General features: G+C 39.5%; 7 protein-coding genes across 8 annotated transcripts; 4 read left to right on the forward strand and 3 right to left on the reverse strand.

Moving 5' to 3' along the window:
* The first annotated feature begins 1367 nt into the window (after positions 1–1367).
* JOSD1 (Josephin domain containing 1) lies at positions 1368–10990 on the forward strand. Its single transcript, XM_070946758.1, has 6 exons — positions 1368–1406; positions 2077–2504; positions 2659–2895; positions 7253–7381; positions 7477–7671; positions 8879–10990. The coding sequence occupies exons 3-6, from the start codon at positions 2711–2713 to the stop codon at positions 8976–8978; spliced, it is 609 nt and encodes a 202-aa protein (XP_070802859.1). The 5' UTR covers positions 1368–1406; positions 2077–2504; positions 2659–2710; the 3' UTR covers positions 8979–10990.
* A 429-nt stretch (positions 10991–11419) lies between these two features.
* TOMM22 (translocase of outer mitochondrial membrane 22) lies at positions 11420–17067 on the reverse strand. Its single transcript, XM_070947005.1, has 4 exons — positions 16954–17067; positions 16564–16682; positions 13586–13703; positions 11420–12047 (listed from the first exon to the last, which is right to left on the reverse strand). Exons 1-4 carry the CDS (start codon positions 17056–17058, stop codon positions 11973–11975), a joined length of 417 nt encoding a protein of 138 aa, XP_070803106.1. The 5' UTR covers positions 17059–17067; the 3' UTR covers positions 11420–11972.
* An 11952-nt stretch (positions 17068–29019) lies between these two features.
* Positions 29020–33703, reverse strand: CBY1 (chibby 1, beta catenin antagonist). Its single transcript, XM_070947609.1, has 5 exons — positions 33628–33703; positions 33034–33130; positions 31995–32100; positions 30268–30383; positions 29020–29137 (listed from the first exon to the last, which is right to left on the reverse strand). The coding sequence occupies exons 2-5, from the start codon at positions 33109–33111 to the stop codon at positions 29057–29059; spliced, it is 381 nt and encodes a 126-aa protein (XP_070803710.1). The 5' UTR covers positions 33112–33130; positions 33628–33703; the 3' UTR covers positions 29020–29056.
* Positions 33704–35404: 1701 nt separating this feature from the next.
* FAM227A (family with sequence similarity 227 member A) lies at positions 35405–65598 on the forward strand. Its single transcript, XM_070947737.1, has 15 exons — positions 35405–35526; positions 35950–36035; positions 36706–36784; positions 49221–49309; positions 51720–51866; positions 52995–53096; positions 54492–54596; positions 56557–56680; positions 57189–57296; positions 58178–58242; positions 60521–60632; positions 62013–62131; positions 63296–63453; positions 64284–64433; positions 65439–65598. The coding sequence occupies exons 1-15, from the start codon at positions 35406–35408 to the stop codon at positions 65596–65598; spliced, it is 1725 nt and encodes a 574-aa protein (XP_070803838.1). The 5' UTR covers position 35405.
* A 2899-nt stretch (positions 65599–68497) lies between these two features.
* DMC1 (DNA meiotic recombinase 1) lies at positions 68498–100705 on the forward strand. 2 transcript variants are annotated; one of them, XM_070947465.1, is made up of 13 exons: positions 68498–68554; positions 76145–76189; positions 76891–77037; positions 79546–79628; positions 81770–81822; positions 82788–82829; positions 83887–83959; positions 85303–85394; positions 92441–92514; positions 92625–92739; positions 93247–93307; positions 96657–96773; positions 100636–100705. In XM_070947465.1, the coding sequence occupies exons 1-13, from the start codon at positions 68498–68500 to the stop codon at positions 100703–100705; spliced, it is 1029 nt and encodes a 342-aa protein (XP_070803566.1). The 2 variants fall into 2 exon arrangements, with proteins under 2 accessions (XP_070803566.1, XP_070803567.1); XM_070947466.1 differs by lacking the exons at positions 83887–83959; positions 85303–85394.
* Positions 100706–102994: 2289 nt separating this feature from the next.
* DDX17 (DEAD-box helicase 17) lies at positions 102995–123489 on the forward strand. The gene is made up of 13 exons (XM_070947766.1): positions 102995–103274; positions 106541–106679; positions 108025–108124; positions 108372–108505; positions 110869–110934; positions 111171–111312; positions 111780–111940; positions 112025–112197; positions 113195–113305; positions 115006–115067; positions 115238–115297; positions 119076–119312; positions 120693–123489. The coding sequence occupies exons 1-13, from the start codon at positions 103231–103233 to the stop codon at positions 121205–121207; spliced, it is 1944 nt and encodes a 647-aa protein (XP_070803867.1). The 5' UTR covers positions 102995–103230; the 3' UTR covers positions 121208–123489.
* Positions 123490–123722: 233 nt separating this feature from the next.
* On the reverse strand, positions 123723–131896 carry KDELR3 (KDEL endoplasmic reticulum protein retention receptor 3). Its single transcript, XM_070947221.1, has 5 exons — positions 131806–131896; positions 126903–127003; positions 125070–125228; positions 124667–124919; positions 123723–123970 (listed from the first exon to the last, which is right to left on the reverse strand). The coding sequence occupies exons 1-5, from the start codon at positions 131894–131896 to the stop codon at positions 123930–123932; spliced, it is 645 nt and encodes a 214-aa protein (XP_070803322.1). The 3' UTR covers positions 123723–123929.
* Between the last annotated feature and the right edge of the window lie 12283 nt (positions 131897–144179).

Here is a 144179-nt window from a genome sequence, read left to right on the forward strand (position 1 = left end):
TGGCTATTTGTAATTATGTGTATAAGAGCCTTGGTGGCATAGCAGACTAAAGCACTGTTAAGTAACACCAGCTGCCTGCAATTACTGCAAGTTCAAATCTCACCAGGCCTTCTATCCTTTCGAGGTAGGTAAAATGAGAACCCGGTTTGTGGGGGCAATAAGCTGACTTTGTATAAAAAAAGAACACTGCTTGGGGGGGGCGAAAACCCTACTAAGCAGGTATATACAAAAGTATGAAGGCTATTGCTTAACGCCACCCTGAGTGTCCAGAAAAGGGCAGCATATAAATTGAACCAATAAATAAATAAATAAATATTTGTCAGTTTCAGCCAGTCCCTTACCTACTCACTCAATTACTAAGAGTCAAAGGGCTTTCTGGCTATTTGTTTCAGTCATCCAGATCTATAGATGTGTCCTTGCAGTTATCTAATTATGTCTGTTCAAATATGAATCTGGCACCATCCCGTTAATTAAAATAGAGATACATACACTTTTAGAATTTGGAGTCACTTTCCCATTGTGCTTACTGTCAAGTTATTTTTATGTTGTAAGAATTTCACATGGTGCAAGGGATGGGCAAGCAAACTGGTCTAGAGGCCAGATGCTGCAGAACTGTGCAGTTAGCACACCCAACACTTTCCCAGTGCAGTTCTCCCATTGTAGATGACTGATGATGCTTTGAAGGAAAAAGACACAAATCCAGAGAAAACCTCTATAACGAGACACTCACAAATCTGGACAATATGGTTGGGCAGGGAATTGCAAAAGGCAATAAAGAGATTGACAATGTAGAAGCTGTAGTAGCCACACATTCTTATAATGGTAATATTTTATGGTGACAAGAGGAAGGTGGATGATGCTTTAACTGAATAGCTGCACACATGAGGATGTGGTTCAATAAATAGAATAGAATAGAATAGAATAGAATAGAATAGAATAGAATAGAATAGAATAGAATAGAATAGAATTCTTTATTGACCAAGTGTGATTGGACACACAAGGAATTTGTCTTGGTGCATAGGCTCTCAGTATACATAAAAGATACATTCGTCAAGAATCGTAAGATACAACATTTAATGATAGTCACATAGGGATAGATAGATAATGGAACATGTAATGTAGATTGGTGGCCTGAGTCCTCCCCACCCCCACCTCAGTAGCCTGCGATAGGCAGAATTCAATTTTCAGAGACCCCCGGCTAGAGACAAACAGCGGACCCGCTCCAGCAGGCGGAGGTTTGAAAGGCGGACGGTGTCTGACATCAGGAGCGCTTACGCTCGCGACGTCAGGCTGCGGTGGGGCCGAGCGAGCGTTGGCGCGACGGGCCAGGACTCCGTGCAGGGCTGCGCATGCGCCGCCGGGGTAGGTGGCTGTTGGTCCAAGAAGGCTGGGGCTGCTGCTGGAAGGTGAGTAGAGCCTCGGGACTTCTAAGAGAGGCGTTGTGGTTTCCCCTTCCCCACTGGCGGGGAGCCTGGTTCTTGGGTTTGGGAGCTCTCTGGGGCCGTTTGGGTAGGGGAGTCCTCTCCCCAGCGTCCCCCTGGCCGGTCGCCGTCCTCGCGGGTAGTGGGGGTGGGGGTGGGGGGGTGGTCTCGACCTGGTCCGAGGGTGCAGGAGGTATCCTAGCCCCGCCGCCGCCCTCCTTATCTTCCTCTCTCGAAGGAGGGACTTTGGTTTGCCCACCTCGAGAAAGTGAGGGGCGCTTTGAAGGGGCCTGCTGGCTGTACCGCTGCGGTTTGGAGAGGACAAGCCAGAACGGCTGAGATTGTAAACACCGAGTCCCCTTCCGCGGCCACGCACCCTTTGATCCACACCTCGGCTCTGGAGGCTTTTTCCTCTGATGGCGCGTGACAGCTTGTCGTGGTAAAGGATCCAAAAACGGTTGGAGGATTGAGAGCTTTCCCCGAGGGTGGATCTTGGCTAGAAAAGCGCAGGCCTTGAATCTTTGTTGGGTTAGTTGGGGAGTATTTCTGGCTTGAGAAGCCTATTGGGAGCTGTTTTAAAATTGATGGTCCTCCTTGCCCTCTACAGTAATGAGCAAAATGCTATGCTTAATTGAATGTTTTCTTTCTCCATCAGGAATAGGCGGACGGCCAAGGAATCTTTGCTTATCGAAGGTGGAGCGGTTGCTTTTTATTTTCCTGCTATCTTGGGAGAAGTAGCTTCCTGTCTTTTGATTTCTGCGTTTTGGAGGCCTTTTAACTCTTTCCAGAATGCAAAGATGCACTTGATACTTTCCTTGGGGGGCTGGGGTTGTTTATGAACAGTAATAAAAGCCCGGGCTTGCTTAATTTTGGACTGTCTTTTCCTATCTTGGGGAGAGAGGTGGGCCGTGGATCTTGGCTTTACAGTCATCAGTGACCAAAAGAAATGGAGGAGAAGGAGCGATGTGATCAATTCAGTCTGACACTCCTATGCTAAATTCTCTCAAAACAATTTTTCAAGGGAAAAATCGGAAGAGAAGAGAACAATATACTAAAAGCAATTTCTGCAAAATAAGGAAGCAGGTAAGAGAATGGAAGAAGAATGGTTCAAATTTTGAAGTTGCTTTTGCAGCTATCAAATAAAGACAACAATTGAAATCCAACTGCAGGTCTACTATTTGTGGTGAAGTTGTCTATAAAGAAAAAGGCAATTCGCTTTTTGTTTCTTTTGAAAAAGAACCCTCAGAAACATTATCTCCAATCTTCACTTCAACACCACTTTTAAAAAAATGAGTTGCGTGCCATGGAAAGGTGACAAAACAAAATCGGAATCGCCAGAATCGCCACAGGTGATGCCAGTGCACATTTATCATGAAAAACAACGCAGAGAGTTATGTGCCCTCCATGCTCTCAATAACGTCTTCCAGGACAGCAATGCCTTTACACGAGACACATTACAGGACATTTTCCAGAGGTAGGAAAAATGGTTTTATCATATTATTGTGGAGGGTTTGCTTACATTTCTTTGGTTGACTAGACTAGATCTTACAGTGATTTTAGAATAGAATAGAATTTTTTTTTATTGGGCAAGTGTGATTGGACACACAAGGAATTTGTCTTGGTGCATATGCTCTCAGTGTACATAAAAGAAAAGATACGTTTTCTGATGCTTTATTAAGCTCTTCTATCATTCAGTTCATTTTCATCTTCATAAATTAGTCTACCTGCCTGTCTTAACTTCAGGGAAAGAAGTAAAAGTCACTTAGAATTATATTACACATTTTTAATGTAAAGAATGTAATGAATGAATCAGTAGTTAGATACAATTTTCTGTTAAGGGGAACTGATACCAGTTCCTGATATAAAATTCAACTCTAGTTATTGAGCATTTGGTGGCCCATAATCCATTAAGCTTCTGCTGGAAACTTAATCAGCAGGTCTGCGAGTGTTCCTGTCCTTTCCTGTCCCCTTTTGACTGCAAGGGTTCCTGTCAAGTGCCTAAGACATCTGTCTATCTGATTTACAAATGAATAAAAGCTATGAAAAAAGGAAACTTTCAGTTTAATATCTATATGCTATTAAACTCTATTTATGACCTTTAACTGGGTGAAATAGTGCATCATAGAGCAATAGTTTTTAAACCAAGATACCTCAAATGGGCTAATTTATAGAATATGTCCAGAATCCATGACCCATGACTCCCAAGGAATGAAATTTGGGGAAGTTGTAGTTGCTTCAGTGCTGCCGCTGCACTGCTGAGCTACTACTACAGTCACATGATCTTCATTTTCAATGTTCTGTGACATTTTTCCAGCCAGTCTCACAATCCCCTGCTCCCTCCCCCACCCAGCAGCAGCCATGTATCTACCTACTGAAAAGGGAAGGGAAAAGAAGAGTGAAAGAAAGATCTCTGATGCTCCCTGCCAGATTCCCACAAGAAAAGTTAATGGGGAAGCCATCAGGAAGTGAGAAGTCAATCCTGCTTCCACTGCTTTTTTGCCCACCTTTGTTCATCCTGTTCTCTGTTTAGATAAGAAAATATCTCTGAAATAATGACCCAGTGGGACACAAATTGTCTAGTTTCATTCATTCTCAGTTATATATTTATGAGGTTGGCTTTAACTGCTAGCGTTTTTCTACACAGTAGCTATGATACTGCCACAATTCATCTGATATGGCTATTTTTATATAAGTAACCTAGAAATCATCTTGATGCATGTTAAAATATAGTACCATTGAAGTCTTTTTTTGAATAGAGAAGTCTTTGAGATACTAGTCCAATCCCTTACCTTCCTTAAAGAATTGGAAAGATACAGGGACCATCTGCCCAAGTGCTATTCCTGCCTCTAGGATAAATTGGCACTTCCTATAGGACCCACTGAAATTCTTATCTGTTAAAGCATCTGATTTGCATGCAGAACAGTCCAGGTTCTTGCAATTACTAGGTAATGCTGAGAAGAATATCTGATATCCACCTGAGTTTCTGCCAGTCAATACTGAACTAGATGGAACATTGGTTGGATAAGGCTACTCTCCATATGTTTTACATTCAATATCAAACTCTAAAACAATAATGGATGATTTCTGTTGAAAATTGTAATTGCATTTTGCCTTGAGTTGAAAAGCTGTGCCCCCAGCTATTTACAAACTTCATTTTTCAAATACTGTTTTATGGTTAGATTTCTTTATATGTTTATGAGAAGTAATGTAAATGCATAAAATCATGCTTTATATTTTGAAATATGGTAATTTCTAATAGTTTTTAAAATGAAAACTATAATGCAATTGATTCAATAACTCCTTGCAGTGTTTATACAATAAGAATTTTACCTTATCTGGGCTTTTCAAGATGCATTAAGAAGCAATGCATTAAAAGTTAATTCTTGTGACTTAGTGAATTTTGAATGATAAACTTTGTGAAGTTTATCACACAGGTGAGTAGGATGGGCTTGTCCCATCAGGGAGAGACAGCTCCTCAGATACCCTAGACTCATGCCCTGTAGGGCTTTAAAAATAACAACCAACTTATTGAATTGCATCCGGAAGCAATCTGGTTATAATGCAATTCACACAATAAAAGTGTTACATGTGCAGGCCTAGGAGTTCCCAGGATTGTGCACACCACTGCATTCTGCATCAACTGCAGCCTTCAAATATTCTTCAGGGGTAACCCCATGTAGAGGGTGTTGCAGTTATCCAACTGAGATATAGGCATGTGATCATGTGCAGAACTTTACAATCCAGATAAGTGCACAACTGATGCACAATATGAAGTTGAGCAAAGGGCATCCTAGCCACGACTGCCATCTACTCTTTAAGCAAGAGTTGTGAGTCTAGGTTACCCAAGATGCACAACAGATCTGTCTGGGGAGTACCACCCCTCCAGGGTTAATGATGATAAACAATTTTATGATCTTTCTTGCCACAGTTGTTAAATGAATCACTGCAGTTGTTAACACAGTAGTAACACAGCTGTTAAGTGAATCTGGCTTCCTCATTGACTTTTATATCATGTCTTCAAAACTTAGGGATTTTTTCCTAAAATGTTTTTAAAAGTGTTGTATGTTAAAGTCTTTGTTATAATCATATTTATTTAAAATTAAGTTTATATTTTTGTTTTAAGTTTGTTTTGCAAACTTGTGTTGCAGGTTCTGTAATGTTTTCTGTGTGTTAGCAGTATTTTTTTCAATAAATGCTTGAAAATAGGAAAATTACAGACTTATTAATTCATATGTGGCAAGAATTTGGAGAGAATAATGCAGAGTTTTGGGCTGCAAGCGCATACATTAAAGTGTACTGGCGATTTTTAATAGGAATCTTTATTCAACCTAGCTACCTAAGTACTGTATTTTCCAGCGTATAAGACGACTGGGCGTATAAGACGACCCTCGACTTTTCCTGTTAAAATATAGGGTTTGGGCTATACTCGCCATATAAAACTACCCCTCTTCCAACGCACACCAAATATCAACTGGCTCACCCACAATGTAAAAGCAGCTGTGCTAGACCCAAAATGGCCCCTGCAACAAGCAGGAACCTCACACAGCCACAAAAAGCCCAAAAACCCAACTTTCACACTTTACACACACAAAATTCCACATACAGCTTTGTGAGATTTTGTGTGTTTGTGTAGTTAGAGTGAAACACTACAGAAACACACTAAATCTCAAAAAGCTGCACAAATATTATTTTATTTTATTTTTATTTTTATATGAAAGCTAAATTTAAAACTTCCTAAACTTTAAATGGCTAGGTCTAAAAAAGAACAACTTAACAAAAAACCCAATTAACTATTTTTTTAAAGCTCCCAAAGGAGAAAAAAATTTACCCAATAGAGCAGGGGTCTCCAACCTTGGCAACTTTAAGACTTGTAGACTTCAACTCCCAGAATTCCTCAGCCAGCTTTGCTTTGCTGGCTGAGGAATTCTGGGAGTTGAAGTCTACAACTCCCTGCCTGCTTGATTGCAGGCAGGGAATTGCTTGCTGATGGAATGGATTCAGGCAAGCGAAGCAAGGCAAGCTTTGCGACTAGCAGCTAAGGTAAGCAAGCTGGAGGGGGAAAACTTTTTTCCTTTTACATGGCTCTGGCGATCCAAGCTGAGTTGCCTGATTAGCAGGCAACTCAGCTGGGATCATCAGAGCTTGGATCGCCAGAGCCATTTAAGACTCGTCGGAGCCTTTCGGGCTGGTCTGCCTGGTTACAGCAGAACAACACCCGGCGTATAAGACGACTCCCGACTTTTGAGAAGATTTTAATGTGTTAAAAAGTCGTCTTATATGCCGGAAAATACGGTACCTCTTTCATGATTTGGAATAGCAAACTCTTTGTTTCAAGCACTGATACTCTGCAAGGTGATGTCTAGAAGGGTTTTTCCTAATGCTATTTTTACAGGAAATACTTTGCGTAACTTGTTCTCTATGTGTGTAACTGGTTTAAAGTAATATAGTGAATTCCGTGGTCAAATGGGAACTTGAACTGAGTCTCCATGTAATAGCATGTTGAGAACTGGAGAGAGATCTACTTTCTAACAAGCTAGTCATTCCTTCATTATCAGCTAAGAAAACTGTTCTTAGTTGAAAGTATGAGTCATTAGGATATGGAGAAAGTCTCTGCCTTAGGAAATAAATTCTAAAGGAGGAAAGCAAACCAGTTGTTGAAATTTTTGTAACCTTATTCTGCCTTCTTTCAATGAATCTTTGTAAAGATTTTTATTGGCGGAATCATGCTTTCTGTGAGATGAGGCAGCCAAGAATCTGACAAGTCAACACCTTAATTATTATAGTACATTGTCTCATTGTTTATTTATTTGTATTATTTGTTTGATGACTAGGCTATCTCCCAATACGATGGTGACACCACACAAGAAAAGTATGCTGGGGAATGGGAACTATGATGTGAATGTCATCATGGCAGCTCTTCAGACCAAAGGTTATGAAGCAGTTTGGTGGGATAAGCGCAGGTAGAGTAATCCAGAATATAAATTTATTGCCATTAGGGATGGCTGATTTGAAAGGATGTAAGAATTTACTTTTTCCTTCCTCTTTCTTTGTTCAGGGATGTTAACGTAATTGTCCTTTCCAATGTCATGGGTTTCATAATGAATCTGCCCTCAAGCCTCTGCTGGGGTCCACTGAAACTCCCTCTTAAACGGCAACATTGGATCTGTGTCCGGGAAGTGGGAGGAACCTACTATAACCTTGACTCCAAACTAAAGGTTCCTGAATGGATTGGTGGTGAAAGTGAGCTCAGGTAGGTTGTCTTTGTTAATCTGAGACCTGAGTGCTCTCATCTGCACACACTGTGAATTTATCTGTGAATAACATTGTTTGGCTTTAGGCAATGAAATCTTCCTTCCCTCTCTCCACTAACACCTTCAAATTAATCAAATGTTCCAACAAAGATAATTGAAATTGTCTCACTTTGGATTCTGTTCATGTACCTCACATGTCAAGATAATAAAATAGTTACATTTTTATATAACTATTTCACTACTTATGGCAGATAAGTTTTGAACTGAGATACTCAGTATTTGGAAATAGCATCAGTTGCCGAATTCAGTGGATTACATTTGAATTAAACAAAATTTGTACAATGCACTAAATTATCTAATGCCAAGATCAAGCCACTAGCAGCAGTTAGATTTTAGCCAAGATAGCACAACAGAGAGGTTCTAGTTGCTTTGGGCTTCAGCAAATCCAAACCACAGGTTTGCTATTTTTCATGTGTTTAAATTAGTTTGTTCTCAGGAATATGGAAGGAAACAGCCCATCTGAAGACATTTCTTTCAAGTAGAGTCTGCTGAATCCAATAAAGATTCAACCTCGGTACATGAAGAGCATGCACTGTTCTTCATGCATTAATTAGACTTCTCTGATTATTAGAAATCAACAAAGAAATAGACTTTTTTGATTATTAGTTTGTGGCTTCTTCCAATAGCATATGCAAAGTGTATTTTTACAGTGACATTTTATAAAGCTAAACAGAGCAACATAGCTTTATGCTTGGTTAGTCATAGACTCAACAATATAAGCAAGCTATTTTTGAGGTAAAATGCACTGCTGTATTTGATAATCTGCCTAAAAAAACCACAGTACCATATATCATATTCCAACTCTTGAATTTAGCACTAACTTAGCCATTGGCAGCAGTCCTATTCTTATATTTAAAATGGTTCTCAATCTCTGAATATATAATTTAGTGATCTCTTCCATTACCACTTTATTCCATTAACTAGCTCCAGTAAATCCAGCAGAGATGCTATCTATGCCTCATTTCATTGATTACTACACTTTCTCCAAGTCTCTATAGCTGGAGAGCATAATAAAAGAACAACAGGTAGGAGAGTGGAATTTATCAGAATAGTTTGCATATTCCTAACACTCCGCTGTTTACAAAAATTCCAAAATATACTCAAACTTTATTTGTGCCTTTTTGTGCTTTCTTTTTATTTCCACAGGAAGTTTTTAAGAAACCAGCTGCAAGGAAAGAACTGTGAACTTCTGCTGGTAGTACCTGAGGAGGTAGAAGTACATCAAAGTTGGAGAGTTGATGCATGACCTGCAAAATATCTTATCTTTGCACTACAGTACTGGTCCTTCTCCCTTCCAACTTCTAATGTCCTGTGATGTGGATAATGAGCACTATACTCTCCCCAGGAACTTTCCATTATGAAGGTGCAATAAGGCAGTCACAAGGTACTGTCAGGGCCAAACCAGATTATTGAAGCCGGACATAGGGGAAGAGGTAGAAGCCAGTTTTGCATTCTTTCATTATAATGCATAATGAATTAGAAATGGAATCCTCTCCATTAAATTCTGATTCACTTTCTTACCCACCATCCTAAAATACTTTATATTGAATTGTACACTACTGTCTCTAGGAGTCTCTATAGTTGGATGGTTTGTCTCTCCTTCAGGAGAGGTTTGAGGCCAGGCATGTTCCCTTCATATCTATGATTCCCTTCTCTACCAAACTTAAGTTGAAGAAACTTGCAAACGGTATGGGTCTCTCAGGAAATTTTAGATACTCTTAGCAATGGTATGGTGCTTGTGGATTCCCCATTTAAATAGCAATTGTGCCAACAGTTAGGGGACATATTGACAAAACGGGACCATAATTCTGGAACTCCTATCGGAGTTTGGGGCTTTTCTTTTGTCATACTTGACATTTTTTGATTTGAGAATGAAAGAGTGAATAATTTGGGGAGATAATCGATGCTTATTTTTCAAAAACCTCAACTATTTTTGGTTAGGTGGGTCAGATATAGCCTCTTTTTATTTATCTTGTTTGTCCTGTGATTCAGGGAAATAATTCACTGAGCAGGGAATATATCAACAAACTTCTTAAGGATGAAATCATGACAAAAAAGGAAATTATAGCCAAGTTTTTGTAAGGTAGAACATTGTTGAAAGGGCAAATATTAATTTTGCAACCTATTGTGGGGAACAAATTCAATGATTAATTTTGTTCCTATTTCAGCTGATAATAGCTGAGGTTAAAAAGTTTCTAGGGAAGTTTGATGCGGGTAGATGAAGACTATTTAAAGCAGGTAAACTGAGTTACATTCTTCCATTCCATCTGGCAGGAAATCATAATCTCTCTCTTTCCCACTAAATTAATAAAAGCTAAAGACTGGCAGGAACCTTATTAGTTTTCCCTTTCACTTCATCTAAGTGTGCCTCATTTATTCTTGTCATGGTTTACCCTGTTGCATTTTTCATTAAGTGTCATTTCCATTAGTCCCGATATATCAGGAATAGGACCTATGTTTCCAGCATCATCCTGGTAAAGGAAGGGCAAAAGTAACTCTTGTAACTGTAAAGGGTGCCTTTTGCTTTCTATTTTGAGTAAAAGCAAGATAGACACCTTTCAATTTTGTACTTGAACTCTCCTTTCAATCAAATACTTGGAGGATGACAATGAGATCAAGACGAATCTTGTTTATTGATGCCTAGATAATTTGCAGCCATATACTGGGGAAACTGAATTGACTTCTCTGCATGTACTACAGTCCAAACAGAATACTTCTAGTTTAATAGAAGTTCTCTTTTCTTCTGGACTATACATTCCAGTGGTAAAACCAGCTGACATTTTTACACATGCATTTTTCATAAGCAGAACATTAGGCCTGAAGTTCTGCTTCTGACTTGAAGCCATTTTTTTCATGAATTTTAAAAATATCAGCAGTAAAGACACTATTCTTTATGCTGACTAAAACAGCACTTTGGAGAGACCCTGTTTGCATGGAAGCCAATGGACCAGTGCGTAATATACAAGTATCTTTTTAAAAGTAAAGTTATTCCTTTCCTTTCGGTATATTGATGTCATTGTTCTGGCCATAGGGAAAGTGGTGTGATTCAGCAGCTCAGGAAAAGGGAACATATAATCATACACACTTCAGAACCAGAATTATGGCACGGGAGGAGAATAATCAGCCCAGTCCAGTTGCTTGGGAATAGAAAAGCCCATGATTGTTTTCTTGCTTGTTTGGTTTTGTTATAGCTTTGTCTTGGGTTTGTTTACAGAGATGTATTTTGTTTAACCAAATATTAAAAATGAGAAAACCTTTCCCAATGTTCTCCTGATACTTGTGTGGAAATTTAGCTGCTCTGTTTGTAAAAGTGGAAAAAGTGTGCATCTCATAAATCAACTATAACTTTCCTCATTGGTTTTTAAGATATTCTAGCCAAAGAAAAGTTCAGAAGCATAGATTATTTTATAACTCTGAAATTGGTCTAATAAAGTTATTGCCTTATTAAGGATTGAAGATTTTTATCTCCCTCCCCCCCATGGCCAGTTCAACTATCTTAATTTTTTTTTTTAAGGTACTGATTTAGAGTTGAAGACTTAAAACTCTACTAGAAGCCTTTTAATACCCAGTTTGAAAATGTGGCTCAACAGAGAAAACAATTGTCCATGTGGTCAACTTTTTATCGTAACATGCAATTAAGCAGAAACTGTATAGCCAGTAAGCTGAAACAATAAAGAAAACATTCCATGATTGCACTCAAACTATTTAATACAAAAGGGCTGTAGCGGACTTCAGTATCAATAGAGATGCAGCAAAATTGGTGAAAATGACTTATCTAAGGTTCCCTCAGCATTGAAACAACATCTAACTCAAATAGAAGCTCACTCAGTGAAATTTAGTATGCAAAAGACTGTTCCATTGTACTTGTAGCATGTATGCTTGTTTTTGCTGTTTCTACTCTAAAATCCATCTTCAGTATATCAGGAGAGAAACACAGGACTTAAATAGACAACATTGCTAACTAAATTTGGCCAGAATCTGGCATGTCCTGAGGTGGTTTCCTGGAAATAAGGATACCAAAATAAAAGCTTCAAAAGTCCTTGTTAATTGCTTTGATTATCAACTGAGGGAAGGAATAAAAAAAATCATGATTGCCTAAGGATTAAAGAAGAGGTCAGTGTCATAAAATACATATTGGGGTATGCCTCCATCATGAACAGATGTCCAAGAAAAGAAAAAAAACTGCCTAATAAACAATTTCAGTATTTCCTTCCATAATAATATGGCTCCAGTGATTTGATTAAATCTTGCCAGGAAGAGAAGGCAGAGCACTTGACATTCCTCCAGAAAGCCCTGTATTTGGTCCTAATAAGATCTGTAAGAAATGAAAACATGTCAAAATGATTGAAATGCCAAATTAACATTCAAATTTCTGTAACTTATTTGAGAAGAATTTCCATTTCAAATGTCATAAATCCAACAATTATCTTACATCACCATAAAGAATACAAATGTAGCATTTCTTGTTTGTAGTCTATCATTAACAAAAATATATTTCTTAGTTCATATGATTATCAGATTTACTGTATATGAAGCAACATTTGTAAATTCACTCATGTTTTTGATCTTGCATTGTGCAAATGCTTTACTATGCCAAATCTTAATATTCTGGTTAGGTATGAGACCTGGAAAGTTTTGTTCTGAGAAAAATTCATTTAAATATTTGGTTTTCTCAGAAAGTAGCCGCTATTGTTCCATTTCCTATTTTATCAGATTGGCTTTATTTTTGTATTTTAAATATGTAAATAATTCTGTTCATATTTTCAAGGTAATTATAATACTCCAGCAAGAGAGGGAAATTAACAATCAGAAATAAGTTTACTCATCTCTGTAAGAAAGCAATGTGTTTACAAAAATGACATGATGAAGTAACATTTTTACTATGTAAGAAAGCATTGTCAGAGGAGTTTTTCTGAAAGCACTTGAAATGAAATATTACAGCAGTCATACCAATCACTATAAAATGTGCTCCTTTCAGATGAGAATTATGGTCACCAGTATAAAGGCTAAAATACCTATCACATCCAGTAATAACTGGAACAATAAACAGGCATCACTTTGATAAAAGTGTGAATGTGCACATTTATTAATGTGAATTACTACATAGACTAATGAGACTACATTGTTGATATTACTATTGTGGATGAATATTTTAAAGGGATGCTGAATATATACATATATGCATACAGTGTATATATGTATTTTCTTTTAGTCAGTTTTGACTTCTTATCAACTACATGGACAAGACCATTCCATTTTCTTGGCAATTGTTTCAAAAATGGTAATGAGCTAACAGGCTGCAATCTAATTTTTTTGGTATCCTAGCACTACCAGCAGCTGTTAGGACTCTAGAACACTAGACTTCAGCCATTAAGTCTGGAAGCTCATCATCACTTGATTGATGCCAGCCATGAAAGTCTGTAGCAACATATTTTTAGCAATAGTTTGCCACTTCCTTTTTCTTATGGCCGAGAGATCAATTGATCCAAGGTCACCTAGCTGCATTCCGCATCAAAGGTAGGATTAGTTTCCTGGCTTCTGGTCCAATGCATTTATTTAACTATTACACTAAAACTAACTCTTGTGGTAAACAGATAGATATACAAAACTTTCACCAATCTTATGCTTTCCAAATGCGTTGGTCCATACTTCCAAGACAGTACTGTACATTGAATGAAAAACTAGAGAAGATTAGTATAGAAGCTGAATTACAGATGAAAAATTACATTAAATAAAACTTAGCTCTCCAATGAGTTTATTTATAAATTCTTAATAGATTGGAGTATGAAAGATACATGACATTCACAGACAAAAGGAAGGTTAGGTTCATTAGTTACAGAAGACAGTATTTACCTGTCGTTGTTGCAGCTGCTGCTGCTGCTCCATTTGCAGTTTCTCAGTTTCAAAAACAACAGGAAGAACTAGGATCATGAAAGAAGTGGTCCCAATCCATAAAGCTGCCCTTGAGAATCTTTGGGAAAATGGGAGAAAACAGAAGCATAGTCTGACTTTTGCTGAGATGGAAAGCAGCTACTCTATAGACCTCAATTGTAGTATGAAAGTGACCCATTGCACATAGAAAAATTCATATACAAACTACATATTCATAACAATCTTTAAAACCATCTTTTAAAATTACCAATATACCATTCAGACCTATCATAAAGCATAAAGAAATATATATTAATTTCACTCAATCTTTGAACTTATATGTAATTAAAACTAATGTTTTCATACTGTAAAGGGTTTAAAAAATTAAATTCTTACTGTTTGTGGAACAAGTTGTGACCCTAAGATTGGTACTCTTTAACAGGAATGAACAGCACTTAGGGTTTGATTTCCAAAAGGTACTTCAAATGCACAGCAGCATGTACATAAAACATGTCTGCAATGTTTTAAAACAGCTATATCTTTTTTGTTTATGGGATTGCACAACTGTCCTCCATAGTTGTTCCATGATCACAGAAAGGGAGCAACTACTTTAAGGCACTGTAAACATGCTACATTTATGCTTTGACACACTTTTTGAAGATTGAACGCAAAGTGTTGTACACTCCTGCTTTTCAAACAGAATATACAGCATTTTTATTTTAATCTGCAATCTAGCCACCAAAGGTTATAGGATACCTTTCCTAAAAAGAACCAGGGGATAAAATCCAAGTTTGGTTGAATAAAAAAGGTGTTATGATATAGACTTGTCTAAGACAGAGAGAGATATACAGGAAATAGATGTGGTTTAATAGATGTATCTTGCAGAAATGTGAATCATAGATTTAAATTCTGCCTTTTCTTTAAGACTTCAAGGTTCTATATGTAGAACCCATTCCTCCATTCCCCCCACCCCCAGCCCGACAAACATCATCCCATGAATTATCCTGGGCTCCTTTAGTCATCCTGCTGAATTTCAGCAAGATCAGAAAGGCTGTAATATATAGTTGCTTTACTACCCAAAAATATTTGAATAGTGTTATTTCATTACATGCAGGTAAAAAAAGCATTCTCAAACAAAATTTTGTGGAGGAATATCTAGAAATTGTAACTATAATTTATGATAGTTCTATTTGGCTTCTGTTTATTTTTAATTATATAGCTTTATATAAAATACATGAATATTTGTGTTTAATTTTAATTATGTGTTAAAAACAAAGACTTCAATATATTTAATAATGAACTTTTATTGACTAGAATATTAATAAATATGCCTATGCTGCAGATAATCACATAATTTACAATTTATGCTATTCTAAGTCCATCCCTCAACCACAACTTCAGTGACACTAACATCTCAATCATAATTAACAATGAAGGCTCTCTGGGATCTCGTCAGCTTTTGATATCATCAACAATGTATCTTTATGCATCAGCTTCCAAGAGACTCCTTAAGCAGACTCAATACTTATTTGGTTTGCATTTTAATTGTTACTTTATTTATTTGTATCCTGGGTTTATTTATTTTTTTTTACGAATAACTCAAGGTAATGAACATATCCAACACACCTTCCATTTCCTATTTACTCCACAATAACAATCCTATGAGCTGGGCTGGGTTGAAAAAGAGTGACTGGCCCAAAGTCACTCAGTTGACTTTCATGAACTTATGGTCTGCTGCTTTCTAGCCAGGTATTTTAACCAATAGACCAACTGTGATTACAAGGAATGATCTGCTATGTTACATGCTGCAAGTTGAAGTTTTATTCTTAGCTTCATCTGAACTGTTTAAATGGAACCGATTCCAGCCACATAAATGAAGAAATGTCTCCAGCCAACTGTGATAGAGTCCTCAATTTACAACCACAATTGAGCCCAAAATTTATGTTGCCAAGTGAGAAATTTGTTAAGTGAGTTTTGCCCTATTTTATGACTTTTCTTGCCACATTTGTTAAACGAATCACTACAGTTGTTAGATTAGTAACACCGTTATTAAATGAATCTGATTTTCCTATTGATTTTGCCTGTCAGAAGATTGCAAAAGGTGATTACATGACCCAAGACTGCAACCTTCAGAAATATGAGTCGTTAAGCATCCGAATGTAAATCAATATGACCATGAAGATGCTGCAATGGTCATAAGTGTGAATAATGGTCATGTCACTTTTTTCAGTGCCGTTGTAACTTCAAACCATCATTAAGCGAGCTGTTGTAAGTCGAGGAGTACCTCCTGTATATGAAACAGGTTCTGTGCCCCTTTTGCAATAACGACATACAACAGTGAAATAGCAGTAGGTTATTAAACCTTTGAATCAGGGTTCTACTTACCTTTACTACTGGTACGCAGTGGGAGCATGCATGCGTGCTTGCTTTGCTCGCGCGCTTTTGCGCATATGACCCATGATGATGTCGTGGCAGGTGGGTGGAGCCTGCTTTTACTACCGGTTCTATAGAACTGAACAGAACCGGGAGCAACCCACCACTACTTTGAACTATGGTGCTGGAGAAGACTCCTGTGAGTCCCTTGGACTGCAAGGCGATCAAACCAGTCAGTCCTAGAGGAGATCAACCCTGACTGCTCTTTAGAAAGCCAGATCCTGAAGATGAAACTGAAATACTTTGGCCACCTAATGAGAAGGAAGGACTCACTGGAGGAGACCCTAATGCTGGGAAAGATTGAGGGCAAAAGAAGCAGTGGATGACAGCGAACGAGGTGGCTGGATGGAGTCATTGAAGCAGTTGGCGTGAGCTTAAATGGACTCCAGAGGATGCTAGAGGTCAGGAAAGCCTGGAGGAACGTTGTCTATGGGGGTCGCAATGGGTCGGACACAACAAATTAAACCCCTCAGAAAATCATCTCAGCATCTTTGGGCCGTCCAGTTTTTTTCATTTCCTTATCTCACCTGTACATTTTCTGAGCTACGGAAAGGGATACGTCGAAGGTAGCTCCAGCTGCCGATCGAAGGCTGTCTGGAAACATCTCTGTGAGACCCCAAAGTCTCTCTGCCAGGGTCTCATCCAGCTGCAACAAGGAGAGAAAAACGTTAAGTAGGAGCCTGCCTGACCTTCCAGCCTACTCTCCCCCACCCCCCCAAACCTGGAGTTGAAGACCTGTGTGAACGACTATTCACGCATCCCTCCCAAGGAGAGCCTCTCCCAACGCGCCCTCACAAACACGCTCCAACTGACCTCGTGGGGGCCCGGCCGTCTCGGCACGCCTCCAAGAGAGGTCAAGTCTCGCACGGCTTACGCCAAGGCGCCGTACGGAGCTCCGCGTCAACGACCCCGCTTACCTCATCTTCGTCCTCCTCTGTATCCTCTTCCAGCTCCTCCGTTTTGCCGGCGCTTCCCTTGGACGGCAGCACGTCTTCGGGAGACAGCGGCGTCAAGGCGGCCATGACTGCAACTGAGAGGATGACGAACGAGGAGGATTCCCGCAGCGGCTAGACCGTGCCCGGAAGTCAAGATCTGGAGGCTGATAGTCCCGCGGCCCTTCCGCAATTTGCACAGCGACGCATAGCGCACGGGAAGAACAAGCGAAGGTAGCGCAAAGGCTTAGCCCAGCGTTTCTCAAGCTGGGAAATTTTAAGAGGCGTGGTGGACTCTTCTTCAAAGTTAACTGAGGTTAAAAAATAGTGGCCTAGAGTAAAAATGGATGCATGCGTCCCAAGGAAGATGTGAGGAAGTGCATATATTGATTTATAAGCAGGAACTGCAATATTAATGCCTCTCCCTTTCCTCAGTGTTACTTTATGCCGTCATTTTTATTTCCAAGGTAAAGATAGGAATTCAGGGTGTTTCTTTAAATCCAAGTTTTGTGCTTTGGGACTGAAATTCAACTTATTTTTTTTTTCTTCCTGGGACATGAGGACAGAAGAAAGGGTTACCTATCTGGCTAAAGTCTGACTTTAGCCGTGACTATACCAGAACATTCAATGGGTTGCAGATATTTATTACGAAAAAAACCAAATCCTAAAACACTGCAACTTTACAAAAAGAAATATTCTAAAAATAAGAAAAAAAGTTAACGGTTGAGTTCATATATGGTAAATCATAAGTGATTTTGGTTCGCTGTATTGTATGAATCCACCTTTTAAATAATGATTTATGACCATGTTGCACAAAGCCAGCTAATCATAAATTATTCAGTAAATCATGGTTATTTAAATCATAGCTTAGTTTCATCCCTCCCTCCCTCCCAGGTAATATAGCAATGCTACTGTGTAGATTCCTGTAATATTTGCTGTTGAATTTGACTTGAAAATGGCCATTTTTCCTGTATTTTATCTGTGTCAAGAATTATAATTAATATATAAAATTAAAATCAATTAATAAAATTAATTTTATTTTAAAATATGAAAGTAGATTTAAAGAGCAATGTTTTTCTTTAAAATGGTCTGATTAGATCTGCAAATTGCATAAAATATCTTAAAAGGGAAAAATATGCCTTGTCCCCCCTCATAACTAAACGTGCAATGCATAGAATTCCATTAAAAATATTATTTCAGATTAATTTATATCCTGAGAAGAATTCCAGTTTATCTATCTGGAAAATACTTTCAGAAAATAAATTTTCTTTAGAAAATTTGTATAAGGTTCTTCAATTCTGAGAATATCTTTATAAAAATGCAATTACCAATTAATAAGGATTCAATTTTCCAAATCTGGAGCTATATCATGTTTACCTACTGTTGTTGTGGAATGGAAGGACTAAAAAACATTCCCAGGCCAGTCAGAGACAGTTTATTGCGCAAGGTTCAGAGCCAGATTTGTACCTGAAGCTTTGAACAAAGAAAGAACTCTGATACAATGGTTTTTATACATTTCTAAGACAAAGGATTCAGTGAGATCATACATTTTCCATATATGGTTAATCATGAGATCATACATCCGATTTTCCTTCTATGGTTACATTTACTTTTAATAAGCTCATCTAATTACTTAAAGCATTAATCTTAGTTTATAAAATTATCTTAGCCACACAACTTTTCTTAAGTGCTCAGAGTCGCTAATGGGAGAGTTACTACTATCCTTGGGTAAATTCATTGGATTAAGTAACTCTTTGTAACATATAGGTCTTTGTGTCATTCACAGTCAGGTCACTCAGATGTTTTTCCATATAGCAGTCCTTTCCTTGACATCTAGGTATCAGAAGATATATTACCACTTAAAAGGGTTTAACTGTTTGTTAATGTAATTTCCAACAAGCACTTTCCTCTCTTATAATAATGTTAGATAGAGTCTCTCAGAGTTCATGTATCCAAGCACGTCTTCCCCTTATAATAATATGAATAGAGAGGGTCCCCCAGAGCCCATATATCTGACTCTGTATGATTCCTATTTTATTCACATTATTTCTTTTATCTACATTATTCTTTATTTGCTCTTTACTTCATTCCCCCCTGTGGAAGTTTTTCCATGCATAAACTTCCATTACTTCTTACACAACACTCTATGTCCCTTAATACACAAAGCCAACATATAATATCCCACAACATATGACTAATCTAGGCAAGAGATAGGTATTTCTTGATCTTCACCCTATTAATCCTTGGAGGTACTCCCTCCATTCTTTTCCCAGACCCTATTTCGACATATGTGTCTGTTTCAGAAACTTTTTTTCTTCAAGAAAGCGCTCTGTCAAAACTAATTCCTTCGCAGTCTGTATCTCTTTCACTGCTCTGATAGATAGCTGTTTCAGCACAGGGATTGCACAAGGAATAAAAGCTAGGCCTGCACAAGGAATAAAAGCTAGGCCTGCCACAGCCATATCAACAAGAATAACATTTGTTTAATCCAGCTGGATCCAGGCAACCAAGAAAACCACCTGTCAGTTGTTTGTAACCTCTGACTTATCTTGGATGCCCTATCCTGCAAATCCTTGGCAACTTCTCTGACCACACCTGATTTATTCACATAGAAACAACAATCTTCTCATACCTCCTCTCTCTGTGGCCACAAGGTCTAAGGCACGTCGATTTTGTAGGACCACTGCCGCCAATGACTCTATCTGGTCTTGGATTTTCACCAGGGTTCCAGCAATTTGGTTCAGGCTTTCTTCTGATAATTGCTGAAACTGTATTACTGAGTGTGTTAAACCACCTACCCCTGTACCCACTGCAGTTCCTATTCCCATGACTACTAATAGTGGGATTAGGATGGGTACCCGTTTCTGAACATGCCCCATGAGAGGAACAGGGATGGTATGTTCTCCACTGACAACATCTATTTCAGGAAAAAGGAGTACTAGTGTGCATGTTCTAGTCCAATTTGTTGGCAAACATAAATACGCATCCCTTTCACATAAGAAGATTTACGGAAAAGGCATGTGCTCGGTTATTCCTTGCATTAATCCAGACCCCCAAAAGCCCCCACCACAAACATTCCCGTCAGCGGCTGTAATGGGACTTTTAGTGAAGGGTCCTTTTGCTTATCTCCGAGGATTGGACCTTCAAAAAGATACCGGGAGGTAGTATCCCAGCAGGAAAGAAGACACATAAACCTGTGTTGGACCTAATGGAGAACCAGATAGTGAAGCGAGGGGCTGGAACAGACTAGTGCACCTTTCCTTGGATACCTTCCAGGACCTCTTCCATTCTCCCCATTTTGTGATGATGGCAGCTGGTGGTGATGAGAAAGTGAGTGGTGTGCAGAAGGAAAAAAGATCTTTGGTTAGTTTTACATCCCTAAGGTTCATTCTAGGACCAAGGTACACTTCTGATGGACATTGTTCTTTTGTCAGGGATCCTATAGGCCTACCAGGTTTCTGATGTCTCTACACACACAGGGAAGGTGACCCTATGATTTAACAAGGTTTCGACCCAATTCCAGTATCCCTGATATGCAATCTCCTCTTTTCAATTATTGTGGGGGCCCTTCTATTCCCCCCTGTACCGGGATTGTTAAACTCTTAACCTTAGGTCTAGGAGTTGGTTTAGGAATAAGGTACCCACTCCACCTTCTGATGCCACGTTGTTGGCGGGAGTGGACTTGACCCAAAGTGTCCCCATTCAGTGTCTTGATGCTGCTAGGTCCCCTGGGATTCTTGACATCTTCAAATCCTTCCGCAGAGACAAGGGGAATTTCTTGAACAACCACACAACCTGGGGAACTACTGTTCAAGCTAGCATCACTCACTAGACCCTTGGCTAATAGTACCCACAACCCCAAATAAATCATAGTGACTTTATTCCCACACCCACAAGGCCTTAAGAGCGCAAGACCCGAAGTTTACAAGTTCACCATGTTAGGAAGAGGGTTAGGGATATGTGTAACTTGGGGTAGGGCAATATCAATCGTATTAAACAATACCAACAGAAGGGCTAAAGTAGCTGTTGCCCAGAGTCCCCACACCCCAATTTTCCTCAACCATGAGTGTTTTTAATAAGTGCTTACTGGATACTATCACTGTTAATGGGTTTTACATTACAAACTACAGCAATGGAATGTTGTCTTCCTCCGTTCCAAGCTTCGGCTGTGCGTAGAGAACCAGCTTCCGGGGTGGTTCAGCAAAGCTTGACGATCACCACCGCGCGTTGAGTGCCCGTTACCGGTAGGGCTCAGCAGGATGTCTTCTTCTTGAACCTCAACACCAACGGCCGGTCAGTTGATGTCACCTGGTATGTGACTGGATCACTTTGGTCTGCGGGCTTCAGTCTCATCCAGTGAATCCCGGACCGTCCTCCTAAGATCTTAAAAGCACAATTACAAAACTAATACATCTGGGAGAGAGCGCAAAGGGATCTGAGCAGTTGTAGTCCTCTTCAGTTGGGAAACAGCATAGGCAACCACTCAATCCTTCCACTCCTTTGGGGCTGGCATGGGCCCTTTCACTTCCTTCCAGGAACATCCAATCATCATGGTGGAATTTATGGACTGGAAACTTCAAAGGTGGTGTTTGGGCTAATAGTCCTTGTTTCCTAAAAACTTTAAAATATCTGGACAGTTTATACACATATTGTTTCAATACTTTGTCTCTGGTTTCCAGAAAATTAATGCATATGCTTCCTGTAGTGAAAACTACTCCAAACAACAGTTCATATGATGATAATCTTTCTAGGTTGGGTATAATAAAACTCTTGACACCACTGTTGCTGTAGCATTACTGCAGAGAAAAGTTTCAACCCACCCTGTGAGGTGGTCCACTATGACCAATAAATATTTTACTTTCCCCACTTTTGGCAATTCTGTAAAATCCACATGAATACATTGAAATGGTCTTAAAGCTGGTGGTCTCCCACCCATCTGTTGTTTCCTGACAGCTTCAAACATTTGTTTATAATTGATGTTACTAAAGGATATATCCCAATACAACCATAGCTTTTTAAAAGTTCATCTGCATAGCTTGAATTCCCCAATGACTCCACCCATATTTTGCCAAATGAATGCACTATCCCAAATGCATACAGTATCCAGCATACAGCATCCCCATACAGTCTCCAGCATCCCCCCTCCCTTTTTTTTTTTTTTTAATGTGCCGCCCTTCTCCGGGAGACTCAGGATTATAATGCGTTAAGCAATAGCCTTCATAAAGTAAGCTTATTGCCCCCACAAACTGGGTCCTCAATTCACCTACCTTAGAAAGGATGGAAGGCTGAGTCAACCTGGAGCCTGGTGAGATTTGAATTGACAGTAAGTGCAGACAGCTGGTGTTAAATTACAATGCATTTGTCTATTGAGCTATCCAGGCTCCCTGTCCATAGAGCTTAATTTAATGAATACCATTCAAAGGTTTGAGCAGACCAATTTCGAGGCAAACCCCTTGTTTCCAGGATTTTTCCGTACTCCCCCTTCCACCTTAGAGGAACCATTTATACAAATTGCTTCTCCTTTCTCCAGGGGGTGTTTCTCCAAATCAGGTCTTATTTTTGTTTGTAAATCAATCACTTCAACACCATAATGTTCTAATCCAAACTGATCCATTGATCTGGTGTTGGTTAAGAACTGTGCTTGATTCAAATTGTGATTTGTAGTTACAATCAAGTCTGTCTGCTGCATTAAAATTGTTTCATTTGTGTGTGTGTGTGTGTGTTTTCGAAGAGATTGAATGGCTTTTCCAAGTTTGGTAAACTTAATACAGGAGCCTTGGTAAAAGCTTGTTTCAAATTTTCAAGGCTCCCTCTTTCATGTCCCTCCCATTTCAAACTCCAAGGTCCAGATACAATTAATTTTGCATAGAACTATCTTAATTTTTGCTTGTTTATAGATAGAGGCTGAGACGCTACTCCTGTCGGAAGGAAAAAGGAGCCTTTCCCTTTAAGAATTGTTGAAAGGCAGAGCTTTCCCTTCCTGAATTCAAAACTCCCGGCTGGGAGATTACTTCGAAATGATTGGAGGTCAGCTGCTTGAGAGTAGAATCAGTTTATTGTTTCTGGGGAGGCAGGCAAGAAACAAACACAAGCACAGCGTTCGGAGGCTAGCCTGTCGTAACTGTAAGAGTAACCATTTTTCCCTTTTCTCCCAAAGAAAAACATCTTTTGATTTGGTGTGTGAATTCTTTATTTTGTGTGTGTGATGGTTTTATGGTGGTTAAATCCTGTCTTTGTGATCAGGTTCTTCTGTCCTGGATCTGGCAAATAAGTAATAGTTTTATAGTTCACTCTCTGTTTTTCCTAACCCTTTGTAGTTGTTTGTTCCCTATAATTATTCAGCTTGCCATCTCTGTGTTTTAGTGAATATCTCTCTTTTATAAACAAATTAGCTCCTTCTTCGAAAGGAACAACAATCAAACAAACAAACCTGAAATATATCAAACTTTAGTTTCAATTCTCTGCCTTTAGTAAAATGCAAGTCAGATTAAAAAATCTTTCAAAATCATTTCTTTTATATAGGTTTAATTAAGCGTTTTAAACCTCAAAAATTTCCAGAAAAAAAATAAAATCAAAATTGTATTCAGAGCAGAAAAGCTTTCGTATGCAAATTAAAGAGATCAGCAGCAAAAACCACATTAGCCGATCTTTCCCCCTCCTTTCTCTGCTCTTTCAGCAGAGAGAGAGATGTCCGCTGGAAAAAAAAAAAATCCAACAGCCCACCCTTTTCCTGCTTCTCACTTCCAAAGGAGAAGAGGGGGGAGAGGAAAAAAAAAGAGTTTTACAGCAGGCAACCAAGCAGGCAACCTGCTTCATTCAGCATTCTTCCAACAAAGCAACACATTCTGCATTTCTCTCTAACCTCCACAATTCACAGACATTTCCCACAAATTATATGAAGGGGAATTAAAGTGCATTTTCACCAACTTTTACCCTCAACACACTTCACATTCACACTGCAATCAAACTGCGTACACCAATCTCACATGCAAAAAACTCACTTCATGCAAACCAATCATTACAATTATTCAAACACAAGTTTACTTAATTTGCTGGCCAGCCAAAAATATCACAATCAATTCCATTCAAATTTACACACTATCATATATATATATTTTTAACAGAAATCACACCAAATTGATCAAGTCTTCCCATTTAGACAGGCTTTCCTCTTTACGGCCTGCTAAACCCCAGGTGGGAAGAACAGTAAACAAAGTCTTCTTTATTCTTAGTTAAGAATGGCAATTTATCAGAAACTTTATAACACTGCAATTAGTTCTTTTCTCTTACCACACATAAAATCACACATTTTTTAAAAAAAAACTTTTATTGCATAAGGTTTTATTTTCTCCCCTTTCTTTAGTTTTCATCAAACAGACCCTAGCAAACTCTGCCTGATACTTGAGTAATTAAGGGGGGGGGTTTCTTTTTGTCTTCCACTGATCAATATTATTACCACCCTTCTAACAACACTACCCCTGGCTCACGACGCTGGACGTTCCGACAGTCGTCTATGAGAACCGCAGAGGTTTAACCACCCGCACAATCCCACACAATACTTAATTAAATACTTTAAATACTTAATTCCAGAGACTTCAGAATGCCATCTGGTCTCCCAGGAGAGTGATCAGGTCCCCTCTGCCACCCCTTTAACGGGTGGGTACTCTAAACAGAGAGACTTTAACTCTCTGATTTATACTTACCTGTTTTCTTTTTCCTTTTTTTTTTCTTTCTTTCTTTCTTTTCTTTAAGGTCTCTGTGTCTGGCTAGCCTTTAAAGATCCTTGACTAGCCTGTTTCGCCAGCAGGTTACGGCACCTCCTCACCGAAAAGTTCCGTGGACTTCAAAGGAGTCCTAATGGCCGGCCAGTGGATTTTCCTTGGGGAGGCGTCGGTTCCGCTGGGGCAGGCTGTCTGGCAGAACAAAAGTTCTTTGTCCTCTAGTCCCATCTGCCAGGGTGCCATAAATGTTGTGGAATGGAAGGACTAAAAAACATTCCCAGGCCAGTCAGAGACAGTTTATTGCGCAAGGTTCAGAGCCAGATTTGTACCTGAAGCTTTGAACAAAGAAAGAACTCTGATACAATGGTTTTTATACATTTCTAAGACAAAGGATTCAGTGAGATCATACATTTTCCATATATGGTTAATCATGAGATCATACATCCGATTTTCCTTCTATGGTTACATTTACTTTTAATAAGCTCATCTAATTACTTAAAGCATTAATCTTAGTTTATAAAATTATCTTAGCCACACAACTTTTCTTAAGTGCTCAGAGTCGCTAATGGGAGAGTTACTACTATCCTTGGGTAAATTCATTGGATTAAGTAACTCTTTGTAACATATAGGTCTTTGTGTCATTCACAGTCAGGTCACTCAGATGTTTTTCCATATAGCAGTCCTTTCCTTGACATCTAGGTATCAGAAGATATATTACCACTTAAAAGGGTTTAACTGTTTGTTAATGTAATTTCCAACAAGCACTTTCCTCTCTTATAATAATGTTAGATAGAGTCTCTCAGAGTTCATGTATCCAAGCACGTCTTCCCCTTATAATAATATGAATAGAGAGGGTCCCCCAGAGCCCATATATCTGACTCTGTATGATTCCTATTTTATTCACATTATTTCTTTTATCTACATTATTCTTTATTTGCTCTTTACTTCACTGTCAACCATTAGATACTGGAAGTCAACAATTAATGTTAATTTTCCAATTTGGACCAATTTTGGAATATATTGGTTGGATGGACAGTATTAGCATCTACTCTTACTATACTAGTACTCTAATATCTCTGGAAACAATGATGTGAATTAGAAAGTTATGGAATATAATATCTAATAAAAAAAGATTTGATGCTTTTTCCCATTCCAAATTGACTTTATTAATCCCAATTTTGAAAATTGGGAAACGGTGATATAGAAATGGAGATACTGACGTTGGACCACCAGATGATTATGAATTCTCAGCATTCTATTACAGGTAATTCTGTAAAAGCTGTTTGAAGTTACAACAGCCATGGAACAGGTGCTTTATGGCCTGTAAAATACCCCTGGTGATTATAAATGGGTGCGGCATCTGTGGTCATGTGACTACATTGGGCAGGTCAGTTTTAAATTGGTTATGGTTTTCCATGGTTATATTAATGTAGGTAATGCGGGTCCAGCTGGATGATCACTGAAGGGCCCTCTTTATTCATAGTATTGTGGGAAAGAAAATGTGCTTGTTTGAGAGAAGCAACTATATCCAGTACAAAGGCAGAACAAATTCCTTTGAAGTAGAAACATTCCATAAGAGGGGCCCCTCAGTTGTCAGAGATAGATATTTGGTGATATACAGTTTGAAGGTTAAAGAGACCAAGGATGACCACATGAAATATCAACAAGAGATAATTTGAATCTATGCTTCAGTGATTTACAAGAAGAATTATGACTGTTTAGCAAAGATAATGTAACAAACTTTGTAATTAGAAAAATGTCATTTGATGTAACGAATGTCTGCAATGATAAAACTGCTGAGTTAACAGAATCCTTTGTTTGAAACTGTATAAAACTAGGGTCTCAGGATCATAAGGTTGTTCAGATCTTGAGGTATCAATACCTATCTGATCCTTATTGCAATAATAAATTGACTCTGTCTGCCCCAAGGGATGTCTCTTAATTCCTTCATTCCATAACAATATGACTGTGATTTAAGATATTTTGTGCTGGTTTCTGGCAAAAAATGCCCAAATTTATGGGTTCGCCTCATGATGGAGGTATTTGCTTAACGACCGCAGCACTCCCTTAAGGACAGCAGTAACTACTGTGGAAAAAGCTAGAAAAATTACTTCTGGTTACATGAGTGCCTCAATTTACAATCGCAATGATTTACAACCGTAATTCTAGGCTCAATTACAGTCATAAATCAAGGACTCTCAGTAAAAGATAAATATCATTTATCTGATATAACCCAATGGAAATATTTACAATTCTGTTTGTAAACAACATTGTTTGGACCAGCAGCATTCTCAGTTTCTGAAATACCTGAGATAATAGAACAACTTGTTCAATCCTTTAAAATTAAAAACCCTACTATTAATTTTTATAGATGTTATCAATAAATCAATCTGATATGCAGATGTTAAGAAATGGAATAAAAAATAAGAGATTCCTAAACTGTCTCTATAATGAGAGTGTGTCTTAACCTCTATATAGTAAGAATGTCAATAGACCCCAATTTATGACTTTTACAACAAAAATATTTAGAATTCATTGGACTCTGTTATGTTTGTATAGAAAAGAACTTTCAAAAACAGCATTTTGTTACAGATGTATTAAGAATAATGCTTCTTTTAAAACACATGATTTTACAATGTCCTATACTTAGCAAGTCTGGGCAGAAAGTAGTGGATTACATAAATAGGATTGTATGACAAAAGCTAAAATTCTCAGGATAATATTCTATTGATTTACACATTTAGTACATAGAATTTGACAACTGGATATGCCCATATTATGGCCAAAAGATTGATATTGCATCATTAGAAAGATTAACTCATGGCTCCTTTCACTCAGTGGATCGAAGACCTGATTGCATTGGCCGCTTATGAGCAGATTGCCTATAGATGTAGCCTTTATATACATTATGGACAAAGATAATGAAATATGGGACTCATTTATACAGAATACAGGTGGTTAAAAAGTCATAAATATTACCAGAAATGCAATATACATCTTAAATAATATTTGTATTAGACAAGTATATCATTGTTTGACATATTTTTTTATTATAGCATTTTTGTGATTTTTTTTCTTTTTGAAAAGAAATCACTTTGTTTTTTGTTCTTTTTGTTATTAATTAAAAAAATAATTTTAAAAAAGTAGTGCTTTATTATGAATTAAGGAGCAGAAATAATAAGAACTGACTATTCAGTGTGAAGTTCAAAGAAATAAGATATATAAAAAAGTTGTTCTTGTACTTTACAGGTAAATTATTGTAGTTATAAGGCAACCCTAATTTTTTCGAACTGTAGAATAGGCCATTTTTGAGATGAATGTGTTATGTCATCTAAGTATCTGTGAGCAAGTGACTATTAAGCAGATGCCCCAGCAATTTTGTTAGCTTTTAAGGTCCCTCAAGATGTGTCTTTTTTCTGATGTCATAATTTAAACGTTATCTCACCGATGGCTTTCTATATACTTTCAGGGAAAGTGCAGGAGCATTTGTGATATCTCCTATAACAGAAACTAATGAAAAGATATGGTGTGCTACCTATTTTGTCTGCCATATACCAAGTCATTGTCAGAAACTACAATTCAGAGATATTTTGCACTCCAGATGCCAAGGAATGTATGGATAGTGAACCTAAAGTAGATTCAAGAAAGATAATGGCTTATTTTAGACACAATGTGAGTCCTGGCATGACAAGCCAAAATGTGCACAAGCAGCATGTACTGATGTACATTCCATTTGCAGGCAACCTGTTCCTCTATATAAAGCAAAACCAGGCTACATTGCTAGCTCATGCTTAACCCGTTAAGTGTGAACTTTCAATTAAGACAGGATTTATAACCCAAAGCTGACTTTCAGTCCTGCCTTGTTTAGAAACAATTTACCATGTTTTCAGTCTTATGAATTATGAGTAAATTCAGCTTTCTAGCTTGCTTTACAATTCACATAAGCTGACAAAAGTGAGTGCATGCTGCATGCATATATTCTAGCTTAATAAACTGACATTTCATTATCAGTAAGTATCCTGAAATGTATTGCAAGGAATGTTCATATCTTCTCATCTGATCTTTCAGAATGGTTGCTATCTTCTTGGGAAGATGACATAAATGTTGTCTATACTTAGTCATCTCTTAGTAATATAATGAATGTATGTTAAGAGCACTTGAAAAGAAGTTTCACAAAGAGAAAAAAGAAGATACTAGCTTCCTTACAGCGCTGGAACTAACTATTTCTTAGTTGGGGCTATAAAGAGTCGAAGGCAGCAAAGTCTCCCAAGGCAGATGTGACTTCAGAAGTGATGAATCTGATCACTCTAAATCATATTTGCCTGTTATTTCTTCCCTTTATCTCCTAGTGATTGCCAATTTATAATTCACTTCCTCCTTCGGCTGTAATTTTTCAGTTCTTCCAATTCCTTCTCCATGAGATGGGATTCAGCCGTTGTCTCAGAGAGCTGAAAGTGCAAGGCATAAATGGTAATAAAAATATATAGGTACATACTAATGCTGCAGCAGTAAGTATTTTTCTTTTGGTTTTATTCCAAAGCAAAATTATTCCAAAGGTTTAATTAAATGGGCTGAATTTCAATTGTGTGTTCGGGCTAAAATTCATTGACTTAAAATAAGTCATCAGCTGCTGATAATGCATAACATATATGGTATTCTGTTCTATGTTCTTAAAACACATTTTCAGACATTGAATAAAAGATCTGAATACTGATGCAGCTGCTTCCAGTAAGAACTGTTGTTTTCAAGTCCCATCTGCAAACCAGTGTCATCTTGTGGGACCTAGAACACAGGTGATTTCTGTAGCTATGCTTGCCCTGTGAAACAGCATTCCCTGGAAATCCATATGATCCTGACTCTGCTGTACTTTCACCAATTCTTAAGGCTGGGTTTTTCAATAAGCTTTGGGGCAATTTGGATCATGATCTGTTCTCTGTTTATTTTTCTTTAAATTGTTATTAGGTCCTGTTTTGTTCTTGGCATGTAGTTGTATATTATTTTTTTTTATTTTTTTTAACTCTTTAACAACTCTTTAAGCTATCTAGAGTTGTTTTGTGATTGAGATGGCATACATACTGAACAAAACAAGTAACCTATTTGAAATTTATATGGGAAAAATTCATTTCTCCCGCAGAAAAAGCCTGTTATCTGTAGTAGAAGTTTTAATTTTCTAAATTACAGTATCTTGGATCAATGACTGTCAGGTTTTGTTCATTGGGAAATTCTCCTTATGGGTTGTCCTGTGTTGTGACCAAAAGCTGGCTCACCTAAAGCAATCAATTCACTTTGAACATGCAACATAAAAAAATTAAGCATGCAAAGAACAGTATACACTAGGCTCCCAACAAAGCATTCACGGATTGCTGAAAGCCTTGTGCTAAAGCAGAATCACAGCTCATATACCTTTGGCCACCATACCTGGAATTGGCATAGAAGCTATTCAGAAGGTGTGGAATGCAATAACACCACACATCTTCAAATCATGCTAATTTGAATTTGCAAATTGTGCTAAGGAATCATTAAGAAACTAAATAACTCCTGAAATGTGCTAAAAAGAGAGATGACACATTGACCTCACCATATCCAACAAAAGATCCACTTTCAGACGAAGAAGATTGTTCTCTTCTTCCAGTTGCTGATTCCGTTTGCGAAGACGCTGTGTCTCCCTGCGGTCCCCATTGCTTCCAAATGATTCTGGAATTACATATCCCAAGATTATCTAATTTGTCTTGCTCTAGGTATTTCGTGAAAAAAGAGCCAGAACCCCAGCAAAAACCAGTCACATTAGCTTTACTAAAATAGTCAAAATAACAAGTCAGAAAAACAACAGAAATCTGATAGAAAATAACATTTTATATAGAATCGTTAAAGCATAATAAATAAAGATATTGCAAACAATATATTATAGCACATGACTTAGGTCTGGCCTAGTATAAAACCAAGGCCAGAAAAGGTATCTTATTTTACTTGCAGCTAAAAATTCTACAATGACAGTCATGTCAACCAAACATTTTAATTATGGTTGTAAAAATAAGGTCTTTTTTTGTAAATTCGAGTTTGAATCCTTTCTGCATTTCAGTCTGCAAGATAGTTTTACCTTTCATTTACCAGTTGGACAGATAGAAGCCTATCATAGTTTTCACAATAAGGGCTCCGTTTCATTCAGGCCCAAAGCCCCTGTTGTTTCCTCCTTGTTTACAGCATCCCAGAACTCAGAATATGTATTTTAAAGTTTCCAAATACTACTCATATTTGGATACTACTCATATTTGGATCAATTTATGACCACATTTGGAACCCAAACTTTGGCTGCTAAGCAATGGGATTGTTAAGAGACTCGCATCCAATTTTACAATATTTTTTGCCATGGTTGTTAAGTAGATAACACAGTCATTAAACAAATTTGGCTTCCTCTATTGACTTGCTTTTGGGAAGCTGGCAGGGAAGGTCACAAAACATGTGAAACCAAGATGCTACAATCCCTGTAAATACATGCTGGTTGTCAAGTGCCCAAATTTTAATCACATAACCGCAAAGACACTGTGATGGCCATAAGTGTGAGGATAGTTGTAAGCCACTTTTTTCAGCAACATTGTAACTTTGAATGGTCATAAGTCAAGGACTATCTGTGTATGGCCATCCCTATGACAATGTAATGAAAACCAGTATGTCTTGTACTTCTTATTTGCAATTCATGATTATTTTAGATTTCTCGGAACTTCTCTGGGCATTACAATACTATTTGAAATAATAAGTATTTCTGGATTTTTTAAAAAAACTGAAGCAATAAAATACAAACATAAAATTACATAGTAAATATAAAATCTATCACATCAGATTACAGGTAGTCTTCATTACAACCATTTGAGACTGTTGTAAAGCAGGTCATTATGTGACCAGATCCAATTGTATGACCATTTTTGCAGCAGTTAAGTGAATGCTGCAGTCATAAAGCAAACACTTAAATAAGCAGTTAAATAAGCCATTTTTTGCTATGGGAGCTTTTCTGCCCGAAACCAGAAGTAAACACCAATTTTCTACAAAAACATTATAAATTATGATCCTGTGACCACAAGGTGCTGCAAATGGCTGTCAATGCAGGCTGATTACTGAGTTTCCAAAATGAGGTCATGTGGCCACAGAGGCGCAATTGCTGGAACTTCAAAATGGGCTGTAAGTACTTTTTCGGGACGTGTTATAACTTTGAATGGTTGCTAAGCAACCAGTGGTAAGTCAAGGACTATCTGTAGAGCTATATCTCTGCAAAATACTGCAGTCGCTAAGATAATTCTCTTTCTCTCTTACCAGGTATCCATTGGCCATTCTCAAACCTCAGACTCTGTCCTGTAAGTGTCATAACAGGGGTTCCATATTCTAAGCCCAGCTCAATTTCACGGGTAGATCTGTCCAGCTGTAAAACAGAGAAATCACTTCAGTATTTTCCCAATATTTTACTTTCCTTAATTTCTATTTATTTTCTTAGCATTAGGCAAACCTGTACAAAATATGCCAAATCCATTTATTCTAGGGCATAAAAAGGATATATCTTATTCAAATATTCATGTGAAGTTGCTTAGCATCCTCACGCTGATGCTCCCATGTTGCATCATTTTAGGGAAATATGGATGCAATTCTATAGCTTTACTGTCCAGTCACTGCAGAATATGTTGGATTTCCACCATCAAGATCAGGAAACCTCCAAAATTTCTTTTGGAGATTCTTATCAAATTTCTTTTCCAACCAGCTCCTCTCCCAAGACTGGGAAATGTAAACCAGATTTCAATTCCCAGAGACTGGGAATTGAAACCAGTTATTTCAAAACAAAACAACAGTGAGAGGTGAACTAGGCTAAAATGTAAAGCCCACTCTTTTCTCTACTATGTTACAAAACAGAATAAAGATTTCATAGAGCTTAAGAGCTGCTCTAAATCTCTTCTTTTGCACACAATGCAAGGAAAACTTTTTATTATTTTTATTTATACAATTCTTTCCTCAAAGGGAGATAGATGACCAAATACATTTTGCTTTCAAAATACAAATATTATGTGGTTTACTGGTGTAGCCAACAATTTTGTGTTTTTATAATCATACAGTTTACGCTTGGTTATTTATTGTTAAAAGAATATTATTTAAATAAAAATGGGTAAAGGTGTGTAACATCACAAGAAGGATTCAACAGGTAACAAACTGCTTTTCTGAATATTTTGTATGCGAAAGTAGCTTAAAGAGTCAACAGGTAACAAACTGCTTTTCTGAATATTTTGTATGCGAAAGTAGCTTAAAGAGTCTCCTATTCTGATAAAAAAAAATAGCATAAGGATCTTCTGTTTCTTCTAGAACTTACCAAATGGAGATTGGAAAGTGAAGCTGATTTTCTGGGTGGAGTTTTCTTTGGACTGAATGTGTTTCCAAAAAGTGGCATCTTTCTAAATTCTTCTTATCTTTGGAGGGGGAAAAAATCCCACAAAGATTATTCTTTCATTGAAAAATGCATAGATCAATCACTGCCCACAAGAGTTGGAGACAGAAAACTTTTTGACCTCAACCAGACTATAAAATTCCCAGCTACCATTGCCTATATAGTAGCCTACATCTCCAGAAGGTACCAGGTTCGCCCAAAAAGCAACCATAAACACTGCTTTTAATCACATGCAACACGTGAGAGTAGATATGCAATAGGGGCAGCTCGGCTGAATTTCATCTGATGCTGAGTACCGACCGTCTCCTCAAGGTAGCGGGTGGCAATTTTAATGCATCTCAAGCGACCCAGCCCTATTACCGTCTCTGCTCCAAGCAATACCCCACTGGAGGATTTTTGGAAAATCCGCTATTCCAGATCTCCTGTGCTTAGAAATGCAGAATCCAAGTTAACGCCACATTTAAAAGAGCCCCATGACAAAGGAGCGGTATTTTCTTGAAGCCGCCCCGCATCTCATACCTAGCACTTCAGACCAAATTTAGGGAACTTTCACACCACGACCACAACGCAGACAACAGTCCCAACCTTCGAAACCAATCTGCGCAGGCGTAGCCTTAACCGATGTTTGAAGCGTTGCAACCCGCGGTAGCCCTGGGACGACCGCGCAGGATAGCTGGAGCAGCAGGCAGTACCACACCAGGGGAAGGGAGAGATTATTTTTAATTTCACAATTGCGAAAGTAAGATTTGGCATGCACTCATACAAACGGAATATATATATAAAAACTAAGAACGCGCAACAGAATCTCTTCACAGGAGAAGGAGGGGCGTATGAGTAGAGAGCTTGCGAATTTATAACCCGTATCAGAAGATACAGCCCCCCTCTCGTGTGATGGTAGCGACCCAAGCTACTGTGAAAGGAGGCGTCAACAGCGGCTGCGGCGGCGGCGATAGGGTTTTACCATCGTTGTAATCTGGGGGAGGAGGAAGAAATAAAAAAAATAACGATTTTGATAAGAGATATTTTTAATGCTGTCATTCGGAAGATGTGTTCTCAAATAAATTATTCCCAGTTTATTACATTTTTCATAGCGAAGAAGTGCTAGGCTCTCCTTTAGTCTGGTATAAAGGTAGATTAAGGGAATAGTTTCTTCCGACAGTTGCTGTGGCAACAGAAGGACGCCAAGCGAAGGAGCGAAGCTAGACTCTTCCGGGAGAGGGCGGTCCGTGGCCTGATTCGAGCCTCGGTTGGTGTCGGCAAAGTGAGCGTTTTTTTCCCATAATAATAGCCGTCGTCCCCAAACTGAACAATGGCTGGGAGTTCTGAATGTGGTCTGCGGTTCCTGGGCGGACAATGCTCAACAAGTTGTAGTTCCCATGTACCAAAATAGAGTCTCAGCCCGTCCAGTTTGCTCTTGGACAGAACTAGGCAGGGAAAGAAGCGCGATACTTTGTTCCACTGTAGAATTTCTGGTATTGTTAGGACGCTGGGTTTTTTTAAAAAATAATCAGTCGGAATCTACGTTCCAGTAACTCAAATCCATTATTGTGGATCCTACAGTTCCGAACAGTACAGAATAGTTCTTCATTATCTTCTATGTGACCTCTTCTTTATTTAGCATGGCCAGGTGTAAGGCAGTTGACTTCATTGCCGCTGTGATTTATATCATCATGTAAAAAAATACATATATTTTCCCCACAGTGCCCTATTTTCCTATATAAATGTTCTAAATAAATAAACTCAGCTTGGAAACTGAGCAGCAGCTATCCAATATAGCTAAATCCAAATTCACTTTCTTGGAAGAGGATTGTATTGGAGCCCACTTCAAAGTCCCCAGTCTCTCGCCCCCCTTGCCCTGCCTTCCCCACTGCATTCATGATAGCCCCAATTCAATCTTTGCTTCCCTCCCTGATGCTAATGCAACTGCTTGTTACTCTGGCCACTTCCCCAACTTCTGCAAGACTCTCCCCAGATGATATCACAAGGTGTCACCATGGTCTTATTCTTAGACTCTGTCCAGCCAGCTTCTAACTCCTATGAAAAATAAATAATTCCATCTGCAAAATACTTCATTAATACATCTCAGCAGCCCATCTTCTTTAATAGGGCCCAAGCTATTGTAAAAAGGACTTTCAACAAGTTTTCAATACAGTTTCCTATGTAAGTGACTCCTTTTCACATTCCAAACACTTAATTTGTTAACTTCAAGGATGATTGTGAATAAAATGTCTGAATAAAAGTGTCTTTCAAATGAAACTATGCTTTCCTTCCCTTTTTTTAATGTTGTTTTCTGCAGGATGGATTTAATACATACTAAAGCATTTTTAAGCCCACGAAATGGGTTCTTGATTTTGCCATCCCCGACCCAAGAAGAGAGAAGCAAAACCTTGAGTTGCGATTTAGATGACCTTCCACGCTGTATCCTTTTTTTCATTAATTACAAACAACATGAAGTTTGCATGAAAACATTTCTCTATATACACATATATATTTCCATTTAGCAGAAAGATGCTTTTGTGATACAAATTGTTATTGGACCAAGTCCACACTCAATTTATTTTAAAAGAGACTTGAATTGGATCTCTGAATTAAGTGTTTGTTATGAAAAATACAAATAATTGCAACCAAACGAACTAGATTCTGTATTAATTGTGATAAAATATTGATGTCTAGCCTGGTGCCTTAACCACTACACCAACCTGGCTCCCCAAATAAAACAATGCATATCATATTTTAAAAGCAATATTAAACTAAAGGAAAAGGAGACAAAAGAAATAACAGCAACATTTGTATACTGTCTCTCTTTATAGATTTTTGAAAAAACCTTAACAAAATTATTAGTGTATGTCATTGGCAATATACAAAATGTGAATAAAAAAATATCTCAGTTAGAATTGGGACTGAGAAGATATGACAGTAGTGATGTGGTAAGTAAAGCTATATTGCAGCATTTTTAACATGCAGATTCCAGAATGCATTTCTGATCTAATTTTAAGCAATTTAGGAATTGTCAAATACCTTGCTTATCCTTTCTGATGACAAGCTGAAAATCAATGCAGTTTTCTTTTCCTTTCTAAATATAAATACACTTATATAGCTGAGTAGGTGCAGAAAATAAAAACCACATACAAAGCTGATGCAGCTACATGAACAGTTTAAGTAATGAAAGCTTTTCAGCTTGAAATTACTTATGCACAAATGTATAAAACACAAAAATAGTTATCAGTCTTTGGGGAAGAGTATTGATGATTATTAGTTGTATTGCTATTCTTTACACCATAGTTAAATCATTCTTGTTTCACATGAATGAATTATTTATCAGGTTGAACATTGTTAGCAATATAGATATTTGGATTTCTTTCAGTAAATGAAAATTTATAGAGCAACTGAAAATGAAGAACATGATTCTAGGAAAGGCAAGCACTTTAAAATGCCATTATTTTTGATGGAGGAGATGTAGTATTTTAACTATTCAGATAAATAGGAATTACAGAATAGAGAATATTTTCTTTTACAGTTCTCCAGAAATAAGATACATTTCAGACTTTTAAAGAAAATTGTGTCAATTTATCTTTTTCTTCATTGTTATCACTGAAGGTGATTGAGGATATGATGCACAGGAAATATGCAGGGTTGAAGGGTCCTAGAAAAGGAAAACGTATAAGCAAGGCGAAAGGTAAGCATAATGACAATATTAAATCAGTGGTCTAATTGCTTCAAACATAAGGTTTCATTACATCATATTTTAAAATGTCAGGTATAAATGCCTTGCCTCTGATTCAGGGCTAGAGGCAGAGGGGCTGGACAAGCCAGCCCCCAAGGTCCACCCTAACCCAATAACCCCTCCTTACCTTAGCCACGCCCAGGGGGTACTTAAGGGTCAGCCATGCGGTCCTGCTTCAGTTCCAGACTTGTACCTGTAATGATAAGATGCTTAATTAATAAACAATATCTGATTTAAAGAATACCTGCTTATGGAGTTATTGGGCACGATCCTTGAACACATTTAACAATATGGTAGCAGAGGATGGTTTGACAGCCCAATCCTAATACTCCACAATATGCAAAGGACCACGACAGACAGGGTGAATACCAGGGCATTCACCAAGAAGATGGCAGAACGGCCTGCCCAACCTGAAACCATGCAAGGAGAGGCACCCAAGACGAGCGGCCTACTCCACCCCCCATGCACCCCGGTCAGAAGCGACGAGGGGCTCTTCCGGTTTCTCTGCCTCGGCGACGGCGGTGCCTTTCGGAGCTCCGCCAGCCCCGCCGCCCGTAGAGCCGCTTCGCTACTTAGAAGCGGCTTGAAAGCTTCAAAATCCTAAGGATTGAAGAAGTAGAGATCGCAGGGCACAGGTAGAGCCCCCGTTGTCCCCCAGGAATTGTTTCTGGGGCGAGAACGGGCGAGGCTCCCTCCCAACCTGCGGAAACTCCGGGCGACGTGGGACGACTTTGCTCTCGCAAAACAAGCCGGCTGCAGGAAACGTAATCTGAAAAGAATAAGTTTTAATAAATAGTGAACCTATCGGAACCCTCAAATTTGGAGACGCAAGTATTAGCGCTTTGTTGATTTTCAAACTGAGACATTTGAGTGAGTGAAAGTGCTTTGGAAAAAAACATGGCGCTTAGCCTTAAAGTTAACGAGCCAATGAGTGTGGATTGGTGAAGTTATTTTGTGTTACAAGTTTTCAAGTTGTTGCAAAGTTGCCTTGTTTGTTAGAGAAGCAAGTGAAAAATTTCTCCCTTTCTAATATTGGACTTTGCTCTACCTTAGCTTTTAATTGAACAAATCTGGGGGATTTTTTTAGAAGTCTTTGTGCTGGAGGGAAAGGAAAAGGAACTTCCCTTTTTAGAAAATCCAGACTACGTAGCAGGATGGCTTCAAAGAAGCAGGAAGGGAAGCCAGCAGGGGGGGGATCCCCCACACACAAACAAGAAACGCAACTTCCCTCTGCACAGCAGTTACAGACCCAGAAAAAAAAAGAATTTGATGTGGGAGATTTAAAAGAATTTATTTCTAAAACTTTGGATGATAAATTTCTAAAATCTCAACAGGAGATAGATGATAAACTTCAAAAATCACATCAGGAATTTATGCAGGAAATTAATGAAGTTAAAGATATGGTGAAACAGAATCAAAATAAGGTGACCAAAAAAATATCAGAAGTGGCGTCTGGCCTGGCAGAATTTATTGGGAAAGTTGATTTTAAAGTTGAAGAATTTAAATCAGAAGTTAATGTTAAAATGAAAGACAATGATTATAAAATTGATGAAGTTGACAATAAAATGCAGAGAATTGAAGATGAGATTGTTATGATACAATTCCGGGCGATGGAATTCGCCATACGGCTTCGGGGAATTCGAGAGGAGGAGAGACAGGATTTGAGACAAGTTTGCTCTGAAGCCTTGGCCAAGATTTTACAAGTTAATCATGATCTGGTATTTCACAAAATAGATAAAATTTACAGAGTGAACTCTTGGGTGGCCAGACAAAGACAACTGCCCAGAGATGTGGTCATATATTTTACAGATAGAGAAATTAGAAATGATATCCTGCAAAAATCTTTTCATACTTCTGTACAAGTGGGGGGTTCACGACTTGAAATTTTTAAAGAATTACCTCCTAAAATGCTGAAAGCTAGAAAAGAATTTGGTTTTCTTGTTAAGGAATTGAAAAATTTACAGATACCCTTCCGGTGGGATGCACCAGCTGGGATAATTTTTAGGTATAAGGGAGAAGGATATCGGTTGAATACCGTGGAGAAGGCACAACACTTTTACACTACTATTCTTAAGGAAAGAACACCATCTCCACGCACATCCACAGTTTTGGAGATTAAAGAGAGTGAAGAGAGGCAATTGAAAGAACAGTCTAAGCAGGAATTAGAAGTAGTGCAAGGTGCAGAAGGAGGTTTTCTGAGTGAGCCCTTGTTTGATTCTTCTCCAATTCTGGATTTGATTCAGTTGACTGAAGTTAAAGATCAACGTATAACTAGAGCTCAATCTAAGCTACTTAAACAAAAGCAACAACAACAACAGGAAAGACAAGACAAGAAGGCAGTTAAGAGTACCGTACAAGAGAGTGGAGCTATGGGAGGAGTGAAATCGAAGCTCTCGGATGAACTTCAAATATTTTGCTCTGTGCTCCAGAAAGAGGCTGATGACCTTTAAGTGTTTATCTTGGAATGTCAATGGGTTGAATTCAGCACAGAAAAGGAAGAAATTATTTACATATTTGAAACAATTTAATAATGATATAATATGTTTACAAGAAACGCATATCACAACTCAAGATCAAAAATATTTGATAAATTCAAAACTAGGAGCACATTTTATATCTTCAACTTCGCAGAAAAAGAATGGTGTGGTTATTTATGTAAATAAAAAGTTAACAGCGAAAGTTATAGAAGCAGATCAAGATGGTAGGTTTGTAGCAATTGAATTGTCCACAGCAAATGGTCAAATCCTTTTGATTGGAATTTATGCTCCCAATCAACAACAGGACTATTTTTATAAGATGTTACATACTAAAATATTGCAATGGGACTATAGATCTATTTTAATTATGGGAGACTGGAATGGAGTAATTGATTCTAAACTAGATAAAAAGAGTTTGGCAAAGTCTAGAATTAGACTACCACAGACTTTTTTTGATATGAAAGAAGATATGGAACTAAAAGATGTTTGGAGAATACATAACCCAAATGAATTGGACTACACTTTCTTTTCTGATAGACATAGATCCTTTTCTAGGATTGATTTTATTCTGTTGTCAAATGATCTACTTGTTAAGACAAAAAGAACAAAGATTTTTCCAAGAACTTTGACTGACCATAGCCCTGTATGGATAGAAATTGAGATGGATAAGGTTGAGAGACGTTCTTGGAGATTAAATGAGAACTTGTTTAGATATGAAAAAAATACAACAGAACTTAAAAAGCATTTGAAAGAATTTTTTGAAATAAATCTGAATAAAGGTACCCCAATTGAAATTGTTTGGGATGCAAGTAAAGCTTATATGAGAGGGGTACTTATCTATATGAACTCTAAACATAGATTGTCCCGACAAAAGAAAAGATCTGAGTTGGAAATGGAAATAAAGAATAAAGAACAGTTACTTATTAAAAATCCAACAGACGAAAGAATACGAAGTGTTATAAAACTTTTGAAAGACCAATTTCAAATGCTTATGGCGGAACAAGTTGCAACAAACCTACAATATGCGAAGCATAATACATTTTGCAACGCTAACAAACCGGGCAGATGGTTGGCTTACACATTGAGGAAAAAACAAAGTATACGGACTATTGATAGTATTGATATTGGAGGGAAAGAAATTTTTCAACAAAAATTAATTAAAGAAGCTTTTGTGGACTATTATACTAAACTTTATGCCAAAGAGGAGGTGCAGAATGGACTTATAGAAAAATATTTAAATGATAAGAGAGTTACAAAAATTACTGACCAACAAAAGGAAAGAATGAATTATCCTATAACAGAGGAGGAGATAACAGCAGCAATTAAACAGTTAAAAACAGCCAAAGCTCCTGGCACGGATGGTTTGACCGCAGTGTATTACAAAACTTTACAAGCCGAAATGGTGGGACAACTTAGAGATTTATTCTGCAATATTCAACAAGGGGGTAAAATACCCCCATCATGGACAACTGCTTATATATCTTTGATACCAAAAGAACAAGCTGGTCCTAAAAAACCAGAGAATTATAGACCAATATCTCTTTTGAATACAGACTATAAAATTTATGTGAAGGTATTAGCCAACAGGTTGATGCCAGTAATCCAAAAGGTGATTCATGAGGATCAAGCGGGATTTATTGAGGGCAGATATATGAAGGACAATGTAAGGCAAGTAATAGATTTATTGGAATATCTTGATAAGAATAAACAGATTCCTGCAGTGCTGGTTTTTTTGGATGCAGAGAAGGCCTTTGATAGAGTGGATTGGAATTTTCTACTAAAGACTTTAAAAAAGATGGACTTTGGGGACCAATTTATACAGGCGATCTCAGCAATTTATCAAGAGCAAAAAGCACAGGTTATTATTAATGGAAGTTTGACGACAGAGTTTAAAATTGAAAAAGGAACAAGACAGGGATGTCCGTTGTCCCCACTTTTATTCATTTTAACATTGGAAGTCTTGCTAAATACAATACGGGACTCTAAAATTTTGAAAGGCATAATGATAAGGCAAGAGGATTATAGAATAAAGGCATTCGCAGATGATCTGGTTGTTACCCTATTACAACCAACGGAATCAATAATCCTGATGAAGGACATTATACAAGACTATGGTAGAGTTTCAGGTTTTAGATTGAATTCAAAAAAGACTAAAATGATAGTTAAAAATATGACACAAGATCGTAAACATGAGCTTGAAAGGAAGGCAGGTTTTGAAATTGTACCTAAGGTAAAATATCTTGGAGTTCAGGTTGCAGAATCAAACATGAAATTGTTTCAAAATAATTATGAGGTGTTGTGGCGAGAGGTCCAGAAAGACATGGAGACTTGGAAAAAGCTGCAACTGTCTTTACTTGGAAGAATAGCAGCAGTTAAGATGAACATTTTGCCAAGATTTCTGTTTTTGTTTCAAATGATTCCGGTGCTTAAAAGTGATAAACAACTGAAAGTTTGGCAGTCTGGTGTGAATAAGTTTGTCTGGAACGAGAAGAAGCCGAGAGTGAAATTGAAAATTATGCAAGATGTTCCAGAAAGAGGAGGCCTTAAACTCCCAAACCTACAGTTATATTATGATGCAGCAGCTTTAACTTTAACAAGTGATTGGTTTGGAAGTAAAAAGACTGGAATACTGAATGTAGAAAGTTTTGATCTTGAATTTGGATGGCATGCTTATTTATTTTATGATGACAAAGTAGATAAAGTATTTAAAAGTCATATACTTAGAGACTCTTTGATGAGAGTTTGGAAGAAGCACCGACTCAAATGGGATTATAAAATACCGCTATGGCTGGATCTTGGTCATACTTTGTGGAATACAAATATAATGTCACTCGGGGGGTTTTTATATAAAGAGGTTCTTTTCACAGATGCGGGCAGATGGCAGCTGAAGACATTACAGACACTGTTGGATGAAGGAATTAACTTAACTTGGTTACAATATAATCAACTACAATTGAGATGGAAAGAGGACCAAAAAACTGGTATTATGTTGCATGAGGAAGAATTGGTTAGACATATAAGAGAGAAAGGTCCAATGCATATTAAAAGGCTTTATAATGTTTTGTTAGAAAGAGATTCAGAAACGGAATTAGTTAAAGATTGTATGATTAAGTGGGCACAGAATTTTGAAGAACCAGTGATGCTGGAAACTTGGGAAAAAATCTGGGTTCAGAATGTTAAATTTACACAGTCGCAAAACCTGAGAGAAAATTTTTATAAAATGTTTTATAGATGGCATTTAGATCCTAAAAAGTTGTCATGTATGTACCCTAATGTTCAGCCAAAATGCTGGAGATGTGAATGTCTAGATGCTACGTATTATCATGTTTGGTGGACTTGTAGGAAAGTTAAGGCTTTTTGGATAAAAATTTGGTGGGTTATGCAGAATGTTTTGAGGAAAAAAATTCAATTTTCTCCACAGTTGTTTTTATTGGGCATAGTTAAGGGTTTTACACGGGGTGAAATAAAACTGATATTGTATATGATAACAGCAGCAAGATTGTTGATAGGTAAATACTGGAAGAATGAAGCTTTGCCTACTATCGAGGAATGGACTTTGAAGATGGCTAGTTTTGCAGAGATGGCGAAGATTTCAGCATATTTAAAAGATTGTTCACAAGAGACTTATGAATGGGAATGGAAAAGGTGGATAGAATATGTTCAGAACAAATACCAAACTAGAAAGTATCAAATAGCTTTTATTTGAAAATAATGTATTAGAAATATCTTAATGTAAAGAGACAAAGAGGAAAAATTATATAGGGGGAGGGATGGGTTCAAGCTTATATATCAGTGTTATTAGTTATGAGTACATAATAGGGAAGTCTGGTGGGGGGAGGGTTAGGGAGGGTTAGGGAGGATGGGAAGTTTGGGGAGGGAGGTGGGGGGGTGAAAAAAGGGGTGAAAATGTAATTGTAAAACTTTTGCAATAAAAAAAAAAAAAAAAAAGAAGCGACGAGGGGTGGAAGAAACACGAGACCTCAAAAGGAGAAAAACACGACCTAAAGATAAAACTCCTGGAGCTGATAGATTCGTCACAAAGCAACACCGACCTCATCGCAGAACTCCGAAGCCTGGTCAAAGACTGCGAAGCAGCGAGTGAGGAAGATGAAGACGAATCCGACTACAGCGACGAAGATGCGGTAAGGGAGGAATTCCCCCACCAGAAACCCACCGAAAAGGCCGAAGGAGACGTCGCGCCCTTTTCACGGCGGCCATCTTGGGAGGTGGCGTCATCAAAAATGGCCGACCACCCACCAATAGATTCCTGAGATTTAAATCTCATGGCGGGAATCGGGGCCTACCCAAAAGTAGCCGACCAAAACCACTACAAAAAATACAAAAAACAAGAAAGCCCAAGGCCAAAACCTACAGGCTCGCCTACCGAGCCTGAAGTCAACCAAGCCATCGAACTAATCACCGCGGCCCTGGGGGATAAAATGAAACTGCCGAACACACACCCCGGTGCTAGGCCCAAACGCAAAGGGGACCCTAGCGCGAAGAGGGCTGACACCGGCACCCACCCTGGGGAACTGACCGCTTCCGCATGGACCCAGGGCCACCCAGAGCTCCCAAGGAGCCTCCCCTTAAAAACGGGACACCGAAGACGATGGGACTACTCACCGGACCGACGACCGGGACTAGATCCATGGCCCACGGGGCCATCCGCAGGCAGGGGACATCCATCGGCGGGCAGGGGACTCGGCCCGACACCCGGAGGCGACACCCACACAAGGCCGGGCCATCCGGGACCATTCGCGGCCCCAACGAGACTTCCGACATCCACCAATGATCCTCACCGCTTCCCGAGGCTCCAGACGACGATCTGCGACGATCCCGAGCAAGTGAGGCCGACCAAGAAGGAGCCGGAGGCCCATCCGGAAGGTTGGGGCCTCCACCCGGGAGCTGCAGAGACGAGCTCCTCACTCCACGGCGGCTGGGCAGAAATGAACCTCACGCATGCGCAACGCATCCCTGTAAGAGAAACGGAACAAGACATAGAGCTACACCGACGCAAGCACATAGAGACAAGTCAGTTCAGACTTGCCACAGTCGTTCCTCTGCCTTATTGTGAGTACCCTTATGTGAGGAACCATGGACAGCGACATAATGTAAGTAATTTAACTTACAATTCAGGGACTTTGCCAAGTGACTTTCCCAAACTAAGACTAGATGGGGAGAATTTTCTGGACTGGAACCAGCAACTCCAGGTCACCCTGCTAAAGGAAGATCTATTATCCCTAGTCATAGACCCCCCAGAAAAACCCTGGACTTTTGAATTAGATTGCATCCACCATAAAGCATACTGCATTGTCATTGCCAGCATTACCCCCAGTATTTACCCCAGCATTAACCACCACTTGACTGCCCTGGAGGTGATACAGAGGATGAACAAACTATTTTACTGCCAAAGCGTAGCAAGCACCACCAGGTTATCCAGGGAATTCTACGCCACCAAACTTAAGGCAGGGACCCCAATGAGCGAGCATTTATTGTCTCTAAATACGACCAGAGCTCAGCTGACACAAAGGGGGGAGGTCATAAGTGAGAGGACCATGATAAGCATCATTGTAAATTCCTTAGACCCCAGTTGGGACACATTTATCACGCAGATAGACAACCTAGGGTCAGGGAAACTCTCACTGGAATTACTAACGAGTAAACTAATAGCTGAAGACAGCATTAGGAAAGACCGCTCACTAAGCCGCAGGGAGCAAAGACCCAGCAGAAAGGCTGAGCCACAGGGTAGGAACAACAGTAACTCAGAGTGTTACATATGCGGGTCAAAAAACCATTATAAAAGGGACTGCCCTAGAAACACAGGGGACAGGGACAGGTCACATAGAAGGGACAGACCAGAACAAAGGACAAGGCACGCTAGCAGACGCTCACCAGAGGACAGACACAGGCGTAGGGATTCCCCTAGCCCCAGGGACAGGAGAAACCACAGGGACAGCTCCAGGGAGAGCCAGACTGGATCTCTATATGGCATAGGAGATCAAGAGCGACACATAGGCCAGGACAGGGAGGAAGACACATGGCTGCTGGACTCAGGGGCCACAAACCATACCACTTATGACTGTAACTTGCTAACCTCATTTACAGAAGAGAGTTTTATAATAAAAGTGGCCAATCAGAACAATGTGCAAGTAACAGGCAAAGGTAACGCACACGTGCCAGGGGTAGGAGTAGTACAAGGAGTGCTATTAGTGCCAAATATACCCTATAACATCCTTGCCACTCTAAAACTAAGCAAGGACAACAATGTCGAGGTGACATTCAAGGAAGGAAAGGCGCAGGTCACTAGAGGAGGCAAAAGAATAGGGAAAGTAGTAATCAGTGGGGAACTGCCATTCTTCCAACCAGTCAGGGACAAGCAGCCAGAGGTAAACAATCACCAGAAGGTCAAACCCGACAACCCAGACTACACAAGTGGGGAAGTAGAGGGGGTTAGTCACGCACACACCACTGATGATACAAGTGAGCAGGGGACTCCCAGGGGAGGAAAGCCAGCAATAGGTAAGCCAATGCATGACAACTGTGCTCACCTGTTACACAGAAGACTAGGACACATTAGTTTCCCTGTGGTGCAGAAAATGATGGAATGCTCTGAAGGTGTAAAAATAAAGGATTGTGAGAACTATCTCGAGTGTTCTATTTGTAAGAGCTCTAAATTAAAAACCAAACCAAGGCCCAAAAAGTCAGTAAGCACAAGTAATTCTATCTTCCAACTCATACATATGGACCTAGTGGGACCACTAAGGCCCTCCATCAAATATAGGAAGAGGTACTTCCTGACCATAGTGGATGATTTCAGCCGCTATGGCTTCGTATACACACTAAAACACAAGAGCGAAGTATTCCAAAAATTTAAGGAATTCTACGCAAGGGTGGAGACACAACATGACACCAAGATCAGGCAAATAATGACAGACCGGGGGTCTGAATTTTTATCAAGTGACTTCTCGCAATGGCTAAAGACACGCGGGATAGTCCACTACACGACTTCTCCATTTTCCGCCTTTCGAAATGGCGTGGTAGAACGAAAAAATGGAACACTGCAGACCATGATGAAGTGCGCACTAGAGGATGCCGGCCTAGGGCAGCATTTCTGGTCAGAAGCACTCATTTATTCGAACTACACTTTGAACAGGTTATGGACCAGCGTACTAAACAAAACTCCATACGAGTTAATGTACCAAAGGAAACCACAGGTGTCACACTTACACATATTCGGGGTCACAGCAGATGTGCACATCCCCAAACAATTGAGACATAAGGGAGACAGGGTATCCAGAAGACTGAGGTTCATGGGGTATGAACCAGGAACGAAGGGATATAGATTCATAGACAGCAATAACAATTTTGTGATATCAAGAACAGCTGTCTTTCACGAAAACGCCAACTGGTCCAAGATACACCTCAACGAGGTGTCCCTTAGTAAGGACGGACCAGGGGATGACCAAAGGGGGAAAAAGCACCAAACAGAAAAGGGTACAGAGCAGGGAAAGAGCAAACCCAAGAGACAGGAAATACCTATGAAGGGGTGGAAAGAAAACCACCCACACATCAAAGTGGACTCACTCACCGAGAAAGAAGCTAGGTACATGCATGACACAGAGACACCCCCAGACAGGCCAATCAGGGCAAACAGGGGCAAAAAACCAGAAAGATTAGGGGACTACGTGTTGTCCCTCCATACTAACCAACTAACCCCCAACACATATGAGGACGTATTGAAATTACCAGATGAGGAAAGAGAAAAATGGGAACAAGCCATGGAGAGGGAAATGGACAGCCTGAGGGAACTAAACGTATATACTCCCTCTAAAGTCCCAATAGGAAAGACGACCATAGGCACCAGGTGGGTCTACAAAATTAAAACACTAGAGGGAAACAAAGCACTCTACAAGGCTAGGCTGGTGGCACAGGGGTTCGCCCAAAAATACCCTGATGATTACACGGAAACGTATTCCCCCACAGTCAGGGCTGAAAGCGTAAAATGTGCATTGGTTATTGCATCACTACTTGGGTTAGAAGTACATCAATTCGACATGCAAACCGCTTATCTGCACGCCGAGCTCGATAAGGAGATATACGTGAGAGCGCCACCTAGCCAAAACACCAGGAAGGGAGAAACCGGGATCCTAAACCGGAGCTTGTATGGACTCAAACAGTCAGGGAAACGTTGGTACGAGTGCCTATCCAAGACATTGAAGTCCATGGGATTCTCAGCCACCTCGGCCGACAACTGCTTCTTCACCAAGAAGTCAGACAGTTCCCTCGAGTACGTTTTGATATATGTGGACGATATATTGTATATCGGTGGCCAGTCTGGCAAATGTAATGACTTTGCCAGTGAACTAGGAAAACATTTTACACTGAAAATATTGGGTAAGGTAGATAAATACTTGGGAGTGCAAATCACAAAAACCGACAGAGGTTTCCAACTGTCACAGAAGGACAAGATTTTAGAACTAATACATAAGTGCAACATGACAAACGCCAAGGGGTGTGAAACACCAATGCAACCAGACTTCTTGAAGGACATGTATAATGAAGCTGAGGAGTTCAAGGACAACACATTATACAGATCCACCATAGGCTCCCTATTATACATTGCAAACTGGACTAGGCCAGACATCGCCCTGCCAGTTAACTTGCTATCACGACATGTAGGTAAACCCACTGTGTACCACTGGGAAGCCATCAAGAGGGTACTGAGGTACCTAAAGCAGAGCTCCGATGCTTGCCTATCATTAGAACCCGAGAACAACACAACACCCACACTCAAGTGCTATGCAGACGCTGACTGGGCTGGGGATGTGAAATGCAGAAAGAGTACTTCAGGTTACGTATTCTTTCTAAACAACAGCCCAGTACATTGGTACACAGGCAAACAGGATCTAGTGGCCACATCCACAACAGAGGCCGAATATATTTGTTTGTCCAAGGCCGCCAACAACCTGGTCTGGTTTGATGACCTGCTCGCAGACATATGGGCCGAACCGAACTATCCCATCATCATGCACGAGGACAATAAAGCCGCTATGGAAATATCTAAGGCTGAAGCAGTGGGTCAAAGGTCGAGGCATATCGACATAAAATACAAACACGTTAGACAGTTCGCAAGCATAGGATTCATAAGAGTTATACATTGTGACACAGAAGAACAAACAGCGGACATTCTAACCAAACCATTGCAAAATAAACAGCACACGTATTTAACATCAAAATTAGGTGTCATCTTGAAAAGGGCACCTCAGGTATGCACCACACAAGAACACCTCGGCCAGGCATTTAGAGGGGGTTTTGTCAGGTATAAATGCCTTGCCTCTGATTCAGGGCTAGAGGCAGAGGGGCTGGACAAGCCAGCCCCCAAGGTCCATCCTAACCCAATAACCCCTCCTTACCTTAGCCACGCCCAGGGGGTACTTAAGGGTCAGCCATGCGGTCCTGCTTCAGTTCCAGACTTGTACCTGTAATGATAAGATGCTTAATTAATAAACAATATCTGATTTAAAGAATACCTGCTTATGGAGTTATTGGGCACGATCCTTGAACACATTTAACAAAAAATAGTCCTTTTAGTCATTGTTGGTTAAATCACATGTCTTACCAAACTGCTCTTCTAGTAACCATAGTTAAGAATCCAGAATATTTGAGGAAACTGTTGTTAGATGTGTATTTTTGCCAGAGGATTATGAATCAGGGCTAATACCAAATTACAATAACTGTATTTTGTGTATAAATAAACTCCTTTTAGCTTTAAACGCATGACAAAACAAAAACGATTGTCATGGAACAAGTCTACATTTCTGTGCCTGCATAATTACATGCAATTACATTTGCATATTAAGTGAGCTTCTACTCAGGTGCTCAATAGGAGTGTTCTTTTTCTTACATTGCAGAGAAGGATCAGGCCATGACACAGAAGTATGGAAGGCTTAGTTCGGATGCAGGTACTTTAAGAAATCAGAAAAAAATAGCTCAGAAAAAGGTATGATACTGAATGACAAATAAAAAGCCACTCTTTCCTATAAGTATATAGTATTTAGAAGCTATATTATTCTTAATGGTTAGGAAATGCAAATTTTACTGTGAGATATATGCTATGAAGAAATCATGCAGGATAGGGATCTTTATATTTAGTGACCATTAAACTACAATTTGTAACATATTGCATCAATTATGCTGATATTGCAAAATATTTTATTATGTTTACTTGGAATTCTGGGAGCTTCTGTACAAAATATCTATAATGTGCATGTCTCAAAAATATTATAAATGTGTCCTAATAGTGTTTAGCATTTAGTAGAGTGAGCAATCTATGGCCCAACATTTTTTCTGCTTACTGCAACTCTACAGTATAATTCCCCACCATATTTAAGCAAAATACCTTCATAAGCATAGTGGGATTCCTCTAAAATAAAATTAAAGTAGTTATAAAAAACAAGAAACTCTGAAAGTAAAAAAAAATAAAAGCTTTCTCCATATATATGCAACATTAAATAACCAATGAATCCTTGGATCATCATTTCAGAGATATTTCCTTACCAGATTCCTCAAACCTTTAGCACTGAGTTTTTCAGCAGAGCTTCTAATGCACTTGAAAAGTGCTTAAAATTCAGGGAGATACCCAGAGATGCATTGGCCTTGAAAGTAGGTCATACTGAATTGTTTAATATAATCAAATATCAGGAACTGACCCTAAGAAATGTTTATAATGTTTTGTATTATGTAATAAAACATTTTATGATAATTTTATAAGATCCGCCAAATTTCAGTTCTATGGGAGTCATGGGTCCCAGATTTTGGAGGGATTTTATAAGTTAGCCCATATGAGGTACCTTGTTTGAAAAGATTTTGTTCTATGTTACACTGTTTCAACATAGTTAAAAGTTACAGACAAGAGAGTTTTAGTAGTATACAGACATATTTATATTCATTTTATATTATTTCCACACCTACTGAAGATTTGGCCTCACCTCTAGATGTTAAATCATTCCCTACTCTTGATTTAGACAATAGTTTTTCACATTTGAAAATATTTTTTTAAAATTATTGTTAAAATGTTGAAATATAAAAGGAGGAAAAGAAATGAGACAGAACAAAGGAAACACTATATATAGATTTCAAAAAAGAAAAGGGCATAGTTAATAAATGCTCCTCTTCCTTTCCATTTGTTTCCTCAACCCCAATGTATAAATATTTATTCATTATATAGAACATTAGCGGTTGTTAATGATTTCTAATTAAATCAAAACACTGTTCCATATTACATTCAAAAAGTTTCTACATTCAGTATCTTAATGTAGTCTATAAAACCAACCAGTATCTATATCAACCCCATACTGTAAATAAGAGTTGTGGTTGAAGACCAAACCAGGCATGAAATGAAACACCTGGTAGATACGGTAATTATTAGACCATGTGGGTATGAATTCTGTTAGAATCACTGTGTTTGGAAGATAATCCTTACCTCCCCTGAGAAAATCTTTCTCCTAGTTGCACTTGCTGCTAAACCCAGAAAAGTAAGCCCTGGTTGGTATAAATGACAGCTTACTTTATCTACCAGGATCCAACCTTTGTTTCAATTTCACCATAGCGGGACCTGGAATGACTTTATACAGCTTTGTTTGGTACACTAATGCTGGTCTTTCCTGCTAAAGGAAGATCTAGCCTTACTTATGTATCTCATGGTTTGAGGTTGGACTATAATATAGTCTGTACAAAAATAAAATACTATTTTCCTAATAATTATAATTCAATAATAATTCAATAAAATACAGTATTCATAATTATAATAGTAATAATTGTTATGGAAATAATGTAGAATTTTTGAGGAAAAAAATTAAATACTACCCCTTTAATAGTCATATGCGTTGTCCATCCTGTATCAAATTCAAATCTCCTAATAGTGCTTTTTTAGGAAAAGAAATGCTTAAAAGAGCCAATAAATAATGTAGTTTGACCCACAGTCACACTCTGTGCAAGCATATTTAATCTATAAATTCTATAAAGATCAGGAAGCATGAAGTAATATGTTCTGGCTTATTGCTCTATATGGTAACTGTCATATTATTTAGTCTCTTACAATAGTCTCTTTAATCAGATCTGAGACCAGAATCCTGTTTAATAAACCTTAGGGCATCACTACAAGAATAACTGGGGCTTAATTTGCTTGATGTAGTGAGTCCCTAGTCTGACTTATTTACTAACACATTACATTGAACTTAATATACTGTATTCTGAGCAACATTGCAACTTGATTGAAAAGTAGCCAACCACACCCATTTTATTAGGCAGGAGCACATTCATTTTTTTCCTGAACAGATTGCTTGAGTAGAATGTATTAAATTGTGGGCCTCCTATGTTTCTCGTATATTATTTCTTCCTTTTATCCTTAGATGATCACAGAAAAGAATAAACTTGTAGAGTTGTATCATTACCCAGGATATCATGAAGACGAACTCACACCACTGCCCAATGGAATAGAGCTGAATGAAATTTTGGAGAAAGTGATTCGTGCTCAGAGTAAAACTGTAGTTGGGAAGGTAGTTCAGACCTTCAGGTTTATATGGCAATACTTATCTTCTGGGTAAAAATAGTAGGGATAGATTAATCATATATTTACTTGTTTTAATGTCTATTAGCACCTGATATTTATAAGTACCCATAATGCCCAATGGTGGTGATTGCACACGGTTTTTGTTTTTTTCCTTGCTCAGCTTCAAGTGAATACAGTAGATCTAGTTACTTTTCTAATTAAACAGAGTATCTAGACATAGCCACTTGATATAAACAAAAGACTTGTCATCGCTCAGTTACACAGGATAAAGGTTGTCTGTGCTTCTCCAGATTTCATCTTCCCTTATGTCTTATCATGATTAAAAATGTTCTTAGTGAAATGTTTGTCATTAATCCAGAACTGCAAATTTCAGGTCAATCAGTAAATCTTTTGTGATTTACAGATTGAGATGAAACCAATTTTATAGTTTGAATGGATTAGTTGAGAGCATAATCTTAATTATTCTTTTCAGGTTTTAACTATGCTTGCTTATTTAGATTAGCTCACAATTTGGAGAACTGAGATTCAAGATAACTTATACCCATTGCTATGACTGCTTAATATAGTTCTGATAAGGCCCCCAAGGCAGGGGTGAAATCTACTTACCTTCCCTACCGGTTCGGAAGTGCGCACACCATTGTTATGTCCAATTTTTGACCCTCTGCGCATGCGCAAAGCCTTCTGCACATGCGCAGAGGGTCAAAAATGGGTTACTTCCTGGTTAAAACCAGGAAGTAACGACATCTGGGCAGGTGGGTGGAGCCTTGCGCTGCCACCGCTACCTGTTCGCCAAACCCCGCGCCACCACCACTACCGGTTTGTGTGAGTCGTACAGACCCGGCAGGATTTCACCACTACCCCAAGGTCTAAGGTAAAACACAATAATGGAGTAAATATACTGTAAAATATTCTTTCCAGTTAGTTCTGAGAATATTTTGACTAGTAGTTCCAAGCTTACCTCCTCCAGAGGTACAAGATAGCCAGTCCCATTATTGCCAGACTTTGTCCATCCATAGAGGAAAGTCGGGGAATTGAAGTTCCACATTTGTGGAGGGATCATGACATGAGAGAAGACAGATCTAGACTATGCTGTTACTCTTTTGTTTCTTTACAGACGAAGTGGGCTGTGAAAATGCTGCATAAGTTTTTTGATGCTCCATGCTCCCGAGCTGTTTTGCTGGATAGTTTCTGGTGGCAATTCCTGCACTTGTATCATGTAAGGATAAGGGGTGGTGATTGATTAGATTGTTAAATTCCATTTCTCCAGTTTTTCATTTTTGGTTCACCATTTTTATATTGTTTCACTTGTTTTAAAATAATAATATTCCAAATTTAGCACCATCTATATCTCTAATATGTTCTATATAATTATAAAATTATAATAATCTGTTCATTTTGAAATATTGGCAAAGAAAAGCTATGACAGTTTTTAAAAAGTCTTATAACTATTGCTTTAATTTGGATTTTTGCATTAATAGCAGCACAGGTAGTCCTTGACTTACAACCATTCGTTTAAGGATGTTCAAGGTTACAATAGCACTGAAAAAGTGACCTGTGACCATTTTTCAGACTTTTGACTGTTGCAGCATCCCCATGGTCATATGATCAAAATTCAGATACTTGGCAATTGGCAGTAGAGTGTCCTAAGGTCATGTGATCACCTTTTGCAACCTCCTGACAAGCAAAGTCAATGGGAAAGCCATATTCAATTAAAAATCATGTTACTAACTTAACAACTGTGGCAAGAAAGATCATAAAATGGAACATAACTTACTTAACTATATTGCTTAGCAATGAGAATTTTGGGCTCAATTGCGATTGTAAATCGAGGATTACCTGTAGCTTACTGACCTAAGTGTCCTTTCCAACTCTGTGATTCTGTAACATATAATGTTAATTAATATTAACAATGATGTTGTTAAAGCCAGTGAAGTACATATTTATTATATTCACTAATGCATTATGTTAACAATTTTGTAGAGGGGAGAGAAAAAGTCATGTCTGTTTATATATCTCAAAAATATTGAATATTGCAATTCAAGGGCATCAAATTTACAAGATTACTACCAGGATAACGCAAGAGGAGAGAATCAGATAATGTCTGTCTGTCTATCACATTTCTGGAAAATCAATACAGTATATGATCCTTCCCCCCTTCCTTCCTTCCTTCCTTCCTTCCTTCCTTCCTTCCTTCCTTCCTTCCTTCCTCCCTCCCTCCCTCCCTCCCTCCCTCCCTTCCTTCCGGCTTCCCCAGTGACTTTGTCAGAAAGTTGCAAAAGTGATCATATGACCATAGGGCACTGCAAACATCATAAATATGAGTCAGTTACCAAGAGTCTCAATTTTCATCACATGGTCATGGGGATGCTGCAATGTTCATAAGTGTGAAAAATGGTCATAAGTCATTTTTTTCAGTGCTATTATAACTTTGAATTGTTGTAAATCAAGGACTATCTCTACTTCTCAGAGGCAGTCCCATTTCATCTAATGGCAGTACCCTTTTACCTTAAGCATCTTTAACTAGTTTTCCTTCCTAATATTCCATTGCTATGATACTGTGGTTAAAAAAATATGCCTTCAATAACCCTGCAATTTATAATTATCCCACTAGCCAAATCGAGAAATTCAGGGGCACTTGTTTGAACGCATTGCAGGAAATTATGCCCTCATTCTGTTAGGCAACCACAGGACTTCCAACCAGGAATGCATCCTCAAGGTGAGTCAAGATTTTAAGAAATATGGGACTATAAGCAATATTAGTGTTTTTTTTAAAAAAATAAAATCTTAAGAGTGATATGATGTAAGTTTTAGAAATGCAGGAAGAAGTTTTAAATGTACGGGTTAAAACTGAGACATTACTGAATATTAAACTGTGGTTTCTTTTTCAATTATCAAGTTATGGCTTCTTATTGTGTAAAATGTGTGCCATCTCTTCTTGATTTCCAGTTAATATTAATGCTTCCTCCTCCTAGGAAAATTAGATAAAAATAAAGATGAATTTAATCTATGGATTCTTTTTTCATAAGTGGTCAGTATTTCTGCCAACAATTTTCCTCTGTTATGGTAATGATTTCTAATTTCCGTTTTCAAGGAATATGGAACTTCACCTGAATATGAAAGTTCTCTCTAGTTTTCATTAATACCAACTCAATATCTATGTAGTTATGTACATTTTTTTACTGTCATTTAATCATCCAACAGTATATACAGACATTTTCTATCTTTACCCTTGTGACAAGCTATGGTTTTGAGAACTAAACTAGATGCAACATCTGAATTTGAATAATTATGCAGGGATTTCTACTGAAAGAAATCATTGCTCAAGCATATGCACAGAAATCATCTTAGTTTGTACCTGAGCGAAACTAGATAAGATTCAACAGTATTTAAGGGGATGGGGGTGGGACCTCACCCTAGTGCCCACATAGGGATTCTAGACCAGCGGTTCTCAACCTGAGGATGAAGGGTAATATTGGTTTTTTTAAAAAATAGATGAGGAATAAATATGGCAAAAAGAAAATATAGAAATTGTAAATTTAATTGAAATGACTAAACACTGGTCAAATTTGTGAACCGGCCAAATACTCTGTTCAAAGAAAATACATTGTATGTTTGTATGTGTGTTTCTAATTATTGTTATTTATTCATATTTGTTCTCTTTTATTCTTTAAAGTTTAACAATTTGTTCTTTATCTTAATATCTTTATATTTGTTTGGGGTTGGTTTTCTTCCCTTTCATCTTTTTTATTGTACAGCAATCTTTCTCCTCAAACCTACCACCTTTCTCTTTTCTTTCCTTCTTACTTTCTCTTCCTCCCCCTCTTCTTCTCCTCCCTACTTCCTCTTCCTTTCTCCTTCTCCTCCTCTCTTCCTCCCTCTCTTACCCTCACTCCTACTCTAATTTCCCTTCCCTTCCTTCATCCCTTTCTATTGCTGTATCCTTTTATGGATATGGACTACTTAGAGGGCTGAAAAAGTTATTTTTGACTGGTCTTCGCACTTTTGACCAGTCCTCGAATTTATGACTGTCCTCACATTTTACATTTTTTGCCCTATCTTATTACAATGGTGAAGGGAAGCAGTTGTGAAATGAGTGACATGGTTGTTAAGAATGCTGCATGAGCAGAAATGTGAGGATGGTCATAACTGTGAGGACCAGTCAAAAGTGCGAGGACCTGTCAGAAATGACTTTTTTCAGCCCTCTGAGTAGTCCCTATACACATAGCCATGGCCACCTGGTCACATGACCAGCTAGCCACACCCACCCAGTCACATGACTTCCAAGCCATGCCCAAAAAATAAACCACGCCCACAGAACCGGTAGTAAAAAAAATTAGAACCCACCCCTGGTTGGGGGTCACCACAACATGAGGAACTGTATTAAAGGGTCGCGGTATTAGGAAGGTTGAGAACCACTGTTCTAGACTAAGTCCACATTTGTCTCTTCCCCCAGGCTCTACCAGTTTCTCTCTTACAGAAGGTTAGGAGAGAAGATGACAATTTTCTGCCAATCATTAAACTTCTAATTGAGGGACTTTTGAAAAGGTTTTAAGGAGGTTTGATATTCTTATAACACAGGTTGAGAATTAATTGGCTGAGAAAATTAAATTCTCAAATACAATTGCCATAAATTTATTTGAGATTTTCTCCAACTCCTGCTTTGTTTGAGTTTTTAGTTTTTTCCATCATTACTGAGTCAAGCTGTGTACATCTGCTTCTGCTCCTGTTTCCCGAGGTCCTGGTTTAATACCTCTGAATTCAAGGCCCAGCTCTGTGATGTATTCTTCGAATGGCTGGGAGGTGAGATGCCATCATATCCTTACTCAAGGAATGGATCATATAGGTTTTGACCAAGAATTCATATTTTTTTTAAATCATGTGGTATTTCAAAACATGAAGTATCACTGCCCTTCAGTTTACTTTACTCATCCTAGATAGGTAGGAACCAAAGGATGAATTTACTACTTGCACCTTCCAAAAATAGTTTGCAACAAAAAACAAAAATGCAACAATCTGAAAAAAAAAATGTAGTGCTGAAACTTTCCCTCTTGGCTGCCTAAATAGAGACTGTTTGGGAACAATAAATATAAATCTCTTTAGATGATCTTTAATAATCAGATACAACATGCTATTTTAAAACACATTATATTGTATTCATTTGTATTCATTTGGTTCTTTAAAGTTTAATTGTGGTCTTCCATCAATTTCTTCCTCTTACTCCTTTTGTTTCAGCATAAAATCTAAGTTATACCAACATCCACTAGATTATGATTTTCACTATGAATCCTTTTTGGCACAACCTTGTTAGGTACACTGCATGAACCAAGAAGTTTCTATAAATGGGATTACTCCCAACTGGAACCAGAACGATCAAGGAGAGAAGATCTGATGTCAAGAAAGAAAAAAATAGGGACTGGTAAAATCCTGATAACATTTATGTTTTCTTCCTTGTGTAAAGGAAAATGGTCATTGATTTAAATGAAGTAGTTTCTCATTACGAACTATTATAAAGTGTTACATAACATCAATAAAATTTAAACAATATGCCAGTTCCCCCTGCTATTATAGTTCAACCATGTTAAGGAGTCAAAATGAAATCAAGGTTTGTATAGTTGTCATTGATTAGTGTTAAATATATGATTTGCATGCAGAAGTCCACAATTTTGGATATTCCAATTAATAGTATTTCAATAGAGAACATGAGAAATATTGACTCTTCTTGCCAGATTATAATGCAAAGTTGGCTAGATCAACCGTCTAAAGCAGTACAAATTAGACTTACCATATTTTCTTTTGCATTTTCAAAATTAAAGTTTTAGGAAAAACATTAATAGTACATACATCTTAAAGCAAAGTCAACGATAGTAAATAGATCAATCAGAAAATGATACACAATCTCTTTGATATTTTGTAGAAGGTGAGCATCTGGATGCAAATAGCTATTGCAAATCCTCTTACTACATTTTAACCCTCTTATCATATTAACTGTAATATAAGCCTAGACATTTGATTTAATTTTTTCATGATTATATACCTGCATAATACCTAAATTTTCCACATGTGGATAAATTACAAGTTAAAGCAATCCTGATCATAATACGCCTTAGAGATGAAGAGCAGCCTATAGGTTATATGTATATGTGTATATATATGTATATGTTGTGTGTGTGTGTGTGAGACTGCCTCTCTTGAAAATAGGTTGCAACACAATGTTGTAGAGAGCAGGCACTGGATTCAGGGCAGGGAAAATGTACCAGCCTTTATTGATTAAATTTCATATTTCATTCATTTCTATAGTCACTGGTATATCGTTTGAGAGTTACAAGCAATACAGTTCTACAGGAAAGACTCATTTGCAGAAGGTAAAATATGAATTGGAGTTGGAGATAAAGCCATTTTTATTTCATTTGGGATGTAAAGAAGAAAAGAATTTATCAGATGTAAAAGCTGAATTTAATGCCTATTAGCCTATTAAGCAGTGTTGGAATTCAGCCGGTTTGCACCGGTTAGGGAGAACCATTTGTTAACTCTTTGTGGAGTTTTGTGAACCGGCTGAATAGTCAAGCCTGCCTGCCAACGATTCCAGTAGCTCACACCCACCTCAGATCTTCCTGCTCATTTGTAATTAACCAAAGGAAGGGAGAAGAAAAAGAAGAAATAACCACATAGCCATTTCTTCAGCAGAAAAATTCTAGCCCCTTTAAAACTCAGGCTTAAAGTGCAAGAGAGGTTTTTTTCCCCTTCTCTCTCCTTTCAGTTAATAGCTCCAGGCAGACAGCCAAGAACCATTTAACAGGCTATTTAGTTGCGATAATAAAACTGCAGGAATGCAGCCAGCACAGCCTTGAATAAACAATAGAAAATTGACAGGATTAGGACAGGGAAGGAGCTTTAAAAATGTTAATACAGAGCAGGAGTTTCTTGTCAGAGTTCTTACATCTTTTGAAATACATGTTCCAATTAGCAGAATTGATTTTATTAATTTGGAATAGTGTTGCAATGTTGTTTCTATGTTTTATGTATTTTGATACTACATTTTCAGCATTTAAGAGTTAGTTTACAGTATTAGACTGTAAAGATTTCAATTTATCTTGTAACACTGTTGCTTGTGTGTGATGGAGCATTCCCAGCTTCTGAAAGTAAGGTATTCCATTGGTTGATTGGTCTCACCCTTAGGAAATTTCTTCTTAGTCCTAGGTTGCTTCTCTGTTTGGGTAGTTGCCATCCACTGTTTCTTGTCGTGCCTTTTGGTGCTTTGGAAAATAGATTGACCCCCTTATTTTTGTAGGAGCCCCTCCTGACAGTTAGAACAATTAATTAGTGGAATAACTTGCCTCCAGAAGTTGTAAATGCTCCAACACTGAACATTTTAAAGAAGAGATTGGATAACCATCAATAGTGGGTTCCACTTGCCTTTGCTACCAGTTCGGAATCGGGAGTGCGTGCACGCTTGCTTCACTCGCGCGCGGCCCTTCTGCACATGCGCAACACCTTCTGTGCATGTACAGAGCATCTGTGATGACATCTGGGTGGGTAGGCGGAGCCTCCCACCGCCACTACCGGTTTGCCCGAACTGGGGCGAACCGGTAGAAACCCACCACTGATAACCATTTATCTGAAGTAGTGTAGGGTTTCCTGCCTAAGCAGGGGGTTGGACTAGAAGACCTCCAAGGTCCCTTCCAACACTGCTATTCTATTCTATTCTATTCTATTCTATTCTATTCTATTCTATTCTATTCCATTCCATTCCACTCCACTCCACTCCACTCCACTCCACTCCACTCCACTCCACTCCACTCCACTCCACTCCACTCCACCCCAAATATTGGAACAGTGCTATTTTATTGTGCTATTCATTGTGAGTTGAACTAAGGAGAAATTGCTAAGGGTGAGACCAATCAAGTTGGCCATGTCCAGCCAGTCACATGACCCCCCAGCAATGGTGAAATCTTCTACGGATCACCATCAGTTCGCTGCCCGCACATGCCGCTGTGCACCAAGCGCACATGTTGCATGCACGCATGTGCAGCACACGCCAAAAGCACACTGTGCATGCCTGTGCGCTGCACGCCAAATGAGTGCTTCGTGTGGAAAAAGAAGACTTCACTAGGTAAGTAGAATAGCGAGGGAGGGAACAGCTGTGCTATGCGATTTAGCTTCGCTAGAAAGCAGCATTTCCTGCTTTCTAGTGAATATAAACCACATGGCACAGCTGATCATCAGAAATACTGGTTCAACCGAACCAGTAGCTTTTATCACTACTGGTTAGCCCGAACCGAAGCGAACCGGTAGCATTTCATCCCTGCCACCTAGCCACACCTACCCTGCTGATCATTAGGGCAGAGACCAGTTGTTAAATTATTTGAATCCCACCACTGCCATTAAGAATATATTTTTACAAAAAAAATCAATCAAAACAATGTTTGTGGCAAGCAATCATGCACAGTTATTTTGCTTCTTTTCAAAGAGCAGAGGATCTTAGATTGCCAAATATATTTAAACTCTATTTTTCTTTGAAAATTGTGCCAACCCATAAATCAGATTGTAATTCCCTTTACAGTTCTCTTTCCTAAAGTCTGATATTCTAATATGAACTGATATTTATGTTTTTTTCATCTTTCTTTTCTGATATTGAAATAGATTCCATCAAAGAAAACATTTAAGATACCTATTAAAAAAGGCAAAAAAACTGTATCTGGGAAAAAAGATCAAAAGCAACTTTCCAAAAAAGTTACCACATTGGAAAGTGAAGGTAACATCTACAGAATTTTCTATAATACCAGCTTTAATTATGTATGTGTGATTTTGTTTTCAGACTAAGTAAGCAACAATAACGTAGAATGCTCTCTCCAATTGAATAGATATAATCGTCATAATCTCTCCAATTATAAAAAGGTCCCTTGTTTTCATATATCATGCAACCATATTCCTATGACATAAAGATACAAATATGCTTTATTTAGTTGGTTTACAGAGCATTCACAAGAGAATAATCTTGTATTGCTGATACTTATCACAAAGCTTGTCTAGCACATGTCTAGATCATAAAGTACTGCATTTTCCCCTAAGGATTGAATGGAAACACAGAAGGTCTTCACTGGTTTACTTCTGTACCATAGATGAATTGATTTACAGATGAACACTCTGTGAAGCTACAATTGTTTTACAATTGTTTTAAAGTTTCCCCATTGATTACAATCATTTTTGTTTCTTCTCTCTTCCTAGCTCTGGAACTTCAGCTAGCTTGATAGTTTTGTAACTTCACCTTAGTAGCCAGTTTCCCAAAGCTCTTGTCTTGTCTTGTTTTCCCTTTCCCCTTGGTAGGGAGTGATGGTAAGGAGATTTGTGTTGTTGTACACCACAATAAGTATGTTTGTTTTCAGCATTTCGGTAGAACAATCACAGATCACCTTTAAACTATTTCTGATAATTTTGAGAGTGAAAATAATAGCTGGACGTGTTCTATAAGACTAAATGCTATTGCTATAAGATTTTGAACATTAGCAGAAAGATTCTGTATATTACTATATAAGATATGAATGCAGTTAATTGCATGTTTTTCTATGGATTTTTTTTTAAAAAGCAAAACTATAAAATCCTTGCTAAACCTTAATAAAACAGATAGAAAATTGAATTCATTTTTTACTGATCTGCACATCTAAAATGCATCTAATTTATGCTGCCTAGATTTGATGAGATGAGCAGCCATATAAATCTAATACAGGTATTCCTAGGCATACAACTGTTCATCTACATAAATAAATGATGACCCCTACACAAATCAGCATCCGTTGTTCTGGAAGAGTTTTCTAATTATAGGCCAGTCTCAAATATTCAATTTTCAAATAAAGTGATTGAGAAAACAATAATTCTACAACTCCAACTATATCTGAATGAAATTTATTTTGGGGGCCTGTTGGTTCACTAATAAATGTAGTGAAAAACTCTGATTGTGGTCTGCTAATAAAATATGTATTTGTTCATCCATGAGGTCACCTTTCTTTGATACTTGAATATGAGTAATAACTTCTTTGGAAAGTAAACTGTATATGTTATTTATTTATTGATTGATGGTTATTTGAATATATAATTCCTAATAAATAAATGATCAATCAAATGTGTGTCTTTTTAGAAATAAAGCCTATTACATCCAAAAGTGATCAGCTTAAAGAGGATAATGAGAAAACTGCATGGAGTAGCCAACAGAACTTACCCAAAAGGAAATTAAAAATAGCTATACTTCCTCGAGAGGTAACATTATTTATGGATAATATAAATGTTAAAATTAAGTAATTATGGTAGATCTGAATAAAATAAGAATGTATTACTTACTCTTGTCCAAATTAGCCTTTGACTTCATAACTTAATTCTTTTCAATTATTGCAACATATTTTTGCTTGATTTATTTTGTAGCAAAATAAATCAGCTCTCCCCCAGGCAATTAAAATAATTTGTGTAAAATGAACTAATGATCCAGAAACGTTTTACAAATCTGAGAGTTGTTCAACATTATGTTTGGGTTGGTTCCAGAGGTGGGCTGCTGCCGGTTCGGACCGGTTTGGGTGAAACCAGAGTTGCGACCACCCGCCCCGGTGCTATCCCATCCAATATCACCATGTTTTTGAAGTTGCGCGCATCTGCGGAAGGCCGCAGACATGCACAGAAGGGCATATTTTTAGTGCTGGGCGAACTGGTTGTTATAACTGGCAGCAGCCCACCACTGGTTGGTTCATAAGAGCCAAGGTGGCGCAGTGGTTAGAGTGCAGCACTGCAGGCTACTTCAGCTGACTGCTAGCTGCAGTTCGGCAGTTCAAATCTCACTGGCTCAAGGTTGACTCAGCCTTCCATCCTTCCGAGGTCAGTAAAATGAATACCCAGATTGTTGGGGGCAATATGCTGACTCTATAAACTGCTTAGAGAAGGCTGTAAAAGCACTATGAAGCAGTATATAAGTCTAAGTGCTATTGCTATTGCTATATCAGCCTCCTTGAGATTGTGATGAGTTCAGAGTCAAACTGACAATAAGCATCACTCATGTAGAAAGACTGGCTACATTTAGATGAATTATGTAATAGTTAATTAGGGTATGATGGATATTGAATATCAGAAAATTCATATATGTAGAGAAAATTTATCAAAATTCACAGGAGAATTTCAGAAGAAAATTATTTAAATTACAGATATTCTGCATATAATTTTTTTTCTTCTGTTCAATCATGTCAAATTCTTGGAGACTAACTGGAAATGTCCTGGCAGTTTTCTTGACAACTATACAGAAACAAGATCTAAAGGGGATTGTGAACAGTTTTAAATATCTTGCCAAAGTTGTGGCATAATCATTCACCTGATAAAAATTATTCATTCTGAATATTGCTTTAATAATAGATCTAATAGTTCTGTTTATTTACTTTCTAGTCACACCCAGCTTGCCATGGTCCTGACTTTATATGGCATCGCTTCAATATTAGTGGTCATAGTCCACTAATTCAACATTACTTCCAGAAACATGGTACTGAATCAAAATCAGGATGTGACATCTTTGTTTCTAGGAGGGAGATATACAAACCAATGCCATATCCTTATGATGTTCAGAAGGGAAGTATTGATGGAAAATTCTTAAGATTGAGCTTCTTGGCTCGCTATTATAACTTTTTTCCAGTATAATATTTAAGAAATGCATTGTTAAATTTACTTATAAATGTCTAGGTCATTTGGGGAACCCATTATTGTACTTTTTGGAGTATAAGACACACTTTTACATACACCCCAAAAGTGGCTGAAAATTGCAGTGCATCTTACACACCAAATGTTGCCAAAGCCCCGCCAACCCGCCGGCCCCCACCCTTCGGCTCCAGGCAGCAGGGATCGGCGGTGGTGGAACCTGACAAAAATGTGACACACAGAGGCCAAAAATGGGGTGTGCAGAGGCCGAAAACGCGATGCGAAGAGGTGGCGATCAGTGGAGATGTGCTGTGGTGATCCTGGCAACCTGGAACAGGTCTAAAATGAAGTGTGTGGAGGCTGAAAACGCAACGCACGGAGGCCAAAAGTGTGACACACGGAGGTGGCGATGGGCTGTGGCGATCCCCGCAGCCTGGAACAGCTGATTGGCAGTATTTTGGGAGGCTGATCCAACCACCAGTCAGCTGCTCATGCTGAATTAGGCTGCGATAATGTGCTGAAGCTGACCAGGCTGTTTGTTGTTTGTTGCAAGGACGCTAGCCTGATGAGTACTAATGGATGCTGGTAGGCAGAGGCAGATTTTTTTTTTTTCCTTCCCAAAAACTAATGTGCATCTTATATTCTGGAGTGTCTTATACTCTGAAAAATACAGTACTTTTTTTTTTATAGTTTGCTTAAGAAAAAAATTCTAAGTAGAAATTTCCTTTACATTTAAATTCACTGATTCTGTCAAAACATATGCAGAAGTGATCAAGGAAGGTTTTCATATCCTCCATCAGAAGCACAAAGCCTTCAGAAAATGTTATTGGCAACAATACAGAGAAATGATAAAATTTGATGAACAAAACAAATGTAATCAGGAACTTTACAGGTACCCAAAAGTGTATATTGAAACTGTTTGATTTTATGCATCTAATGCCCACATTTTAAAACTGTTTCTGGATGTAGATATGGCTTATATAACAGCCACATTATTTTCTTCCTCTATACTTTCAATTTTTGTTTCATACCATCTTGTGATGATCTAGCCTATTCTTTTGAATTGGCCAATATTGCTTTAATAAAGAATTGAAATGAATTCTAGCATCACGATATCAACATGAGGAAAACAGGGCTCCCTCTAGGAATTTTCTGTTTCTTACACAATGCATTTATTGTTAATTCTTATTTCTTCATGAATTATTCATGAATTCATGAACTATGAATTATTAATTACACTAACCAATACATTGCTTTAAGGATTTTTGTATTTGTTGCTCCCATATTTACATAGTTGATTTGCCCTGAGCTTAACTGTTCAACAAAATTCAAGCTTTTACTTTGTAACATCCCTGTGTACTCTGTAAGAATTGCATTTCTGTTGTGTGGATGTTATACTCTTCCAGAAATTAATGTGATTTTCTTTGGAAAAAAATCCCAGTAACTTAAATATATTACTGTACTTTTCCTATACTGGAGAAGTCAACTGCTTAAACACTTTTAATAAAATGACAGGAACAAGTTCTTATACTACCCTAACTCCTGCAGGCTAGTTTCCTCCACATCGTCACCACTCAGCCATTATATTTGAAAGAAATATGTTATTCTATGAAAAAAAATTCAATATCTCATAAAAATTCAATATCTCATAAGTAGATGGATTGTAAGTAAGTAACTTGGACTCATTGTGGAAGGCTTTATGAATGTACATATGTGTACATATATTTCAAGCTTTTACGAGTTGCCTGCTTGAGAGCTTTATTAGAAAATATGGCTTCAATCTTTAGCTGTAATCATAACCTAGGTTTCTTCTCAGCTTTAAAATTCAAATAATTTATCTTCTGCTCCTTTATGCTCAAGTTAATTTCAATTTTTCTCTTATCATCTTGTTCTGCAGAGAAGCTATAAAAGAAGAGATGAAAAAGAGAAAGGCACAAAAACAAAAAGAATTGCTTTCTTTGAGAGATCGGCAGAATAGCTCAGAACCTTCATCCCTGTTTTCAAAAGATTCATCCGGGAAACACCGTAGTTATCCTAGATCTCTCCTTTTGAACTGACATTGATTGAGTTCAGTTGGAAGCATGTTACAGAATGACAATTTAAATAAAATTAAAGAACCTAGGCTTGGTACTACATGTAAATGTATTGCTAATTAGAAATAAATGAGTGCTACTATATTAAGGGGGAAGAATATGATTATGTTTTGGGAATGTTACTGGATATAATTTCTTTTATTACTTTTGAATATATGTATAATTCTTTCCCATTACATTTGATTTTATTGTTGTATCTGTTCATTCTTTGTCCAGTTTAAGAATATACTGACTCTAAATTGGATTATTTGCAGCTTTTCTAACACCAATTTCATAATAGGTATACATAACGGCAATACTTCTTTTCTTTAGAATTATCATTGGGGGGGTTACTTGGAACTCTGACAATATCTAAGTTTGGAGTGTTTAATTTGTTTACTGAACTCTACATTTTAGCTCCTAGTGAAACTAATTTGCAAGGTGTTATTTTTCTTTGTTCTTCCATATTAGCCCCAGTAAATGAAGTTTAAAAGAGCATCTCTTTTTAAAGAAGAGCATTTCCAAATATTAAAAATTGTATCATACTAGTATGTCTATAATAAGTTGTAATTATGTTGTAATTTAATTATGTTGTAACTAAATCATGACAACAATAGATATGGTTTGTAAATATATATAATTAAGAGAAATTATTTCTATTCTATTTGTCAGAATATAATATTTTATTAGGGTCTGAGCCCTACCTTTCAAAGAGGATATTCCTAAACTGGAGCATATACAGAGGAGAGCAACCAAGATAATTAGTGGCCTAGAAGTTTACATTTGTGAGGGGAAACTGGGAAGACATGATAGGTCTCCTCAAGTGTCTGAAGGGCTGCAATTCTGTCCAGGAGCATTTATCAAGTTGTTCCTGAAGATATACCAAGAAAAATTGAGCTTAAAGAAGGTAGATTTTAGTTGATCACAAGAAAAAAAAAATCCTAATAGTAAAAGCTGTTCTGTTCTGCTCTTAATTTTTAGGAAGCTTTTTCTTAAATCCATTATTCTGTGTCCTTTGGAATGGTATGCCAGTGTTTCCCAGTCTTGGCAATTTACTGTGGAATTCTGGGAGTTGAAGTCCACATATAGCAAAGTGACCAAATTCGAAAAACACTGTCTGAGAAGCTATTTTCTTTTTTCCCGCCAATTTGGGAGCTCAGTTCCCAGCAGCTGTAAACTGTGCCTCCAAAGTCGATGTCTGAGCTGCAGGCCAGTCTGTTTCAATTTGGTTAAACTCAGCTGCATATAAAGCAAGGTCTGAGCAGCATTTTGAATGAAGAGAAATCAGCATCTCTGTCCCTAAGGCTACAGATTATTTCCCCCCAGGCTCTCCCAGCCCAATTTACTTCCAAAATTACTAAAATGTTACTAACAAATTGGCATGAAGGTGACATGAGGAGAGAGCTGAGAGGAAATAAACTTCATGTACCTAATTTTACCTCAGAGCCTAACTTTACCCATCTAATTTGCCTCATAGCAGAATGTCTGGTGAGGAAGCAATAGAGGTGTGAGTAGGGGAAATCTGACATGCTATTCTGAGCTCCTTTGTGATAAAAAAAACCCGTAACTTTTAAATGGGAGATAAAGGAAGGCGGCCTTTGTGAACTTTACGCTTCCAGCTTTCATTCTGAGGCAAGACCCCAGAATAAGAGTTGGCCTCCATAGAGAAAATCTGTATTAAAATGTGTTCTAGAAGGATGGGGATCACATGTAACTTGTATACCATACATCAGTTTTTTTCAAACTTGCACTTTAAACAATATTATTTGATTTATATGACGCCCTTCTCCGGAGACTCAGGGCGGCTTACAATGCGCTAAGCAATAGCCTTCATTCTTTTGTATATTTATACAAAGTCTTTTGTATATTTATACAAAGTCAGCTTATTGCCCCCACAACTGGGTCCTCAATTTACCTACCTTAGAAAGGATGGAAGGTTGAGTCAACCTTGAGCCTTGGTGAGATTCGAACCTGCAGTAATTGCAGGTAGCTGGTCTTAATAACCAGCTTAATAACAGGGTGCCTTAGACCACTGTACTACCAAGGCTCTATGTATATTATTTCTTATTTATTAGGGTTTATTTATTTATTGCAGATTTAGACAGGTAAATGTGGCCTATGATGGAAGTGAACAACGTTTTTATGTATATATGATATACAATTATGTAATAGATATATTGCATAATTATTTATTTTCTATCTACACACATACACATTTATCATCTATGTACATACACACAATTATAATACAGGAATGTAATTTTAAGATGATTAGATAAGTTATACAACACACCATAATAAAATTCACTGTGAACATATTAGTTTATTGTTACCATAGTTTTACTACCACATTGGTATATCCTGCATTTATTGGGATTTTATCTTGAAAACAGCACACTGACTCATGGGTTTTAGTCTTTAATTGGCCAGACTATGTTCCCTTGCCTTCCAGCTAAGTCAGATTGCCTCCTGTGAATATTAAAGTTAAAACATATACTAAATATATAGTGTGATGACTGCCTTCATGTATTATAGACATTCATAATTACAGTGAACTGGATGTGAAAGAAGTTTTTTTTTAATTTCTCAAATTATGCTGCAAAAATTTTGGTAATCTTTTTCTCCGTTTGAATCTTTCTACTTGGAAAAGATTTAAATCAGTGCTGATTCAAAGATCAGATCACTGTAGTGGTGTGTGATATATTTATTTTTGAATGAAATTCATCTTAGTTAATGTATTTCGGCAATCTGCTTAGCCCCTTCTAGGCTAGCATAATATGGTAAACATCAAAAACTTATAAAATAATTAGCATATTTATGTTTTTTAGCAGTATTGAATTGATTTCTGCAGCACTGACTGAATTCTATTAGTTCTATTTTCACAATGAAATCTGTAGAAGACCAAGTTGTACAAGAAGAACTAGGATACCAAGATGAAGAGGTATGGAAGTATATTTGGTTCAGTAATAATTTTCAATGTAAAGTCTCTTGAGAAAATCCCATACAAGAAATGTAATAAAATGGATAGTTCATCTACAAATAATAAATTAAACATATATCTATGTTTATAGTGTCATTACTTATCAGCATCAAAAGAATAAGAGTTAATTGGCAACAGGCAGGTGACCTCAGCTGAGAACAAAAAGGTAAACAGGATTGGACTTGGTGCCTGAGGAGGTATCAGGACTAAAGACTAATTAAAAACTTGAGACTTGGATGGGAAGAAACAGGCTGAACCTAAAGTCAAATAAGATGGTGATCGAGAAAGTGGTGGCATTGCAACTGTGGAGGATCCTGGAGGAAACAGATTATTTGGATCCTTTACAGTCATGTTTCAGGCCCAGAAATGGGACTGAAACTGCATTGGTCACACTCATAGATGATGTCTGATGGGAGCAAGACGGTGGCAGTGCTTCTATCCTTGCTCTCCTTGACCTTTCAGCAGTTTTCAATACCATCAACCATGGTATCCTTTTGGGCCAACTTGAGGAGTTGGGTTGGGCAGCACAGTTTTGTGCTGTTTCTGTTAGATCGGCGCAGGAATGGAAGACGCGACCAGCTCGTTACATTTGTAGCTTTATTTAGAACAAGAAACAGTAGCAAGACTGGCCGGGCGCTGCCGGAGCTCTCCTTATATTCACTCCGGCAGTCGCACCGCCCCGACAGTGATTCAAAATTTCCCGCCCGATGGCTGGCAGCCAATCCGGGCGGATGTCCTTATAAGGACATAACACTCCTCCTCCCCTTAGTCCGAAAAAAATTCAACGTTCATTTATGAATGTTACGTAGTCCCGCAGGTACGTAGGACGCCTCGGCACCCTAGTTGACCTGTGCAGTCTCACTTCTTCCTCGTCCCCGACCTGGACGGACGGGGCTCCTGTGTCTCCTGGTTCCCTCCCCGGAACCGGGCTCGGTTCGGCTGGCGAGTGTGCGGGGTCACCCTCAGCGCCTCCGGCCGGACCGCAGACCTTGGATTGCTGGTTCTGGTGGTCTTCCTCTTGGCCTGGGGATCTCTCGCCTCGTCGGTGCTGCTCGGTTCTGACCCGGGAAGAGCATCTGAGTCTTGGTAAGTCACCGGCTGTCACTTGCTCTTCCCCGGTCTCCTGGGCGCTGTGATTCGGCTTCGGTTCGGCTCGTTGTTGTCTGGTGGGTGGTTCGGATCAGTGCCCTCAGGTCTGGTCTGCCAGCTGTGGATGGTGTTGGCTCGGGTCGTGGTGTCCGACCTCGCAGGGGTGGCGCAGGTCTCCTTGGCCGGGCTGGTGTTGGCCTCCCCTGTCGGGTCAGTGGTGGTCGACCTGGTCGGGATGTCGTTGCGGGGCTACCTCCCCAGGTTGGTGGAGGTCTCCCCTGCCGGGGTGGCGCAGGCCTCCCTGGCCGGGTTGTTGTCGGCTTTCCCTTCGCCCTAATCCCTGGTCTACCGCAGTTTGGTGGCTGGGGTCATCTGGGCTGGGTTGTTGTTGCCGGGTTGTTTTTCGTGCTGGGCAGGGGTCCCTCTCACCGGGGAGTCGTGTACCACCCTTGCCCCTGGGCTGCGGTGTGCCCATCTCTGATGGTCCCCGGTCTACTCGCCTGGAGTGGAGGTCTCCCTGGCAGGGCTGACGTGGGTTGCCTTCGTTGGCGGGGTGTGGTGCTTCCCCTCTGGGCAGGTCCCGGTCTACTCGTGTGCCGTGTTGGTGGTCTCTCGCCCTGTCGAGCCGGGTGCCCACCTCGCTGGGTTGGTGTTGCCATCCCCCAGTCGGCTGGCCCCGGTCTACCGCTCTGGACTGTCGATGTGTCAGCGCCTGTAGTGTGCTTGTCCGGCCTCGTCGGGGTGGCGGTGGTCTGCCTCGCAGGGGTGTTGTAGGCCTACCTCATCAGGGTGTTGCAGGCCTACCTCGTCGGGGTGTTGCAGGCCTACCTCGTCGGGGTGTTGCAGGCCTACCTCGTCGGGGTGTTGTAGGCCTCCCTCGTCAGGCTGGTTTTCTTGCGCTCCCCCCACCTTTTCCGGAGCTGGTCGATGTGACGTCTACAGACCTGTCCATCTTCCAGCTCCAGGGTGTAGGATCTCGGGCCGGTTGTGCTGTCTATTTTTCCCTTCAGCCACTTAGGAGAGCCGTGGAAATTCAGCGCGAAAATCGAATCTCCTTTGCTGAAGGCGCGAAGCGGGCAGCTGGCCATTGCGGTCACTTCTGGGCTGTATTGTGGGTGCAGCCGGTCCAATGGTGACCTCAACCTTCTGCCCATCAACAGTTCGGCCGGGGTCTTGTGGGTGGTGGCATGCGGCGTGATGTGCTGGGTGAGGAGGAAGTTGTCTATTCTTTCCTGCCAGTCGCCCGTGCCCATCTTGGTGAGTGCCTCCTTGGTGAGCATCACCATCCGTTCCGCTTGTCCGTTCCCAGCCGGCCTGTATGGGGCAGACAGGGCATGGCGGATGCCCAGTCCTGCCAGGAACGCCTCCATTGCCAGGGATGTGAGTTGGGGGCCGTTGTCGGAGACCAGCACATCCGGTAGTCCGTGGGTGGCGAAAAGGTGGCGCAGGGCCCGGATCGTCGCTTCCGTTGTGGTAGATGCCATGGGTACCACCTCGAGCCACTTGGAGAAGGCATCTACCACGATGAGGAGGTGGCGCCCTTGCATCGGACCCGCGAAGTCGATATGTATCCTCGACCAGGGGTTGCTGGGGGTCTCCCACTTCGCTGTTTCGGCTTGTGGCGGCGCTGGGCAAACTTCTTGGCACGGGTCACATCTGGAGGCCCATTTTTCAATGTCTCTGTCCAGTGAGGGCCACCAGACGTAACTCCATGCCAGGGCCTTCATGCGGACGATGCCTGGGTGCCCTTTATGTAAGGTCTCTAGAGTCCGCCGTTGCAGAGTGCTTGGGATCAGCACCCTGTCTCCCCATAGTAAACAGCCCTTCATGGTGGACAGCTCCTTCTGCTTTCTGGCGAACGGGCTGAACTTCTCCTCCGTCTTCTGCGCTGGCCACCCCCTGAGGATCCAGGACTTCACTTGGCGGAGTGTGGGGTCCTTCTGGGTGTGGACGGCCACATCTGCAGACGATACTGGACAGCTGGCATCGTCATCTATGTGGAAGAGGTGGAGCGTGGGAGCTGGGTCTTCTACTGGATCCTTCAATGGGCATCTGCTCAGCGCGTCGGCGTTTCCTATGGCTGTGCCTGGCTGGTGCACGAGCCTGTAGGAGTAGCCGGCTAAGAAGATGGCCCATCTCATCATCCGCGGGGACATGAAGGTCGGGGTGGGTTGGTCGCCTGTGAGGAGCCCCAGGAGTGGCTTGTGGTCGGTTACTATGGTGAAACATCTCCCATAGAGGTATTCGTGGAAGCGTTACACTCCTGCCACAATGGCCAGTGCTTCTTTGTCCAGCTGGCTGTAGTTGCGTTCTGCGCTGGACATGGTCTTCGAGAAGTATGCTATGGGGGCTTCTGAGCCGTTGGGCAGTTCGTGGCTGAGGACTGCCCCCACCCCGTAGGGCAACGCATCGCAGGTTAGCTTGATGGGGAGCGTCTCATTGTACTGGATGGGGACGCTTTTTGAAGTTAAAAGTCCTTTTACGGCTCGGAATGCTGCTTCCTCTTCTTGGCCCCACTTCCAGGAAGCCGCTTTCCCCAGCAGGCGGTGGAGTGGCTCAGCAACTGTGGCTTTCTGTTTAAGAAACATTGCATAGAAGTTGAGCAACCCAAGGAATGCCTGAAGTTCCGTTTTGTTTTTGGGGCTCGGAGCTTCATGGATTGCCTTCACTTTAGATTTGGTGGGGTGGATGCCAGTGCTATCAATGAGGTAGCCCAGGAACTCGACTTCCTGTACTCCTAGGATGCACTTATCTCTCCTGACTCTCAAGCCCTTGGCCTTGAAGTGCTGCAGGACAAGCCTAAGCCTATCAAGGAGTTGTGCCTGTGAATCTCCGGAGATCAGCACATCATCAAAGTATGGCACCACCCCTGGAACGCCTTGGAGAAGGTGTTCCATCATCGATTGGAAGATGCCGGGGGCAGCACTGACTCCAAACTGGAGATGGTTGCATTTGAATGCCCCCCTGTGTGTGACTATAGTTTGGGCCTCCGCCGTTTTTTCGTCCACTGGCAGTTGCTGGTAAGCCTGGGCCAGGTCCAGTTTTGCAAAAATTGTGCCAGTTCCCAGGGAATGCAACAGGTGCTGCACTACTGGGACTGGGTATGCGCTCTGTGCCAACGCCTTGTTGATGGTACAACGATAGTCGGCGCAGATGCGCACAGACCCATCATGCTTCAGTGGGGTCACAATGGGGGTCTCCCATGAGGCATGATCGATCGGTTCCAGGATGCCCTGGGCGATCAGCTTATCCAGCTGCTCGTCTACTTTAGGCCGCAGGGCAAATGGAACCCGGCGGGGCTTCAGCCTAATTGGGGTGATTCCCTTGTCCAGATTAAAGAGATTGGCCTCCCCACAAATTTCCCCAGCTTACCATCGAAGACTTCCTTGAACTCTTCGATGAGGTTGTCGAGTTCGTCCCTGCGAAGTTGGTTGATGCCTTCGATTGAAAGCCCCAGCGGCTTAAACCACTCCACTCCTAGCAGGTTCGGCTGGCTGTCCTTCACGATGGTGATGGGAAGCTTGCCTTTGAACTCGTTGTAGGCGACTCGGATGTTGGCTCTTCCTAACACTCCGATGGGGTTTCCCCCGAAGTCGACGAGCTTGGAGTGTAATGGCTTCAGGTCTCGCTTAGTGATGCTGGGTTGTAGGCGCTTCAATTGTTGCCAGTCCATGATGGAGTAGACCGAGCCCGAGTCTACCTCCATTTCGCAGGGTGCTCCCTCCACGTGGATGGTCACGTGGAACTTGGTGGCATTGTCTGAGTTCGTGTGTGCGATGGTCGTCTGGTGGACTGCTCCGCTCCGGGGAAAATCATCGTCTCTGGGTCTGGATGGGCCAGAGGACCGTTTGGATGATCTCTGGTAATCCTTCCGATTCTCGCGGGGACGGTGGCTGGAAGGCTCTGGGGCTGGCTCCTCGGCTCTGCAAGCTTCGGCGATGTGACCCCTTCTGTTGCAGCGTCTGCAGTCGCATCTCTCCACTTGCAGGTTGCCCTGGCATGGTCCCCTCTGCAGCTGGCACAGCGCTCCCCCTTGTAGCTTCTTTGTGCGGTTTCCCGCCTTGGGGGTCTGGATACTTTGTGGACGGTGGACTCCTCCTCCGACTCTGATCCAGCTGTGGAGTCCTCGGTTGATGATTGCGCCATTGAGCGAATCTTGTGGATTCCCTTCGCTCTGCTTACTGCTGCAGCTGCTTTCTCCGAGATTTCGGATGCGGTGGCTTCCTCCACCACATCCTTGAGCACGAGTTTCTTCCTGCTCAGGAATTTCTTTTGCAGGCCTCTGTCTCTCATGCCAAAAACCACGCGGTCAGCGATGGCGTTGTCCACGTGGTCGAACTCACAGCTGGCTGCGATCTGGCGCAGGGCGGCCACGAATTCTTTGATGGTCTCACCTTCCTTTTGATCCCTCTGATGGAAGGTGAAACGGTTCGCCACTGGTGTTCCAGTTGGGGCATAGTGGTCTTCCAGGATTTGCAGCAGATCTGCCCATGGCACTTCTTCGATGTCTCGTGGTGCTACGAGATCGATTGCCATATCAAGGACTTCGGAGCCGCAGTTGGCCAAGAAGATGCCCTTTTTTCGGTCATCATCGGCATCCCTGATGTTGTTGCCTCTCAGGTATTGCCGAAATTTGACCACGTAGGATTTCCACTTGTCCTTCCCTGGGCGGAATGGAGCAAGGGCTGGCAAAGTGACTTCAGCGGATGCCATGCCTTCGGAAATGCCTACTGTGGTTCCAGGTGCCGGAGTCTTGGTCTTGTTGGCTTGGCGCCACGAGGTTCGTCTCTTTCTCTAGTCCTTTGTCGCCAGTGTTAGATCGGCGCAGGAATGGAAGACGCGACCAGCTCGTTACATTTGTAGCTTTATTTAGAACAAGAAACAGTAGCAAGACTGGCCGGGCGCTGCCGGAGCTCTCCTTATATTCGCTCCGGCAGTCGCACCGCCCCTGACAGTGATTCAAACTTTCCTGCCCGATGGCTGGCAGCCAATCCGGGCGGATGTCCTTATAAGGACATAACAGTTTCCCCTTCCTCCAAGGCCAGTCCCAACTGGTGTTGATAGGAAATGAAAAGTCCAGCTCATGGCCCCTTTGTGGGGTGCTACAGGGCTTGGTGCTCCTTTTCAACATCTACATGAGATCACTGGGTGAGATCATCCGTCTCCATGAAATGAGGTATCACTAATATGTTGACGATACCAATTATATATCTCCATTCCTGATGAAATGAGTTCTGCAGTGGATGTCCTTTCACAATGCCTGGATGCTGTGGAGGTCTAACTGGGTAACAACAGACTTTAACTGAACCCAGTAAAAGAGTGGATGGTCTTTTCTGTTCCTGGGAGTTTATCATCCCTGGTCTTGGATGGAGTTGCACTGCCCCAGTCAGACCTGGTGCATAACTTGGGGGTCTCCTTGGACTCATGACTCCTGCTCAAAAGCAGGTGGCAGCCATGGCCAGGAGGTCCTTTGCGCAACTCCATATTGTGCACCAATTAAGCCCTTTCCTGGACATGGAAGCTCTATGTTCAGTCACTCATGCCCTGGTCATCTCCTGATTGGACTGTTGCAATATGCTCTATATTGGGCTATCCCTGAAAAGTATTTGGAAGTTTCACTGGTGCAGAGTATGGCCATATGGTTCTACTTACCTTTACTACCAGTTTGCAACAGGAGTGTGCATGTGCAGATTGTCAATTATGACATCCGTGTGGGTGGGTGGAACCTCCCGCCGCTTTTACTACCGGTTCTAAAGAACCAGACAGAACTGGGAGCAACCCACCACTGGGCCATATTGGGTGCCCAAAGAAGGACACATACGATATAACACCCTTGCTCCATGAACTGCATTGGATACCAGTTTTCTTCTGGGTCCAATTCAGGTGTCGGTCATCACTTACAAAGTTCTACATGGCATAGGATCAAATTACTTACAGAACTGGATTCACCCCATCTCATCAGCCTGTCTCACTCAATCAGGAAGAGAAGATACACTTCAGGCCCTGTCGGTTAAAGAATTTTGGTGGGGTCTAGGAAGAGAGCCTTCTTGGCCACTGCCCCCACTTTATAGAACGTCCTCTCCCCAGAGGTGAGGAAAGCACCCCCCCCAGTACCTTGACCTTCTGCAAAGGAGTTAAAACTTGGCTCTGCAGCCTTGAATGGGGGGGGGGGGCACAGAAGACTATGCAACTGTGATGCAAGCTAGTCCAATGAGAAATCCCCCCACATACCTGTAATAACCATCTTGGAATGGCCATTTTAGGATTTTTCTTTTTTCCCTTTTTTGGTGTTTAATTGTCATTCTATAATTTTAAACATTTTAAACCTAATTTAATTTAATTTTTTATACAAGATTTTATTTATTGGTTATATCCTGTCTTTGGCGGAGATGGGCAGTTTAAAAATATAAATATAAATAAATAAATAAATAAAATAACCAATATTCTGTTCTCATGTTATAGGAATCATTTTTCCAGGACATTGATCTGTTACAGAAACATGGAATTGTAAGTACATTTAGGGATTAAACTACAATACTATAACAACAGCAAAAGTGGATGTTTTCTCAACTCTTTTGATACACTTAAACATGATTCTCTCTTTCAGTCTTTTATTATTTACACTTATATTTATCCTAATACTTTTTTTTCTATCTGTGCTAAAAGGAGGAGATTGTGCATATGTGTGTTTTTATCTGTATTTTTGTGAAAGTGGTTTACATGTGTGTGAGAGAGAATGGCTGGTGTGAGAAAGAATACTTGACATAAATGAATATTGTAAAGGGAATACCTTATTTTAAAGGCAAATAATTTATTAGTTTTTAAAAAATCCTATCATTATTTTTTATAAATAACTCAAGGCAGCTTTCATACCTAAGGTGGGACTAGAATTCACAGTCTCCTAGTTTCTAGCCTGGTGCCTTAACTATTAGACAAAACTGTCTTTTCCTTACCATGCCTTTTTTGATGTATGGATTGTGGTAGTGAATTTATACATGTATAAATGCATATAGATTTATAACTTTTCCTCCTGCACATGTTTATTGATGAAAGAGGGATGAAATCTGCAGCACTGGTTTCACCTAGTGTTGGCAGGATGAGACTGACAAGATGAAGAAATTATTCAAAGAAGTATTTATTTCTGGGAAGATCATCTTAAATTCAGGGCCATCTTTCTTTCACTACTTTAGACCATGTTTCCTTCACAGAATGTAGCAGACATTAAGAAACTGAAATCAGTAGGAATTTGCACAATCAAAGGGATTCAGATGACAACTAAGCGAGCATTATGTAATGTGAAGGGACTTTCGGAAGCCAAAGTAGAGAAGATAAAAGAAGCAGCCAACAAACTTATAGTAAGCAAAAAGTATCCCACTAGATTTTCTTTATTGTTATTTCCTACGGGAAACCTGAGAATGTACAGGTAGTCCTCAAGTTTAGTGTATGTGATTCACTAAACTTAAATATATCACATTTTCTAGGCAAGCATTTAATTCTACACTTTCCTGGTTTTCTTTTTCTTTTCTCGCTCCTCAGAAAAACTAGCAAAAAACACTAAGATTTGACATTATCTTGCATTGTATTACCCTAGCTCTCAAGATTGGAGAATTCTGATAAAATTATTCAAAGTTATTAGAAAGTGATACATATGCATATGCATATACATACTGTATACATATACATATACATATACATATACATATACATATACATATACATATACATATACATATACATGTACATATACATATACATATACATATAAATATAATTACAATAAAATACAAGTTACAACTAAAAATGGGAAGGGAGAAGAATATACGAGGGGGAAGTGGGAACTGCTATTAATTGATCAACCACCTCCAGTGTGAAATTCCCCTATCAGGGCTCCAAGCCAACAGACAGAACAAGGTCTTCAGGCTCTTACAGAAAGTCAGGAGAATTGGAGCCAATACGACCTCAGGGGGCAACATGTTCCAAAGGACTGGGGCCACAGCAGAGAAGGCTCTTCTCCTAAACCCCAACAGCAGAATTCCTTGACTGATGGGATCTGCAGCATGCCGCCACCGCTGGCATGGGTGGGGCAGACCTGTTCCATAGAGGTGAGATGGTTCCTCAACTAATCTGGACCCATGCCATGCAAGGCTTTATAGGTAATAATGAACACTTTGAATTGTACCCTGTAGCAAACCAGTAGCCAGTGCAACACTCAGAACAGTGGTGTAACATGAGCCACTTTAAGCCCCTCAAGGATTGGGCACACCACTCCACTTTGCACCAGTTGAACCTTTCAAATGCTTTTCAAAGGTAGCCCCATATAGAGCACATTGCCATAGTCTAAGCATGAGATGACTAGGGTTTGAATGACTGAGTGCCGGGACACCCAATCCAGGAAAGACTGCAACTGATGCACAACCCAAAATTGTCTTCTAGACATGGCTAGAAGAGTCTTGAGTCCAGGAGAACCCCCAAATTGCAGACCATGTCTGTCTTGGGTAGTGCCACCCCATCCAGACCTAAAGCAAAGACCCACATCTTTAAGTCCATGTACCCAGAGTCATTTGGTCTTGCCAGGGTTCAGCCAAATCCTGTTGTTCCCCAGGCTTCCATAGTTTCCAGCACTAATATTTTTTCCTGTTCTTCCTATTTAACACTTTTTCTTAAAACAAATAGTTTGTGAAGAAATTGGATTTTGCAAATCAATAACCAATTGTTTCAAATGGACTTAAAGATGTGGGTCTTTGCTTTAGGTCTGGATGGGATGGCACTGCCCAAGATAGACATGGTCTGCAATTTGGGGGTTCTCCTGGACTCAATTTGGATTCAGTCTTCCTCAGATCCTGCTTTGATTCAGTCACCTTACAAATCAATCCAATTCAGTTAGGAATTCTGCCATATCTAATACATATCCTTAATTTACTTCACCACATGTTTTGATAGTTTGCTGCATGGAATCAAGCCTTGCAATGTCTAGCCATAGTAAACAAATGGTAAAAACCTAGAGTAAATCTAGTTCAGCTCAGGAATCTGAAATGATCTTGTAAACAGAATGTAACTGTAAAAAAGTTATTGCTTTTTACAAAATAAGCATTAACTACTTTATTGAGATTTTTAAATTCAAGAGCTGTTCTATACACATTTGGAAATATACCCCACTAAGTATTATGCAAATTACATTGAATAACATATTCAGAACTTCAGGTAGTCCTTGACTTATGACCACAATTAAGATCAAAATTTCTGTTGTAAAGCAACACAGTTGCACAAAGGCTCTTGTAGCCACAATATCACCTACTCTTTGAGCAGGAGTTATGAGTCCAGGAGGACCCCCAAGTTGCACACTGGATCTGTCTGGGATAATGCAATTCCATACATATTTAATAATTATAAACAATTTTATGACCTTTTTTGCCATAGTTGTTAAGTGAATCACTGCAGTTGTTAAGTTAGTAACACAGATATTAAGTGAATTTGGCTTCCCTATGACTTTGCTTGTCAGAAGGTTGCAAAAGGTGATCACATGATCCTGAAATACTGCAACTGTCATAAATGTGAGTCAGTTGTCAAACATCTGAATTTTAATTGGGGACCATAGAGATTCTGCAATGGTCATAAAATATGAAAAACTGTCATAAGTCGCTTTTTTAATGCCACTGTAACTTTGAACAATCACTAAAACTGTTGTAGATCAAGGGCAACTTGTTCACTACTATCAGTACTACATGATTAGGAGTTTTGATCAAATATTATATAATTGTTTGCTCTTACTACTTGCATTATTTGTTCTGTGTACAAAGCAATTTACAAATATTAAATGAGCGTGACTTCAAGACATATTAAAGAATTTCATTTTCCCCTTCCAGGAACCAGGGTTTCTGACTGCTTTTGAGTATAGTGAGAAGCGAAAGATGGTATTCCATATTACCACTGGAAGCCAGGAATTTGAGTTAGTAAACTGACAACCCCATACCCCTATTTTTTTCATTTCCTTCATGTTCAAGTTTTTATTGAGTTTTTATTTTTACTTTTATTTAGTTTTTATTCTTTTTATTTTAATTTAGTTTCAGCTGACTATCTATACTGCCCCACTCACTCACACTCACATGTCAGTGTGGTTTATGGAGAGTTTTATTTGTCTTCCCCCAGCAGTTCTCTTCACCCGGCTTTAGAACTGTCCCAACTGAAGCCAGCCACAAGCAAGCCCAGATTAATTCCCCAGACAATGGCCAATTATTCCACAACACAAATAGCAAGCTGCTCAAACAGTAAGTCCAATAAATGAACATAAACCCTCAGGCAAAACTTAATCCATATTAGCTGCCGGGTTATGGAAATTCAGAGTCCCAGGAAACATGAACGAGCACGTAGCCACGACCCACACACATTGCTTCCAGCAACGCCTCCCTCTGCCTGCCATGCTAAATAGCTCCTGGTGCAGCCCATCAAGAGAGGCGAGGCCTCCATTTCTCTGCCCTGCATGCTCTGACATTCACCACGGCAGGCAGCACCTCCCCCTCTTCTTCACTGATCTGCAAGCTGTCCCCAATCGAAGCCTGTTCTGCTGGCAGTTCAGGGTCAGTAATTCCTGATGTGCCAGGAATTATCTCATTCTCCCTCAAGCTGGCCTATGAGGAAGTGTTGCAGGAGTTGTCCAAAGGAGACATCACACTATCTTTATTGCCTCAGCAGAACCATTATTAAGCATTTAACAGTGCCCCTGACATGTAATCTTAGCCCAGGTAAAATGAAAAACTGTTAGAGAATGGGCCAAATTCTGCTTATTAAGGGGCAAATTATTTTAAAATTAATTAAATTAATATATAGCATACTCTATAAACAACTGACAATCAAAAGATTGTAATGGGGTACAAGTTTAATAAATTTAAATGATTGCTTTGGTTTATAAATAAACTTCTGAAAGAAACCCAAAAGGGAATATTTTGATTACCATATTTTTCGGAGTATAAGACATACATTAGTTTTTGGGGAAGAAAACCTGCCTTTGCCTACCAGCATCCATCAGTATTAATCTGGCTAGCATCCTTGCAGCAAACAGCAAATAGCCTGGTCAGCTTCAGCACATTATCGCAGCCTGATTCAGCATGAGTAGCTGATTGGTGGCTGGATCGGCCTCCCAGAACAAACAGCCAATCAGCTGTTTCAGGCTGACGGGATCGCCACAACCCATCACCTCTGTGCGTTGCGTTTTTGGCCTTCGTGTGTCACATTTTCGGCCTCCATATGCTCCATTTTAGACCTGTTCCAGGCTGCCTGGATCGCCACAGCACATCACTGCCAATCGCCGCCTCCGTGCGTCGCGTTTTTGGCCTCCACATGCTCCGTTTTTGGCCTCCGCGCATCGAATTTTCAGACGGTTCCAGGCAGTGGGGATCGGCAGCAGTGGCCAAAAACAGTGTGTGTGGAGGCCAAAAATGTGGCACACAGAGGCAGCGATTGGCGGCAATGTGCTGTGGTGATCCCCACCACCTGGAACGGGTCTAAAATGGAGTGTGGGGAGACTGAAAATGTGATGCGTGGAGGCCGAAAACGACCGAAGGGTGGGGGCCGGTGGGTGGGCCAGGCTTTGGCAACATTCAATGTATAAGACGCACAGACATTTCCACCCACTTTTAGGGGTGGGAAGTGCATCTTATACTCTGAAAAATACAGTAATTACTCTTCTTTATATTTCCCTCTTTTGCAGTATCATGTATCAAGTAAATAATTTATTTTGCTACCATCTTCTGATGTTGTTAAAGTTACATTTTATTATTTTTCATTTTAAGCAATACATTATTCCTAGATAATTTAGCACTGTAGGTATTCTATCAGCTCCCATTCTGTCAGATACAAGCAACCATATCCACATGTGAACAGTCAGGTGTTTTATTTCTCAAGCCTATAAACAGCCTAATGCATCTGGGTGAGACTAGATAAGGTTCAATGGTATTCAAGGGGTGTGTCAGACTTTTTTTTCTTGAGCCCATGTAGGAATTCCAGACTAGTTTCTTGTTTGTCTCCTCCCCCTGGCTTGGCCAGTCTCAGTACTATACATTCCATGATTTTAGGTTTTTTACTTCTTTCCAGTAAACTCCTAGGTGGTGGGATTGAAAGCATGGCCATCACAGAAGCCTTTGGAGGTTAGTGAACATATTGGCAAATAATTCCCTAAAGCTATAGGAATTATAAGTATATTGAACAGGCACTATATTTTCATTTGTTTGTCAATATTTAAAAGTCATAGTTTTTTTAAAACTGGAAGGAACCATACCTTTTTTTGTATTTTGGGACCTACTATATATGTAAGTAAAATATATCAGATTGTAGTATATCTAGATCAGTTTTCTTAGTGTGATACCATTCAGGTTGGGTAGAATTCCCTGAAGATATTCGGGTTGTGAATTTTCATGGTACCAGTAGTCATTCCAGAGCATCTTTAGCATGCCTAACTGGGAGCTGCTTTAAACCTTTAAATCCATTATTAAAATTACTAAATGCCATCTTAATAATATGTAAATATTTTTAAAGTATTTGAAATCTGTATCACTGCATAAATGTTGTTTCTAATTGAAGTGAATGGAATTTCAAGTAGATAGTAGGTAGGTATGCACTAGGTAGGCCACACCAGAAAAATCAACTTTACAGGACGACTAAAGTTATACTATAACGACAGAATCTTGCAATCTTCTTTCTTATACACCAGTGAATCAGGAGGACTGTCTGAATCACTTCTGAATACTATCTTCTTCCTCAGACTTCAAGAATATTTCAATCCTATCTCCATATTTCTGTCAAACTATCTCCGTCACAGAAGTGTCCCTTCTGAGTGGTTTTCATATCAATTTCATTGGATAATTGAGTGCTGCATATTATCATGATATACAATAATTGATCCTTCCATTATGTGAGAATATAATATTTTTATATAAATATATAAATCCTTATAAAAGGGAATTCATCTGAACACTGGAGCTTTTGTGCCAGTAAACTGATATGGTTTCAAAGAAGTAGTTGTGTTAGTCTTTGAAATAAAAACAATAAAGAAACTTTGGACTAATTAGCTAATCTATCCTTCTTTACAATTTTTAATTTTTTGTTTTTATAGAATTCCGAACAGGCAAAACCCAACTTTCCCATACTCTTTGTGGTATGTATCAAGTAATAATTATATTGAAAACTGCATGTTCAATATGCAATGGTATTTAAAATCACATACATATGATATGTGAACACTCTAAATATTATACTAGCTGAAGAATTAGCTTTCTACTCTACAGTGGTAGATTGTATCTCTCACTTAGTAAGGATAATGCTAATCCTGCCTTCAGTCTCATAGCCTTTCTGACTCCCTAGTATGAAAGCAAGTTCCTAGATGCCACACTACAAAGAAATACTGTGTATTTAAAGCAACCATACTCTGACGGGAAGAACTATAGGAATTGCCTTCTAGTCTTGCTCTGGCAGGTTTCTTAGCAATATCATCTACCAGAAGGTATTTTCCAAAATCATTACAATAGAAGAAGTGTATTAAATACTCAGATAAGCTTTCTTATCAGAATCTCCCTGGTAGTGGAAAGAAGAGCAGTCAGGCTAAGCAGATTATATTATGTATACAGATGGCATGTCATCAAGTCAGAATACTTGATATGTTCCATCTGACAAGGGAGACGATGAATGATCAGCAAATGAAGATGAGACTTCTTCCATTGTTTCCGACAGCATCCATTTTATGGCAGCCTCCAATTTTTTAATTTTACTATATTGTACAAGATAGGTGTGGAGGAAACATTATCTGCACCACTAGAATATTCTCAGCTTCATCCAGGGCTGCAGCAATATTTACAGTCCCTTCTGATATGCAAATATTTATTTGTACAGAATTTAAGGCAATATACAATATACAAGGAAGAAAATACAAATATACAGCCAATAAAAAATGCAATTACAAAAGCAAATCTTATTGACAGCCTTATCCTCTTTAGCTCCCATTTTACCCTGGGAAATGCCACTTCTAAAATGATTTTAGAATAAGTTGAACTCCTTCATTTTGATCTTTACTCACCTAATTAACATAATAGTGTGGAGCTTTTGATGCAGAGGCCGATAGAAAAAGGGGGATTTAATGTAAAATTCATTCATTGTTTTGACAATAACCCGTTGATTTTGGATATTTGAAAATTTGTTACTATTATTATTCATTTTAGTGACAGCCCAACTTCCAGGACCAGATGGATATACAGGAGGGAAGATTATTTTCATTGACACAGAAAACACATTGTATCCTGAATATATTGTGTCGACTGAACAGGGTGAAAGGATTTCAAAGGATTGCCTATACCAGTGATGGGTAACCTTTTCCGGACCGAGTGCCCAAAGCATGTGTGCACCCAAACCCCCAAAATGCAATGCACATGCGCCCGCCCCCCACGCATGCACATGCGGCAGTGGTGGGTTGCTCCAAGTTCAGACCGGTTCTATAGAACCAGTAGTAAAACCAGCGGGAGGCTCCACCCACTGAACCCGACATCATCAGGAAGCTTCTGTGCATGCACAGTAGTGCGCATATGAGCAAAGTAAGCGCGTGTGCGGTCCTGTTGCAAACCGGCAGTAAAAGTAAGTAGAACCCACCACTGATGTGCAGGCTCCTTGCACATGCGTGTGTGGGCCCCTGCATGTGTTCCCATTCATGCGCATCCCCCCTACAAGACCCCGCCCCTGCGCATACACACACAGCCCCACATATGCCCCTCTGCATGCACACACACCCTGCACGCACCTGCCCCTGCGCATGTACCCCAGAGACCTGAAGACCAGCTGGCTGGCAAAAGGTACGCATGCATGCGTGGCAGAGCTGAACTGGGGTGATTGCTCGCGTGCCCACAGAGAGGGCGCTGTGGGTCACCTCTGGCTCGTGTGTCATAGGTTCTCCATCATGGTCCTATACAGTATTAATAATACATTTTAAATTTGAGCTTGTGGTACAACATAAGCAGAAGAGACATTTAATGTGCAGAGAGGAGAAGGTGAAAGTTAATTAAACAAATTTACCATATGCAGGGGAGAGATCTTTCCATTTGCCATTCATTTGCAATGTATCTTAATGCTTACTTGGATACATGTTGTTCTCACAATTTGTAAAACACAAGCACTTTCACCATGAGGTTTGTCAGTCTGGAGCTCATGGAGAACATCTTCATGTTGTCAATCAAGCTGAATCCAAAGTTGTAAAAACAGCCTGTCAACTAATTTACTTCCCTAAACTAGACTGGATATTGCATGCTAGGAGCTGAGAAGTAGGAGATACAGGAGAAGTCACTAAAATGGGGACAAAGTCCATAAACACAGGAGGAATTTAATGGAATGTGAATTTAATTTGTCCTTCAAGTGAGGTTAAAATACAAATAGATTTTTAGATTGTAAGTTTTGGACATTTGCATTGTATTAAGACTGGTTTGCAAGTAACATCTGGCAATCAAAAGACCATAGTTACTAAGAAAAGGGGGGAATTAGCATCTGGAAGTGCTCAGTTTTGAGGAGATATTTGTTTTTGTTAATGGGCTTCAGCTATATACCTGAGAACTGAATTAAAAATCAGATACCTTAACTAAGAAACACTCCAGTCGTCCAGACCGCCTACGTGACATTGCTGATCGCTTCAATGCAGATCATGAGGCAGTTCTTGACAACGTATTGTATGCACGGGCTTATACTAGTAAGATTGCAACAAGATGGCATAAGAATCCTGTTCATTTTAAGAATGAATAATTATGCATCAAGGCAGAGGTGGGCTTCAAAATTTTTAGCAAGGGTTCTCTGCCCGGTTGCTGGGTGGGCGTGGCTATGGTGGGCATGGCCTATTCGGCCTCCTGGACCATGGTGTTGTGGCCCTCCCCAGCCTCCACGTGTGCCCTGCACTTACCTGCATCCAAAACGGGCTGCATGTGCTCTCCTGGGAGGGCAGTGTTAGATATCAAGTAACAGTTTAAATAAGCCAATCAGGAATTAGACCTGAGAGCGGGAAATTTGGAGGCACGTCAGTGGCTGTAGCCGCAGACAGCTCCTACCTATATAAAGGGCTGCCTGGGCTGGAATAGCCATTGCTGTTTCTGGAGTTAAATAAAAGAGTTACAGTTACATTGTGTCGAGTCTTCCTTCAATCGCCCACGATCTAACATTGGCGACGAAGGTGGGATCTGAAGGAACAGGACTGCACATCAATCTCCAAGCAATCATCAGCCACCCATCTGATCCACTGTATAACACTGGTCAGATCATCGGCTATCGTGATGTCTGCAATCACACCGCCCGCTCCGTTCAACCCAACCGGAGAAGATTGGGAAGCCTACATGGAGCGATTCTATATGTTCATGGAGGCGAACGATCTGCTGAGTTTATCAGAACAGAGGAAGAGAGCCTTTTTCTCACCCATTGCGGCCCGGCAGTGTTTAAAATGGCAAAGGCACTTGCCACCCCAGCCGATCTGAAGACCATGACCTGGACAACGCTGCAGGAAATACACAAGGCACACTACGCACCGCAAGCATCATCCCTGGTAAGAAGACATGAGTTTTACCTGAGGGACCAAAGAGAGGGAGAGACGATCAGTGCGTTCGTGGCGACCTTGCGAGAAATAGCTGCCGCGTGCGAGTTCCTGAACCTAGAAGAGGCCATGAGGGACCGTCTAGTACTGGGACTGAGGGACCTCACGTTACAGAGTAGGTTGCTGGCCCGGCCTCAAATCACATTCAAGGAGGCCTTGGAAGAAGCATCCACAACCGAAGCATCCCAGAAATCAGCGGCGGCTATGAAGAAAATGAAAAGCGGGCCACCCGTAAAGGAGGAGACGGCCGTGCACTATGAAAGAGTGGAATCGGGTTCGGAGGAAGAGGACGAGGAGGATGAAGTCCATCACCTTCGAGCCGATCGTAAAGAGAGACAACAGGGGAAGAGAGAGGCCTGGTGCTCGGGATGCGAAGGGAACCACCCGAGAGCCGAATGCAGATTCCGGGACGCTATCTGCCAAAGATGCGAAAAGAAAGGGCATATAGCGAGGGTCTGCAGGGCATCTCAGCCAGCCTCCAGGAGGACCAGACCCCCCCGATCGCCAACGAACAACAGAAAGTTCCAAACAAGTGGAAAGAGACAACCGTTTGGGCGAGGACAAAGAAACGATGACCACCGGGCGGATCGAAGCGAAACCCATCAAACCATCGTGATCGGCCATGCAAGCGCGGGAAGAGCAAATAAGATGGCAGCGACAGTCTTGATCGAGGGGAGACCCTGCAAAATGGAGGTGGACTCAGGATCCAGCCTATCGATGGTATCCTGGACAACAATCAAGAAGCTCCTGCCACACATCACAGCCCGCGACCTCAAACGACAGCGCCTCACGCTCATCGACTACTAAGGGAACCGGATCCCTGTGGTAGGCATTGGCGAGTTCAACGTCGCCTACAAGACATTCAAAGCCACGCTACCCCTCACGATTGTGGACAGAGACAGGCCCAGCCTGCTGGGCATGGAGTGGTTCAAGCCACTGGGGCTAGCCATCACCGGCGTCAACCACATCGGAAACGACACCTGGGAAGAGGACCTGATGAGGGAGTTCGCAGAGGTGTTTAACAACGAGCTAGGCAAGTACAAAGGGTCCCCAATCTCATTCAATTTAGACCCCCAGGTAGCCCCAATCCGAATCAAACCCCGGAGAGTCCCTTTTGCGCTACAGCCAAAAATAGATGAACAAATAGATAAACTGGTCGCGCAGGGAGTCTTAGAGCCAATAGACCACGTGAGATGGGAAACCCCCATCGTGACACCGATTAAACCTGACGGGTCAGTACGCTTGTGCAGAGACTATAAAGGTACATTAAATAAGGTGCTCCAACAAAGCGCATACCCCGTACCAGTAGTCCAACACCTCTTGCATTCCCTGGGAAGGGGAAGAATCTTCGCAAAATTGGACTTAGCACAAGCATACCAACAACTGCCCGTAGATGAAGCCACCGCGGAAGCACAAACCATCGTTACACACAGGGGCGCATTCAAATGTAAGAGACTGCAATTCGGGGTGAGCGTAGCGCCCGGGCTATTCCAAAGCCTGATGGAACGGCTCCTACAGGGAATCGAAGGAATCGTCCCATATTTCAACGATGTGTTAATATCAGCAAGGGACATGGCTCAATTGAAGCAGTGACTGAGGGAGGTGTTGACAAGGTTCCAGAAAGTGGGGCTCAAAGTTAAAAGGGACAAGTGCCAACTAGCAGAGACTCAGGTTGAGTTCCTGGGATACTTGATAGATGAGTCAGGAATTAGACCCACCCCCGGAAAGCTGAGAGCGATCAAGGAAGCACCCACCCCAAAAAATAAAACCGAACTGCAGGCGTTTTTGGGGTTGCTTAATTTTTATAATATCTTCCTGCTGCAGAAAGCTACCACTGCTGAACCACTTCACCGGCTGCTGGACAGGAAGGCAGAATGGAGATGGGGAGAGCGAGAGAGGAAAACGTTCGAAGACATAAAGAACCTCTTAACCTCGGACATAATTTTGGTGCAATACAGCGGGACATTACCAATAAGACTAACTTGCGATGCATCCCCTTTCAGCATCGGAGCTGTATTGAGCCACAAGATGCCAAACGGAACAGAGGCCCCCATCGCATTTTTCTCCCAGACTTTGTCAAAACCTGAACAGAACTATAGCCAATTGGACAAAGAGGCGCTAGCCGCAGTAGCCGGAATAAAAAGGTTCCATGAGTATCTCTACTGTCGGAGCTTCGAACTAATAACCGACCACAAGCCACTGTTAGGCATCATAGCAGGGGACAAACCAACACCCCCCGTTTTGTCGCCCAGAATGCTAAGATGGGTGGAATTTCTGGCGGCCTACAATTACACACTCCTCCACCACCCGGGGAAATCAATTGACCATGCAGACGCCCTCAGTAGGTGCCCACTTCCAGAAACGGGGGAGGATCCAGCGCCAGCGATGACCACGCTGCTAATCGAGACGATGGAGAAAGCCCGAATATCTGCAGCCAACATCGCAAGGGCCACCTCGAAGGACAAAATACTGGCGCGAATTTTAAATTGGATCTGGAAGGGGTGGCCGGGAGAAAAAGACATAAGCCCAGAGTTCCTGCCATACAAACGGAGGCAAAATGAACTGTCAGGACTAAGGGGGTGCGTGTTGTGGGGGGATAGAGTCGTTGTTCCAAACACATTAAGACAACAGACACTCAGATTACTCCACGACGGGCACCCGGGGATCGTGAGGATGAAAGCTCTGGCCAGAAGCTATGTGTGGTGGCCCGGGATGGACAAAGAAATCAAGACGTGGGTATCCTGCGCGAACTGTCAAGAGTCTAGGGCAGCACCAAACTCAGCCCCCGTCCACGACTGGGAAAACCCGGGAACACCATGGGCCAGATTGCACATTGACTTCGCAGGGCCTTGCAAAGGGAATACGTTCCTAGTCATCGTGGACGCGTATTCGAAGTGGCTCAAAGTAGTACTCATGACAACAACCACAGCAGACGCAGTGATTAAAGTATTGAGACGTCTATTCGCCACACATGGAATTCCCGACCTCATAGTTTCTGACAACGGACCACCATTCACATCAAACGCCTTCGAGATGTTCCTCGCTGACCAAGGAATAAGGCACGCGTTATCCGCCCCGAAAAAACTATCGACGAATGGTCTTGTGGAACGGATGGTGAGATCTATTAAGGAGACGCTCATGAGACTAGGCCCAGGGGACATTCAGGCCAAATTAGATAAACTATTGGCCATCCAGCACATTACACCAAGCGCCATGACCCACCGAAGCCCAGCAGAATTATTAATGGGCCCTAAGCTGAGATCGCCTCTGGACAGACTGCACCCGCAGTACAGCACAGAGGAGCCAACTGACTCCACGAGCAGAATCTGGGAGTTCCAGCCAGGGGACAGAGTATACACAAAAAACCTGAGCGGAAACCCACTCTGAGTACCAGCAACAATAACCCAGGTGACGGGGCCCCTGTCCTACCGGGTCCAAACAACAGACGGCCAGCATTGGAAAAGGCACATTGACCAGCTCAGAGGAAGATTAATGAGAGTCGGGAGTGAACCCCAGCACAACAACCAGGGGGAAGGAAAAGACAAGCAAGCAGTGGCAGAGCGGGCTAATACACAAACGCCAGGTCTGGACATGCCAAACACCAGCCCGGAATAAGATAACAGCGAGCATGTACCTGAGACCACGGAGGAGGTGACAGGCGCCGAAAGGAGCTGGAGGGGACAGTTAAGTAAAGCGGGAGAAGGAGGCGAATCCACGCCGGAAACCGAGTTCGAGAGAGTTCCGGAGCCCACACAGAGAGAGCAGCAGACCTCAACCTCTCAACCCGAAGGCACCGGGACGACTGAACTGCGCAGGTCCGGTCGAACCTCCAAACGACCCGCCTACTTACGCGACTACGTAGCCTAGGAGACCCCGGACTGGCGGACACTGAACTAGGGGGGAGGAGTGTTAGATATCAAGTAACAGTTTAAATAAGCCAATCAGGAATTAGTCCTGAGAGCGGGAAATTTGGAGGCACGTTAGTGGCTGTAGCCGTGGACAGCTCCTACCTATATAAAGGGCTGCCCGGGCTGGAATAGCCATTGCTGTTTCTGGAGTTAAATAAGAGTTACAGTTACATTGTGTCGAGTCTTCCTTCAATCGCCCATGATCTAACAGGCGGGATGGGGTGAGTGGGGCCAGCCAGGAGCAGGATTTGGGGGTTCTCCAAACTGCACAGAATCTTAGCTAGAGGTTCTCTCAAACCCCTGCGAACCCCCAGCAGCCCACTCCTGCATCAAGGGATTATCACTGGAATTATGTCTATTTTTCAATTTGTGTTTCTGTTTCGAATATATTCAGGATAATTTTCACATAAGATTGAGTTATGAAGTTTCTCAAAATCTGAACATATTATCTTTCAGTTTATTTCTCCACCCCAAAGAAATATTTATATTGCCTTCCCTTCAAACCATATCATTACACTTTATGAATTCTGTTCAGTTGGTTTGTTTATAACACACAAGAGACTGTTTTCTTAAGGAAATTCACGTGATAAGGGGTTTTTTTTCTTTTTCTAATACAGTGTTCTGTATAAACACTCTTTTAAATTTTTAATCTGAATTTTCTAAGTTATTGTGATAAAACCACATTTCTGCAAGCTTGTTTCAATCAATCAATCAATCAATCAGAATAGAGCTGGAAGGGACCTTGGAGGTCTTCTAGTCCAGCTCCCTGCTCAAGCAGGAGACCCTATAACATTTCAGATAAGTAACTGTCCAGTCTCTTTAAAACCCTCCAGTGATGAAGCACTCACAACTTCTGATGGCAAGCCATTCCACTGGTTAATTGTCCTCAGTTAGGAAGTTTCTGTTGTGACCCAGGCCCAAGTAAGTAATAGGAAAATCAGTCAGTGGAAAAACAAACAAACTTTATTCGAACAGCTGAGAATTACTTCATTCCCAGCGTTGTTCAACTAAATTAAAGCAAATTCCTCCCATCACAAATTCCTCAGTCCTATCGCAAACATTGTCCAATTAGGCAAACTGCCAAAGGCCTTTCTTGGCAAACGTTCAGAAGTCACAGATACAAAAATAAATACAAGACGTAGACGAAGAAGAAGACGAAGCTACCAACGTTGTTTTCCAGCAAAGCCCAAATGCCGTTGCTGGTCTGTTTTAAGCCTTATGGGAGAGGCCAATCATTTCTTGGCCCTACTCCCGAGTTGTTCTCTTTGCTTGAGCTGCTCTTGCCTTCTGGCAGCTCTTCTCATGTGAGCATTAGGAACAGGCTCCTCCTGTTCCTCTGCCTCACTACTATCAGGTCTGGAGGCTCTGGAGTCCGCACCTCACTCCCCGATGGCCCTGGCCCCATCTCTGCCTCTGACGCAGAGCCCTCATCCGGGCCTTCCCCAGTCTCCAGGACTGGCCCATGTTCTACCTCAGCCTCATCGCTGTCCGACTCCGCTGCCAGCTCCACAGGTTGCTGGCGGACCACAACAGTTTCTCCTTAATTCCAGGTTGCTTCTCTCCTTGATTAATCTCCATCGTTTCTTGTCCTGACTTCTGGCGCTTTGGAAAATAAATTGATCCTCTCCTCTTTGTGGCAACCTCTCAAATACAGGAATACTGCTATCATGTTCCCCCCTTGTCCTTCTTTTCTCTAGACTAGCCAAACCCAAATCCTGCAACCGTTCTTTGTATGTTTTTGTCTCCAGGCCTTTAATCATTTTAGTTGCTCTTCTTTCACATTTTCTTCAACATCTTTTTTGTAATGTGGTGACCAAATCTGGATGCAGTATTCTAGGTGTAGCCTTACTAAGGCTTAGATTAGATTTCATTAAGTAAATAAGTAAATTAGGAAAGTCACATCAAATGTTTGAACATGACAGTACAGATGACTTCTATATGGAAATATTGCAGAATCTTAGGTAAAATGTATAATTAGATATATAAACATTAATGTGACCTCAGCTAGAAATGAATATTAATTATCATACTTTCAGAATTTTCAAGAGAGGATTTCAAATATTTATGAAGTATTTAACTTCTTTTGGAATTATTTTAAAGTAACATTTTAAAAATGGCAACCTAAATATACTAAAATTTAGTTATGTCAGTTGTAACAAGAACTCGACTATTCTACATCTTGGTCTATCTAGCAAGTACTTCTTTTTTTCTGATTTAAAACAAATATTATTACTATTTCCTCCTTGGAAGGTGAGCATCAAATGGAACTACTTGATTATGTTGCTGGCAAATTCCATGAGGAACCTGGCATCTTCAAACTACTGGTATATTTTTTATACTCCTGTCTATTATATGCTTCAATTCCTTTAATTAATATGTTAATCTTTTATATTTATTCTCATGAACAAATGTCTTTTTGATATTTAATGTACAGATAATAGATTCCATTATGGCACTGTTTCGTGTGGATTTTAGTGGTCGTGGGGAATTAGCTGAAAGGCAACAGAAACTTGCTCAGATGCTCTCAAGACTTCAGAAAATATCAGAAGGTGGGATAAAGTAAAAAAAAGAAACTTTTTAGATTAAACACATGATTTTATATAAACTGTTTTCTCTTTTGAAAATCCCAGTGAGATTGAAAGACGTAAGGGATAGAATCTTTTTAGTAATACTTCCTATATATTTGTAATCCACACCTTTTAATTTGGTTTTAATGATCTGGTTTAAGTTGATACTGTTTTTTTTTTAAACTAGTATTTCCCAATCTTGGCAATTACCAGATATGTATATTTCAACTGAAAGAATTCTCAGCAATAGGGAATTTAAAGATTTGATGTCCACACGTCTGAATGTTAGAAAACTTTCCATAATACTTTTTTATTTGTCTGTTAGGGTTATTAAAACTGATCTTCATGCTTTTTCAATATTGTGGAGAGTTTTATAGGCATAGTTTATTAGAAATGATTTAACAAAAGATTGTGAAAAGAATATTAGCAGAATATTTTTTCTCTCTCTTTATGTCTATTCCATCTTTTGGCCTAATTTTCTTACTGCAGAATATAATGTGGCTGTGTTTGTGACTAATCAAATGACCTCTGATCCTGGAGCAACTATGACGTAAGAACCCGTATATTTTAGACTATAAAATGCTCCGGACTATAAGATGCACCTAGCTTTTGGGGAAGAAAAAAACAGCAAACAGCCTGGTCAGCTTCAGCACAGTCTGATTTAGCAAGAGCAGCTGATTGGTGGTTGGATCTGCCTCCCGGAATACCACCGATCAGCTGTTCCAGGCTGCGGGGATTGCCGTCACCCATCAGCACCATCACTGCTCATCGCCGCTGCCACCCATTGCCACCTCTGCGCGCCCCATTTTTGGCCTCTGTGTGTCCTGTTTTTGGCCCATTCCAGGCAGCGGGGATCCATGCCGCTTGGAATGGGCCAAAAATGGGGCGTGTGGAGGCCAAAAATGGGGCGTGCAGAGGCTGAAAACGGGGTGCGCGGAGGTCGAAAATGGGGAATGTGGAGGTTGCAATGGGTGGCAGTAGCGATGGGCGGTGCTGGCAATCCCCACAGCCTGGAACAGCTGATCGGTGGTATTCCGGATGGCAGATCCAACCGCCAATCAGCTGTTTGTGCTAAATCAGGCTGTGCTGAAGCTGACCGGGCTGTTTGCTGCAAGGAGGCAAATTGCTGGGAGGCAGAGGCTGAATGGGGGCTGGTGGGTGGGCGGGGCTTTGGCAACATTAGCTCTATAAGACGCACAGACATTTCCACCCACTTTTTTGGGGGGGGAAAGTGTGTCTTATAGTCTGAAAAATATGGTAAATTACTGATGTTGTTCTTAAGTCACAGAACTAGGATTTCTTAAATGATATTTTTAAATCACAGAAAAAGGTACTCTAGAGACCTAAAGAAGACTTCGTTTTATTTTGAACCATACTAATAAGGGATTCTATGGAAAAAGTTCACCCTAATGTCAGTTCAGATAGGAAAATGAATGAAAGTCCAAGCTAGATATGTACTTTAAATGAGTCTTTATATTTAAAATGTGTATGTTAAAAAAGCATCTGGGAAAATGAGATAATAGTTACTGAGCAAGACTGAGCACAATGCAACTACAGTCAGGTCCAGAAATATTGGGACATCGACACAATTCTAACATCTTTGGCTCTATACACCACCACAATGGAGTTGGAATGAAACAAACAAACACAATGTGCGTTAACTTCAGACTGTCAGCTTTAATTTGAGGGTATGTACATCCAACTCAGGTGAACGGTGTAGGACTTACAGCAGTTTGTATATGTGCCTCCCACTTGTTAAGGGACCAAAAGTAATGGGACAATTGGCTTCTCAGCTGTTCCATGGCCAGGTGTGTGATATTCCCTCATTACCCCAATTACAATGTGCAGATGAAAGGCCCAGAGTTCATTTCAAGTGTGCTATTTGCATTTGGAATCTGTTAGTGACAGCTCTCATCTTGAGAGTTGACAGCATCAGTGAAGCGAGCCATCATTCGGCTGAAGAAACAAAACAAATCCATCAGAGAGATAGCAAGAACATTAGGCGTGGCCAAAACAACTGTTTGAAACATTCTCAAAAAGAAGGAATGCACCGGTGAGCTCAGCAACACCAAAAGACCCGGGAGACCACGGAAAACAAGTGTGGTGGATGACCGAAGAATTCTTTCCCTGGTGAAGAAAACACCCTTCACAACAGTTGGCCAAATCAAGAACACTCTCCAGGAGGTAGGTGTATGTGTGTCAAAGTCAACAATCAAGAGAAGACTTCACCAGAGTGAATACAGAGGGTTCACCACAAGATGTAAACCATTGGTGAGCCTCAAAAACAGGAAGGCCAGATTAGAGTTTTCCAAACAACATCTAACAAAGCCTTCACAGTTCTGGAACAAGACCCTATGGACAGATGAGACCAAGATCAACTTGTACCAGAGTGATGGGAAGAGAAGAGTATGGAGAAGGAAAGGAACTGCTCATGATCCTAAGCATACCACCTCATCAGTGAAGCATGGTGGTGGTAGTGTCATGGCGTGGGCATGTATCGCTGCCAATGGAACTGGTTCTCTTGTATTTATTGATGATGTGACTGCTGACAAAAGCAGCAGGATGAATTCTGAAGTGTTTTGGGCAATATTATTTGCTCACATTCAGCCAAATGCTGCAGAACTCATTGGATGGCGCTTCACAGTGCAGATGGACAATGACCCAAAGCATACTGCAAAAGCAACCAAAGAGTTTTTGAAGGGACAGAAGTGGAATGTTATGCAATGGCCAAGTCAATCACCTGACCTGAATCCCATTGAGCATGCATTTCACTTGCTGAAGACAAAACTGAAGAGAAAATGCCCCAAGAACAAGCAGGAACTGAAGACAGTTGCAGTAGAGGCCTGGCAGAGCATCACCAGGGATGAAACCCAGCGTCTGGTGATGTCTATGCGTTCCAGACTTCAGGCTGTGATTGACTGCAAAGGATTTGCAACCAAGTATTAAGAAAGGAAAGTTTGATTTATGATTATTATTCTGTCCCATTACTTTTGGTCCCTTAACAAGTAGGAGGCACATATGCAAACTGCTCTAAGTCCTACACTGTTCACCTGAGTTGGATGTACATACCCTTAAATTAAAGCTGACAGTCTGCAGTTAAAGCACATTGTGTTTGTTTCATTCCAACTCCATTGTGGTGGTGTATAGAGCCAAAGATGTTAGAATTGTGTTGATGTCCCAATATTTCTGGACCTGACTGTACTTCTTGTGTTGTCTCATCTGGAGAAAAGTCCTGCTCTTGAAATTACTTTTTGCTTTTAGAGTAGAGTTATAGGATCCTCAGATTGGACTAATTCATATTCTCCTTCAATGATCCCGAGAGGGACTGAGACACATACAGTATCTTGTTTCCCATTGCAGATTATACAGAGCAAGCTTGCTACTAGAGCTTACTTACAAATGATGTGCTTCTGGCTCCCTTCATAAAGATAGTAGTTGATGGGTAAATTAACAATGGTTTTATAAATAGTAAAGAATGTTGAGTCAAGAATTCATTTCTTTTTGTTAAGCATTAGCTCTGTTGTACGCATTCTAATTTGTATTCAGATTGTGCTATAAACTGAGGAATGATTGGTTATTATTTTTAAATTTAGGTTTATGCCCCTTTTTGTCCAACATTAATAAAGCCAATGATCAGTAATATGTGGGGGGGGGGGAAAGAGTGAGAAACTGAGTACTTGGTATAGTGGTTAAAACCATCAAACTGCAGGAACTTGTGCAGAAGTCAAACTTACCTGAAGGCATACAGACAAACACACAATTAAAAGAATGTTATTTTGTTAATATTGATGTTTCTCATAGCAAACTACAGTATATATCAATATTATTTCAAGATATTCAGTAATTTAGGGCCATATTTCCCACTTTGGATATAACAGCTCTGTCTTTATTTGATGTAGCTTTCAGGCTGACCCCAAGAAACCCATTGGAGGACATATCCTTGCTCATGCTTCTACAACAAGGATTAGTTTGCGGAAGGGAAGAGGAGAATTACGTATTGCCAAGATATATGATAGGTAATATAGAAATGGACTGGTACAGTACACTATACTTCAACATACTCTTATGTGATCATTGTGTCTCATTTGGCTTTTAGTTTTTAAACGAATATGTAAAAATTAAGAAATATGACTAAATTACTTTAATATATTGTCAGTTGTGACAGTACATTATAGTATACATTACAGTATAGAATAGAATACGTAGTTTAGAATAATATTTGGCCAAGTATGATTACACACACACAAAATTTGTCTCCAGTGCAAAAGCTCTCAGGGTCTATGCAAAACAACAGAATAGTCATAATGATACCAAGAACAAAATTATCCTTTTATACTTGACACTATCACTTCCTGTTTTATGACACACACGTCTTTGTAACCCAATTCTATCAACTCTAACTTCTATATTAATAGCATGCTTCTGTCCAATGTGTAATATAGAAGTTAGAGTTGACGATGTCAGAAGAAACATAAACATTTAATGCCATAGAATTGGGTTACAAAGAAGTGTATGTCATAAAACAAAAAGTGATAGAGTCAAGTCATGGATTTATCTATGTCTATGGATATTCTCAGTTATTCAGGTCATGGTTGTCCCAAAGGTGCTTTTTTTCTGAAGAGCTGAAGAAGCTTCTTGGATGAGAAGTGAAACGTCTTCAAAGAAAAACTAGAAAGTCCAGTTGTCTCTTGAAAAAGTGCCTTTGGGACAAACACATGGATTGTTAAGCGGACAGATCAAAGAAGCTGTCTTTTGAGGCAGGGTAGACAGTTCCCCTCCATGTGCAGAATGGAATTTTAGTGGCTGGCTGGAGAAAGAAGTTCAGATCACAAAGATCTGACCTTCCTTTTCCAGCCCACTGCAAGAGTTGCCCTGACCTCCATGTACAGACAGGAACTGTCATTTCTCCAGCCTATCATAGGACTCCCCCCCCCCATCAGTCTCACATGTGGAGGGGAGAGAAGATCTTCCAGTTAGGTGGTAACAATTTGCAACTTTTCCTGCCAGCTTCTTCATCAGTTTTCTGCAGAAGCCAGCAGAGAATTGTCTGAAATGCTGTCCTATGGTAATTGGTGGCATGGCAGTTGTTGTAACTTTGAGGACAGATCATAAATATCCTTTAAAAATCTGTAATAACTTCAAACAGTTATTAAATGATCTGTTATAAATCAAGGATTACCTGTAACAGGATATTTACTGTTGGACAGCATTACTTGGTCTGCTGTGTGGATGCTTGGGTGGTTTAGGGGTGGGGAATTTTTGGTGGGTGGTGAAGTGTCTGGAGATTGTCATGTATGTTGGGCTTGGTCTCTGGGTGTTATGTGAATTTCGTTGTATGGGTATACTGTGTATATACGTACAATGACAATAAACTTTATATAAAATATCCAAAATGACTTGTGTGTAACAATTGCTTCTACAATGAGAAAAGCTAAATGAAAATTACATTATTTTTTAAGGTAAGTAACAGCAACTATAATGTATTCTTCTTCTTCTTGTGCCATATCCGTCATCGGACATTAGCGACCATGTTGGCAATCCTATTTTTGTCAACCGCCGCATGAAAAAGTGCTGCTGAGTTTTGTCCAAACCAGTCCCTTAGGTTTTGAAGCCATGATGTTCTTCTTCTGCCTGGACCTCGTTTGCCTTCATTTTTTTCATTGGAGGATTAAGTGAAGAATACCGTATTTTTCTGGGTGTCACATCACATGTCCAAAACATTCTAACTTTCGCTTTTTAATGGCTTTGATGCCATCCCGAGGATGTGGACAGGGTACTGGGTAAGATTAGTGCCGCCACGTGTTTATTGGACCCGTGTCCCTCCTGGTTGGTACTGGCCTCCCGGGAGGTTACACGAGGCTGGCTCCAGGGTGAGTGAGGATGCCTTTCCTGCCGCCTTGAAAGAGGTGGTAGTGAGGCCCCTCCTCAAGAAGCCTTCCCTAGACCCGGCTGAATTAGCCAACTACCATCCGGTCTCCAACCTTCGTTTTGTGGCGAAGGTTGTTGAGAGCGTGGTGGCACGACAGCTTCCCCGGAACTTGGATGAAGCTATCTATCTGGACCCGTACCAGTCGGGCTTCAGGCAGGGGTACAGCACAGAAACGGCATTGGTCGCATTGGTGGATGATCTCTGGAGGGCTTGGAACAGGGGTTGCTCCTCTGTCCTAGTCCTATTAGATCTCTCAGCGGCTTTTGATACCATCGACCATGGTATCATGCTGCAGCGGTTGAGGGGGTTAGGAATAGGGGGCACCGTTCTGCGGTGGTTCTCCTCCTTCCTCTTCCTCTCCAACCGCTCGCAGTTTGTGTTGGCAGGGGGGCAGAGGTCGACCTCGAGGCACCTCGCATGGGGAGTGCCGCAAGAGTCGGTCCTCTTGCCCCTTCTGTTCAACATTTATGTGAAGCCGCTGGGTGAGATCATCCGTGGTTTTGGGGTGAAGTGTCATCTGTACGCTGATGATACTCAGCTGTACATCTCCACCCCAGACCACCCCAACGATGCCCTTGATGTGATGTCTCGTTGCCTGGAGGCCGTGCGGGTCTGGATGGGGAGGAACAGGCTCAGACTCAATCCTTCCAAGACAGAGTGGCTGTGGCTGCCGGCGTCCCGATATAGTCAGCAGGTGCCATCGCTGACTATTGGGGGTGAATCTTTGCCCCCCACAGAGAGGGCTCGCAATCTGGGTGTCCTCCTGGATGCACGGCTGTCTTTAGAAGAGCATATGACGGCGGTGGCCGGGGGGGCTTTTATCAGGTTCGCCTGATTCGCCAGTTGCAGCCCTTTCTGGACCGGGACGCCTTGCGCATGGTCACTCAGGCCCTTGTCACCTCCCGGCTGGACTATTGTAATACTCTCTACATGGGGCTCCCCTTGAAGAGCACTCGGAGGCGCCAACTGGTCCAGAATGCGGCCCTGCGGGTGGTTATGGGCGCAAGTTGTTGTACCCACGTGACACCCCTTCTGCGCGAGCTGCACTGGCTCCCAGTGGTCTTCTGGGTGCGATTCAAGGTGTTGGTCACCACCTTTAAAGCGCTCCATGGCATAGGACCCGGGTACCTTCGAGACCGACTTCTGCCACCAATAGCCTCCCACCGGCCAGTTCGCTCCCACAGAGAGGGTCTGCTCAGGGTGCCATTGGCCAAGTTATGTCGGCTGGCAACACCCAGGGGGAGGGCCTTCTCTGTGGGAGCCCCAACCCTGTGGAATGAACTGCCCCCGGAAATACATAAGATCTCCGACCTCCGGGTATTTCGCTGTGCACTCAAGACCCTGTTGTTCCGCCAGGCCGGGCTATCAACATAATAATTTTAAATTGGGTGTTTTAAATTTCTGGAGTTTTAAATTGAGCCGAATTATTTAATAATTTTAAATTATTTTAATTGATGTTTGTCTTGTGCTTTTAATAGGCTGTACACCGCCCTGAGTCCTTCAGGAGAAGGACAGTATAGAAATAAAATTATTATTATTATTATTATTATTATTATTATTATTATTATTATTATTATTATTATTATTATTATTATTATTTTCCTTTGCTTTCCCAGGCGGCTTATCACCTTATTTGTGATTTTGTTAACCCAGTTTATACGTAACAGTTGTCTGTAAATCCACATTTCAAATGCTTCTAGTTTCTTCAAGTGGTTTTCTGTCAGAGACCAACTCTCTACTCCATATAATGTATAGGTTTATAAAATCTGGGCTGCAAAAATACCACCACTATATAGGGACAAAATGATATATGACATACAGTAACTTTTTGCCCCATCTAGTGTTCTTCTGGATTTCTGCAGCCAATTCTATCATGCATAGTATCTCTCAATTTATTTACACAATTCCAAAAGGAAAGTAAAAGAATTAATTTTTATTTCTTTTTTCAGTCCTGAAATGCCTGAAAATGAAGCCACATTTGCAATAACTGCTGGAGGAATAGGAGACGCCAAAGAGTAGGCTGATCTTAGTGATAAACAACTGAGAAACTCCCATCAAATTATATCAAAAGTTACTTAGTTCTTAGTTATTTATGTTTATTATTCCAAATTTAGAAAACTTAAAATTGAGAGGCAGCAATATGATTGCTGGAAATGTTCTTATCTTTTGATATTGCTGAGCATATCTACATTGTTCATAGGACAAGTCAATCATGTGTAATCATCCTTTTCATAACAGCACTAATTTTGTGCAGGGCATAGGAGTTAGAGTACCAATGCACTACAGTTTCAAACATCTGAAAAAAGTCTAGAGACATAAGTATTAAGAATCACATTTTTTAAAATTTAAAACAACTCAAAATGCTTTATGGATCCTTGAATACTTTAAGGACTTTTAGTGTATTAATTTTAGCTATTTAACATATAGAATTATCATAACTGAAAGTAATTGATCATTTAAAAAAATGTCAACTCAAATTTTTAGGTAAAATAGGCTGGAATTAAAATTGGAAATTGGTTTTACTCAAGGAATATTGTTTGCAAAGTTTAAATATTTGCTTAAATGTAATTAAAATACCTGTACATGTATCTCATGTAAAATCAAACAATTGCCTCTCTTTTTTTTCTTTGAAAGCAAATTATACTGTCTATTCCATCTATGGATGTGTAATAAGCCTCACAAATCTAAGTAAATATTTTATGGCATATTCTTTTACTGTTCCCTGTTAAAGAAATATTCATAAGTCTATGTATTTTTCTTGAATACTGTCACTCAGCAGAAAACAACACTGAGCATTCTGAACATAACTGGGAGTACTGGAAGTGCATGACCCTCCAGAATAGATTATTTCTCTTTTTATATTCTAACGCAGCAGTCAGAAGTTGAAAGCATCCATTTCCCATTTGTGAATTAGTTGCAGTAGACATTATGATTTTTAAGCGATGATTATTGGACCAATATAGAACCTCCAGGCCAGGGGTGAAATTCACTTACCTTCCCTACCCGTTCACCAATGTACGTGCACCGCTCACGCGCTCGCTTTGCTCACCTGCACTGCCTGCAAATGCGCAAAGCCTTCTGCGCATGCACAGAGGCTTAAAATGTCACAAAAAAGTGTCATCATGACATCCGCGCAGGTGGGCGGAGCCTCCTGCAATCGCCGCTACCAGTTCGCCCGAGCTGGATAGAACCAGCTGGATTTCACCCCTGCTCCAGACCATTATTAGTTAAGTTCTGACATGAAACAACCAAATTTTTATGGCATCAGTAGATTATCTAGTGCCTGTCAAACGTTTTGGACCATAACAGTCACTGTCTTGGCATGGCCATACTGGCTGGACCAATGGGCAGCTCCACATTCTGAGAGGGTACCAGTTTTCCTCCCCACCCCCAACCTCTTTTCACAGAGCATGCGTGAAAAACCACCCTTCTGCTTGAAAAATTATCCTGCTTATGTACTACCGTGTAGTTGATAGGAAAGTCCATAGAAAGTGTGTAGCTACCATGGCATTCTGTAGCATTCCTATCTTACACCCCATTGTTAAGAAAAAGGATTCCAGGAAGATAAAGCCAGCATAAACTGCAGAAGATTAGAGTGTCAGCTCTGGGCATGGGAAATGAAAGGACTTCTGGAACAGGAGGTTAGACCTTCCAGGGCTCAGTCTTATAGTAGAATGGCAATCACAACCAATCTTTGTATTGTTCTAAATCTAAAGTAATAGCTTTCAGCCAGGAAAGTAAGCTGAACTGTAAGAAACAATTGTTTCTGTATTTTGAAACGAAAGGGAGTTAGTTATTGGAGAACCAATTCTACCAATTATAGATATTGGAACTATATGTCTTATAAACCTCATGCCTTTTTCATTCAATACAGCTGATAAGTATGATTTCTAAACTCCGCATATTGCAGAGTACACATAACTCGCCAGTTTCTACGCAAAACGGGAAGCTAGTTTTTCCACTCAAAATGTGGCGCTGAACTAAACGACGGCAACGGAAACGTTATGGACTTCCGTATTTCATTGCTTTTAAGTTTGCTAGCACTAAAACTTGGCGTACATGTGTTTCAAGAATACATTAAAAATTGGCTCTTCACGTAGAGTTCTTAAATCGCTTACTAGCGAAATCTTCTTAAATCGCTCCTATGAAGCGTGATCAGCGTACGTGATCACTGCTGGAGAATAAGCGTAGAGAAAGCCTTTCTCTTTCCTCGGTGATTCAAGAGACGTAACTTACGCAACAACCGGGCTGGCCGACAGCGTAAGAGGCGGCAAATCGGGGTGACAGCGGCCATTTTGTGTCTGGAGGCCGGAGAAGAAAGGCTGGTTTCCTTTTTAACCAGCGCCAAGCAGTTCCTGACGCGACTCGGCTCTCAGAGGCTCCAGAAAACCAATCCCAACGGCTGTCTAGCTAGGAAAATTAAGTCCCGGGAGTTGTTTTTATAGCCACAAAGCAGCAGTAAAGTTCAGAGTAGGCGCGGTTGGGCCTCTCAGCGCTACCCTTCACATAGTCGCGCACAGGGGTCCCTTTTCCTGCTTGGGAGAATGCGAGGCTTCGGTGACCGAGGCCGCGATCGTGACCGCGGCGGGTAAGGACGATGTGAACGAGGGAATCGGGCTTCTTTCAAGGGTTTTGTCGTATCTCTGCCCTTCCTTCCCCTCCCCTCGCCCCTTGAGCGTTCCTTCTGCTGCGTGGCAGGCAGAAATACTTCGGATACAACCAGCGTTGCCTGAGGGCAGATCGTGCTAAATTTCTGCCTTTCTCGTAGTTATTAAAGCGTTGAAGGATACCGAGGAGAGGGGTGGGGTTCTGCCATTTTGTAGAAATGTAGAAACGGTCGAAGTTGGGAGCAAGTTCCTCGGAACTCCTTAATTAATCAGCACAATACTAGGCTGTGCGGAGAGAGCAGATGTAATGGATGAAGGCTGCCAGTTTGTAAGGCTTGGGCTTCTATGTCGTGAGGAAAAGAGCCCTTTAACAACGGGACCTTTTCTCATAAGGAAAGAAAAAGGGCTCACTCTCCGGGCTTTTCTTTCTCCCTCCCCGTATTTCTAAGGAAGCTTTGCCAGAAAAATTTATGCGGGTGGCTGAAAGATGGCGTCACAATATGGAGGTGAACATTTGACTGGGAGGTGCCAGATGAATGTCGGCCTAGGAGGAGACGGAGATGGGAGAAGTGCTGGGCTTTGGAAGGACTAGGCACCCCGCGGACCGATTTTTCCATTTTCTTTCCTTTGAACAGAGGGCTTCCCTGCCGTTACTATATACTAGTTGACTCACCAGGACTCTAACCCTCAAAGGCTATATAGTCACTTATCTACTTATCTTCGGATCCAGCATACCCTGTTTTTCTTTATCTCCTGGTGAAGAGGACTAATACAATAATTACTAACTGCCGAAATTCGAGTGGCTGCCTTGGGAAAATCTAAAAATAAGAAATAATTTTAATCTGATTTTTTTTTGCTTCTGTCTATATTCTTGTCAAGTTTGTAAGGATGGTCTTACACTGCCTACTTAGAAAATTTATCTGCTGCTCTAGTCGAAGAGTGGGAGCTTACAAAATCATAAAAATGCAATACAATGGTTATAATCAAAATCTGCACTCATTCAAATCAAAAGCCAGATGGAAAAATCAGCACCCTTCCCAACATTGTGGCATCCTAAACTTGGAACTCTTGGCTGGAAAACTCCATTTTTACAACCCCCTTAAAAGTGCATTCTCACTGTATTTTACCTCAAGATACCTATCAATTGTGATAAAATAAGTTAAGCTTCCAAGTAAACATATTTTGGATTGGTATTTAATTAGGAGGAAGTTATGAATCACTGATATTTTACTGGGCAGTCCCAGGGATTAATTCCATATAATATGAGAAGCTACATTAATTATTTTTAGAGATGTTTATTGTAGCAGGTGATTCTGAGGGAGCTGTAGTACCATTATTGCAGTTTTGTCCAATTTTAACATAAATCTTTAAAATATGGGATGTTTATTGATAATAGTGTGACTGATAATTAAAGTTAATCTCATATGGTCAAATTAGTTGAGAACAAATTTCTCCAGTCTTCATAGGAAGAACCGGAAAATCCCGATACTTTCCTGAAGTACAGAAGGTGTGTGAGCACTACAATGTAATTTTTGAGAAGTATGTTACTACTGTATTTTACAAATACAAGTTTAATTATGTGCATTAATATATACTTCTCACTGTATTTAGCAATATATGGGAACAAACCTCAGTGTCAGTCTTCCTGGATAAACCAGACAGGAAACACAACTAGATGAGCTAAATCTATCTTAAGGCTACATTAACAGAATCTTATTATTTATTTATTTATTTATTAATCAAATTTCTATACCACCCTACTCCTGAAGGACTCAGGGCGGTGAACAGCCAAGATAAAATACAGATAATACAAATATTAAAAATCCCTTAAAATTATTAAATATTTTGGCCGAAACACAGATTAAAACATCCAATTTATAAAATCACGAATTAAAAATTTAAAAGAGGTGAGTTAGGCAATCTTGTGAATCTTGCAAGTCTGAAAGTACAAAACTTCCCTGCTGTCACTTTAACTGCTTGATTTATTAATGGCAGATCCTTTCTAAGTTTCTTTCTCTTTTGACTGTTAAACCACTGGGAATTCCTGCCTTTCTTGTCTGATTTGTTTCCTAGGCGCATCTCTTCCCCCTTTCCCTAAGGTCATTTCCACATTCCAATGTGCTTATTGAAGATAGTGGATTTTGTATTGGTTAAAATGCTTGGTTTCCTGCACTTAGTTTCCACTTGGCTTTATTTATATTAGTGTTGCAATTAACACTATCCTGATCTATTTTTTCAGTAATTTGTTACTCTTAAAGTTGAAAGAATATTGATTAAAGAGTTACATTTTTCTTCTATATTTTTATGTAAAACTTGCCCAGTTTTGTCATTTCTATTGGAGAATATTATGGAACTACATATACATAATACATTTCTACATATTTTCATGTTCAGATATGTTTATTTTATTGCCAAAGATAAAGTACAAAACAGATAAAAGCAAAAAAGAAAAATAAACAGATTAACAAATGTCCAACACCAACAACTTAAAAGAGAAAACTTTTGTGTACAAAAAAAGAAAAAAAAAGCCCAAATACTGAATACATCTAACATTAAACATTAAAAACAAAAAATCAACCTCAGCTGAGTGTTGAAAGATACCTCAAAAATGTAATATATTTCTTACCCATACATAGCTGGTCTACAAAATAGTCATAAATTTTCCCATCTATTTAACAGAAATGCTATATTATATAAATATCTCCGATGTGGAAAACTCTCTCATAATTAAATGGAGCCAATATATGTACATATACACAAACACATAAAAAGAGAACAAAACAAAAACCAAAGGTAAAACTAATTTTCAAATCCCTTTGATAACCATCTGTCATTGTATTTAACATGTAGAAAATCCATAAATGGCTTCCAGTCTTTATAAACAAGTTTATAAAACTTGTTTAATCCATTGTTTTAATATTACTTTCCAAAATACCTTGTGATACTTTTTGTTTGTTTACTGTATATAAATTTTATTGAATCCAGACATGGTCATGCATATCCAATGAAATGAATATCGTTTTTCACCCATGAGTGATTTTTCCCATTCCTTTCAGAGGGTCTAAATTAAGCATGGCTTAATTCAGATCTGGCATATTATTTAGAATAAACATTTATTACCATTGCTATTGATGTTTTTCAACATAAATTTAATAATACATTTAATCTTCATAAAATAATGCTATTTCAGGTTAAATCAACTAGAGAAAATAAAAAAAAAAGAATCATTTCTGTCTAATCCATTAAGGTTTGGTAGCCCTCTGCCTCCTAAAAAGTTTGGAAATCCAGGGGAGCGTTTGCGGAAGAAGAAGTGGGACTTGAATGAACTACCCAAATTTGAGAAAAACTTTTATGTTGAACATCCGGAAGTAGCAAGACTCACTCCTGTAAGTTCTTTGTCTTTCACCTTTGTCTTGTTAAACTTCTCCAGTTTTAATATCTCTCCAAATGCTGTAGCAATGAAAATGGTTAGAATTTCTACCATTATTGTAATGAGATTTTCTATTTTTTTATTTTGTCAACGTAGTTCTAATCTGGGATTGTAAAGCAAAGGATGCAAAAATTTGGATGCCACTAGGTGGCAGAAAAGAAATGCTGCAAATAAAATTTTTGCAGCCCAGATCTACAGTCCTATTCTGATCCATCTTTTTTGTATTATTTTTTTAATACATTCCGTTTGCGGGTGTGGAGTGATTTTGTTCAACTGAATCTCGAACTGCCTTTCTTTTTTTCTAGCTGCTATTTCCTAACTTGCAGGATAGTTTCTTTGTTTTGGCCAAAGGAGAAGTATTCCAAGTTCAAAATACATGCGTGTAGTTGGGAAAAGGCCATTTTGAGTTGGGCCACTTACATTAAATTTGGATTGGTTTCTTCCATTTCAGAAAGTTTACCCAATTGTATAAATCAAAATATTTCTAATCAGATGCATCATCTTCAGTGAATGCATCTGCAGAGAAAACAATTTGTTCTACTAATTTAATACAGGTCAAAACATTTGTACAATTAAACATGTTTATTTGTTGATTAATATGTTTGATTGGTTTATTACTTTGGAAATCAGTAGTTCATTTTTTATGTTAAAAAGTATATTAAATATACCTAGTTTGTTTAAAGTTTTTGCTGTAGACTTTGGATGGCAAATTTGAAAGAAAACAGAATAATGTCTATGGAGATTCTCAGTCATCCAGGTCATGGTTGCCCCAAAAGTGCTTTTTCAAGAGCAGTTGGACTTTCTGGTTTTTCTTTGAAGACATTTCGCTTCTCAGGAGATGAAGAAGCTTCTTGGATGAGAAACAAACCATTTTAAAAGAAAAACCAGAAAGTCCAGTTGCCTCTTGAAAAAGCAGTTTTGGAAAAGCAGAGTAATGTGTGTATGTGTTCATCTGCATATACAAGGTTATATTGTTACAATATATAAGGTTATAAGTTACAATGAGTAAATGCATGAAATTGAGAAGGTTTTGAATATTTTAATTTATTTTTTTATTCCAATCTGTATTTCATTGTACATTTTGATAAATTTCTGAAAATGAAGTCAGTAACAAAAGAGTAATAGTTCTGTGTCAAAAGAATTGCTAGACCAAGACTTTAGATTATTTATGGAGAATACAAAGAGATGGTGATTACTTGAAGTAAAAGGAATGAAAATTCATATTCAGTGATTGATAATATAAAGTAGAATACTACAATTTCTGTTTTTCACACTTTGCTTGCAATTTTCACTCTAAATAGTATGAAGTTGAAGAGTTGAGAAGAAAGAAAGAGATTACTGTAAGAGGGTCAGATGGTTGCCCCAAGCCAGTATTTGCCTTTCATCAGTGTAACTTTCCACGTGAGTATTCTGTTGTGCCCAAAACAACAGTGTTGGAGGATGGATGGATGGGCATGTTAAATAGCATTATCTGGCTGGATGTATTTCGTTCTGGAAAATTGAGCTTAATGACACACAGTTTTGGGGAAATAGTTTTTGAAATTAATGCTATAATCTAAATTTATTTCAATACAAGCTTTTCTTACATAGCATTTGCAGTATAAATACCATGCTGTTCATTTATGTATTTTTATCTGCTAATTTTTAGAATATGTAATGGATGTCTTGATGGACCAACATTTTACTGAACCAACTCCAATTCAGTGTCAGGGCTTTCCTTTGGCCCTTAGTGGGCGTGATATGGTGGGCATTGCACAGACTGGCTCTGGGAAAACATTGGCAGTATGTATTTTTCAGTTTCTTTAAATTTTCTTTTGTCTGTGGCTCTGTAAAAGTATATTGTGTTTTGTTCGGGTAATGTAATTCATGAACAAAATGAAAAATATAATTTCTTTAAGTTTGGAACAAGTCATCTTGGGGTTCCAGTTCTTACGCTTCTAGGAAGCAATGGAAATTTGTGGTCAGTTGTGGGCTCTGTTTGCATCCCAGGGCTGCATCACTAGGTGGGGTGATAGTTAGTGCTACCTACCCACTACTAGCCAGCCAGTTTTCAGAACTTTGCCAAGAGGGTGATTTCTAAAAATATTTGTAAAAAGTCTTTATAGGAAAGCATTGGGATAGGAAAAATACATTAATCTTCTAGAAAAGCTGACTTGTTGATTGTTTTTCAAATGAATCCCTTGGGGCATCAGCAAACAAGATAAGAGAGAATGAGATAGCTAGCCTCACTCATCAAGTACAGCCTACACAGTGGTGGGTTGCTACCGGTTCGCCCTGGATTGGGTGAACCGGTAGCGGCCATGGTGGGAGGCTCTGCTTACCACCAGATGCTTCTGTGCATGCTAGACTGAAAAGTTGTTCAGTGCAAGAGTACAATAAATCATCATCAATCCCAAAGGGAATCAAGGCTTAATATGAAATTAGTTTGCATTCATTTATCCAGATTTTTATATTATCGTAATTTTTTTATTAAAAATAGGTTATGTCTGCAAATAAAGCAAATATGAAGGCTTGCTTTTGGGTATTCATATATATCATAAAATTTATTTACAGACATTTTAAGTAGTAAATCACTTTTAGATCATTGAAACATACATGGGAGAAGCTAAAGTCTTGGGAATGTTGTGGATATGGAAAGTATCGCATACATTTCTAGTGACTGAGAGAGCACTCATTCATTTCTCATGAATACAAGATCTTTTGGTGTACGATGATAGTACCATAGTGGATGAATTGAAAAACATGGTACCATAAGGAGAATATTTACGTGGCTCGTGGCATTTATCATAATTGCTACACTATTAGCCATAGCAGCAGCTCAAACCACATCAATCCTTTTAGTTTGTTTTTATTTCTTTGGGCTGAAGTATCAGATACCATCTCCCTGAATGTACAGGTAATGCTCACTTAATGACAATTCAAAGTCAAGACAATGTTAGAAAGGGTGCTTTATGGCCTATAAAGCACTTTTGTCCATCACGAAATGTCACCACCATCCCCACCACCTGCAATCACATGATCATGATGGGTGCTTTGGTAGTTTGTTTGCATCAGTTGCCAATGTTCTGTGATCAAATGATGGACATTTGCAACCTTCTTTGTAAGCCTCCCCAGAAGATCAGTGGGGAAGCCGGCAGGGAACATTGCAAGCTAAGGCTGCTGCCTGCTTGAGGATTCCCCCTCGTGTCTGAGGACTGGCTGAAATTGCTCCTTGTTGATTAGTACCTGCTTGGATCTCTGGATCTGAAATCCAAGCAAGTATGGAGCTTGGGAGTCCTCCTCCTTGCCCCTGCAGAGAGTTCCAGTGAAACAAGAATATGGGGATTTGCATGCTTGGATTTCAGCAGCCAAGCTCCAGGCAGGCTTTGAGATTTGTGGTGTATTTCTTTTCATCCCCCTCAAAAGTTTTCTGCAGAGGTCAGGAAAGACCCCAAACTCTTGAACCTCTACAGCCAAACTTCAAGCATGCACAGAATCCCAAATACTTCTCTCTGCCTCCATGGATAGCCCCACAGAAGCAGGGGGAAAGGATTTTAAAATCTGCATCTACTATAAGCACTAAACTCAAAAAATCCCCAATCTGCAGTTCCATAGTCATGAAAAGGAATTCCATTTGCTGAATGACCCATGAGATCACTTTATGACCGCAGTGGGGACTGCTGGGATCGCCGTCATTGAGTGAAGTGGTCACGGTGTCTTGCTTAACTTCTGCTTCACTCAGCAACCAAGACTTTAATCCCAATTGTAGTCATTAAGTGATTATTTCTAATAAATAAATACATAAGTTTATATGATCACGTATAACCAGTGCAGCTTCTTCGGGAACAAGGAGCATAAAAATTATCCCATCGGGACACTAGTGCATTATTATTATTATTCTTTCTATCTATCCATCCTGTTTTTAGTATATCCCTCTGAGACTTAAACTGGAAGAAGCTATAAGCTGAATTTTTAATTGAAATTGTATGCTTACTTATTGCCATGCTTATTCCAGATCTTTCTTGTTTAATTTTATGTTTAACTTCTAATGTCTTCTTGCTGTTTTCTTGAGAATATAAGAATGGATGTACAATGATTTAAAACAACTAATTAGCTATCATCTGAATTAGCTGTAACAACTGAAATACGGTTCTCTTCTTTTTCAGTATTTGCTACCTGCAATTGTTCATATAAACCACCAACCATACTTGGAAAGGGGAGATGGTCCAATTGTGAGTATTATTATTATTATTTAAAATTTAATCTTCAGTTCACAATTTGGGGCTCATAAAAATTTAACAGTTCAAGTCCTAACCAAGGATTAAAGAACTGTTAAGGTAATGACTGAGTATAGATGTTATTGGCAGTTCTGAGTAGAGGAGTTGTTCTTATTGAACAGTTCTGCTTCTGAAGTTTAAGCACAAAAAATTAAGTATATCACTCAGTGTTATGGATGGTTTCTTCCCAGTGTTTAGTTTTAGCTCCTACTCGAGAACTGGCCCAACAAGTCCAACAAGTAGCTGATGATTATGGTAAATGTTCAAGACTGAAGAGTACCTGTATATATGGAGGAGCACCCAAAGGGCCCCAGATTAGAGATTTAGAAAGAGGTAAGTATGATGGATTTATATATATCTAATTTAACTATATGTAACTTCCTTTATTAAAACCACTATTAATATGACTAATGGCAATTTTGCATTGGAATAAGATGGAATAAATTAATAAACAAGCTTGGGATGATTAATCAGTTATCGGGTATTTAATGTGGTTGCTTGGGAATAACTGCGCATATGTATGCACAAAACACGCATGTCCAACTCTAGCGAATCTTTTTTTAAAAAACTACCATTTTTTTAAAAAAAGGAGCCAGGATATGGAAAATGGTATTTTATTTTCATTAAATAAATTGTTTTTGTGCAAACATAAAAAAATATTATAGTCTGTTTAGTAGTATAAACTGAAGTTGTACAATATGTTCATGAAATAGTCCATGTATTTCTATAGCCCTGTAAATGACAGATTATTGACTGACTTTTTGAACTATCTTTCTCTATTCTGTTCTGTTCTTTGGAAGGTGTTGAAATTTGTATTGCTACACCTGGCCGTCTAATTGATTTCCTGGAAGCAGGGAAAACTAATCTTCGCCGCTGTACATATCTTGTATTGGATGAAGCTGATAGAATGCTGGATATGGGTTTTGAACCTCAGATTCGTAAAATTGTTGATCAAATACGGGTCAGTATTTCTTAATGTAGTTTAGGTTTCTTCTTGACTTCTCATTTAAAGATTACTGTCGAGATAACACATGTATTTTTTCAGCCTGACAGGCAAACACTCATGTGGAGTGCCACTTGGCCAAAGGAGGTGCGACAGCTGGCTGAGGACTTCCTGCATGATTATGTCCAGATCAATGTGGGGAACTTAGAGCTGAGTGCCAATCATAATATCCTGCAGATAGTGGATGTGTGCATGGAGAACGAGAAGGATCATAAGTATGGATGTTGTTATATTATCTTCAGATTTTATCTTGATTCCAAGTAGTCCTCGCCTTATGACCACGATTAGAACTGGAATCTTAGCTGTTGAATGAAGTGGTCGTTAAGCAGGATGCCCACGTGACTTTTTCTCAACAACCATAATCTTGACTCTCCAGGTTGTGGTCATTAAGTAATTCCCAGGTTATTAAGCAGATGGACTAAAAGAGCAGCCTGCCCAGTTCAGTTTTCCTCATGACTAGAAGGAACTGCTTTGGCAGGTTGCAAGAATGGAGCTTGGACTTTTGGGATCTGAGCTCCCTTTTTCCATCCTGCCAGAGGAGTTCAGTTCCCCTCAGTAGGCAACTTTGTCAGTCAGCCCCTAACATTTAGGCTTGCATCCTTCCCCACTGGCTTCCCCATTGACTTTTCTTGGAAGGTCAGCAGAGAAGATTGTAAGTAGCCATCACATCATTGTTGGGCATTTGATAACCTTGATAAGTGCAAACAGTTTGTCGGGCACCAAGATTGCAATCATATGACCACAGACTCTGGGTGTGAGAGAGAGAGTTTTTATGATGACTACAAGTGCTTTATGCTGTCAAGTAGCCTTTCTGAGGCCACTGTGACTAGACTTTAAACAGTCATTAAATGAATGATCATAAGTTGAAGACTAGCTGTAGAATCAATGTTTTTAAGTTTAGCAAAATCTTTTTAATATTTTTATTTTGTCTTTATTTTAATTGTATTTAAAGCCTCTCTAAGAAAACCATTATGTCAGTGCTATTTGCTTTGACATTTTAGAAATAGTTCAAACCACACACCTAAATTCTTTAATTTTTTTCTGTCAAAAGAACAGGGATGACGACGGGGGGGGGGATGCGGTGGAGGATTTGATTCACCCTTTTCGGCATTGTGGCCAATTACAGTAATTCATTAATTGTAGAGGGGTGCACAGAATAGAATATACAGGAAAAGAATGAAACAGTATCTCTTGTTTGTATTTGTTTAAAAGATTAATACAGCTGATGGAAGAAATTATGGCTGAAAAAGAGAATAAGACTATTATCTTTGTGGAAACAAAACGGCGATGTGATGACCTAACACGAAGGATGCGTAGAGATGGGTAAGGTTTGATTTTAACATTAGTATTAAATTGGGAAAGACAGATTAGTTTTGCACCCGCTCGCCAGGTTATAGTAAAGAGGTTTTAGTGAATTATAATTAAATCCTATGAAAGGATAGATGAGACTGACTACTTGAAAAGTTACCATAGAATGCCATGGTTCATGTAAAATAGCAATAGATGTTACAAGATTGTTATAGCTCATGTTAACTATAAATGATAAAAAGAAAAGAAGGTAGTTTTTACAGTACAACAATTCCTTCAGCGACGATTTGAAGTTATGGCAGCAGTGAATGAATGGTATTTAATCTGGTCCCTGAATTTATGGCTGTTACATTTCCCTGCAATCACATGATCAAAACTCAGACATTTGCCAGGACACCCACATTTACAACTGCCGGAGTGCTTCAATTCCCATACCTGCTTCACCCCCCCCCCCCCGGGCAATCTCTTGCCCTTTTAGCCACTCTGTACAATGGCACCATAGGAGTGATGGTCCAGGGGCTAAAGTAGAAGTCCAGGGGCAGTGGTAGCCCACTGAGACTGCTGAAGCCCTGTGCCTCCGCTTCAGTGAGGCTAACACCACTGAGGAGTGCTGTTGTGCAGGGTGGCCAAAAGGACAAAGATGATAGGGGGGAGAGTTGAGAAGGCAGCCCCTTATCTTGCCAAGACTAGGACTTACCAAGCTGGGAATGGCTTGGATTGGGGTGTCTCCTTGTCTAACAATCGATGGGATTCAGTTACCAGCAACTAGGACTGCTGGGTTGTTGTTCCTAAGCAATGCAATCACATGTCGCTCTTTACAGCTGCATAGAGATGGAAATTCCAGTCCCAGTTGCTGTTTTAGCTTGGTGGGGGGCACAAATAGTACCAGTTTAATACCATTAATTTGAGGGGATGTGGACTTATTAACATACACATGAAAATAACATTTAAAAGATGATAAATAGAAAATTATGGTATTTCTGAAATAACGCAGATTATAATTTGACAATATAAGCAAAGGATAGAACACAATCTGATTCCAAAATGTTTTTTGATGTTACCTTCAGATGTAATGATTTAATATACTCGTATCTCCAAAAAGGTTCTGCACATATATTAGCCTCTGTTTAGTTACATATTATGCTAGCACTGATGGGAATCAACCAATATTGGAATCAAATACTTTCAATCCCAAAGTTTGATTAAGTTATTTGAATTGATTATAAAATTCCTCCAGTGCAGAGAAAGTAAAAATATGGATTTCTATCTTCATTCAGAAAAACCTGCTTCTATGTATGAAAAAGCATCCCTTGCTTCAGAAGTAGGTATTGTTTTGAAAAGTAATTTCTCAGTTTTTTGTTTTGATTTCTAAATCAAAATTTTGCACACTCCAAACCAAAAGTCTTCCTTTAAAATTCCTGAAAATTACAGTAAGCATTTGGTTTAGTAGTCCTTGGTTTAATAAACTCTGGATAGCCTGGGCAAATTTTATGTTCAGGATTCACCCTAATTGAATAGGCTTAACACCCAGAATTACACAAATGACAATGCAACTCACAAAAATGAATCTTTATGAGACATCTTTAGTTTTAACAGATCTCCCAAATGTTTAAATTGAGGTTTTAAAATATATTCATTTATATTATTAAACTGTAAAAAGGTTCATATTTTTTGAATATATGGTAGCTGAGAATGCTTAAAACTCTTTGTTACAGTTGGCCAGCTATGTGTATTCATGGAGACAAAAGTCAGCCTGAACGAGATTGGGTGCTTAATGGTGAGTTGTAGAAAAAAGATTGTTTCATTTACCCAGAGAATGCTCTGTTTTATTCAACCAGCTGCTATGTACATTTTTATTGCATAATGTAAACATTAATACTAAAACAGCTTTTAAAATGTGTTGTTATGAACCAGAGATTTACATCAAGATTGTTTCTATTCTTTCAGAATTTCGTTCTGGAAAGGCTCCTATCCTCATTGCCACAGATGTTGCATCTCGTGGGCTAGGTTTGTATACATGAGCTTCCTGCCTGTCATTTCTTTAGATTGACATTTTTCCCCCCAAAGAATTTTAAAGCGTGACTTTCTCATATATGAAATGCCTTTTTAACATTGATCTTTTTTTTCTTTCATATTCAAAATCTCTTCCTGCTCCTAATGAACAGGCTTTGGTCTGCAGCAAGGCCTAGGCATGACTAATCGATCGCCAATGGGGAGAAGAGACGTCCAATTACTCAACCCAATTCTTCCACTATACCCCATCTCCTTTAATTCCAGCTTTGTGGCTGGGTGGCTAGGACTGAACTGTATTCATTACGTTGTTATTCAGAGTTACCAGATGGTAGAACAAGCATCTCTTAACAATCCTTTTTTGCCCAAATGCATTACTAATGTAATTGCACATTATAACAGCCCCACTTCAATATTACAATACATAAGATTTATATGTGTGAGCATATTTTGCTTTTTTACACATATTCTTTTTCACCTTTCCTCCTCAGTTGGATTGTTGAGGTTGTAGTAAAAACTTTAAGGGAGGGTTATAATAAAAATCTGTCAGCGTTTCAGTGCTTTCATCTCCTGGATGTTTAAGCAAACAATTCAATTGTTCTTTACATTTAATGTTCAAATCTCTACCTCTAGTACATTCAGAAAGTAGATTTAAATGGGGTTGTAGATACTTGAAAAACTTTGAAAAGACATTCCTAAAAGGTTTTCAGTTAATGTTGAGTTCAGTAGACTCAATCTTTTATTAAAAGTAATTTCTCAAATATTTCAGATGTATTTTAAATATAGGATCAGTTAAAAGCTATTCTTGAAAATGCTGGAAAGATAGCTGCTTGTTAGCATTTCTGAAAAATGACAAGTCTTTTCCTCACATAAAACTCATTCTCCCATGCCATCTCCAAAATTATCCCAATGCTCCTCTAGTTCATATGGTTTCAGTCTCTGTGTTCTGGGGTCATGTCTGGACCTATGCAGGTAGAACTTGGGCTGTTAGGAGAAGGGGTGAGTCCAGTTTTTTTAAAAAAATAAAGCAAAAGGACATATTTTGGTTGGCAACATTTTGGTTTTTAAACAGGCTTGCTGTGTGCTGGTAGCTTCTTTGTGCATCTTGCCTAGACACTTAAATCAGCCCTTCTCCTCATATATTTCCCCAAAACAACTCATTTGGATACTACTGGAAGAAAACAGTCTCCCCGTTCTGCCTTCTCCACTTGACTTAGGCTGTGGGGAAAAGGTATCAGGGTCTGTTTCTTGTTACGAATAACATCTTGGCTTGTTTTGGGGCCCAGAGTTTGCTACTTCATAAAAATACAATATCTAACTGGCAAATCTCTGGACGAATTCCTCCAAGTTCCTGGAAAGTGAAGGCTTCTACCTAAAACATAGAACAGGGGCGCGCGCTTTTTGGCTGAGTCACCAGGGTTTTTCCTTCTACTCAAATGAACATTGGTCTCAGAAAACTCCTTCCAGGTAAGTTGAGTGCCCCATAATGGCTTGTTTGTGAATCACCCCCAGGGCAGAAAATTTCCCTCTGCACTGTTCATTAAAAATTTGGTTACACTTCACTCTGTTAAAGTCAAATCATTAAATTTCTTTTTGTTTGTTTTCTTTAACAGAAACTTTGATATCAGCTGCCGATCACTCAGTGCAGGTCTGGGGACATATCTACATTGGTGGTCGAAGCAGCTTTCTAGATGATCGAGTTTGCTAGTTTCTGCCCCTCCCAATTAACAATCAGACATTCCTTTGGGGGGCATCTCAGTGGATAAGCATCCCCAGGTAGTCATATTCCTTTTTAGAATGAACAAATTCTGTGGAAGAAACACTGTGATGAGCAAAAATTTTACATCAGTGCAAGATAGATAGTAAGAAACCTGCATTATAACTGCATGTTCTCTCCCTGAGTCCCCAGCCATATAATATGGATGTCATAACTGCCATTCGAAGGTGAAAATTGGTCCCGCCTTCTCCTTTCCCCTCCTTGTTGTCCTTTCATGGATTTTCTGGCAAAATCCATTCCCGAGTACCTTCATTGTTGACAATGTCTGTATTTCCCAATAAACAAGTGCTCCCTGGTATTTATTGTGACCATCTTGCTAATGGATATACATAATGGGATCGATTGAGGTCCATAATCTGCTGTTTGTCAGACTCCAGTGAAGCCCTAGCTATGAAGATGTGAATGCACACGGTGTGCTGTCCTGTCCTTATCTAACACAAGCCCTTTGCACCAAGGACCCTAGTTGGAGACTCGCGCTGCCCCCTGTGAAATCTGCCTTCTCACTTTTTGGTGTGATTCAGGACTTTGGAGTCTGGAAAGATTGAGGAGCCCCCCCTTGCTGTAATAAGAAACAGACATAACATCTCTTTGCCACTACTACAGCCCACTTCCATTTTTGTTCTCCTTCCCACCCCCTTCCTTTTATTTGAAATTGATGCAGTCTGGGCAATAGATGCAGCCTGACCTGTTGGATGTAATTTTTTGCATCTTCAATTTTGGCCCCTTTAAGCCCTGTGAAGGGACAAAAAGTGTTGGAGGACCTGAAACATTTACGTGAACCCAGGTTCTCCGGCGCTTGACGGCCAAATAGGCTACAGAGAAGCATCTAAGCCAGTTCACAGAGTGAGCGTCTGTGGGGACTTCTCGCTGCCATGGACCCTTGATGCATGCTCCCCGCGCTCCAGTGGTCCCGTGTCAGAGGGCGGAGTTTTCGAAAGGAGGCCGCCAAAAATAAAAGGCAAAGAGACGGGATCGGCTGCAGCGATTTCCCACAGGAGGAGGGAGTGTGCATCGGTCTGGTAACAAAACAGGGAATGTTTCTCATTTTTTTAAAAGAAAAAGTCAATCTGTGTTTTATCTTGGATATATTTTGAATATTCTTTGTAAAATGCAGATTTTTAATGGGTTGTTAAATTTTAATGTAATACTGCTTTTGTTTGTCAGTTTTTTTTATATCAAAACAGTACACTAACATTTACTTATTTTTCTGTCCTCATTTCTGAAAACTCAGATGTTTATGACTTTAAATGTTTGCATCTGGGTTCTCTTTGTTTAGGTTACACTGTAAACAGTATGCTAAAATTTTCACTAAAATGAACGTGGTGGTGTGATCAATGTTAGTGTGTATTTTTAAAAGGAAGATTAAAATAAGCTAGTTATCTATTTATGCAAACTGACTATCTTGAGATATCTTTTGGATATCAGGAAGTGGGGAAATATATTTAATTATTTTTAAACCTTTTTGGAAAAGGTTTGTGTCCTATCCCTTGTGATAACCTGAAGGTAAGTGATCTTGTGCTGCTAGTTTTTGTAGACTTCTCCTAACAGAGTTAAAGTATTCAGCAGTTCTCTCTCTGCTCACTCTGGTTTGCTGCATTTGTAATAAAAATAGGACATTTGTTCCCTTTTGAAATGCTGTTGTGGAACAAAATTGCCTGAATTATATAAGACAAGGTTTCAAACATGACAATTTCTGTGTGTGTGCGTGTGTGTGTGTGACATGCATGCAGCAAAAGATGGATGAATTTGAGAGGAATTATGAACTGCTTTGACTTGATATTTGTTTTCTGATCACAAACTCCTTTTTGTGCACAATTATCTTAGTTTAGCCTTTTGCTCTGTTAGGAAGAGTCTTTACTGTCTTTGTATTTTACAAATACTAACTTTTTTCTTTTCTCTTGTTACTGTCACTTGCATTTGTGCTCCCCACCTTCTGTTGGCACATCCTTCCTCCACTGCTCTCCTCAATTCCTCACTGTGCTTTGATTGTCTTACAAGATGTGGAAGATGTGAAGTTTGTGATAAACTACGACTATCCAAACAGTTCAGAGGATTATGTGCATAGAATTGGCCGTACTGCCCGTAGTACCAACAAAGGCACTGCCTATACATTCTTCACACCAGGAAATCTGAAACAAGCTAGAGAGTTAATAAAAGTTCTAGAAGAAGCCAATCAAGCCATCAATCCAAAACTGATGCAGCTTGTGGACCACAGAGGTGGTGGTGGTGGAGGAGGTAAGAGATTGGAGTATTTTGGCTGTTTCAGTGTCTTTAAGATGGGTTTGGTTTCCCAGCATGTGATAACACTTCATTAAACTTGTTAAGAGGATAAATCATTCTTTAAAACAAATACATTTCCTTCTGTATATCTCAACTCATCTAAACTTCATTCTTTCTGTTATTGAAAGATGTTTCCAGAGCCCAACATGTGCATATTATGAGTCAGGAATATTTCATATATTGTCAAAGCATATATATTACTGGAAATTCAAGTTAAATGGTATTTCTCTGGAATGATACCTTTAGAATTTTGGACATTTTACACATGCTGGAGAACAAAATTAGAATATTGTTTGTGTGTCATAACTCCTGCAAGCTACTCATAAAAGAGAGAGTTTTGTTCTTGCAATAGTGTTTCTAACCTTTTTAATAATTAAAGTGGGTTCTAATGTGAATAACAGCATTCCATGATGTCATGCTGGCCACACAACCACGGAAATGTCTTTGGACAGTGCTGACTCGATGACCATTGAAAGGGAGATGAACATCTCCACCTTATAGTTAGCAACCCTTAACGGAGTAAAATCTGCAGGGAGTCCTTTATTTTTTACCTTTAGTGTGAATAAATCATTATATTTGTACCCAAAACAACTTGCACGTCAGGTTAGCTTGCCTGTTGTTGCTGCTATTGCACATTTTTGATCTGTTCTTGGATAATCTGATTTAAAATTATAGCAAAAACTATAAAGATAAATAATAAATCTTCACAACTTATTTCTTTGTAGCCAATAATTGCTCACTCTATTCACGCTATCATGCCAGAATAAGGTGAACAAAAAAGGCTTTTTTATTTTTTGGTATATAAAGAAACTATTGTTGGCTTAGTGATTGTTTTTTGTTTTTTGTTTGATTTCTGTTGTTTTATTTCTATGACATGACAAACACATAACATACAACATACAAATATATATACAAATATATATTTGTATGTTGTATATGTGTGTGTGTGTGTGTGTGTATATACATATACATATATATATGTTGTATATATCCTCTTTTTAACAAGTGTTTCTTCGTGGTTTGCTTTCCACTGTGACTTCCCCTCCCCCCCATGTCTCTCATTGTTCATTTTCTTCATTGTCCCCTGACAAAAAAGGCTTTCAATAGGAATAGAAAATGACAGCTTTCATTAATAGTGAAGTAAAAATGATTTTCAATCTTTTGCCTGTGCTTTTAAGAATAAAACGGTTGGGTGTGTATTATCAAAATAGTAAAGAAAAACTCTGTTAAGTTACACAAGGCCTTCATGATGAACTAGTAAACATGCCTAGTTGTATTGAAAATATTCAGTGGAAATTACTAAATTCAGGTCTGTCTGTATGTATATATTACCAGGTGGTCGTTCTCGTTATCGCACAAGCAATTCATCCAACAATCCTAATTTGATGTACCAGGAGGAGTGTGAGCGAAGGCTCCGGGGAGTTAAGGATGGCCGAAGAGACTCAAGTAATTTCCGAGACCGTGATCGCACTGACAGTTTTGCCAATGGAGCCAACAAAGCCTATGGTGGTGCTTACGGAAATGCAACTTCTGCATTTGGGGCACAGCAAAGCCAATATGGTTATGCCCAGGGAGCCTATGGAACTGCAACTTATGGAGCAAGTGGTTATGGGGCAGAATATGGTGCTGCTGGGTATGGGGGAGCCAGCACTGCTAATGCTGGGAGAAACTCACAAAGCACCAACCAACAGCAGTATGCAGGGATGGGCCGTTCAGGCCAGCAGCCACAGCCTCTCATGTCACAACAGTTTCCTCAGCCTCCTGGCACCAGTGTGATGGGCTATATGGGGCAGACTGCCAGTTATCAGTATCCTCCACCGCCACCACCCCCTCCTCCTTCACGCAAATGAAGCCACTTCATTTAGTGGTTATCAGTGAAGATTTGCAACCCTTTCTCACTTTTTCTGTCTCTTCCCATTCTCAACATCTCCATAGTGATGTTTTTCTTACCATCCAAATTGTGCCCACAAAAATGGTCCTGGTACACATTAACTGATTTTCTTTTAAAAACTAGTATTAACTATGGAAAACTAATTACCTTATGGCCTTGCATTATGTAATCTGAAATTTTCTGTCTCAAAAAAAAAAGATCTACAAGGCAGTTTTGTCCCAGTCCAGCTGTTATTGTGTCTGAGGCTTGTGTATGAAAAATTGCTGTGGAGAGGACTTTGGTGCAATCACTATAATATAAACATCAAAAAAGATAGTGCTAAGGAGTACCTCCTTTTTAACGGAATATTAAATGTGTGATTTTTGCTTACTGAAATTGAGACTTAGATTTTCTACAGCTAATGAAATGAGGTCTTGGATTTGACATAGGAGAATTTGGGAAGATAATTTCTCTGGTTTGACTCTACTTATTCTTTCAAACTTCTACAAAATGTAAAAATAATTTTGAGTTTAGCTAGCGTTTCTGCAGCTTCTGAATGTCTTACCAGCCCTGTGCATAAGGGATGTAAGTGTTGGAGATTAATGTTCTGTTGCAATGCATTTTCACCTTAGGTGTAATCACAGAATTGCTACACTTTATTTTTATTGGATTTTTCTATGGCTCTTAGATTTCATCCAAGATATCACAAATGACATCTGCCCCATAATTTCAACTTGGGGGTTGAAGTTGTACTTATAACAAAAGGTATATCTATAAACATGGGGAATCTATACAGTTCCTATATGTTCATCATCTGATCCATTTACTTGGTTTCAAGATTCCTCAATGGACATGCGTGAGATCCCACTGCATTAAGCAAAAGTGTTCCATTTTTCAGATTTACTTAAACTAAACAAAATCTTAAAATCTCATAAAGGGATGGTGAGGAGATAGCTAATATGCCTTGAAGCTGCATTTATATCCACATCTGACTAGGTTTCCAATGGCTTTATGAGTGAGTTTCTTCAGATGGCTCCTATACTCAGCTTTTACAGGTAGGTAGCACCCTAGATTTTAGGAGGAGAGAGAACTTTAGCAAATGCTTTCATTCATTTTTGTTTTTTTTCCCAGTCTGAGAAAGGTTTAAAGTTGGGGAGTGGGGAGGGTGGGATGGGATATTCAAATATTAAAGTTTCTGTTTTGTAAGTAGCAGGAGAAAGTTGATAGTAGTTGGTTTCACCTGTTATGTCCAGATAAACATGGCAGGAAAATCTCTTCTGTCCTAAGAGACAGAATCTATGGGGGTTTTCTTTTTTTTTTCCCTTTTTTTTTCAGTTTTGGGAAACAGGTTGTTAAAACAACTGAGTTATTTATAGCAATGTGGGTTTGACTTATAAAAATGGGATTTAAATACATGTTTCTCAATAAAAGCAGGCTGGAGAATAATAACCACTTGTGTGCCTGCGCACATCATACAGGTAGGTTGTTGGTACAGACCTTGTACAATAAAGGCTTGCTAGTTAAATCCTCTTTCTCAGTTTGAGTTTCCATAATCGTAATTAAGATATATATTTGGCAGTTATCTTCATTGAAAATATTAGAAATGAACATTCATTTACTGAACACTGCCTGATTTGTATTTTCTTTCTTAATAAAAACATCATGGAGCTGTTGTTCATGCAGAAATAAATCTACAGGCCTAGAGTAGGGTTGGGGGGGGTAGAATAAATTCTTCCCCATTGTCTTTAAAGGAATTTGGTCTTCATCTTTGCCAATAGAAAATTGTATTAGGGCCTTATAGTGTTGTACTGTAGCTTGAACATAGTTACAGCTTGGTGTGTGTTGTGCTCAGACTGAGCATTAACAAATAATTGAACTCTGACATGTACAGCTTGTTTCCACATATCAGTTTAAAAATGTGGCCAATTGGTAATAATATTTGCTCAGTAAATATACCAATATCCAGCCTATATTCCCTTTTACAAAAGTCATTGTGTAGGCTTTGTTTAGTTAAAAGATGCAGACTCTTAAAACCCTGCAGGCTTCTTAGGTTGAATCATTGGGGACTGTTTTTCCCCCATATTGGTATTTGAACACATTCCTGTTCTGTGAATAAAGACTTGAAAAGAAGAGATTCATAGCTCTCTGATGTTCAGGCACAGTATATTAAAAAGCTATGTTACTATTAGTTTGTAAATTGTCCTTTTGATACCATCTTGTTTTCTTTTGTAGGTATGAATAAAAACACTGTTGTCAATAAAATTCAGAAATCTTGTTTTTTTTATTTAAAAAAAAAAAGTTGAATATTTAAAAATGTTTTCTCTAATCCCTTGAGGAAACGTTGATAGGTTAGGAAAGAGTGTTAGGTCACAGCTGTTTTAGTCTTTATAATCATTTGAAAATTGGTGTGAACTTTTTAGAAAAGGATGTAGCCATTATACAATTGTTAAATCATAATCTGGTTTTTTCAGTTTTGAAGGAACGCTTCTTTATAAAAATACTGCAGATGAGTCATCTTCTATGCTAAATAGTTTAATTCTGAAATGTTAGTTACTTAGACCTAGACTCTTTGGTGCAATCATGTTTTCTAATCGAAATGTAAAAGAAAAGGGCATATGCTCTGAATTCAAATAGTGACATGGCAAAAGAGTCTTGAATCCTGAAACGGAGACTTCATCTGCTTTCTTCCATTGTGCACATCTTCATATAGGCATTGGAAGACTCAGTTTCTTCCCTTTTAGTACTAAAAGAAGAGGAGGAAAAATAGCTCAATAGTAGAAAGCAATGGCCTTTTAATTTCCATATTTTTATGCTATACAAAGAACATTTAATGGTGTCTTTAGCACAAGAAAGTACATCGACTTCTATACAAAGTATGCTAAGGTGAATTGTTTTTTCACCGTAACTACTCAGTCAGTAATATCTAGCGATCCTAGAATGCAAAGATTGGGGTGGGGGACAACAAGGTATAATTAGAAGTTAGTATACTTTTTGCTTGTGATTTGTAAGACATGGTTATGGATATTCCCTCCAAAATCCTGCATGTGCATTATTTTTGTTAAAAGTTATGAATGAAAAAGGACAACTAAGGTGATGGGAAAGCTTCTAGGTTCACAAACTATGATTTCCCTCATACAGAAAATAAATATTCAAATAATCAAAAACAAAATCACTGATTGACAGCTGTCTCAAAAGAAGCTTTTTGGGGGAAGAGGTATTCAAATTTGGAAGCAGAGCCTGCTGTGTGTTTGCTTAGGCCCAGCTGAAACAGGTTTTGACAGTGTTCCCCCAAGGCAGGAATTGTGTCCAAAGTTGGTCTAGAAACCCTGTCCTCTTAAATTGCTCATAATCCAAGAAATAACCCAAACCTGTGACACAGGAGACACAGGAAATAGCATGTCATAATCCATTTTTTTCTTAATCTTTTGGTGATCCTTACCTTTGGTGACATAGAGATAAAAAAAATCACAATAGAAGATCGTCTGTACTACTCCAGAAACAACAGCAATTTGATCAAAGAAGCTTTCTGTGTAATAACGCCAGATCCAGTTGGCAAGATAAAGCGCACGATAAAGGCCCAAAAAGAAAAGGTAATGTGTTGTGATTGTCTCAGCTTCACCTGTTTTGCTAATCATAAAAAGTTGTGGAAGGATAGCCACTGATTCTAGATAAATTGAGAAAGTCCATAGTATCTGAGGAAGAACAGTAAATCCAAAATAAATATCCAAAACATTGACACAAAAAGCTACAAATATGCATAAGCTATTAAATAAGTAGTTTCAGAAAGCTGAGCTCACAAAAATATGGACATCATTGTACTTAAGCAGAAACAAATATCTTACCTCTAAAGGAGTGAATTTGTAGTTTTCTAAAAACGAGAGACCTGTGACAGGAACCAAAAGGAACTCAAGACGGAAAGAATCCTGTTCACTGTCAAAAGTTTTCCGGAATTTTCCATAGATCAGGTACACAGTAGCATAGGCACAAAGTAAGAAAATAACCTACAGAGAAATAGAAATCATTTATGCTACTATCTTCCCTGTTCAAGGGCAGCTTTTCATAATTGGTCAGTGATACTAATCGGACACAGACTGTTAGAAGCTCCAAGATTTAACATCTGATGAAGTGGGCTGCAGTTCCACAAAGCTTTTGGGTCCAATGAAGTAAATTAATCTTGAAGTTTCTACTTGACTGGCTTTCCCCATCTTTATTTAAAATTATTTAACAGTTAAGAGAAATAAATTTCTATAAGTTTTCTGTCAAGCAAATGGAGCAAAGCTTTATAGCATGGAAGCAAGTATTGCTATACAGGTATTACCTAATTATTGGTACCGCAAGTTACATTTATGTAACTTGCAGTACCCCCAGCTATGCACCTCATGTATTGTCTTATCCACCATGCTCAGCGGTAGATAGAATGGTATCATCTTTTTCAGAGATGCATCAGTCCTTATAATTCATGTGGATTTGAAGTATGATGTTTTTGTTTCATGATTCTTATTTCCAGTTTGGCTTGATTTTTTTCTAGTACTGAATAGCTGGTTTTCATGGCTGTTGAATAAACAGCCTCCTCCAACACTTCAAATGTGTCAATCTCTCTCTTGTGCAGAGTCCATCCTTTGTACCTCATAACAGGAATGCTATGTTATGAGTTGGCCATTAAATGACAGTACTACTTAATGGCTTTTTCACAGTAAGCTATAGTTTTAATTCTGTATAATTTTTGATCCAGCCCAAAGTCCCTGAATATTAATGACTGTTTTCACGCCGTCATGCATGCTCTGTGCATTGCAATGAGAGGAGAGTAGCATTTTAAAAAATCTCAGTGAAGATTAGTCCTAGGATGCAGGTGGCTTAATCAGCACTGCTAAGAGAAAGGTATACCTTGTTGCTCTCGTTATTGCCATGGAAAGGGGAATTTCTGCATTACACTAGCTGCTTCCTGAATATGAAGCTTGTCTTCTTTTCAGTCTTTTTTTATATGTCTCTATTCATGCAGGAAAGCATTTCAGTGTATTTTATGAGTTTTATAAGTTTGTGGAGAAATTAAGGATATGGGGACTTTAGCATATCTGAACTTTTGGAAGCTGGGGGACAGGTTCAACTGGTAAATTTGACAATAGGAACGTAGAAATAATTTGCAGCTTCCCACTTTTAATCCGACTACGATGGGATATGAACAGCTGGAGAAAGCAAAAACATCTATGGTACTGAGTCTTTTGGTGCCTGGGTGTTTAATTGTTTAATTGCAGTTGTTAAGTTAGTAAAAGTGAATCTGGCTCACCCATTGACTTTGCTTATCAGAAAGTTACAAAAAGTGATCACATGACTCCAGGACACTGCAACTGTCATAAATACGAGTCAGTTGCCAAGCATCTGAATTTTGATCATATGACCTTGGAGATGCTGCAACAGTCATAAATATGAAAAACAGTCATAAGTCACTTTTTTCAATGCCATTGTAACTTTGAATTGTCACTAAACAAACTGTTGTAAGTCAAGGACTACCTATAGATGAATAATCTAAAATTACAGTGTCTTAATTTGGAAGTGGGAGGGCGAATTATTTAGCTATTACTTACTCAAAATGGGCTACACTTAAAAAATTGCATGACTCAAAACATCTGAATTACTCAATAAATGAATCAACTAGTTTTATTCTCCTGTTTCCTTACCTTCATGATGGTATTGTAAAAGGAGATGAAGGTTGTGAAGAGGTCAAGGTAACGGCTTGTGAAAACAAGTGCAAAGAGGATCTGACTCTTTCCTGAAATACCTGCACATCATGAGATATGAACAACAAATATAAAAGAAACCAAGGAAAGGCTGTTTGAGGCTTTAAGCCTAAAGATGCAGATTACTTAGTTGGCTGCGGGAGGCAGCAACTGATACCTGATTCCACAACTGCCCAAGAGAATCCTCTGAGATCAAAGTACCAGCTTCTGTCATGGAAAGAGACAGTACTGGACATTCACTCAGGCAGTTGAGTAGTCCAGCCCAGGACTCCCAGGTTCACACATTATTCTATTTTGTCTAATGGTTGCAATTGCAAAAGTGTGTTACTTTAAAACAAAACAAAAAAAAAAGCTGTTCTAGGTGAATGAACGCATAGTATTAGGAAAACAGTTCTTTTTGCAAGGTTCAGAAGCTTATTGTTAAGGCCTTTAGAATTCAGAGGAAACTTTTCTTTATAACCTGAAACTAACATTTTCTCTCAGAAATGGAACTTCTGGGATTACAAAACTTCAAATTCCTCTACTGGTTACCCAGATGTTTACATTCCAGATCTGGCAGCCCTGCTCAAAAAAAAAATTAGTATTTTTTTATTGTTCAAATGGCTTTTATAAATAACAGTGTGATTCAGTAATGGAATATTGCGTGTATATTTGTGGATCTCCAGTCTAAATGTGTTTGAATATTAGTAGCTCGGGTTGGTAGTTAGGCTGTCGGTTTAAGCTCTGAGTTTAGTAATTTGGTTGCAAACGTTTCGTCACCATACGAGGAGACATCGTCAGTGCGTTTTGAGTTGTTTTGAGTCAAAACGCACTGATGATGTCTCCACGAATGATGACAAAACATTTGCAATCAAATTGCCAAACTTGGAGCTCAAACCAACAGCCCATCTCTAGTTTAAAGATACCTACATAGATATCTATCTATACAGTATAGATATAAAAATATTTTAAGAGGAAAAATCACTAAACTAATTTATTTAAAAACTTTAGACTAATGTCTACCTAAAGGCAGCAACATCAAACAAATGATGATTTGATACAAATGAATTAAAGTAGCTGAAAATAAATATTAGAATCACTTCTTTTTTTTAGAAGTATAAGACACAGTTGAAGCCATTAAGACTAGTGATTGTCCCATAAAATCTCAGTAACGCTTAGCCAGTTTTTACTACAAACAGACTGGTACTAGCAATCTTTTTTAAAGACAGAAGAATGGTCGAGTAAGAGCTGAGAAAGTTAATCCTTTAGTCTTGCTTTGGGGCAATGATTTCTGGGAAGTTTTCAAAAGCAGTTATTCTTTATATACAACATGTTGAAATAATTGAACCATGCTGCCTTATTTTGGGAGGGTAGGAACTGAATCAGGATAATTTAAAAGTTAATGTTTATCCAAAGAACAGCCTGGGCATATGGTCTTTTGTCACAATGGAATAGTATGCAATTGTAAGGAGGAAGGAATGAAGAGGTATGCTTGATTTGTCTATATAGAGTGTCTCTTTTTTGTATGTACCTCTCCAGCTCTCATTCACATATAAATACACCCAAAATGTCAAATGCTTCTATTCTGTCTGAGAAGGAAATCATTGGATAATTCCAGTGATCCAAAATCTTGTACATTTGTTATTTCCAAAACCAAATACTATTTATAAAAGAGAAAAAGCGTGGATGGATGAATCAGCAAGTTGAAGACAAATTTTCAGACATTGTAATTCAATCATTCAACTGGCTGACAGGTTCTATTTTTCTACATTTCTCACTGTCATTCTGGGGCTGATGAAGAACATTTGAATATTGGTTACAATCCACCCCAATCGGCTACAAAATTTTTATCTTGTTTGGGTGGATTGGGGATACAACACGTCGGTATCTATTAGAAAGTATACTTGAAAATTGTGCCTATAATTTTTAGTCTCAGCCCAACTGAAGCCCACAGGATTGTTTTACCATTCATTCTGAACGTCCCAAAGGTGCTTTTTCAAGAGGTAGCTGGATTTTCTTGTTTTTCTTCTAAAATGTTTCACTTCTCATCCGAGAAGCTTCTTCACCTCTGACAATTAGAGCTCCTTGGATGAGAAGCGAAACATCTTCAAAAAAAAAACAAAACAAAGTCCAGTTGCCTCTTGAAAAAGCACCTTTGGGACAACCATGACCTGGATGGCTGAGAATCTCCATAGACAGTCACTATAAAATTATTGGAAAGTCCCATTAATCTCTCTCCATCCCCCTTTCCATTCATCCAATCCCCCTGGAGGAAAAAAAAGCTTACAACATAGAGGACACTTACTTTGGAGTAATCCACACTAAATTCAATAACAGTAAAATCAGTTTCTAAATGTATGTATACAGCTGAGTTGAGCATATACCTCTATCATTCTTCTGTACAATTGTCAACAATACCAGCATCAGAATGTTTCAGCCCCATTAGCCCATTTATGTGGCAAGGACTTCTCTTTTGTGCATTGATTTGTGTGTGTAAGAGGTGAAGAGAGAGAGCTGGAAAGGACACTAGCACTACATCTGGCTTTATTCATTAGTGGATCTAACTCCACCCCATCATCCGCTAATTTGTTAACCCTCCTTGGATATTCTTTCTCAGACTTCATAAAATGTTCAGCACATAGGATGGGAAAAGAGAGATTCTGGAATACTTCTGGGGAAAAGGGGCTTTTGCCTTTTTATTGCTACTCTGAGTAGATTCTCTTTTTGGAAACAAATTTGAAATTGGCTGGTAGCTTCAGAGAAGTGCTGACATAAAATGATTGGAAATAACAATATGAGCAAAACAAGAAAGGAAAGAAACTTATTGTAGAACATAGAAAAGAGTAGACTCAGTCCCTGAGAAACAATCATTTTATGAGCTAGAGCAGTGTTTTCCAATCCTAGAGACTGGGGAATTGAAGTTCACACATCTTAAAGTCTCAAAGTTTGAAAACACAGAGCTAGAACATAAAAAAGTTCTTACAAATGTTCAAGGTCAACTTATTGTACAGCTAAGGTCTACAAGCAATCTGTTATACTTTAAAATGCCACATTATTCTTTTCTCTCCCTCTACATAGTTATTATGGAGACCTGTTTGGATCTTATTGGGGTTTCTTTCCCATTGTTTTGCCTCAGACACAACTGTGAAGGCCTTAACTAAACTTTTTAAAAATTAAAAGAAGACACCTGGATGGGGGTTGAGAGCACAATAGGGAAATACAAAAACAAGAGGAATACTAATGCTTAATCCATCTTGTATGTACTGTTGTATTTGAAAGAGAAAATGTGTCACAGGTTATCTCTGGGTCTTTGACAGCACAGACATTCTAGTTATTGAACTTGGGGAAACATCACACCTGGTCCTCCATTTTTGCCATCCAAAGCGGAGGTGGGGATGTTAGAAATTCACCACTTCAATACTACATTTAATTTCTGAAATCCACCAAACAAAAGCTGAGGCAGGGTGGAGGATGGGGGAGACAGACAATTAGAGAAGAAATTGAACTGCATGGATATTGGTGGAAACTGGTTACTGCTGATACTTGAACCTGGAATAATCCTTGTCTGCAGCTACAAACATTCTAAATTTCATAGGGATGGTCTTTATGTGGAAGAAATTAAAGATGAATATTCCTATTTATCAGTGCAATTTTTTTCAACAATGGTGACTATGGGGACAAGTAGGCTCTATAAAAACAATGTATGAACTGAGAAATATTTGTCTCTGCTTATTTAACCTCCTGTAGTATTTGTTATCAGATGGGTACACATAAACATCAGAAACTATACAATGTTTGCATTATATAACTTCATAGCACCACTTCTAAACAGATATTTCATTCTCAGAATCAGAAAGGAGACTGCTATGATAGAGTGGGATGGGCATAGAAAGGTTTTTTTCAAGGTCTAAGAAATACTTCTTGTGGCAAAGGATGTAACAGGTGAGAAGAAATCAAGAAAGTTAAGTAACTGGTATGAAGTTGGAGTTTTAGAAACTTTTTTCAGGAATACGTTTTAGGCATCAGTGTCTGAAATTTAACAATTTTTATCTAGACTAATAAAGTTGATATTGTTAAAATGGATTGTAATTAAAAACCTTTATGGTTGCTATCTAAATTCAAGATAGTTTTGTCAAAAAATATAAAAACTCCAATCTATATCGGTTTCCCACAAAATGTCAAAAAAAGTGTGTGTTGCTATAGTAGTAAGATTTATGCCTCAAGTTGCAAACACTGTGAAAACCAGGGGCTGAGGGCAAGAGTCAGAAAGGTGGGCAAATGAGCTATTCTGCCTTCCTTGCTTTCCCTTGGCTAGCCTGCTGCTGTTAAGCATGTTGGAACACAACTTTGTGAGCTGCTCCTCCTGTTGGTTCTGGACCTAATACTGGTAGACAGAAGGGATTCCATCTTCTTGCTTGCCTTAGGCTGCAAAGGCTCTTGACTAAGTCTAAAGTTTCCTAGTCCTCTAAATTGGATTAAATGTGTTTTCTTGCTGCCGCCTCCACTGCAACAAAAACTTCTATCTAGATTGGGATAGGAAGAAATTTAGTTTTCTTCAAGGAATTACTAAGTGCTGCTGAGCTGAATAACTCACTTTCTGATTTCCTTCCCATATTCCTTATTCCATATTTATTCCTCTATGCTATCCCCATATTCCTCTATGCAATGTTATAATAAACATTGTGCTACATATCTAGGATGAATGTGACTCCAGCAGCCTAAGGCTAAATCCCAAAATCTGACACTGTGGTCCATTTGTGTTCAAGTAACAAACTTCTGACTGGCCTGCCATTCTATATGGCTTTCTCATCAGTTTCAGCAAGATAGAGAAGAGAATAATGATAATAGAAATAATAATACCTACCAGAACATGACTTTGATCTCCAGATTTTCACTATCAAAATGATCATAGCTAAGAGATGAGAGATATCTCCAAGGATCCGAAATACATTCATGATGGCCCAAGAATGTCCCTACAGGAATCTGAAGAAAAGCAAGTTAATGTAAATTGAAAAGGAAGATGTCGATTCTCCACACTCAAAGCTTGGGGAAAGGTGCTGCTCCTCCTCTTTGTCAGCTTCCTGCTTAATGGTCCCTTTTCATTAAATTTCTTTGGCTATGCTTGTTTCTAGGTGACGAACTTTCTCACAGCAGAAATCTTCAGAAATACTGTGCATGGAAGTTTGAAATTAAAACTTGGTTGTACTCTGCACAGAGTAAAAGAAATTCCTTTTACACTTCTTCTCTAGAAAGTTTCTGCCTTCTCTGAAACTGATCAGCTCCTCTCGACCAAGTAATGGAAGAACATTAGAGAACAGCCTCAGTGCAGACACTGGGTGACGTGGCGTAGATGCTGTTTGTACAGAGAGGATGGTGGAGGGAGGCGGGAGCAGCCGCTAAGCCAAGTTAGCTAAACTTTCTCTTGCATCCCTTGACTTCTCAAGTTACAGCTTGAAATGTCCTTAAAGGGAAAAAGACAGGGAGGAGGCAGAGTCTTTCTAACTGAGGCGGGGGGACGACGACGACACGACAATCACTATTCAAATGGGTGCAGATTCTGGAGATGATGAAGGGCCCACCATTAATAACAACTCTTACTTGAGGTCATGGTGGGGCTCTGTGCAGGGTCATATTCCCTTCAGTGTTCACTATTCTGTGCAGATTTCTTTAGTCTTTTGCAAAGAGATTTAGAAGTCAATGGATGCCTTCCAATTGTTAAACAAGTTTTCTTTATAATGTTCCAGGTTCATCCAGAACTATTTACTCCACCCATGCAAGCTGGGATTCTTGTGGCATTTGAAACTCCCATCTCCTCTAATGGGAGATCCTTTATATGATGGACTAAGCCACTGGTATAGTGGCAGTGCGACTAGACAGTGATAGTCCAGGTTCCCTTTATTTGGGAATAGTCAAGCTTTCCAGGATGAAACCTTTATTTGGAGTCATATTTTCCCCTTTCCCACCACCATTTCTTGACCTGAATATGGATTCCTTCTCCCACATCTACAGCTTTTTGGGTGCACAGTTAAGGAACTGCTGAGGATCTGGAAAGAGTGCAGAGAAGAATGAAAGAAGCTTACAAGCTAAATCTCATAAAGAATAGTTAAATGAACTTGATGTGTTTAAACTAAAGAAGAGAAGGCTAAGGGTTAGAAGTGTAGCATTTGACTGCATGAAGGTATATTAGAGGGCAGAGGGTGAGGACTCTCCATTGCAGTGGTAACCAACCAGTGGTCCATGGATCACTAGTGTTCTGTGAGAAAATTTTGGTGGTCCACAGAAAAATTATTTGCATTTTTTATATTGCACTATTATTTATCTTTTTAAAAAATTCATATTAGTGGTCCGCGGGATTTAAATTATGAATTTAGTGGTCCCTGAGGTCCAAAAGGTTGGTGACTGCTACTCCATAGCACCTGAAGGTAAAACAACATCCAATGGTGGTAGCTTTATAGTGAGATCTAAATTTAAATTGGTGTTTCTCAACCTTGGCAGCTTGAGAATGTGTGCAATCATGCTGGATGGAGCATTATGGAAGCTGAGGTCCACATTCCTTCAAGTTCACAAGGTTGAGAAACACTGATTTGAAGCAAAGAGGAACTATAAGAATTCCTGACGTAAGAATTCAGAGGCAGTGAAACAGCCTGTCTCCTGAAGTTCTATCCCAAGAAAAGATTGGACAGCCATTTGTCTAGGATGGTATGAGGATTCTTGCATCTGTCAGGGAGTTGGATTACTTCCAATCCCATGATTCAGAATATTAATGAGTGCAACCCAACCCAACCCATTGTAGAAAGTAATGGCACCCATGAATAATCCAAAATACGCAAATAAATTAAAAAACAAAAGAACTTTAAATTTAAAATGGCTCTTAATAATATTGGGTGGAGGGTGCTGAAAAATAAAGTAGGCTTCCAAAAGATTGGTTGGTAGAGCAGAGCAGAGTAAAATTCTTTATTGGCCAAGTGTGATTGGACACACAAAGAATTTGTCTCCGGTGCATAAACTCCCAGTGTACTTAAAACAACAAGTGATAGTTCATAGATCATAAATCATAGTTACAATCATTAATCATAAGATACAAACAACAAGTGATAAATCATAAAGTACCAATGGAAGAAGGTAGTAGGAAAGATGAGAAGATGAGAAATTAGAAAATGAGAAGGATAATAGCAATACAGCCTTACTACATGGGTAAATATCTTTAGGCCTAAAAATCAGTGCTGTGAGAATTGGGTGTCCAATTGGGCACAAAGGGAAAACATGTCCATGCAATGTTTAAACTTTGGAATTCAAAGAAAAGGTGATAATCACCTTCTCAGATGGGCTTTAAAGAAAGTTGTGAAACTATTGTGAAAACAGAACATTCAGACCAGCTCAGGACATCAATTAATACACACACACACACACACACACACACACACACAGATATATATAGATATATCTATCTATCTATCTATCTATCTATCTATCTATCTATCTATCTATATATATATATATATATATATATACACTTTATAGTAGTACTAGCATGTGTCATGTGAACAGAGCAATATTGAAGTATGAGCAACTCCTGATGGATTAGGGAAAATGCCTGTTTACCAGATCTCTGAACCAGGTGTTTTCCCAATTGTTTGATGAGTTCTTTATAAACTGATCTGACATCCCCACCATTACCCATCAACTGATTATTTTGTTTACAGAACCACAGTATGTACCTTGCTTACAATACATTTATCTGCTCTTCTTAACCATCAGTTATACTCTCCAGCTTACTCAGGCTCCTGTTCTTATTGAATTTTCTCTTGTCATATAAAGTATTGGCACCCTCTGTTCACTGATCAGGATCACACTTCACAACAGTGAACTCCTGAGATAAGCAAGCAACCCCACCTGCAAAAAGCAAACCTCTTTAGAGGCAGGAACTATGAAGAGAACAATACTCTCCTCCTAGTCTCATTGTTTGAGGGTAGCAGCCCTCTGCCTAAAAGTAGGATCTGCCTTTCCTTTGATGCAGTATGATTATATTTAGGTTCTTAATGTTGGAAATATTTCATTTGCACTTACTCTTCAGTACCTCATAACTTATTGTGCACGAGAGGCAGTGGGTGTAGACAGATATACTGTAGATTTACTTCATTACCCTTTTTATTTTTATTTGCTGTCTGTTAAATTGTTAAGCCCAATACCTTTCCTATAAAATAGGAAGTAGCTATGAGAAAATGCTATTTTATTAATGTGCCCACCTGCCTAGCAAAAGAAGACAGGTGCTGAGAAATTACCTTTTGAAGTCATATATGAAGTCAGAGCCTGGAACCATGCGTCCCAGATTAATTCTGCCTGACTAACCTATATCATACAGAGTGTCTGATAAAGGTCCTCACCTATCATGCATTCTCTGTGAGAGCTCCCCTCTTTTGGAATACCTGCCCTCCATGATGAGGATGGCTTTCACCGTCATATTTTTTCTGGAAGACGAGCCTTCTAGAATGCTTTGGGATTGATTGTGAAGTCATTAGTAGTCTGCTAGTTTCTTATTATTTTTGTTGTTTTGTTATTTATTATTATTGTATTTCATCATTGGTATCTATGGTATATGGCCCTGGAATCCATTAAGATTGAGATGGAAGAATCTATCAGATAGATAGATTGTTGTGTTGAAAGCCAAATGGATCAAAATTGTTAGGGATCCCCACTGTACATAATAATACCATGGCTCTTTACACACACACACACACACACACACACACACACACACACACACACACACACCTTACATACACACGTTTTGTGGCTGTACAATACATTATTGATATCATCAGATATTATGGTTGAAACGGGCTTTTTTGTTCCTGTTGTATGAGCAATTCTTTTAAAGTACGGCAGTCATACTCTCAAAAAGTCCATGCTATTCTCTTTATAAGAACTCTCTTGTTCAACACATTGTTACTTTGCCCAAATTTCAACCCACTTCTCACTTAATTTGTGAGCATGGAGCTTTCTAATACAGAATTGTCTGTTTACAATGTTGAGTGCTGACCTGATAGCAGTATATATTAAAGGATGGAAACACCTGGGCATCACAGGCAAAACACTCTAGATGAAAGATGAGTGTGCTAGTCTCTTTTTATCTTTTTAAGAGTTTATTCTGAAGGCTGCATCTCATCACTCTACTTGTATTGCAGATTATTTTAGACCCTGGAATTTAAGATTTTATGAAGGTGGTTTTCTTTGGAAAACCATGTGTATTCCTTAGCTATAAGCAAAATTCTGCCATTCTCCCTCTCTCCCCCCACTCTCTTCATTCACTCATTCCTCTATTGTTTTTTCGTATCATGTATTTCATCTGACAACTGAAGGCAGTCTATATGAAAACAGGCTGCTGCCTCCAACTAGACATGTTTTTAAAAGTTATAAAAAAAGAATGTTGTTACTTATACCACAGCTCTCATGACCTTAGTATGCCATTACCAATGCAGATACTGAACTTATATCTTTTATTGTCAATTTTTACTTAATTGGGCTTTGGAATACAAGCTTGCCAGTTATCCTCAGGAACCCTAGGGCAATTTCTTTTCTGTTACCATTAGTGCAACCACATAAACTTCAATTGACCATGCTCATCAGGAGGGCCATGCTGTTGCCACATGCTCTCTCATAAGGACCTAATTATTGTCTGGTCCTCAGATCATATGTGACAAGGAGACTGTGGACAATAGTGTAGTTTGAAGGCGAAAAAAACTAGATTACAGGAATGATAATGATGCAGGGGGATCAGAGAGGCCTGAGGTTTGGGGGTTTGAAGATTGCTCAGGGGCCTTTTTGAATAAATCCAGAACATAGTATTTTATTGTCAAAAGTTCTGTAGAGTTAAAATTATTTTTCTTATCCAGAAGAGTATTCCATTTTCAAAGTTTTGTTATTTATTGCTCTTTGCAAAAACAGAAATTCAATAAAACATGTGAAACGAAATTCAGTTTCTCATCTTCTGAGGAAGGCAGAAAATGCATAAAGCCATTCAGAAAAGGAAATACACATTCCCGTTTTGGGAAATGTGTATCTGTGATCTCTCAATAACCCTTGGTGGCTTTCATGATGTAAAGAGACATAAGGTTACTAGAAAACATAAGGCCAATGTGGAAAGTCAAAGTAGTTCAAAAATCTTTCACACAAATACAGGAGTTTAAAATCCTTCACACAATCCAGTAAAAGAACAAAGAACACAGAATTATTTTCTCAGAATTCTTATTTTTTAAAAATTCAGCAGCACAATTTGCTATTTGCTGTAAATGTCAGTTTCAACTCAAGTTGCTAATGGCTTGTTTGGATCTACAATTTTAAGACTTGAGGAGCCAACAAAATGCATCATTCTGTGTGGGGAGAAAAATAAATATTTTAAGTGGGTGCTGTCCTCTTGACATATTAAGAAATATGGGTCCAGCCCTAACTAGTGGAGCTAGAAAATATACAATCTAAGGCCTTAAAGATGCAAACAACCCCTCCAATGATGCCAACAAACGGTATATTTTTTAATGATAGAAGGAAAATATCACACATACACACATAATTTATTACATAATTGCCAATTAACTTATCCTGGTTTCATATCGATTGAATTTACCCTGGCTCTGCCCACATTCTTTATCTGGCCTCACTTAGGTTTTTTTGGAGTGTGAGTCTCAGCTTATCTATCAAAGTCCAAAAGTGATGCACCCCTGCCTTAAAACCCCTGAATGATGAGCAGGTGCTTAGAGTGACACAACATTCCCTTGCCAAGGAAATTATCTCTCCCCCCGCAAATATGGAGCACCTCCTCTGGCTGACCTAGACTAGAGTGAGAATTTGCCCTGCAATGGGTGCCACAGTAGCCTAGCTCAAAAGGAAGATGAGTGAGTAGGGGCCCATCTCTTTCCCTTCAAAGCAACCTTGTGCTGCTGCCCTTTTCATGCCATGTTCTTCAGGCTGAGGAGAAGGCAGAGGAGGAGGCAACCAAGCATGAGCGATCCAAAGGCTCTGATTGTGACATCCATGTGCCATCAAATGGCTGAGGGAGGATGTGGGTGAAGACAGGCTTGAAAGAAGGGGGTAGAGTTTCCAAATTTGGAATAACTGAGAAAGAAAAAGTTGGCACATGAAGTGGGAACAATTAAAAATAAACCTTCCCCCACCTCCTCTCGCTGCAAAATAAGCTTGAAGAGCCTCACTCCAGGTGTCTCCCTGTCTCCTAAAATAACCCAGAATGCTGCTACTGTCTCTCTCTTTTTCTCTGTGATGCTTTCCTCCCCATCTCAACGAGTGCCTTGAGTTTCCATGGTGACTGCAAGCCATGTCGCTAGGGTGACAAGAAAGAAAAATATTTAAAAAATCAAAAAGAGGTATTTTTCGGGTGATTTTTTTTTAACTTGAGGGATTTGTTTATTCTTTTTTATCAAGATGAGGCCTAGTCATTTTCAATCCCTTTTCCAACTGAGTACCTTCTAGAAGTCAACGGCCACTCTGCCTAAGGATCTAACACCCCTAATGATATTATGCTGAGGAAGACATTCTTTTTCCTAAGACCTCTTCTCCATCATAACTGCTTACCTACACATAGAGTATGTAAGAATATCTTGCAGGAGATGCCTGATTCCTCTTTCACACCAGCAGTAGTAGGCCATGCTCCTTAAAAGTTCTCCCACATGGCATGTTGATCTCAGAGTTGGTTTTGATTAGAGTGGTTTAGAAGCCCAATCAAATAAATAAATAATCCAATCCTTATTTTTATTGATATAAAGTTCCTGCATACTGTATGCCCCTTCAAAGTCTGAAGGCATGGGCAAGAAAGTTGGGAATTGCAAAACATGGGTCTGAGTCTTGAATTAGGGCCTCCAAGTATGGAGCTTTGCTTTATGTATTTATGGCAATATTTATATTCCTCAGTCTTTTGCACAATTCTAGGTTGCTCACAACAATATAAAACAGTGGAACTATTGGAGAGAAACACAACAGTAATTTTAAAAAATGAAAGCAATGTGATAAAAACAACACACTTATACACAGAAAGCCTTCCTCTGAAGAACTTCATTAACCTCCTAAATTTTTTAGAGAAAGCTACTGCAAACGACCGCCTAGATCCTCTGAGTCCTCTTCAACATCAAAAGTGTCAATTCTCTTTCTATCCTGCTTCTTTACATTCTAACATTAATATCCATAAAGTATTACGGGGAATAGCATTACTTGCATTATTCTGATCTTTGTAGGTATAGACAGATAACAACAATTGATCTTTTGGTTCAAAGCCTCAAGGTTTTCATGGCTGTTCAACTCTTAAGCGCTATTTGGAGGTTTTTTTGACTACCTAAAGGTAAAGGTGAAGGTTCCCCTTGTACATATGTGCTAGTCGTTCCCGACTCTAGGGGGCGGTGCTCATCTCCATTTCAAAGCCGAAGCTGTCTGAAGACGTCTCCGTGGTCATGTGGCCGGCATGACTAAACGCCAAAGGCACATGGAATGCTGTTACCTTCTCACCAAAGGTGGTCCCTATTTTTCTACTTGCATTTTTTACGTGCTTTCAAACTGCTAGGTTGGCAGAAGCTGGGACAAGTAATGGGAGCTCACCCCGTTACGCGGCACTAGGGATTTGAACCACTGAACTGCTGACCTTTCAATCGACAAGCTTCTTCCATTTGTCTGCTGGGGCCTGAAAACTAACTGAAAATGGAAAAGTATTAAGGAGATGGAGAATGGAGTTTTTAGATAGGCCCTAATTTTAGAGGCCTCTCTAAAATTTTGTCTAAGTATTGGGGGTGGAGGGGTGGTGATGGTGGTGAGAATCAACACATTCCTGATTAAATAGTTTACATGGCATGGAGATTTTCTTTACCCTTAGACAAGACCAGGATTCATCAGGGCTAACTCTAATCTGCCTCTGTGTGGACTACAGAATCAGCAGACTATGCATTGTATCCCATGCCCATGTTGTGTGAACAAGACCAATGGAAACCAGAGACTTGAGATAAAAATCCAAGTAGAATTTTATAGCTCAAAGACAACATCAGTGAGTAAGCAATCCCTATTGAAATAATAAAAATAGCTTGGGGTAACAGTACATTTACAATTGAACTCCATCGAAAAGATCCATAAACTTGTATGATTATTTAAGTGTTCTGTGTTTCAGCCAGATTCCCTCTTCTATATTAGCTACACATATAACAGAACCTCCCAATCTATATTCCTTCCTTCCTTCCTTCCTTCCTTCCTTCCTTCCTTCCTTCCTTCCTTCCTTCCTTCCTTCCTTCCTTCCCTTCCCTTCCCTTCCCTTCCCTCCCTCCTTCCCTCTTTCTCCCTCCCTCCCTCCCTTTCTTTTTCTTTCTCTTTCATGTCAAAGATAAATATCATCCATCTCACTCTCAGTGTGACTTTGATGTAGGTTCATATGGATTATATGGATTAACTTGTTCTTAAGCCATTTAGGCTGTAACTAAAGTAATAATTTTCACTTCAGAGTGAGTTTGGATATGAATGAGAAGTCAATAAATCCATAAGGACTCTTGATTACTGTGTGACAAATTGATGCAAGCTCATGGGATTCAACAGTATCTCCCAGAGTGTCTAATCAATTGGCAATGTTTGAACAGAGTAAATCTTATATTTTCTTTCTTGATACGTATTCAGAATTTAAGCTTTCTCACTTACGCTTTTGCCCAGTTGAAGTTGTCCTGTATTTTGAGTGTAAGGTCCTTAAGAAAAAGGGTCTGTTAAAAGTTAATTTTTTAACCAATACTAGAGGATTTTCAGCAATGAGAAACATCGTTCTATTGGATAAAGTAACAGACAGACTTTGCTTTGCTAAGAGGCTGGTTTCCCACTGATTTTAGCTGTTCCTAAGTCTGAGTGTTTGCTCTTCTTCTGTTTCTCCTATTAAATCAGAAAGCCAAGATGTTTTCTCTCTGGCCATTTTCTTCGCATCTTCTGCGTATGTTCTGAAAACAAGGTGCTATTCATATAACATTGATTAAATAGCTTGTATTCATTTTATATGTTATTCTATTGCACACGGTCATATTTTTCATGCCTTCAAACCTCAGAAACAGTTTTAATCTAACTCACCTTTATCACTCTCATTAAAATACTGGGAATAAGTCCTTAAATTTGTAGTTAAAACTTTTTCACTAAAGACTGAAGGAAACTCACCTAGTGCTGTAACACTTGTTAATCCAAGGCTTCCTAATTTTTGAAAAGCAGTTACAAGCAATATCTAAAAATGATTGAAAAAGGAAGTAAGTATCTGAACCCAGTGGTTTTTTTTAAGCTGCCGACTGCAGTTTCAGCAAGATAATTATTTCCTCATCTCCCAGAGCTCTAAATCCCCTATTTGCAATTTCCTCACAAAGAGCAACTGTATGGAGACTTGCGGGTAATCTCAAGTATTCTTCTTGTCTGGAGAGGAATTACAATCTACTCACCTGTTCTTCATTCTACCAGTCATCATAATTTTTCTCCAGAAATGTCAGGACTGGAAACTTTGAAACAACAGGTATATGGGAATTACGTTCCTTTGTTGTCTATTTTCCTTTTCCAAACCAAATCAATTTTTAATGTTTTCATATGTAATATATTATATGTAATATAATATTATTTTTTTATTTTTTATTTTTATTATTCATATTTCTATGCCGCCCACTCTCCGAGGACTCTGGGCGGCTTATACCAAAGACAGTATACTAAATAGCATATTGCCCCCAACAATCTGGGTCCTCATTTTACCCACCTTGTAAGGATGGAAGGCTGAGTCAACCTTGAGCCGGTGAGATTTGATCTGCTGATCTGCTGAAGTAGCAGTCAGCTGAAGTAGCTGCAGTACTGCACTCTAACCACTGCGCCACCTCGGCTCTTAATATGTATGATGCAATATTTCTCCCTAAAATGTCACTCCTGTACATGCCTGCATGGTTGCGCTGCTATCTTTCATATTGCTAGAATTTTCAAAAGGTTATCTTGTCCTGCTGCTTTTGTATTCAGTATTTCTGGAGAGAAAATCTCTCGCTCCCTCGCTCCCTCTCTCCATCTGCCACCCAATTCCAGTTGGGATGTCCCAAGTGGTTTTTAATTCTTCCTCAAGTCAAAGTTAAAAATAAAAAAATCCCAACTGAAAATGCTAGAATATAAGAAGAGTTATCCTGAATTGTGGTAGCCCCTCAGAAAATCCTTGGAAAGAAGGGATCAGTTGGGAGGGAAAGTCATCCCATTTTCTGTAACTTTGACAGACTGGTTCCACTCATTCTAACTGACTTATTCTGCATTCCATTTCTCATAGTGATAGATTTCATTCCCATTATTAAGATAAAAATGTATATTGTTTTCTATATAAAAGTATTTCAAAGTGCTTTACCAAATATAAAATAAGTTAATGATATACATACATATAATAAAAAGCAAGGGAGAAATAAATAAAATAAAATTTATACAGAAAAGTCTTAATTAATTCAAGGTTGATTCAGCCTTCCATCCTTCCGAGGTAGGTAAAATGAGGACCCGGTTTGTGGGGGCAATAAACTGACTTTGTATAAAATAGAACACCGCTTGGGGCGGTGGAAGCCCTACTAAGCAGGTATATACAAAAGTATGAAGGCTATTGCTTAATGCTTGTAAGCCGCCCTGAGTCTCCGGAGAAGGGCGGCATATAAATTGAACTAATAAATAAATAATAAATTAATTAATTAAAAAGATAGTTTAAAACTGTTGTTTAAACCAGGGATCCCAAACCCCTGGGGCATGGACCAGCACTGGGCCGTGGCCTGCCAGGAACCAGGCCACACAAGTGAATAAAGCCCCATCTGCACACGTGCAGGATCCAGTTAGTGCGTGAAACCATCTCCCCTCTCCCCATGGTCCATGGAAAAACCGCCCTCCACAGTACCCGCGCCTGAAGTCCAAAAGATTGGGGGCTGCTGATTTAAATGGCTCTTCTGTCTTGGGAGGAGAGATCATATGAGGCAAATATATACATCAGATTAATATCAGCTTGCCTTTTCTGACTATCCAATGCTCATTCACTCCCTGAAGGTACTTTGTGCTTTGAGAAAGGACTCTCTTCAAACTCCATGGGCATACAAGTTGGCTTTAAACCTAAATGGCAGTGGTTCATTAATAAAAAGTGTCTAGAGACTAGGTAACATCACTGAGCACATAATAGTTAATTTCAACAATCAGTGCCAGTCTTCCCCAACTTGGTCCCCTCCAAGTATTTTCCGATTTAATTCCAATATTCCTTACTGTTATTATTGAGGAAGCTGTTTTACCATATGCTGAACAGAAGTTAGATTAATTTTTTTTAAAAAAATACATAAAATTGATTGAAACAGAATACCAACCTTCATGTTCAGTTAATTATATATCAAGTAGCAGTATGTGGCATTCATATTATCATTTTAGCAGTGGAAGAGATCGACGTGTATTAACTGAAGTTACAGCTATCAACTGCTTAGATGGTGGTGTGAATGAATGCTTTATATTTTCCCAGTTGTAATTCTTTAATTCTGATTTAAGTTGAGTCAGCTTAATATTATGGAAAGGTCTTGGCAAGGAACAAGGAGAAACTTCAATCATCGTGTCACCTTTTAAATGTGACAGAATACCACAAAGAAATTACTAGGAGAAAATGTGTACACCAAAATGTAGAGCTTTTAACTGCAGACTTGATATGGCCTTCAAGGCTCCTCTTCCAGCCTCCTGAGAACTGAGCAGAAGTTCATTATTTTCCCCCTTCTCCACATCATTCCTGGAACCTTCAGCTTTTTATATTTTTTCTTGCAAGCCAGATTGATCCATATTTTTCTGTTTTTACAGTGTGAACAGAATTTGACACTGGAGGTTTGGCCTTTTTTCTAATCATAGATCCTGAGGGGTGAGATTTGCAGTGAGGAAAGTTTGGAGGAAGGGGAATCAAATTCTCTGGGAAGCAATTTATCCTGAAAATAACCCTCATCCCTACCCTCACTTTATTCTTTAGAAAAGTAAGTTCTGAAAACTGTCCTTAACCCCAATAAGAATTTAGCTACTTATTATCTCAGGCTGGAAAGTGGCATCAACTTCAGCTTGGGACAGGTTGATGAAAAGATTATTTTTCTACTTTTCCAAGGAGCTACTCGTTCTTCATTTCTACACCTCCCCCATCCCCACAACATTAGCAGCAGGAAAGGTTGGCGGAATGGGACTATTTTGGGGAACGTCTCCTTAGCAACGGCTGCTGCCACCGTC

The sequence above is a fragment of the Pituophis catenifer genome, unplaced genomic scaffold, assembly GCF_029215685.1.
Source record: "Pituophis catenifer annectens isolate HBS135680 unplaced genomic scaffold, rPitCat1.0.hap2 SCAF_7, whole genome shotgun sequence".
Classification (NCBI taxonomy): domain Eukaryota; kingdom Metazoa; phylum Chordata; class Lepidosauria; order Squamata; family Colubridae; genus Pituophis; species Pituophis catenifer.

Excerpts from the sequence above, each read along its gene's own strand:
- FAM227A (XM_070947737.1), top strand. The coding sequence starts at position 35,406 with ATGGATTTAATACATACTAAAGCATTTTTAAGCCCACGAAATGGGTTC. Across the intron at positions 36,785-49,220 it reads ACGTATAAGCAAGGCGAAAG|AGAAGGATCAGGCCATGACA; the intron begins GTAAGCATAATG and ends CTTACATTGCAG. Across the intron at positions 51,867-52,994 it reads GTAAAACTGTAGTTGGGAAG|ACGAAGTGGGCTGTGAAAAT; the intron begins GTAGTTCAGACC and ends GTTTCTTTACAG.
- CBY1 (XM_070947609.1), bottom strand. The coding sequence starts at position 33,111 with ATGCCACTTTTTGGAAACACATTCAGTCCAAAGAAAACTCCACCCAGA. Across the intron at positions 30,384-31,994 it reads GAATGGCCAATGGATACCTG|AATCATTTGGAAGCAATGGG; the intron begins GTAAGAGAGAAA and ends ATGTAATTCCAG. Across the intron at positions 29,138-30,267 it reads TGGATCTTTTGTTGGATATG|CTCTCTGAGACAACGGCTGA; the intron begins GTGAGGTCAATG and ends TTGCACTTTCAG.
- TOMM22 (XM_070947005.1), bottom strand. The coding sequence starts at position 17,058 with ATGGCCGCCTTGACGCCGCTGTCTCCCGAAGACGTGCTGCCGTCCAAG. Across the intron at positions 16,683-16,953 it reads CAGAGGAGGACGAAGATGAG|CTGGATGAGACCCTGGCAGA; the intron begins GTAAGCGGGGTC and ends TCCTTGTTGCAG. Across the intron at positions 12,048-13,585 it reads AGCAGCTGCAACAACGACAG|ATCTTATTAGGACCAAATAC; the intron begins GTAAATACTGTC and ends CATTTCTTACAG.
- DMC1 (XM_070947465.1), top strand. The coding sequence starts at position 68,498 with ATGAAATCTGTAGAAGACCAAGTTGTACAAGAAGAACTAGGATACCAA. Across the intron at positions 76,190-76,890 it reads TGTTACAGAAACATGGAATT|AATGTAGCAGACATTAAGAA; the intron begins GTAAGTACATTT and ends TTTCCTTCACAG. Across the intron at positions 85,395-92,440 it reads GTATGCACGGGCTTATACTA|GTGAGCATCAAATGGAACTA; the intron begins GTAAGATTGCAA and ends CCTCCTTGGAAG.
- KDELR3 (XM_070947221.1), bottom strand. The coding sequence starts at position 131,896 with ATGAATGTATTTCGGATCCTTGGAGATATCTCTCATCTCTTAGCTATG. Across the intron at positions 125,229-126,902 it reads TTTACAATACCATCATGAAG|GTTATTTTCTTACTTTGTGC; the intron begins GTAAGGAAACAG and ends ATTTCTCTGTAG. Across the intron at positions 123,971-124,666 it reads TTATCTCTATGTCACCAAAG|TACTAAAAGGGAAGAAACTG; the intron begins GTAAGGATCACC and ends CTCTTCTTTTAG.
- DDX17 (XM_070947766.1), top strand. The coding sequence starts at position 103,231 with ATGCGAGGCTTCGGTGACCGAGGCCGCGATCGTGACCGCGGCGG. Across the intron at positions 108,506-110,868 it reads GCTCTGGGAAAACATTGGCA|TATTTGCTACCTGCAATTGT; the intron begins GTATGTATTTTT and ends CTTCTTTTTCAG. Across the intron at positions 115,068-115,237 it reads ACGAGATTGGGTGCTTAATG|AATTTCGTTCTGGAAAGGCT; the intron begins GTGAGTTGTAGA and ends CTATTCTTTCAG.
- JOSD1 (XM_070946758.1), top strand. The coding sequence starts at position 2,711 with ATGAGTTGCGTGCCATGGAAAGGTGACAAAACAAAATCGGAATCGCCA. Across the intron at positions 2,896-7,252 it reads TTACAGGACATTTTCCAGAG|GCTATCTCCCAATACGATGG; the intron begins GTAGGAAAAATG and ends TTTGATGACTAG. Across the intron at positions 7,672-8,878 it reads GGTGGTGAAAGTGAGCTCAG|GAAGTTTTTAAGAAACCAGC; the intron begins GTAGGTTGTCTT and ends TTATTTCCACAG.